General features: G+C 46.3%; 2 protein-coding genes and 2 long non-coding RNA genes across 4 annotated transcripts; 3 read left to right on the top strand and 1 right to left on the bottom strand.

Annotated features, from left to right (window-relative positions):
- The first annotated feature begins 37,994 nt into the window (after positions 1-37,994).
- PINX1 (PIN2 (TERF1) interacting telomerase inhibitor 1) lies at positions 37,995-102,982 on the top strand. The gene is made up of 7 exons (XM_015093274.4): positions 37,995-38,152; positions 42,683-42,792; positions 45,072-45,164; positions 47,053-47,131; positions 55,088-55,180; positions 61,299-61,372; positions 102,278-102,982. The coding sequence occupies exons 1-7, from the start codon at positions 38,134-38,136 to the stop codon at positions 102,746-102,748; spliced, it is 939 nt and encodes a 312-aa protein (XP_014948760.3). The 5' UTR covers positions 37,995-38,133; the 3' UTR covers positions 102,749-102,982.
- A 258-nt stretch (positions 102,983-103,240) lies between these two features.
- LOC114113031 (uncharacterized) lies at positions 103,241-117,401 on the bottom strand. The gene is made up of 3 exons (XR_003588147.3): positions 113,169-117,401; positions 112,752-112,852; positions 103,241-103,506 (listed from the first exon to the last, which is right to left on the bottom strand). It is a non-coding gene; the product is annotated as an uncharacterized LOC114113031 (long non-coding RNA).
- A 1,799-nt stretch (positions 117,402-119,200) lies between these two features.
- On the top strand, positions 119,201-123,999 carry SOX7 (SRY-box transcription factor 7). Its single transcript, XM_027964612.3, has 2 exons — positions 119,201-119,517; positions 123,009-123,999. The coding sequence occupies exons 1-2, from the start codon at positions 119,280-119,282 to the stop codon at positions 123,929-123,931; spliced, it is 1,161 nt and encodes a 386-aa protein (XP_027820413.2). The 5' UTR covers positions 119,201-119,279; the 3' UTR covers positions 123,932-123,999.
- A 223-nt stretch (positions 124,000-124,222) lies between these two features.
- Positions 124,223-126,090, top strand: LOC105608537 (uncharacterized). Its single transcript, XR_001029989.4, has 2 exons — positions 124,223-124,322; positions 124,485-126,090. It is a non-coding gene; the product is annotated as an uncharacterized LOC105608537 (long non-coding RNA).
- Positions 126,091-143,301: the final 17,211 nt, after the last annotated feature.

Genomic DNA, 143,301 nt, shown 5'->3' with positions numbered 1-143,301 from the left:
AAGGAGAGACAAGAAAGCCTTCCTCAGCAATCAGTGCAGAGAAATAGAGGAAAACAATAGAATGAGAAAGACTAGAGATCTCTTCAAGAAAATTAGAGATACCAAGGGAACATTTCATGCAAAGATGGACACAATAAAGGACAGAAACAGTAGCTAACAGAAGCAGAAGATATTAAGAAGAGGCGGCAAGAATATACAGAAAAACCATACAAAAAAGATCTTCATGACCCAGATAACCACGATGGTGCAATCACTCACCTAGAGCTGGACATCCTAGAATGTGAAGTCAAGTGGGCCTTAGGAAGCATCACTATGAACAAAGCTAGTGGAGGTGATGGAATTCCAATTGAGCTATTTCAAATCCTGAACGATGATGCTGTGAAAGTGCTGCACTCAATATGCCAGCAAATTTGGAAAACTCAGCATTGGCCACAGGACTGGAAAAGGTCAGTTTTCATTCCAATCCCAAAGAAAGGCAATGCCAAAGAATACTCAAACTACCACACAATTGCACTCATCTCACACGCCAGTAAAGTAATGCTCAAAATTCTCCAAGCCAGGCTTCAGCAACCGTGACCTTCCAGATGTTCAAGCTGGTTTTCGAAAAGACAGAGGAACCAGAGATCAAATTGCCAACATCTGCTGGATCATGGAAAAAGCAAGAGAGTTCCAGAAAAACATCTATTTCTGCTTTATTGACTATGCCAAAGCCTTTGACTGTGTGGATCACAATAAACTGTGGAAAATTCTGAAAGAGATGGGAATACCAGACCATCTGACCTGCCTCTTGAGAAATCTGTATGCAGGTCAAGAGCAACAGTTACAACTGGACGAGGAACAATAGACTGGTTCCAAATCAGGAAAGGAGTACGTTGAGGCTGCATATTGTCATCCTGCTTATTTAACTTCTATGCAGAGTACATCATGAGACATGCTGGACTGGAGGAAACACAAGCTGGAATCAAGATTGCTGGGAGAAAGATCAGTAACCTCAGATATGCAGATGACACCAACCTTATGGCAGAAAGCAAAGAAGATAAAGAGCCTATTGATGAAAGCAAAAATGAAAAAGCTGACTTAAAACTCAACATTCAGAAAACTAAGATCACGACATCTGGCCCCATCACTTCCCATGTGATGGGACCACTGCTGGTCCTATATCATTTCCCATATTTCCCATGGCAAATAGATGGGGAAAGAGTGGAAACAGTGGCAGGCTTTATTTTGGGGGGCTCCAAAATCACTGCAGATGGTGATTGCAGCCACGAGATCAAAAGATGCTTGCTCCTTGGAAGAAAAGTTATGGCCAACCTAGACAGCATGAGTTTAAGTAAAGTCTGGGAGTTGGTGATGGACAGGGAGGCCTGGCATACTGCAGTCCATGGGATCGCAAAGAGTCGGACATGACTGAGTGACTGAACTGAACTGATTAATTGCTAAAACAAACATTTCAAATATAAAAGGGATATTTGCTATCTTGCAACATGTGATCTCATTCTACATACAGCTCCCTTTCTAAAGAGGGTTAAACATTTTAATGGGTGAAATTATGAAGATTCTGTATTCATAGAATTACTCTTCCTTATCTCTGGTCAAGAAAGGCTGGGTACACTCAGTCCAACTGCTTTCAAGCAGTGTTGGGGCATCACGATGGGTCCACAAGCCTAGACTCCCTCATGTACATGGTCCCACATCCCAAACACATCTTGCACCCCTCCCCATCACCCCCAGCTAATGACAGAGGGAACTCTGCTATTCCAGCACTGCAGTCTCGCTTCTGTAGTCCAAATAGGAGCTTTTCCTTTTTGATTTTGGAACCCTCTCTCTCTCAGACTGTCATCCTTAATGAATTAGGCTTTTTGAAACTCAAGCCTGGAGATCTGATAGACACTTTCTACTTCCTGCCTGCCTCTGCCTTTCCCTAAGGTGATGAAGGATCTGCTGGAATCAAAAGATACAAAAAAAAAAAAATGTAGAAAAAATTAGGATTTTCAATTACTATTTAGTTGCATATAACTATTACACGTGTCCATGGGTATTTGTACTTTTTCTAATTCCAGTGTTCTAAGAGTTCCATTTAGTGTTTTGTAATTGTATGATTTTTTTTTCAATCAAGAATGACAGGGTCTTATACAAAGGGAATATATTGTAAATAAGTATCATAACAAGTATTTATTGAGGACCTATGTTAAACTTTACACTGGGCTCCCATGAAATATTTCTGAACCCAGGGATATAAAACTCAAAGATGAATCAAACTCCAACACATAATCATCAATGTATCTGAATGTTCCTCTTTTGAAACATTTTTTCCTGATTGGAAAAATGGGATACATGCTCTTGGTTAAAAAAGTGAAAAACACAGAGTGAAGATCATCTGTAATCCAACCACTCGGATTGGCCCATCGAGTTTCAGATCCCTCTTATACCTTTAGACAGTCTTTATAACTAGCTGTTGGCCATTTGTTTATCCATCAATGTTGTGTTAGCTGTTTACTACGGGTAAGGAAGGCTTCCCCAGTGGCCCATTGGGTAAAGAATCTGCCTGCAGTGCAGGAGAAACAGGGGACGAGGTTTAGTTCTTGAGGCGAAAAGATTGCCTGGAGAAGGAAATGGCAATCAACTCCAGTATTCTTGCCTGGGAAATCCCATGGACAGAGGAGCCTGGTGGGCTATAGTCCATGGCATCCCAAAAGAATTGGACATGACTTAGTGACTAAAATAATGGGCAGTAAGAGCAAGGACTCAGAGCAAGGACTCTGAAGCAAGGCTGCCTGGGTTTGAATCCTGACTCAACACACACATTTTACCTGTGTGACCTTGGACAAGTTGCTTAGCCCCTCTGAGCCACAGTATCTTCAACTATATGATGGGGATGACAACTACCTTGACGTAGGATGTTGTAGGAATTAAATCAGTTACTACATGTAAACTCTTAGAACAACACGCAGTACCACACGATAAATACTCACTATCACTTCATTTTAATTGTGAAGTGTCATGCTCCAGACGTCCAAAGACACACACATAAACACACTTTGTCTTCTAATCCTCACCAAAAATCATTTTACTATCAAAGGTATGGGTCAATTTGTTGATGAAGAGGAGGCAGACAACCCAGCAAACAGTTGATTGCAGGCTCTAGCCAACAAACTTTAAAATAATAACTCACGTGACTACTGCATAGTTAGGAATTTGTTGTTGTTTAGTTACTCACGCGTGTCCAACTCTTTGTGACCCCACGGACTGTAGCCCACCATGCTCCTCTGTCCATGGGATTTTCCAGGCAAGAACACCAGAGTGGGTTGCCGTTTAGATTGACTGGTTTAAAACCAACTACCTCCAGAGAAGCTTTTCCCAAAGGAAAGAGGATTTAGTGTCCCTTTCTCTCCCTTTATCTTGGGAATAAAGAAATGCAGAGCCCCAAGGAGAGCTAACTGGAAGATTATAAGTTCACTTCGGAATGGGTTTTACAACTCATTGCCTTCCAAGACATCCAAGATTCACTCTCCATCTTTCATCCCTACTTGTTTCACCAGATTTATCCAAGTGGTAGGAAATATGTCCACTGTGGTTCTCACATTTCACATCTTCCAGTTTGTGCCGCTAGAGAAATGCTAATTGACCTCTTTTGTTCTGAGGCCAAAAATCCTAGAGAAAGGACTCTTTGGCTCTGCTTCTGGGTGCCCTCTCCTGGGTCAATCAATCATGGTTGGGGCAGAAGGCAGAGTGAGTCAGGGAAGAACTTACAGGGTAAACCACAGAAAGGTTAGGTTCCCAAGAGAAGGGAAAATCCCATAAAAGTCCAGAACAAACAGATTTATCATTTATACTTGTGGCTGGTTGCCCAAATGATAAGGGCATCCATCTTTGGTATGCCCTATTATAGAAAGAAATAATAAAACATACCTTTAACTTACTTAAATGTGCTTGCTATTGCAACCTAACTGACTTTTCAAATGTTTAATCCAACCTCCTAAGATTGTGAGTTCTGAAGTTAGCATTTCCCAAAGAAAGCAGAGTTAATACAGCTGCTCTTTCTCTAGAGGAATAGAAATAAGAACTCGGCTTTCATGGTATGTGCATTTGAAAACGTCTGATTCAGGATAAAAAGTCTGTGAAAGTGATTTTGTGGCCTAAAACAAAAAGAGCTAGGAAGGGAAGTATCCAGAGTAAGAAGGGTCTTGTTTATGTTTTCATTTATTTGCTCACCAGAGACAGGGAAACTCACCTCAATTAAGAACTTGCTCTATACCAGACTTTGGCCCAGGGGTTTAACATGCATTATTATTTAAATTTTACCACCCTCCTGAAGACAAGAAATTATCCCCATTTTGCCCAGGAGGAAACTTAGCTGCAGAGAAGTTGAGAGTGGTTTTCCCAAGTTAACAGCCAATAAGTAGTGAAGCTGGGATTTTAATTCGAGTTCCTCTGTACACTGATTTCAAGAGTTCTTGCTCTTTGCCTCGTACTCAGCAGAGTGGCATGAAAAGAGAATCGATCTGAGGTGGGGTAAGAAATGGGATGGGGTCCCTACTGTGTGCTCAGTCGTGTCTGACTCTTAGTGACCCCATGGACTGTAGCCTGATGGGCTCCTCTGTCCATGGAATTTTCCCAGCAAGAATACTGGAGTGGGTTGACCTTTCCTCCTCCAGGGAACCATCCCGACCCAGGGATGGAACCCGCCTCTCCTGTGTCTCCTGCATTGGCAGGAGCATTCTTTACCCCTCAGCCACCTGGGAAGCCCAGAATCCTTAGTACCACATGAGTGAACTTTCAACATTGAAAACACAAAATATGAAGTTAATGAATTACACCTTAGGTACTTCCATTTATTTAAGAAAATTATCAGAATCACCTGTATTATCCAATGCAAAAAGGAAGACATTGCATGGAAAAGGAACAGAACGCAGCAGTGAGTGAAAAGGGGACATGTAACTATTTGCGTGTCTATTCAATAGCTCAGAAAGTTTGTTGTTGCTTATTTTTAAAATGAAGTTCAGGAGTAGGTTACAATATACAGAATTACAGGATCCCTTTCAGTTCAGTCTAGCTGCTCAGTCATGTCCGACTCTTTGCAACCCCATGAACCACAGCACCCCAGGCCTCCCTGTCCATCACCAACTCCCAGAGTTCATCCAAACCCATGTCCATTGAGTCGGTGATGCCATTCAACCACCTCATCCTCTGTCGTCCCCTTCTCCTCCTGCCCTCAATCTTTCCCAGCATCAGGGTCTTTTCCAATTAGTCAGCTCTTTGCATCAGGTGGCCAAAGTACTGGAGTTTCAGCTTCAACATCAGTCCTTCCAATGAACACCCAGGACTGATCTCCTTTAGGATGGACTGGTTGGATCTCCTTTCAGTCCAAGAGACTCTCAAGAGTCTTCTCCAACACCACACTTCAAAAGCATCAATTCTCCGGCGCTCTGCTTTCTTCACAGTCCAACTCTCACATCCATACATGACCACAGGAAAAACCATAGCCTTGACTAGACGGACCTTAGTCGGCATTTGAATATGCTATCTAGGTTGGTCATAACTTTCCTTCCAAGGAGTAACAGTCTTTTAATTTCATGGCTGCAATCACCATCTGCAGTGATTTTGGAGCTCCAAAAAATTAAGTCTGACACTATTTCAACTGTTTCCCCATCTATTTCCGATGAGGTGATGGAACCAGATGCCATGATCTTAGTTTTCTGAATGTTGAGCTTTAAGCCAACTTTTTCACTCCCCTCTTCCACTTTCATCAAGAGGCTCTTTAGTTCCTCTTCACTTTCTGCCATAAGGGTGGTGTCATCTGCATATCTGTGGTTATTGATATTTCTCCCTTAGGATATGGCAAAAAAAAAAAAAAAACAACTTTTTTCAGGTCTAAAACACTGGTATGGGTTAAGTCAGGAAGATTCCTTGTAGGCTAGAATTTTCATATTTTGGTGTCTATTATTATCAAGGTACTTCAAAGTTTTAAGATAGTTAGATGAAAATGCAAAATCATCCTATTGTTATCAATGCTCTTACTTAAAATTTTAAAAATATAAATATAAACCATATGGAATTTAATAGTTTTTGGCTCAATTAATACTTGCTAAGCGTCTGTAATTCTGAAAGGATTCTTGAGGACAATGTTCTATTAAAATATTAAATAAAAATATTTATTAAAACATCTTATTAAAGCACCTTGTTCTTCCTAGAGTCTGTCATTCAGACTGAATAAGTCAGAAAGAGAAAAACAAATGTTGTGTATTAACCCATATGTATGGAATCTAGAAAAATAGTACAGATGAACCCATTTGGAAGGCAGGAACTGAGACGCAGTTGCAGAGAATGGACTTGCAGGGGCAGAAGGGGAGCGGGAGAGTGGGGCAGACTGGACGAGCGGCGCTGACATACATGCAGTACCGTGTGTCAGCCAGCCCGCGGGGAGCTGCTGTATTGCCCAGGGAGCTCAGCAGGGTGCTCTGTGATGCTCTAAAGGCAGGGAGGGGGCGGCTGTGGAAGGCTCAGGAGGGACGGGATATATGTGTACACAGGGTTAATTCGCGTTGTTGTACAGCAGAAACTAACACGACATTGTAAAGCAATTATACCCCAGTAATAAAACTTAAACAGAAAACAATCATCTTCTTTTCCAACAGGAAACAGGAATGAAGTAGTTAATCCCTCATGCTAAATAATTGCTTCAGCAGGCTCTGTCGGTTTTTTCAGTTCATGCTTTAAAATCTCAAAACAATAACATGTAATAGAAATATCACTTTCTCCATCATGGGAAGGTAAATTACCAGCCACCACTGCCTCTGCAGTGAGTCAGGTGCTACTGAAGCGCATCACACGATGCGAGGCTTTGCTTTGAGCATCACTCTAAGGGTAGAGCCATCTGGGATCCACTCTTATTCAGCCTCCAGCTGTGCCCTCTGCCCCTCTGGATACCACGTTCACTATGTAAAAATAATCTTGTTACCTCCTTATACCTTAAAGTTACTGGGAAGATGAGATGGAACCAAGGACTGACTGCCTTATTCATCTCTGTCCCCCACCCCCACCCAGGTGGCTTGGTCCATGATGGATATTCAGTGGGTGTTCAATGAATACTTGAGGGGTGCACTAAAGGAGGAAATCCATCTGAGTCTAAAACTAAAATTAAGCATCTGAAAACCTCAGGTCCTCAGCGTTCCCACCCACCATTAGACTTTTACTGCCATCTGGAAACTGTGCACTTTGTATTACCAAATAGGATTCACAGAAGGGGAAGAAAGAAAAAAAAGCCCACAATCCAAGAACAAAGGTATAAAAGTCAACTTAGTTGAAAGGTTTTGAAAAAGGTGAAATATGAACTTTCATTCATCAACTTTTAAATTTCAAAACAGAAATAGAATTATTCTGTAAAAGCAATGAAGAATTAAAATAAAACTTCAGTGTAATATTAAGGTCACTTGGTATTCTTGCCTGGGAAATCCCAGGGACAGAGAAGCCTGGCGGGCTGTAAAGAGTCTGACAGGACAGAGCGACTGAAAAACAATAAGGAAGACAGGGAAAGCCATAGAAAAGCGAAGACTTAATATGCACATAGCCCTCCCCTCACCCTGGGACAAAGATCAGCCTCATTGTCTAAGACTGACTTTGGAATGCCTGCCTGTATGTGTCTCCAAATACAAATGTGTTGCATGAAATTGTTACCAAAAGTTGGGGCAGAGGGGTTAAATTCCTCATTCGAAAGGACTGGCAATCTTGAAATCACTTCTAATCTTCAGAGGACAGGGAAGGGAGAAAAATCTCACACTTTGGTATTTTGAAAGAGAAGTGGGCCCTGACACTTTTCATTCTACTAACAAAGAATAATTTCACGGAGAATAACGACATTCATCTCTGTGGTTATCAAGCATATTACTTTCCAAGACTCGATGACCATTGCTTTATCAAAACTATAGGCAAAAACGAGAACCCCATGAACAGTATGATAAGGCAAAAACATATGACACAGAAAGAGGAACTCCCCAGGTTGGTAGGTGCCCAATATGCTACTGGGGAAGAGTGGAGAAATAGCTCCAAAAAGAATGAAGAGATGGAGCCAAAGCGAAAACAGTGCCCAGTTGTGGATGTGACTGGAGATGGAAATGAAGTCTGATGCTGTAAAGAACAATATTGCATAGGAACCTGGGATGTCAGGTCCATGAATCAAGGTAAATTGGAAGGGGACGAAGAGGAGATGGCAAGAGTGAACATCGACATCTCTGAAATCAGTGAACTAAAATGAACCGGAATGGGTGAATTTAATTCAGATTACCATTATATCTATTACTGTGGGCAAGAATCCCTTAGAAGAAATGAAGTAGCCCTCATAGTCAACAATAGAGTCCAAAATACAGTACTTGGGTACAGTGTCAAAAACAACAGAACAATCTCTGTTTCCAAGGCAAACCACTCAATATCACAGAAACCCAAGTCTATGCCCCAATCACTAATGCCAAAGAAGCTGAAGTTGTATGGTTCTATGAAGATCTACAAGACCTTGTAGAACAAACACCCCCCAAAAGATATCCTTTTCATCATAGGGGACTGGAATGATGGGAAAGGTAGGAAGTCAAGAGATACCTGCAGTAACAGGCAAGTTTGGCCTTGGAGTACAAAAATGAAGCAGGGCAAAGGCTAACAGAATTTTGCCAAGAGAACACATTCATCATGGCAAACACCCTCTTCCGACACAAGAGATGACTCTATGCATGGACACCACCAATGGCCAATAGCAAAATCAAATTGATTATATTCTTTGCAGCTGAAGATGGAGAAGCTCTATACAGTCAGAAAAAACAAGAATGGGAGCTGACTGTGGCTCAGATCATGAACGCCTCATTGCCAAATTCAGACTTAAATTGAGGAAAGTAGGAAAAACCACTAGTTCTTCAGGTACAACCTAAATCAAATCCCTTATGATTATACAGTGGAAGTGACAAATAGATTCAAGGGATTAGATCTGACAGAGTGCCTGAAGAACTATGGACGGAGGTTTGTGACACTGTACAAGAGGCAGTGATTAAGACCATCCCCAAGAAAAAGAAGTGCAAAAAGGCAGAATGGTTGTCTGAGGAGGCCTTACAAATGGCTGAGAAAAGAGAAGCTAAAGGCAAAGGAGAAAAGGAAAGATACACCCATCTGAACGCAGAGTTCCAAAGAATAGCAAGGAGAGATAAGAAAGCCTTCCTCAGCAATCAATCCAAAGAAATAGAGGAAAACAATAGAATGGGAAAGACTAGAGATCTCTTCAAGAAAATTAGAGATACCAAGGGAATATTTCATGCGAAGATGGGCACAATAATGGACAGAAACGGTATGGACCTAACAGAAGCAGAAGATATTAAAAAGAGATGGCAAGAATACACAGAAAATACAAAAAAGATCTTCATGATCCAGATAATCACGATGGTGTGATCACTCAGCTAGAGCCAGACATCCTGGAATGTGAAGTCAAGTGGGCCTTAGAAAGCATCACTAGGAACAAAGCTAGTGGAGGTTATGGAATTTCAGTTGAGCTATTTCAGATCCTGGAAGATGATGCTGTGAAAGTGCTGCACTCAATATGCCAGAGAATTTGGGAAACTCAGCAGTGGCCACAGGACTGGAAAAGGTCAGTCTTCATTCCAATCCCAAAGAAAGGCAATGCCAAAGAATGCTCAAACTACCACACAATTGCACTCATCTCACACACTAGCAAAGTAATACTCAAAATTCTCCAAGCCAGGCTTCAACAGTATGTGAACCAAGAACTTCCAGATGTTCCAGCTGGATTTAGAAAAGGCAGAGGAAACAGAGATCAACTTGCCAACATCCACCTGATCATCAAAAAAGCAAGAGAGTTCCAGAAAAACATCTGTTTCTGCTTTATTGACTACACCAAAGCCTTTGACTGTGTGGATCACAATAAACTGTGGAAAATTCTGAAAGAGATGGGAATACCAGACCACTTGACCTGCCTCCTGAGAAACCTGTATGCAGGTCAAGAAGCAACAGTTAGAACTAGACGTGGAACAACAAACTGGTTCCAAATCAGGAAAGGAGTACATCAAGGCTGTATACTGTCACCCTGCTTATTTAACTTAGATGCAGAGAACATCATGTGAAATGCCGAGCTGGAAGAAGCACAAGCTGGAATTGAGACTGCTGGGAGGAATATCAATAACCTCAGATATGCAGATGACACCACCCTTATGGCAGAAAGTGAAGAGGAACTAAAGAGCTTCTTGATGAAAGTGAAAGAGGAGAGTGAAAAAGCTGACTTAAAACTCAACATTCAAAAAACTGAGATCATGGCATCTGGTCCCATCACTTCATGGCAAATAGATGGGGAAACAATGGAAACCAAGACAGACTTTATTTCTTTGGGCTCCAAAATCACTGCAGATGGTGACTGCAGCCATGAAATCAAAAGACATTTGCTCCTTGGAAGAAAAGCTATGACCAACCTAGACACCATATCAAAAAGCAGAGACATTACTTTTCCAACAAAGGTCCACCTAGTCATAGCTATGGCTTTTCCAGTGGTCATGTATGGATGCGAGAGTTGGACCATAAAGAAAGCTGAGCGCTGTCACGCGAGTGTGTGTTCCTGGGTTCTTTGTCTTGTCACAACAAAGATTTGTAGCGATGGACATGAAAGCCCTCGGCGCATCACAGCTCTCGGTCTTGGACAAACCGTGTAATAGCTCTTAGGCAAATCAGTGTTACAGCTCTATTTTATTTAGAAGATAGCAGGAGAATCCATCCTTGAAGCGTGAGGGCATGCCAACCCATAGACTTGAAGAGAAGAGAGTGGAGGAGTGCATGGGGGAGGGAGAGAGAGAGAAGGAGAGAGACAGAGAGGGAGAGACAGAGAGGGAGAGACAGAGAGGGAGAGACAGAGAGGGACAGAGAGGGAGAGAGAGAGAGGGAGAGAGAGAGAGAGAGAGAGAGGGAGAGAGAGAGAGGGAGAGAGAGAGAGGGAAAGAGCGCGTGCACACGGGGGAGAAAGAGAGAGAAAGCGCTTCGCTCCCCCTTTTATATGTTTTCCTCCCCCTGGGCCTGCCCTGTGCAAACTGGGCTTAGCCAGGAGAGCTGTCTGTTCTACCTGAAGTCTTCACTCTGGTCCTCAGTCCTTCCTTTGACCATCCTTGTTTTTTAGCCACTGTCATTTTGGACTCCTTTTCCCTCTTCTACCTACCTAACAGCACCAAAGAATTGATGCTTTTGAACTGTGGGGTTGGAGAAGACTCTTGAGAGTCCCTTGGACTGCAAAGAGATTAATCCAGTCAATCCTGAAGGAAGCCAGTCCTGAATACTCATTGGAAGGACTGATGCTGAAGCTGAAACTTCAGTACTTTGGCCACATGATGTGAAGAACTGACTCACTGGAAAGACCCTGATGCTGGGCAAGAGCTAAGGCAGAAGGAGGAGGGGATGATAGTGGATGAGATGGTTAGATGGCATCACTGACTCAAAGGATATGAGTTTGAGTAAGCTTCAGGAACTGGTGTTGGACAGGGAAGCCTGGCATGCTATCGTTCATGGGGTTGCCAAGAGTTGGACATGACTGGGCAACTGCAAAAATGGGTGTCATAGTCCAAAGAAATTAAGACAAAGTTAGAAATCCTTCGGTTCTCACCCTCTGTAATTGTTACAAAACAGGTCTCTGTTATCATTCTTCTAAAAAATATTCTCTCTTAGTACTTTCAGGATGATCTTGCTAGAAAACATCTACTCCTTCCTCAAAGGCTGAGGTCACCTTCAGCTCCACTGGCCATTCTTAGCCCCAGATGCACTAGAATCACCGGAGGAGCTTTTAAGAAATCCTACTAGGCTTCCAAGATGGTGCTAGTGGTGAAGGATTCCTGTGTTGGGAAGATCCCCTGGAGCAGGGCATGGCAACCCACCCCAGTATTCTTGCCTGGAGAATCCCATGGACAGAGTAGCCTGCTGGGCTATGGTCCATAGGGTCGCAAAGAGTCAGAGGCAACTGAACACGCAATGCCCATGTCCCACCCTGCAGAGTCTGAATTTACTGTTTGTTTTTTTTTAATGTGCAGTCAGGGATGAAAATAACTCATCCTTCACTTTGTGTGACCTTCCTCTTCTCTATGCGGGATGAATCATTCCTTCACTCACATTTCCAGAGCTTTCCCTATACACCTCCGTCATATCACACAGCACAGCGTAGTGCAGTTCTGGTTCACCACCTGGGCACTCAATTGTTAGACCTCAGTTCTCCTGAGACTGGGGTCTCATTCTCATCCTTTTTGTGTCCCACCAGGAGAGCCTTTCCTGATCACACACCCAACTCCCGGAAAGTCTACTGGGCATCTTGAGAGACACATAGAGCAGGGTGGGTGTAGAGAACGCGGGTTCTGTCATTTCAGTGGCTGTTTAGGTGACTGACTGTCAGCCTCCAATGTGGTTTCCTGCACTCCAGGCACTGCCCTAAAGGCCAGTGCGACTCCTGCATTCTGTCACAAAGCCTCACACCTCTCCCTCCCGGACATTGCCCAGTGCACACCTATCTCCCCCTTCTGTCTGGCTTCATAAGTCTTCAGAATCGTCTCCCGCAAGCATTTTCTTCTGTCACATCCTTTCTTTGAAACCGACTCAGGTTTCTAACGATTCCTTGAGTCAAATCTAAACTAATCATGGACTTTGAGGTTTTTCCACTGATTTATCCAAGTGCCCTCTCTTTGCACTACCCTGAATTTCATCGTATCTTCAGAATGGAAAGTAGTGAAAATGTTGGTCGCTCCGTCACTCAGTCAGTCGTGTCCACCTCTTTGTGACCCCATGGACTGTAGCCCGCAAGCCCCCTCTGTCCATGGGATTTCCCAGGAAAGAATACTGGAGTGGGTTGCCATTTTCTTTTCCAGAGGATCTTCCCAACCCAGGGATCAAACCTGGGTCTCCTGCATTGCAGGCAGATTCTTTACCATCTGAGCCACCAGGGAACCCCATTAGCAAAGTACTATCTTCCCACGTGCCTCTGGAACCCACCATATTCCCTTCTTCCACAAGACAAAAAGGTTCTGCTCCCTTCCACCAACATATACCACAGTTTCCTTATGCAAAAAACGAAACAAAACAAAATTTGTTTAAAAATCACTACTTAAACGTCTATAAAGTCTCTCCTCATCACTTCTATTACTTAAAAAAAATCATTGGGTATGTGTCTTAATCATTTTTTCTTGGTGTGTTTTGCTTTTCATTTTGGTATATTTCGTTTTTTGTTTGTTTGCTTGGTAGAACAACAACAACAAAAAACAAAAAAGGGACTTGAAACCAGAAGACTGTACTAGCTGTTTTGCTCAGACTTTTCAGCTCAGACAGCCTGGTTGCTCTTACCTATGACACAGAGGCAATTGTGATCAGGTTTATCTGCTTACCTGAATTCAGTGTGGTAGGATCACAGAAGATAAATGCATCGAAAGTGCTTTGTGAGCTCTAAACTGCTTTACAAATACATGATAGTTATTATCACTGTGATGATTTTCTGCGACCCAACTTCATGCTAGTACTTAAACACCCAGCCCTCCACCAGTGAAATACTCCCTTGGAAGCATTTTAAGTTGTTTGGCAAAGAAGATCCCAGAACATTTCTAAGGTTTATCTTCATGGCATTATTATGCTAATGTTATTTGTTTAGTTCCATGTTTCCAACAAGCTTTCACAAGTTCTGAATGTGCCCCTTCAAAAAACTAAGTTTAAATGCTAGCTGCTGAAGCCACGTGAAACCACAGCAAGGCACCATATGGAGACCAGGGTCTCCCGGGAAGACAAGTGCGCTGGGGGACAAAGAATCCAGAATAGGTACTCTGCTCTCCTTGGCTCTTTCTCAGCTGTCCTTCTGCTTCTGAAACAACTCGGGAGTCCCCAAAGAAAAACGCCACATGGAGTAGCCAGCCTCCCACCTCCACCATTCCTTCAGCTCTGCCTAAGTGAGTCACAGTAATATTTGAAATTGGCAAAGCAACTTCTTTCCGGGGCGATCACAGCACTAAGGCGTTCCCTCATTAATGCTCACAGCTCTCCTGTGGAGGAGGTGGGTGGCGAGCAATTTCAAATCCTTTTCTTCTTTACCTACCAAAGAGTCTTTGCTTTCAATAGCTGACACGAATGAGTGAACCATTTTGGTTATAAGATTATGATCCGCCCATCACCCCCCATTAACGCTATTAAAACAACCTTTGTCCGTCTTCAAATCTGTGCAGCCAAGTGTGTGGCAGAGTGTAAAAAGAACATGAAGCCTGTGCTGGGCGTCTGTGTGTGACTGGGCATTAGACACCATGTCCTTTGTCTGGCTTTGGAAAACTCCCACAGGATAAATAGGATCAAACATGACACTTTTCTTTCTCAGGAAGCCTCCTAAATCTCACCCCTTTTCACAACCTCTTATCCCCTGACACAGCCCCCTAGCTCTCTGCTCTGTCCATCATGCCAGACACCCAGAAATGTCTCTGTGTGCCTCGCCCTCTTGCCCTACTCAGGCAAGGATTAATTTCTTCCATGAAATAAGAGAGGGCAAACAAGCCAGAAGTCAAAACTACCAAACCCTGGGCATCCCTGGGTTCCTCATTTCTGAATCCATGCTGCAGGCTCAGAGCCATCACACTGGTCGTCTCAGAGTTTCCTCAGGGTCAGGGGTCCCCGGCTTCCAGGATCTAACGCCTGATGATCTGAGGTGGAGCTGGTGTAATAGTAGTGGAAATAAACTGCACAATAAGTGTGATGCATGTGAATTATCCTTAAACCATCCCCCACTTCCGTCCGTGGAAAAACTGTCACCCAGAAAAACAGTACCTGGCACCAAAAAGGTTGGGGATCGCTGCTCCCAAGACACCCATCTGGGTCGCACTCGGAGCAGGCGCTACACCATGTGCTCCAGGCTCCACGACAGCTTCCCCTCTGCTACATAACTGGGTCTACCAATGGAAAGTTTAAAGGTCACCACACGGGAGAACAGACGCGGAGACAGAGCTCGTACTGGGCACGCGTTCACTAGTGATGCACGCCAAGCCCCGTGTGAAGTTCTGTACTCGCAGTGCATGGTTGTGGTAGCCTCGACAGGAGGTACTGACATCTTTGTTTCGTGTTTCGCGCAAAATCCCAGTGGCTTGACACGACAAAGATTTAGCTCTCATTTCTGAAACCTGTCCATCAGACCTCTGCAGCACACGGTCCCTCAGGTATCCAGGTAATGGAGGCACTGACATTTGCTGGCTGCACTGTCTGGACCCTTTGGCCATATCAGTCACCACGGCAGCATAGGAAAGCCTGGGAGGGTCACGTGGGCTTTTCATTGCTTTGGTAGAATCACTTGTGGTTCTATCCCATTGGTTAATTACTCCCACGGCCCCACCTAACTCAGGCAACCAGGCAGGGAGATGCGTGAAAGCAGATGGAATGTTCTGTGAGTAGCTGTGGTCACGCCAGGGTAGCACAAACACAAATGCCCAAAGCTATACTTCTGTATCTTTTAAATGCACGATCCCACTGCAAGGCTGTTCCATACCCGATTCATCTGGGCCTCTACTGAAATTGTTTTCCATCAATTAACTTTCTTTGAACACTTCTTGCATGCAGGGCCTTGTAGGTGGGGGACCAAGAGGATGTTTACAGATTCAGAGGGAAAGACAGACATATTCACAAATAAATGTCCTTTTAATAAAAGGCAGATTTTGATGAATGGAACAAGAAAGCTACCAAGTGCTTTGGGGCTGCAGAGGAAGCAATCACTTCCTGCCAAGGTGCTAGGAAAGGACTTAGAGGGGATTTAGCCATTTCAATGGAACTTTTTAAAGGCTGGTTAGCATTTCCCTACAGGTAAGGAAGAAGAGGGGCCAAGGCCTTCTGGCGGCAAAGCTCAGAAGGTGGTAGAAGCACAACCAGTCCTCTGCCGTGTGACTTAGGAGAGGGTTCTCTGGTGCAGCAGTGGTAAAGAATCCGCCTGCCAATGCAGGAGACGTAGGAGACGTGCATTTGATCCCTGGGTTGGGAAGATCCCCTGGAGGAGGGCATGGCAACCCACCCCAGTATTCTTGCCTGGAGAATCCCCCGGACTGAGGAGCCTGGTGGGTTACAATTCGTGGGGTCACAAAGAGTTGGGCGTGACTGAAGAGACTTAGCACACACACCAGAGGAGAAGGCAGAAGAGCTGGAGCCAGAAAATATTTTGGATTCAGACAAGAGGGCCATGAGACCCATGCTTGGGAGCATAGGCATTTTGGAGAGAGGAGGGAACCATCCACAGAGGGTCTCTGAGCACGGGGGTGTCATGGTGAGATTCGTCGAGATGCTCCTAGAGACAGGAGCCACCAGGGTATAAACTAATGATTTTTTCCCTCTTCCTCCCTTTGGGACCTCCTAGTCTCCATGAACATATTTTCCTTCTACCTTGGGGTTTATAATCAAACATGAATTTAATCTGCCTAAACACACATACCACAGAAGCAAAGTTTCCATTTTATTCAAAGAAGACTGTAATCAGGCATTCATACTCCTTTAGCTCTTTGGGTGATTCTTTTTATCCTCTTTGAAATAAACATTCTTGTAAACTAGTGCAACCTCAGGGATTTCCCTGGAGGTCCAGTGGTTAAGATTTTGCCTTCTAATGCAGAAGGCGTGGATTCCATCCCTGGTCCAGAAATTACTGTCCCATATGCTGTGGAATGCAGCCAAAATTTTTTTTTTAAAAATAGTGCAACCTCAGAATAAAGATTAAAGGATTGAGCCTCACACTGTAGTCTGGTTCTCTCTGTTGAATTCAGCTGCGCTGAGTTTGGACCCCCGTTAGGTCTAAAGTCCAGCTCACCATCTATGTGCTGTATGCTTTTGCCAGGTTACTTAGCCTCTCTGGGCTTTTGGTTTTTTTGACGAGGTAGGAAATCATCGGGGCTTCCCTGATGGTTCAGATGGTAAATAATCTGCCTGCAATGTGGGAGACCTGAGTTCAGTCTCTGGGTCGGGAAGATCCCCTGGGGAAGGAGCTGGGAACCCGCTCCAATATTCTTGACTGGATGATCCCGTGGACAGAGACATGGTGGTCTAGAGTCCATGGGGTGGCAAAGGGTTGCACACGACTGAATGACTAACACACACACAGAAGGAACAATTATTTGCTGCTTCCTGGAACCAATATGGATGAAGCACCTTCCACAGGCCAGGAAATGTACAGGTGGCCTTAGTAAGAGTGTTCTGTCTTTTCCTGAAGAAAGGAGGCAGGAGGGAATGGAATTAATTGCATAGCTACATCCGCTTGAGGTTGCACATGTGCTGTCAGTGACTCCCAACATGATTCCCATGAGGGAGGCATTTTCCCTGTTCTGCAATGAAGACACTAAGGGACACCCACGGTAACTTGCCCAGTCCGGCTGGTGAGTGAAGATCCAGGTTGGGAGACCAGGGTCCACGCCAGCTTTACTCACCAAGACTTGAGGCACTGGGAGGCACTTGTGTTTCTTCCACAGCGTTTTTCTCCTCAAAGCTGCCCCAGGCCTCTTGGCATCCACGTAACACCCCTTGGATCTCCTGACATGCTTTTCCGAATTATTCAGCTGTGATGGATCAATCCACAGTTTTGAGCCCCAGGCTGCCTCTCCAGCCCCCAGGTTCCCCTCTCCCACCCGGCCAGACTTGCTGCTTCCATGGGTGTCCTTGTCTCTGGAGGATTCCTATGAGTCACCATTTGGTCACTCCCTCTTAATTGCTCACAATTATTCAAGTTCCTAGTCTTATAATAAGCAAGGAAGAGGGTAGCATTTTCTAAGACATATGTGTTTAGTGTTGCTGGCAGATTTGTAAACTTATTACTGCCTCTACATACCATATAATTAAGATAGAATTATCCAAGGCTTTAAAATAGTGCCTGCTGCTATTGTGCTGCTGAAAATGTTAAAGAAAAGATCTCTGCCTTAAGAAAAAAATATGTAGCTCACCTCTCCTCCCTCTTCTTTGAAATTCTCATTCTCTTTAGGGCTATGGGACTGAGTTTAGCAGGCCTGAAGCAGAGGGCTCGCTAAGCTGAAATGCTTTGCTTGTGGAAATGCTGCCACATTAGAAGAAAAGGGGCACATTCTAAGATACATGCTGCGGCCCCTTCTGGAAGTCACCTGCAGTGCCAGGCAGGGGGACTAACAGGAGGATGGAGGGGAATTCACACAAAGGCAGAGGCTCAGATGTGGCCCGTGTCTTGGTGTGCTTGCATGCTGAGTGGGTTTGTTTGTGTCCAACCCTATGGACTGTAGCCCACGAGGCTCCTCCGTCCATGGAATTCTCCAGGCGAGAATACTGGAGTGGGTTGCCATGTCCTCCTCCAGGGGATCTTACTGACCCAGGGATTGAACCCGCTTCTCATGTCTCCTGCATTGGCAGGCGCGTTCTGTACCATTAGTGCCACCTGGGAAGTCCCATGTCTTGATGAGACTAGACCAAAAATGTCTCGGGGCTTATACTTAAGAAGAAGAGTGGAGCACATCTGTGTAGGTTACCAATACTTGATGCCCTGGAGAAACAGATAAACACAAGAGTAACTGCACTGTGGGAGCCTGGAGAGAAAGACGGGACAGAAAAGGACTAATCTGGGCACATATATGAAGTGCCCACTGCAAGAAGAAAACTCTAGGGCTCATCCCTGTCCTTGGAGAATCAAGTGGGAGAGGCAGACAGAAAGGCAAGCACAAGACTCCAGTGCAGCACAAAAAAGACACAGGTTCGATCCCCGAGTAGGGAAGATCCCCTAGAGAAGGAAATGGCAACCCGCTCCAGTATTCTTGCCTGGAAAAATCCCATGGACAGAGGAGCCTGGTGGGCTACAGTCCATGGGGTGGCAAAGAGTTGAACACAACTTAGAATGCACCAGGTAATGCTGTTGAGGTGCAGGAGGCCCCTTGCAGTAAACCAGGTAAACAGGATCCAGATGAACAAGAGACCAAGGCAGTAGTGATAAGAATGTAGAAAAGGCAACAGACGAAGAAAGCATCTGGGTGAAATCGCTCTGTACCTCTTTTGTAACGTTTTCCCACTTTTGAAAATGTCTCATCCCCTTCCTGAGTTGTGTCCCTGATGTCTTAGGGGCAGAGATCTCATTTCGCCTCAGGCTCTTGCACGGTCCCTGAACCCAGATGGAGCTCAGGTGAGGGATGGCTGAGTAATTTCACACTGTCTCCCTCAAAACCAGTCCTGGGGCCCAGGGGTGGGGGTGAAACTGTGAGGAGTCCTCCCAGGGGAGGGAGCTAGGGAGGCGTGATCCCAGGAACCCAGACCTCCGAGGACACCCTGCCAATGAGTTAGAGGAGAGGAGATCAAAGGAAAGTGGGAAAGGGGAAGGCAGGGGCTGAAGAAGGAAGAAGAGAGAGGAAATGGAGGGAGTCAGGGAAGAGCCAGGAGGGGAGAAGAGAGGAAGGAAGAAAAAGAGGAGTTTAGGGAGGGTGGATGGATTTGAAAACGAACTCCGTTCTCTCCTGAATCCCAGGACTTCCGGCTCCGCAGGGAGTTGCTCCTGCTGCTCCTGGTCTTGCCATCCTGGGGTAGAGGGGCCCCTAGTCACACCTAAACACCCACAGGATGCCCCCTGCAGGCCCACAAGGCCCTGTCTGCATCCCCTGGGATGCCAGCACTAGCGCTGCACAATGAAGCCCCCTTCCCACCCGCACCCTCTGGCTCTATCATTGTCGTGAGTTGGTCAAAAAGTTCATTTGGGTTTTCCGTAAGACGGAATGGAAAAACTGGAACGAACTTTTGCCCAACCCAGTACACAGCCTCCATGGTCTATAAGCTGCCTGAGCAGTATTTAGGAAGAATAATGTCATCCTGGTGAAGAACATGGGCTCGGAGTTGAGCTCATACGCTTGCTCTGCCACCTGCTGGCCCCTGGAACAGTGCCGATCATACGGTGGTGCAGAAATGAATGAGTCAGTGAATGGCTGAGTACTAGCTGTGACATCTGGAGAAAGTGAATGATTCTGAGCCTCAGTTTTCCCACCTGTGAAATGGGGATAATAATACTACCTATTACATAGGGTTGCTGGGATAGTGAACCGCTATGTATAAGACCAGTTGCTCTTGGGCAGTGGAAACAGGCTGGTTGCGTGAGGGGGAGGAGTCCCGTAGCGTTTCCACAGCCACTACAGCATTGCTTCTCAGCACGGTGCTGGAACCACCTTTTTCAAAACCATCTGGGAGAAGGGCTGAGTGCAACATGGCAGAAAGGGAGATTTTTTGGCTTTATTCCAAACCTACTAAAGGACTCTTTAAAAGTGAAGCCTTAAACCCTGTATTTCCACGAGCTCTCCAAGTGATTGTCGGTCAACCCACGGTAATGTTTTAAGAGCTCTATATTCAGGTTTCCCTTTATAAATTAAAATACAGAGTCAACACATGAATATAACCATTCATAGCTGAGGACATCAGGCCACAGGGTGGACCTCTCTAGAGTCGAATTTATATATAATGAAAGACCGGAAGTTCTGTAATGGAGTAATAATCACGGGCTCCTAACACCTGGCACCAGATTTCCTCTCTGAGAGGAAACCCTTTGATAAGCCTGTTGGCCCTGAACACTTATATCCAGGGGGCATCAAAAACATAAACAAAACCCAGAAAACAAAACAGAAAAGCAATCGCTAAAACTGTTCTGCATTTAAAACAGATAAGGGAGACAGACAGCAAGAAGGAATGGAAGGCAGGGCTGCAGAGAAACGAGGACGGAGGCTAAGCCACGGTAGAGAAACAACTCAGAAGAACTGGGCTACGTAAACTTGAATTTCAAACTATTTACATTGTTTTAACTTAAAACCCCTGTCTTCCAAAACGCACAGCAAGGGCTCCCACACCTAAAAAGCTAAAGTGCAGGTACATCTGTGTCCTTTCCCCAGCAAAGTACTGTGTCAGAAAAATAGGACAGCCTTTACGCAGGGTTTGGTCACTGTGCGTGTGTGTGGGAGTCACTCAGTCACGTCTGACTCCTTGTGACCCCCTGGACTGTAGCCCCCCAGGCTCATCTGTCCATGGAATTTTCCAGGCAAGAGTACTGGAGTGGGGTGCCGTGGCCATTGGCTGCCCTTTCCTCCTCCTCCTCTCGCCTGTCTCTCGACTGGAATGAACCGCCAGATCTTGTCAAAGGAGTATTCCTAGTGGCTCAGACGGTAAAGAATCTGCCTGCCATGCAGGAGACTCAGGTTCGATCCCTGGGTAGGGAAGATGCCCTGAGAAAGAATGGCTGCCCACTCCAGTATTCCTGCCTGGAGAACTCCATGGACAGAGAAGGCTGGTTGGCTATAGTGCATAGGGTCGCAAAGAACGGGACAGCGAGTACCTATATTATTAGATAGTTTTTAACATAGAACCCTATATCTGGTTGATAGACATTTTTTAAGATTTTTTAAATTGGGGACATTTTAAAAGTCTTTATTGAGTTTGTTGTAATATTGCTTCTGTCTTATGTTTTGGTTTTTTGGCCACAAGGCCTGTGGATCTTAGCTCCCCAACCAGGGATAGAACCCGTACCCTGAGTATTAGAAGGTGAAGTCTTAACCACTGGACCACCAGGAATATAAGATAAATCTACCTATCATGTTATCTGAAGATAATACCAATGGTCTTTCTTCCTTTCCAGTCCCTATGGCTGCTTCCCTCTTGCCTTATTGCATGGCCTACAGCTGCCAGGACAATGTCGAGTGGAAGGGATGATAGTGGATAATCTCACCTGGTTCCTCATTTGTAGGGGGTAGTTTCCAAAAAACTGGGGGACTTACACTGTCAGTATTAAGACCTATTGAAATATGTAATAGTTAAGACACATATGGTGTTCATTCAAGCACAGACAAGAAGACCACTGGAACAGATTAGAGTGTCCAGAGATTATCTCATTTATGTATGGTTACCTGGACTACAATAAAGGCATTTTAGTGGATATTGAAGCGGACTGGAGAAAAATGATCTTTTTCCTTTTTAAAATTTTATTTTGATTGATTGATTGGTATAGTTGACTTACAAAGTTGCATTAGTTTAACGTATACAACACAGTGATCCAATTATATATAGCTCATATAACTGAAAGCAAGTGTGTGTGCCGCTTCAGTCCGGTCCAACTCTTTCCGACCCTATGGATTGTATCTGACCAGGCTCCTCTGTCCATGGAATTCTCCAGGCAAGAATACTAGATCCAGGCAAGATCTTCCTGACCCAGGGATGGAACCTACGGCTCTAACATCTCCTGCATTGGCAGGCAAGTTCTTTCCCACTGGGAAGCTCTTCAATAGACCGTGCTGGATCAACTCGATATTCACATGGGAGAAAATTAATCATGACTTTTACACCAAATGAAACAACCATCTCCAATGGATCGCATACCCAAACATGAAAAGTAAAACAACACAGAGTTTAGGGAGGCAGAACATTTTCATGACTTTGAAGGAGATAAAGATTTTAAAAACAAGATGCAAAAAACAATAGCCATGAAGGGGAAAAAATAGATAAATTAGATTATATTAAAATTAAGACCTGTTCATTAAACATCACCATTGAGAGTCAAACGTGACCCACAGAATGAGGGAAGACATTTGTAATATATGCCAAACACAAATTCTTATCTAGAATATATAGAAAAAAATCCTACAAACCTACAAGGAAAAGGAATACCACTCAATAGAAAAATGGACAAAAGATGCGAACAGTCACTTCAAAAGGACATCTAAATGACCTATAAGCCCATGAGAAGGGGCTACACTTCATTCGTCATCAGGGAAATACAAATTAAAACCCAAATGAGATGCCATCCCATCCCAACCAGAACGGCTAAAATGAAAAAGACAGGACATATTAAGTAGATGTAGAACCGAAACGCTCAGACTGTCGACAGGAATATCTATTTGTACAACCACTTTCAAAACTGCTTCACAGAATCTATAAAGCTGAATGTGTATATAATCGATGGTCCAGCATTTCTACTCCTCGGTGTAAGCTCCACATAAAAATGTACACCAGTTCAGTTCAGTTCAGTTGCTCAGTCATGTCTGACTCTTTGCAACACCATGAATGGCAGCACGCCAGGCCTCCCTGTCCATCACCAGCTCCCGGAGTTCACTCAGAGTCGCGTCCATCGACTCAGTGATGCCATCCAGCCATCTCATCCTCTGTCGTCCCCTTCTCCTCCTGCCCCCAATCCCTCCCAGCATCAGAGTCTTTTCCAATGAGTCAACTCTTCGCATGAGGTGGCCAAAGTACTGGAGTTTCAGCTTCAGCATCATTCCTTCCAAAGAAACCCCAGGGCTGATCTCCTTCTGAATGGACTGGTTGGATCTCCTTGCAGTCCAAGGGACTCTCAAGAGTCTTCTCCAGTACCACAGTTCAAATGCATCAATTCTTCGGTGCTCTGCCTTCTTCACAGTCCAACTCTCACATCCATACATGACCGCAGGAAAAACCATAGCCTTGACTAGACGGACCTTAGTCAGCAAAGTAATGTTTCTGCTTTTGAATATGCTATCTAGGTTGGTCATAACTTTCCTTCCAACGAGTAAGCGTCTTTTAATTTCATGGCTGCAGTCACCATCTGCAGTGATTTTGGAGCCCCCCCAAAATAAAGTCTGATACTGTTTCTACTGTTTCCCATCTATTTCCCATGAAGTGATGGGACCAGATGCCATGATCTTCGTTTTCTGAATGTTGAGCTTTAAGCCAACTTTTTCACTCTCCTCTTTCACTTTCATCAAGAGGCTTTTAGCTCCTCTTCACTTTCTGCCATAAGGGCGGGGCGCAAGAATGTTCCTAACAGCACAAGTCATAGTAGCCAAACACTGGAACCCAGTAGAATGGGTATTTTACTCTAGGGACTACTTTATGATGATGAGAATGAACAAATACAGCCGTATAACGCTAGGAACTCTCTAGGGCGTACAGTTGAGTAAAAAGAAGCCACACAAAAATGAGTACATACTGTATGATTTCAATTACAGGAACAATGTATATCCGATCTCTAGAGCTAACTTATCTTGCATAATTGAAATGTTATACATGTTAATTAACAACTTATTTCCTCTTCCCCCCAGGCATCTACCTTTATATTTTCTGCTTCTATGTGTTTGACTGTTTTATTTGTATTTATCGATTTGGCCACACTGCTTGGTTTATGGGATCTTAGTTCCCTGACCAGGGATCAAACCCAGGCCCTCAGCAGTGAGAGCTCGGAGCTCCAACCAGTGGACCACCAGGGAATTCCCCAGTTTGACTATTTCAGAAACTTAATATAAGTGGAATTCTGTATATTTTTTAAAATCCCTAGAGCTGGCTGTATAGTCATGTTGACATCTGGCACAGTACTTTGCTCCTACCCACAGTATGCTGCTGCTAAGTTGCTTCAGTCATGTCCGACTCTGTGCGACCCCATAGACGGCAGCCCACCAGGCTCCACCGTCCCTGGGATTCTCCAGGCAAGAATACTGGAGTGGGCTGCCATTTCCTTCTTCAATGCATCAAAGTGAAAAGAGAAAGTGAAGTCGCTCAGTCATGTCCGACCCTCAGCAACCTCTTGGACTGCAGCCTTCCAGGCTCCTCCATCCATGGGATTTTCCAGGCAAGAGTACTGGAGTGGGATGCCATTGAAGTAACAATCATTTAGCATCAGAAGTATTCCCTGCTAGTCTTCTTTCATCAACTAGTGTGTGCTGTGCTTAGTCACCTAGTCATGTCCAACTCTTTGTGACCCCATGGACTGTAGCCTACCATGCTCCTCTGTCCAAAATACTGGCATGGGTTGCCATACTCTCCTCCAGGGGAAGCCAACCCAGAGACTGAACCCAGGTCTACCGCCTTGCAGGCAGATTCTTTAACGTCTGAGCCACCAGGGAAGCCTTTCATCTGGGGTCATTAATTGAAGAAAGGATGTTCTGTTTATCTGGGTGTCTTCATTGCCCAGAAGAACACCCAGCATAGACTGAAAGAGTCCATCCATATTTGCTGAACTGGAGTGACCCTTCTAGTAATCACAAAGGGTAGAATTTACCATTGCCACTAGCCAGTCAAACTTCTTCAATATAGCTTCTCAATTCTACACACATTTTTAAAGAGTCTACTTTGAGTCAAACACTGGACTAGTGTTGAAGTTGCAAAAAAGAGGAAGATCAGTCCTCATAGGTAGGGAAAACCCCCCGGGACCATATGCCAGGCTTGATGGAAGAGCCTCAGAAGCAGTGATCAGCTCAACTTGAGCGGACTTGAGACATTTCCAAGAGTAAGTGATGCCTGAGCGACTAGGAGTTTGCCAGGTGTGCGAGGAGAGCAAAGGCATTTCGGGAAGATAGAAAAGCCGTGAACCTGAATAGAAGAGCTTGACACCACGTGCGGTGATGGAGGAGGGTGCAGACTGAGCGGTGAATGGCTTGGTATGGAGGCTGGGTGCATCCTGCCACCAATGGGAAGGCAGTAAAGGGTGAAACAGGAGGCCCGCAGGACCCAGTGTGCAGTTTCAGAGAGATTACCCTCTTTGCAATGGGGACAATGCATTAGCAGGCAAAATGGAGGATCACAGGCCCACCAGCAGAGGGTGAAAGTGAAAAGTGAACGTCTTAGTCACTCAGTCATGTTCAACTTTTTGCAACCCCATGGACTCTAGCCCATCTTGGAATTCTCCAGGCAAGAATACTGGAGGGGGTAGCCATTCCTTTCCCGAGGGGTTCTCCCCGACTCAGGGGTCAAACCCAGGTCTCCTGAACTGCAGACAGATTCTATTTACCATCTGAGCCACCAGGGAAGCCCAGGAGAGGGTGAGGGTACTGTAATGATCCAGGCAGGAGAAGGCAAGGGCTTGACTAGGACAAAGACCATGGGGACGGAGAGGCAGGACTGGGTAAGGACCAGAGTAGGAAGATTCCCCTCTGCCTCCTGTGAAATGGTTGGGGAAAGAAAGATGAGTAAGAGCTATGTTATACAAGTAATATTCTCTTTTCAAATTTTCTTTCTTGGTGCCAGAAAAAGACAGACAAGCAAAAAGAGAAAGAGGGGGTGGGATTCTGGAAGGAAAGGTAGCCCATATGCTAATGTCACTGGGGAAATGGAACCAGCTCACAACTTCCTTCTATTATGTTACGTGAAAATACATTTTCAGCTGAAAGGAATTATTTTAAAACACGGGTGTGAAATAAATGAGCACATGAGACCATGTTGTCCACAAGGCCTCAGCAGAATGTTTTCCTTAGATAGCAGCCTCGGGCTAACACTGCCAGCTTTCTGCAGTCCCAGCAAGAATCTGTGCTTTGGTCACTCAGGAATTTGTAAAAAGGAAAAAAAAAAAAAACAAAAAACACCCTCTGCTTACTGAAAAAATATCTCTGACTCTCCATGGCTGGCAGGTGCTTGAGATGGTTGAGTAGATGTCTTCCTGAAGCACCCAAAGTCAGATATGCACGTTGGGAAGCACACTTGTGCCAGCTCAATGCTGTTGTCCTGGAGGAAATATTCTAGACATTCAACAAGAGGGTTCTATGCCTCTCCTCCCTGACTTCTCTTCTGCAGAATATGAGCCCAGGTGAGTGGCTGTTCACTGGCACTTGGGAGGGTCTTAGCTAACTCCACCTATTTGGTCACCTCTGAGCAAGACTGAAGCCAGCTAACAAAGGATCCCTGTGCAGCTTCTGGAGCCCTCGACAAGTCTCGTGAGCTTTCCTGGTATTAGTCCTATATCCTGGATGCCTGTCCCCCTAGACTCCCTCTCTTTTGTGGCAGCTACCTGTCACCTCTCCTTGTCTATCAAGCTCCTTCCCCCATGATGATGGTGATGGTGTAGTTGCTAAGTTGTGTCCAGTTCTTGCAGCCCCATGGACTGTAGCCTGCTAGGTTCCTTTGTCTGTGGAATTCCCAAGGCAAGAATAATGGAGTGCGCTGCCATTTCCTCCTTGAGGGGATCTCCCCAAGCCAGGGATCGAACCCATATCTCCTGAATCTCCTGCACTGGCAGACAGATTCTTTACCACTGAGCCAGCAGGGAAGCTGCTCAAGCTGACTATACCACCTGATCCCCCTTCCCTTTGACAAGTGGATGGCACCTCTCCCTCCAGGGGAAAAGGAAGAAAAAGGACAGATGCACATCCCTACTCTGCGTGGGGTTGTGTTTGGAGCAGCCCCATACGAGGATGGATTAGGAAGGTGGCCATCTGCAAGCCAGGAAGAGTGTTCTCATGCAGACCTGAAGTGGCCAACATCTTGACCAGGGGCTTCCAGGCTCCAGAACTGAGAAAATATATCTCTGCAGTTTAAATCCCACAGTCTGTGACATTTTGTGATGGAAAGTTGAGTAGACTAATAGAGGGGCTTTCCCAAAGGGAGTTCCTTCTGTTGCTTGGCTTGGCGGTTGGTGGGGCCTCTGTGACCCAGTGGTCAGTGACCCCTCATTTGGGTAAGCACAGCCAGCCTGGCTCTACCTCCTGATGCCTGTCCCTCCAGAGGTGGACACGGAGCCATTCCTCAAGGAGACCATCCTCACTGATAGTGATAGAGGGAAGACCAAGACCCACCCCAACCTCCCCCCAGCAGACTGGCATTGGGTAGAGAGGGCCAACAGCTGAGGGGAGGAGGAGCTAAGATTAACCCTACTAACAAGCTGGGGAGTTAGCGTGTCAGTTTCCGGCTTGCTGGCAGAAGACACGAGACTTCTGGGTCAGAGACAAAGGATGCTATTACTTGGAGCAACAGCGGTACCCAGGGTACCAGCCTGCCCCCAGACCCCAGTTCCCAGCAGGTGATGTGATAGGAACCAGCTGTCTGCACAGGCACAGCTGGCTTCACAGGGAAGAAGCTTCGTGAACCCAGCTGTTTCCAGTGGCCTGGAGGCTGGTCTGAATTTTGCTCTACGGGGAGGCGTCATCTCTCTCACATTAGATAGCAAACACCTGGCCTTGGCTGCAAAGGACCACACCCCTGTCTCTGCAGGCAGTTCGCCATACCAGCACCCTGGTAGGACACACCATGTCATATAGACTCCAGCGGCTCTGCCGCGCTGATCCAGCCCTGCCTGGGCCTGACACCTTCACAGCTTCCATTAGCAGCACTATTTCTGAACCACAGTAGGTACTCTTTCTTAAGTGAACAATGCAGAGAAATAGAGGAAAACAATCTCTTCCAGAATGTTAGAGATACCAGGGGAATATTTCATGCAAAGATGGGCACAATAAAGGACAGAAATCATAAGGGCCTCACAGAAGCAGAAGAGATTAAGAAGAGGAGGCAAGAATACACAGAAGAATTGTACAAAAAAAAAAAAAAGGTCTTAATGACCCAGATAACCAAGATGGTGCGGTCACTCACCTAGAGCCAGACATCCTTGAATGTGAAATCTAGTGGGTCTCAGGAAGCATTAGTACATACAAAGCTAGTGGAGGTGATGGGATTCCAACTGAGCTATTTCAGCTCCTAAAAGTCGATGCTGTTAAAGTGCTGTGCTCAATAGGCCAGATACTCCTAGATAGTGGAAACTGCCCTGGAACCTACACTTGAACATACGTGGGTCTGACATCTTGCAGCTTCACAATGTGTCTGTTTTTAAACTGTGGGCTTTTATTATGATTTAGGCATGGTAAGGCTAACAGGTCAAGAGAAGACTCACACTGAGATAATAGTTTATGACTCACAGTTCTCAAGAGGAGGGAGCACATGAAGCTAAGGGGGGCCGCATGGGGAAGCACTAGGGTTGGTCAGGATGCAGCTGGAGAAAGGGGAAGCTGTGGTTTACACAAGGAGAAGCAGGCTGGGGTGGGCTAGTCTGAATAATTTTGGGGGTCCCAGGGCTGTCCCTAGTTGTCTGGTACCTGGGTCTGGGGTGATTAGGACAAGGAGACAGTGGCCCAGAGTGTCAGAGCCCAATAAAGGAGGTGGTCTGGGAAGTGGGCTGGATGGGTTGGTTTGCATAGGAAAGGAAAGTGCCTAGCCAAGTGGTTCTGTAACCCACTTGGAGCATGTTCCCATGGGGCCTTGGCAGATTGGGGGTGTGTGGGAACTTCCCCCACATCCTCCGCTTTAGCTCCTCTCTGACCAACCTAGACAGCATATTAAAAAGCAGAGATATTACTTTGCCAACAAAGGTCCATCTAGTCCAGGCTATGGTTTTTCCAGTGGTCATGTATGGATGTGAGAGCTGGACTATGAAGAAAGCTGAGCGCCAAAGAATTGATGCTTTTGAGCTGTGGTGTTGGAGTCTCTTGTACTGCAAGGAGATCCAACCAGTCCATCCTAAAGAGATCAGTCCTGGGTGTTCATTGGAAGGACTGATGTTGAAGCTGAAACTCCAATACTTTGGCCACCTGATGTGAAGAGCTCACTCATTGGAAAAGACCCTGATGCTCAGAAAGATTGAGGGCAGGAGGAGAAGGGGACGACAGAGGATGAGATGGTTGGATGGCATCACCGACTCAATGGGCATAAGTTTGGGTAAACTCCAGGAGTTGGTAATGGACAGGGAGGCCTGGCGTGCTGCAGTTCATGGAGTCACAAAGAGTGGGACACGATTGAGCGACTGAACTGAACTGAAGTACCTAGATAACAGTATTTGATGCACACTTCCTGAGCTGTTTGGCAGACATAAAAAAAAGACAAAAAAAAAAACAAAAAAAACAAAAAAACAAACCTCTCCCTATCCAACAAAAAGAGGACATTAACTACCTGGCGACCAGGACAAAGCCCCAGGCTTTCTGGAGCCTAAGGATTGATACTGTCCAACCTTGGGACACTGACCTGTTACCTCACCATCAGCCAATCAGAAAATTGTGCATAAGCTGATGGCAGACCCTGCAATACCGCCCTCCAGTCCCCACACCTGGCTTCAAAAGTGCTTTGCCGAAACTTCAGGGAACTTGGGGCTCTTTTAGGGCCACTTTGCATGGCCCTGCAATAAACCTTCCTCTACACCAAACCCCAACATTTCAGTCTGTTTGGCCTCACTGTGCATCAGTCACATGAACTCGTATTAACAGTTTTCTCCATCCATGAACTAGGTCAGCAAGGCCCCAGATGTTAAAGCATCAGAATAAAAAGACATACTTAAGACAAAGTCAAATAAAGGCAATGCCTCATTCTGAAGGCAACTCCAGAAGAATGTGGAAATGAGGCAGTGTGGAATGAGGCTAAGGTACTGAGCAGCGCTATACCAAGGTCACAGGATGAAAATCTCCAGAATTAACCAAGTCCCACAGTAACGGGACGAGATGGTTGGATGGTATCACCAACCCAATGGACACGAGTCTGAGCAAACTCCGAGAGGACAGGGACGCATAGCGTATGGCAGTCCATGGGGTCACAATGAATCAGACACAACTTAGTGACTGAACAATTTTGTAACTGTTGCCATGAGCCTCTGGATCTAAATCGGCCAGTTTCCTGACCTCATATTAGATAAAATACCCACCGTATAACATCCTAACCAATCACCTAATGCTACCTAGGTGTTCCAGTATGAATCTTCTCTGTTTTGAGGTCATAAAAATTGGGTACCAGCCCGCGAAAGGGGTCAGCTCTCCCTTGAGCCAGCTCACTGTTCTAACAGTGTCTCCCACTCTAATAAACTTTATTCTCCTCATTTTGCCTCATATTTGGAAATTCTTTTCCAACCCATGCACAGATTATGACAGAACACAAGGGAATTGTCAAGAATTTTCAAGGGTACATGGAGCCCTCCTCTCCACCCCTCGCAACTTTATTTGGATGGTACACTCATCCTGTCATGCAAGCTCTCCTCATCTATCTGCTGAAGAGGAAGAACCTTAGGCATCTGGGGAGGAATTTTAGAAGCTGTACCAGGAAGATAGAAACTCTGCTATGTCTGGCCCTGTATCTGGAAATACCACATAAACGTGAACAAAGAGAAGGAGAGAAAACACTTGGAAATTTTTTCATTTGCTGTTTGTTTTCTGGGAGCAGCTGATCCCTTATAGACCTTGAATCAAGAGCCTAGGATCATAAAACGATGTCAGATGACTTCAAGAAAACATTGATACGCCTCCAGAAAATAAGCTCGGCCTAGAGCCTAGGCTCCTAGAATTGGTTTTGTTTTGTTTTTCCACCTGCTGCTTCTCCTTGGGAGGGAGGTTTCCCAGGTTTGCTGTTAATTGTTTGTGGTCCAATTATGACTTCCAAAAAAGATAAATTAAAACATACAAACAAATGGGATGAATGGAGAGAGTAACATGGACGCATATACACTACCTACAATGTGTGAGACAGACAACCAATGGGGATTTGCCGTATGGCTCAGGGAATGCAAACCAGGGCTCTGCAACAACCCAGAGGAGTGGGAAGGGGTGGGAGGTGAGAGGGAGATTCAAGAGGGAGGGGACACATGTATACCTACGGCTGACTCACGCTGATGTATGGCAGAGGCCAACACAATATTCTGAGGCAATTTTCTTTCAATTAAAAACAAATACGTTTGGAAAAAAATAAATAAAACAACTTCAGGCTCTGCTAGGTTTAGCCCCAGAAAGTGACCCTCCATGGGATATCTCTGTGCCTGCTGCTGCACCAGCCCCAACTCCCTTCACTGTCGGAGCTTTCCAAATGTCCTTTCTAAATATCAGGTAAGAGTGAAAGGGCAACGAGTACCTTTGCAAACAGCCAGGCTCCCACACTCTGGACTCCTCACCACATTCTACAAATGACCTGAGCTATTTCAGCTCTGGTCCCAGTGGACTAGCATAGCCTCCAGACTATGTCAGCCTTTGATAACCAAGTCAGCCCTTCCTCCTTCATCATCCAACTCCCACTCTATGTCTCCTGGTTCCCTTTGCAGGCATCTCCCTGACCCCACTCCGACACCTTTCCTCCCCACCACCTATAGTCCTAAAACTATCCCAAGATAAAGAAACTAAAGTGTTATCGCTTTGCTCAAAGGCCAGAGAAGGCTCGCCTAAGACAGTAAAGAAAATGATCATAAGGCAGTCAAACAAATCAGATTTGATCTCTGGACACAATTTTCCATTGTTGAGATTCACAGATTTAGTGGAGGCTAAAGCTTGAAGTAACAACATTTTGATAGGCAGGATTAACAGAGGAGGGATGGCAGGCCAGAACTGCTGCTGGGGAGCCAGAAGTCATTTCTGGACTGGGACCAAGAAAGAGGGTACTCTGCCCACAACAGTTGGCTAGGGCTCGGAAGGAAAGTTATGACCAACCTAGATAGCATATTCAAAAGGAGAGACATTACTTTGCCAACAAAGGTCCGTCTAGTCAAGACTATGATTTTTCCTGTGGTCATGTATGGATGTGAGAGTTGGACTATGAAGAAAGCTGAGCACTGAAGAATTGATGCTTTTGAACTGTGGTGTTGGAGAAGACTCCTGAGAGTCCCTTGGACTTCAAGGAGATCCAACCAGTCCATTCTGAAGGAGATTAGTCCTGGGTGTTCTTTGGAAGGAATGATGCTCCAGCTGAAACTCCAGTACTTTGGCCACCTCATGTGAAGAGTTGACTCATTGGCAAAGACTCTGATGCTGGGAGGGATTGGGGGCAGGAGGAGAAGGGGACGACAGAGGATGAGATGGCTGGATGGCATCACTGACTCGATGGACATGAGTTTGAGTGAACTCTGGGAGTTGGTGATGGACAGGGAGGCCTGGCGTGCTGCAATTCATGGGGTCACAGAGTCAGACACGACTGAGCGGCTGAACTGAACTGAACTGAGCTGAACTGTCTTCCTATTTGAGCTTCCACAACAGATAAAGACTGCAAGAGAGGACAAGATAAACTACTCAGGTGGCCTGGAACATGAGGGCTGCGAGTTGGTATTTACTGGGCTTGTCGATTTGAAAAAACAAAACAAATCAAAACAAAAAACACTATCAGGGACTTTCCTGGCATCCAGTGGTGAGAACTTCCCCTTCCATTGCAGGGCAGTAGGTTCGAACTGTGGTTGGGGAGCTGAGATCCTACATGCCTCCAGGTGAAAAAACAAAACTAAACTAAAAGGTTAAAAAAAAAAAAAAGAAGAAGCAGCAGCAATATTGTAACAAATTCACCAAAGACTTAAACATGGTCCACATCAAAAACAAAGAAAATTTAAAACAAACAAACAAACCCAGTATGACTGACACATTCTCCTACTCAGAGGAAGTATAAGCAACTGAAATGGGATGGAATTTAAAGCAGATTGAAGGGGGAAGACTCCAGCAAAACCAGATACTCCCCATCTCCCATAGTGGGTAAATAAATCTCATCAAGCAACTATTTCCAGTGTATTGCATCTCAGGGTGGGTAGATGCTTCTCAACTTGTGTTCCTCATGGGGACTGAGGAAGACACGGCCAGGACTGCAGGAGAAATCCTCCAGGAGCAATGAGCCTTTCCTTCTTTGGGTAACAGCAACTAGATCTGATTAAAGCAATTCTCTGAAAATCTTTCAGATTTTGGAAATGATCCCAGAGATCATCCTTTTTTCATAGATTGGAAGGAGATATCGAAAGAGGTGAATTGACTTACCCAAGGGCTCATCCCAAGCTGGCAGCAGAACTTAGGCTTTGTCCGTGTTCTCTGACTGCTCTGCATTCCCCAGCCCTGCCTTGTATCCCTCTAGTGCTGCTTAGAAATGAGCTAAATTAAACTGGCAAGATTCAGCTTTATTTCCTTTATAGATACAATGTTAGTGATATATCTGGGATAGAAAATAAAGATGTAACACAACACATAAGAATTCTTTTTTGTGATTGTACAGAAATGTGTAGCTAGTTTTTACAACTAAGATCATGGCATCTGGTCCCATCACTTCATGGGAAATAGATGGGGAAAGAGTGGAAACAGTGTCAGACTTTATTTTGGGGGGCTCCAAAATCACAGCAGATGGTGATTGCAGCCATGAAATTAAAAGATGCTTACTCCTTGGAAGAAAAGTTATGACCAACCTACACAGCATATTCAAAAGCAGAGACATTACTTTGCTGACTAAGGTCCGCCTAGTCAAGGCTATGGTTTTCCAGTGGTCATGTATGGATGTGAGAGTTGGACTGTGAAGAAAGCTGAGAGCCGAAGAATTGATGCTTTTGAACTGTGGTGTTGGAGAAGACTCTTGAGAGTCCCTTGGACTGCAAGGAGATCCAACCAGGCCATTCTAAAGGAGATCAGTCCTGGGTGTTCATTGGAAGTACTGATGCTAAAGCTGAAACTCCAATACTTTGGCCACCACATGCAAAGAGTTGACTCATTGGCAAAGATTCTGATGCTGGGAGGGATTGGGGGCAGGAGGGAAAGGGGACGACACAGGATGAGATGGCTGGATGGCATCACCGACTTGATGGATCTGAGTTTGGGTGAACTCCAGGAGTTGGTGTTGGACACGAGGACTGGCGGGCTGCAATTCATGGGGTCACAAAGAGTCGGGCATGACTGAGTGACTGAACTGAACTGAACTGAACTGAAGTGTGTAATGGGGTGGGACGGTGGGGTGCGGGGGGCAAGGATGGATATAACACTTAGCAGAGGTGTGGAAAAGAAGCTGTGACCTTCAGTCCCTAATACTGGTCTTTACTTGCCTGAAGGTAGGGGAATAGCACAGACGACTTACCTAAATCATCTGGGTCCAGTTCTTTGCAGTGTTTTGAAAGTGTTTATCACCATCATCTAAAGTGCTCTTCATAAAATATTTCTTGAACAGGAAAAAAAGAAAAGAGTATATCTTAACCCTGAGTTCCTTCCTGACTTTGGTTGTTCGATGGCCTGCTATACAAAGTAAGGCCATCATCAGCCACATCCTTGGAAGCTTGTTAGAAATACAGAATCTCTGGCACCATTCCAGACTTGCTGAGCCAGAAACTGCATTTCAAAAAGATTGATTTACTCACAATTTAAAGTTTGGGAAGCCCTGCTCTATGCGGGTCTGCCATAAGACTAAAGAATAGAATGGAATGTCTCACACTGCCACCTACTTTTTATTTATTTCTTTATATATTTTTAGTATAAATTTATTTTAATTGGAGGTTAATTACTTTACAATATTATATTGGTTTTGCGATATTTTGACACAAATCAGCCATGAGTGTACATGTGTTCCCCATCCTGAACCCCCCTCCCACCTCCCTCCCCATCCCATCCCACTGGGTCATCCCAGTGCACTAGCCCTGAGCATCCTGTATCATGCATCGAACCTGGACTGGTGATTTGTTTCACATATGATAATATACATGTTTCAATGCTATTCTCCCAAATCATCCCACCCTCACCCTCTCCCACAGAGTCCAAAACACGGTTCTATACATCTGTGTCTCTTTTGCTGTCTCACATACAGGGTTATCGTTATCATCTTTCTAAATTCCATACATATGTGTTAGTACACTGTATTGGTGTTTTTCTTTCTGGCTTACTTCACTCTGTATAATAGGCTCCAGTTTCCTCCACCTCATTAGAACTGATTCAAATGTATTTTTTTTTATTGGCTGAATAATACTCCATTGTGTATATGTACCACAGCTTTCTTATCCATTCATCTGCTGATGGACATCTAGGTTGTGTCCATGTCCTGGCTATTATAAACAGTGCTGCAATGAACATTGGGGTACATGTGTCTCTTTCAATTCTGGTTTCCTCAGTGTGTATGCCCAGCAACAAGTGGTGCTGGGAAAACTGATCAATCACTTGTAAAAAAATTAAACTAGAACACTTTCTAACACCATACACAAAAATAAACTCAAAATGGATTAAAGATCTAAACATAAGACCAGAAACTATAAAACTCCTAGAGGAGAACATAGGCAAAACACTCTCCAACATACAGGATCCTCTATGACCCACCTCCCAGAATATTGGAAATAAAAGCAAAAATAAACAAATGGGACCTAATTAAAATTAAAAGCTTCTGCACAACAAAGGAAACCATAAGCAAGGTGAAAAGACAGCCTTCAGAATGGGAGAAAATAATAGCAAATGAAGCAACAGACAAAGAATTAATCTCAAAAATAGACAAGCAACTCCTGCAGCTCAATTCCAGAAAAATAAACGACCCAATCAAAAAATGGGCCAAAGAACTAAACAGACATTTCTCCAAAGAAGACATACAGATGGCTAACAAACACATGAAAAGACGCTCAACATCACTCATTATCAGAGAAATGCAAATCAAAACCACAATGGGGTACCATTACACGCCAGTCAGAATGGCTGCAATCCAAAAGTGTACAAGCAATAAATGCTGGAGAGGGTGTGGAGAAAAGGGAACCCTCTTACATTGTTGGTGGGAATGCAAACTAGTATAGCCACTATGGAGAACAGTGAGGAGACTCCTTCAGTTCAGTTCAGTCGCTCAGTCGTGTCCGACTCTTTGCGACCCCATGAATCGCAGCACCCCAGGCCTCCCTGTCCATCACCAACTCCCAGAGTTCACTCAGACTCACGTCCATCGAGTCAGTGATGCCATCCAGCCATCTCATCCTCTGTCATCCCCTTCTCCTCCTGCCCCCAATCCCTCCCAGCATCAGAGTTTTTTCCAATGAGCCAACTCTTCTCATGAGGTGGCCAAAGTACTGGAGTTTCAGCTTGAGCATCATTCCTTCCAAAGAAATCCCAGGGCTGATCTCCTTGCATTCCAAGGGACTCTCAAGAGTCTTCTCCAACACCACAGTTCAAAAGCATCAATTCTTCGGCACTCAGCTTTCTTCACAGTCCAACTCTCACATCCATACATGACCACAGGAAAACCATAGCCTTGACTAGACGGACCTTTGTTGGCAAAGTAATGTCTCTGCTTTTCAACATGCTATGTAGGTTGGTCGTAACTTTTCTTCCAAGGAGTAAGCATCTTTTAATTTCATGGCTGCAATCACCATCTGCAGTGATTTTGGAACACAAAAAATAAAGTCTGACACTGTTTCTACTGTTTCCCATCTATTTCCCATGAAGTGATGAAACTGGATGCCATGATCTTCATTTTCTGAATGTTGAGCTTTAAACCAACTTTTTCACTCTCCACTTTCACTTTCATCAAGAGGCTTTTAGTTCCTCTTCACTTTCTGCCATAAGGGTGGTGTCATCTGCATATCTGAGGTTATTGATATTTCTCCTGGCAATCTTGATTCCAGCTTGTGTTTCTTCCAGTTCAGCGTTTCTCATGATGTACTCCACATAGAAGTTAAAGAAGTAGGGTGACAATATACAGTCTTGACCTACTCCTTTTCCTATTTTGAAACCAGTCTGTTGTTCCATGTCCAGTTCTAACTGTTGCTTCCTGACCTGCATACAGATTTCTCAAGAGGCAGGTCAGGTGGTCTGTATTCCCATCTCTTTCAGAATTTTCTACAGTTTATTGTGATCCACACAGTCAAAGGCTTTGGCATAGTCAATAAAGCAGAAGTAGATGTTTTTTCTGGAACTCTCTTGCTTTTCCATGATCCAGCGGATGTTGGCAATTTGACCTCTGGTTCCTCTGCCTTTTCTGAAACCAGCTTGAACATCTGAAAGTTCACGGTTCACGTATTGCTGAAGCCTGGCTTGGAGAATTTTGAGCATTACTTTACTAGCGTGTGGAGACTCCTTAAAAAACTGGAAATAGAGCGGTCACCCTCTTTTTAAAAGTGCAGTATCTACTGAAAAATAGTTAGGGTGTTAGTCGCTCAGTCGAGTCCAACTCCTCGCGACTCCATGCCCTGACTAGCCCCGCTCTGTTCATGGAATTCTCCAGGCAAGAATTTTGGAGTGGGTAGCCGTTCCCTTCTCCAGAGGATCTTCCCCACCGAGGGATGGAAGTCGGTCCTCTGCCTTGCAGGCATTTTCTTTACCGCCTGAACCACGAGAACTTCCAGCTGACAATTTAAAAATATCAAGATTCTGTAATTAAAAAAAAAACACCCAAACTTAATAACGGTTCTTTTTAATGGATGTTCCTCATAGATATTTCACAGACACCGGAACGCTAAAGTTGAAACAAGCCTTGGAAACCATTAGTCCACCCAGTATCCTACCAAAGAGAGTGCTAGGCTGCCCGCACCCCGCCCACTCGCCGCTGCGCGCTTCAGGGGCGAGTCGCGCCTCGCTGACGTCATCAGAGTGCACCTCCCGCCGCCGCCACTGCTGTTTCCCCGGCGTGCGAGTCCGGTAGTTTCAGCTTCTCCTCTTGTCTGCCCTGCGGTAATTGCGGTCGTTCAGGTCCCGAGATCCGCAGCGTCACAGGCTCGGCGACATGTCGATGCTGGCTGAGCGTGAGTGTTGGGCGCGGAGGTTTGATCGGGCCCGAGGGTGAAGGTTCCGGGTGACACGGTGGCCGGCGGCGCTCAGTGGGCCGGAGGGGGCCGGGGGCCGGCGTCCTGGAAGCCCATCTCGGCTCTCCCTGGCTGCCGCGGAGATTTCCCAGCTCAGCCTTCCTCGAAAGTTAGCTACAGGTCTGCTGATGAGACCGAGTGTCCGCCTGGGACGCTTGTCCTCGCTCTCAAACCTGGACACGTGGGCGGTGGGTTCCAGTGGGGGGTCAGGACTCTGGTTTTGGAGACCTGAACTCTTACTTCCCCAGGCCTCAGCGTCCTCTGGCTAAAAGGAAGTTGTTGGGCTAGCAGTGAAAGTCCGTCCTTGAAGATGTATTGAATCAAGAAAAAGAAAAGCCAAGAGCTTAGAAGCAGTAAACACTGGAAGTTAGTGTTTTATAGGGGAGGCAGGACTCATGAGTAATTCTAAATAAAATCGTGGTGGTTGTGACTTTGGTAGTTGGAATTAGTAACAGTCTTCTTTGCGAGGAGTGTTGGCCGCAACGCCCGCGGTGCTTGGGTTTGCCTTTGACATTCACTATTATTTTGTGAAGTTCGTCAATTTCCTTCCTTTGGAGCGGCTTTTTAACTTTTGAATGGCACCTGTAGTTAAGGCTCCTGGCCACCAGAGAGCAGTCGTGCTTTGGAACTGAAAAGCCGGCCTTGTCCCTTTGAAAGTGTTTAGTGAACGAGAACCAGAAACAGTGTATTTAACAGACCAACAGCAACTACACAGGGACTCCGTGAAATAAATGCTGTCGGCCTCCTCTCATCTAAAGAGGTGGGGGAATGGGGGCACGAAACTAAGTGGGTTAAGGCACCATTAAGGCACCATTCAGGTTTTACAGGGGCAGAAGTTGAGATTCAGAGGAAAATAATTCACCCCAAGTCACTGAGGTAGAAAGTGACAAAATCGGTCTAGTTGTCGCTGTTTCTTTACATTCTTGTCACTAGGGTCAGCAGACTACTATTGTTTTTTAAACACGGACTTACAGAACGGAGTATGTATGTGTTCGTGTGACCCCGTGGGCTCTGTTTCTTCATCTGTATAACCAGCGTGGCTAAATCTCTCTGGGTTTTAATATTCTCTGATGTACACTTAGTTCAGCATGTACGTGGAAACATTCGCCCTAGTTCTGCTGTTCATTTATGTCTCTTTCCATGATCAGTTTCTCTGGGGCTATTAAAAACATCTTCGATTACGGTCATCACTAGGTTGTCTTAAAAAAGTCAATGAGATGGTGAATGTGAAAATAGTTCAAAGTACGGATGCACGGTGCCATCTGTGGACATCTGTAATTCAGACTGCAGGATTTCAAGAGAGTATTTTCAGTTCTCCCGCCAACCCCATGTCTCCAGATTTTCATATCTTTGGCATAGTAATAGATAACATTGGGTTGGCCAAAAAGTTCACTCAAGTTTTTTCCATACCCTATACTTTGGCCAACCCAGTATTTTGTGTTGCCTTTTAGTATGATTTACTAAATTAGAGGCATTCCCTGTGATTAGACACTTAGGACTGGTGTTCTTGTTTTAGAAGTGAGAAAATAGAAAATTAGTGAAATCCCAGCCCGCCGTTTCACTACCCAGCAATTATTTTCTCTGATAGTTTATACAATTGTAATGATTCTGTAGATACAGTTTTGTAACCTACTTTTTTCCTCTGATTCACCTTAAGTTAATATTTTCACTTCAGTAAGTATGCTGTTTCCTTTGTTTTCCCTTGCCATATGGACTAGATTGTGTTCTCTTTTATCTTCCCAGGCATCTATTCCTGTTTTAAAAATCTAGCAGTTTTCTTTATGTTTCTCAAAAATATCCTTTATCCTGCATTTCTCTAGTTGTCAAATATATTTTATTGATTTCCCCCTATTTAAGGTAAGAAATCTAGCCTACCAAAACATGAGAAAAATTTCATTTATCACTCTCACTTCTCAGTCCTTATTTAATTTGGAGTCTTAGGCCCACATTTTATTAGGACCAGTTTTCGACACTTGCAATTATTACATTCTCTAATCAAATGACAGTGCTATCATTAACGGATTTGAATGGTCATTGCATTACAATTTTATGCTGCTGTTTCCTTAATCTTGACTCTATTTCAAGATTAATCTATGCCTTAATCTATGTCTCAAAAAATGTTTTAATAAGAATACATGGGTGGAGGATTTTTTTTTTTGAGGTCTTGAATATCTGAAAGTGTCTTTGGGCTAAAAGAAAAAAAGATAAAACTGCCCCTGGCTCTTGGCACTCAAAACTCTTCTCAGGGTAAGCTGAATCCTGCCATGAACTTTGTGGTACTGGGCGTGGAGTGATCAGACCTGGCACCTCTTTTGTGTGCAGGGTTGTTTGTTGGGGTTACCCTGAAAACGTCTGGCTAGATCTCCATATAGGAGGAGTCCCTGCTAGAGGATGGTTACCCCTTTCATCCCAAAGAGTGATTCTGCAGATTCAGGACACTCTATCCTGAGTCCTCCCCTGCATTTAACATCCTTACTTGGGAAACACTGCCCTACTCCATTGCTTCCCAGGTAGCACACTGGTAAAGAATCTGCCTGCAGTGCAGGAGACACAGAGATGCAGGTTTGATCCTTGAGTTGGGAAGATCGCCTGGAGAGGGAAGTGGCAACCTACCCCAGTATTCTTGCCTGGGAAATCCACTGGACAGAGGAGCCTGGCGGGCTACAGTCCATAGGGTCGCAAGAGTCAGACATGACTGAGCGCATATGTGTGCACTCTGTTGGTTGGAGAGACCTGCCGTTTCCCTGGGGAAGAAAAGCTGCCCTCAGCTGACTCTCCAGTCTCTTGTGCCAGCGTTATAGTATGTGCGTTTGTGACATAAACTGTATGCCGTCTTTATTGCAGAAGATGGGCACAGTCATTCTCAAAAACGTCTCTTTCACACATGCCCCAGTCAGAGACTCCTGGCTGATACTAGTTTGGAGACATGCACTCCAACATGCACCCAGAAGCAGCCTTGTAGAGAGAGCCCTAGTTAGCCAGGCTCATCTCATATGCTGTTCGTTAGCAGAGGCGACGTGAGGCTGTGTATTTACTAAGATAAGTAAAGTGGTAACTTAGTCACCTTAGTAGCATTTTGGTGTCCCCCTTTCCCTGCGAAACACGATACATCTGAGGCCAGCTCATTTTCCTTTTTAAGTAGTCTTCTTCTGCCTGCATGCCTGTAAAGGTTTACCTATTTTTGCTACAGTGTGGATGGTTAAGAATCTCTGTATTGGTTTTACGTGAGGTAAATCAATTAGGACACTGCCAAGGCATGAGCCGCTGTTGGTACTCTGCTTCCATAAGTGCAACAGGTAAATGATGATGACATTTGACCTCCAGATTTCCCCCTTGGCCACCATTTACTTTTGGGTTTCATATGCTTGTGTAGTAAACTTCTGGAGTCCCTTTTTTCTGCTGTCATTTTCCTTAAAAGTGTAGTGATAAGTTTGAGTTTCTAATGGTCAGTTAGTTACATACATTAAAAAACAAAAACAACTGTAGGGACTCAAAGCAGTTTCCTCAATTCCGTTATCTTCCTTTTTTCCCTTTTCTCCTTTTCTTGTTGCCTTTCTTCTTCCTTCCCTGCTTTTTTTTGTTTCCCCGTCGTTTATATATTCAATCATGTTTTTCCTGAATGCCTGCTATGAACAAATGCAGTGAAGCATAAGGACAAATAAGCACATAGATGTGAGCCTTAAAGAGCTTATGGCAGAATAACAAACATGAGAGATGGATATAAACAACCGTGATACAGAGCAGTGTTAAATAAATGCCAAAGAAGAGAAACAGGGAATTTATTGTGTGAGTTCAGAGAAGGGGTCACATATGGCTGTAGGCTGTTTCAGTGAAATTAGTTATCTGCAGGTCGCGATTAGTACCTGTAGGTTGTTTTTCCCCAAGTTCATGACAGTTTGTGTGCTATGGATTAAGAATGTAAGCTTTGGAGTTGGTAGGACCTTGGTTTGTATAAAGACTCTGGTCCTTGCTTGGTGGTATTAGGCACATGCCTCCTGAAGGCCTCAGATTTTCTCATCTGAAAAGTAGAGATCAGACTGCCTCCCCTCATTGGGTTACTGTGGAAACTGAGAGGATATGGATGCATTTGGCATTTGCCGTGTGTGTATTGACTGGTGATGGCGACCTTGGTGTCACAGGTGCCTTAGGTTGCTGCCAATCGCTGAATGGAAGGCCCGATTGACGGTACATCATGTATTTCGATTTGTAACATTTGGAGGAAACATTTTTATTTCACTTTTCCAAGATCAGTTTGTATGTTCAGATTATAGAGTTTTGGGGAAACCAGGATAAATGATCCAAGCTGATGCTGTGTCCCAGTGGATGCCGAATCTGATATCTGTATCTAATAAAACACTGTATGTTGCATTTATAGAAGTATCGTATGTATGCCATAGGTATGTGTGTGTTTGTGAGGTATTTTCCTGGTTTGAAAGATAAGCTGCTGACGGGATACTTTGTCATTGACAGGTCGGCGGAAGCAGAAGTGGGCTGTGGATCCAAGAAACACTGCGTGGAGTAATGATGACTCCAAGTTTGGCCAGAGGATGCTAGAGAAGATGGGGTGGTCTAAAGGAAAGGTATCTTGAAGAAGAGCCAAGGAATTGGAGCCATGCAGAGAGATTATAGATTAGGAGATTATATCTTTCTTAGGAGACTGGGAGAAATTTATTTTGGATCAATAAGTGATTTTGGAAAAATAACTAAATTTAAAAGATGTTGTGATAGTAAAATTAGAATTGAACATAACTGCCAGCTGTCTTTGTTAATCGTTTAACCTGTTGATTGTCATAGATGGTGCCTTTTAGTTGGTTGCATTTGGAATCACACTTAACCATCAGAGTTTTATGTTGCTTGGAGTAAAGTTTTATTCACCCTTATAACTAGACTACACATTTTCTCCTTTTCCTCACATCTCATTTATTCCTTACTCAAATAGGGCTTCTGCTGACATCTCTGTACTTAAACGGTTCTTGCCAAGGTCTTTAGAGATCTTGTTTCCAAACCCAGTGGATCCTTCTCTGGTTCTCATATCACTTTGTCCCTTGGCGGCACTGGGCGTCACTGACTGCCCCTGCTTGGCTTCCACAGTACTGCCCTCTGGCCTGGTTTTCCCCTCTGCTTTACTAACCACCCCAAAATGTGTTGCTGGCTCTTCCTCCTCTAGACTCTTGAGCTTTGGAATTCCTTGGGGCTCAGCCCCAGGCCCTTTTCTGTCCTCTGCTTGGGTGAGCTCATTCATTCCATGCCATGCTTTGAATTACCTAAATTCTGAGAGTTGTCACGTTTCTATATCTAGTCCAGATTCAAGTCTGTCCTTTGAGCTCCAAGGTTATAAATTCATCAGCCTGCTTGGCATTTTCACTTGAGTTAGCATCTTAAGTTGATTATTTTTATTATAAAACTTTTTGATCCCTCCCAAATCTTTTTCTTCTCAAGTTTTCCTCATTTTGCAAATATACCCTGTCAAGGGTTTGTTTACTTAAGCCAGAAACCCGGCAGTGGTGCTTGGTTCCACCACCTCGCTCACTTCCTGCCCCTCCGGTCATCATTCCTCTCTGCGGGCCCTGTCCTGGACCAACCACCACCACTGCCTGTCCTGATCAGCACAGCAGCCTCTCAGCTGCTTCCCTGCCTCCCTTCTTTTCCTTCTCTGGGCCATTTGCCTTACAGCAGCCATTGTGAGCTTTTAAAATATAGAAATTAGATCATGTCATTCCTTTGCTTAAAAGCTCAGTGATTTCCCATTGTTTTAAAGAAATAAAATCTGGAAATTCCATGGCAGTCCTTGATTAGGACTCCACACTTTCACTGTCAAGGGCACGGGTTCAGTCCCTGTCGGGGGAACTAAGATCCTGCAAGCCATGGGGCATGGCCAAAACCCAAAACAACAGAATCCAAATTCCTCCCATAGATCTCCCAGATCTCCTTGAGATCTGGTCCCTTTATAGCTCTTATTTGTTGCCTCCATCCACTCTACTAGAGCCACCTTGGGTGACTTTTAGTACTCTAGGTACTCGGGGACAAATGAGTGTTAATGAGGCGGGGGACTTAGGATCCCCTTCCTCAGGGCTGTTTTGTAGAATTATCTAATGGAAAGCGCCACGGACTTGTAGTGCCTCTAATGGGCCTCTGTTGGTTTGGTAGTAGCATTCTGCTTTTGCGCATCAAGAAAAGGCATGTTCTTTTCAGTGTTTCCATGGTTTTTAAAGCGAGCCTCAGGGTGAAGAATTGGCATTCCCTGGTGGCTCAGATGGTAAAGTGTCTGCTTACAGTGCAGGAGACCCACATTCGATCCCTAGATTGGGAAGATTGCCTGGAGAAGGAAATGGCAACCCACTCCAGTACTCTTGCCTGGAAAATCCCATGGACAGAGGAGCCTGGTGGGCTACAGTCCATGGGGTTGCACAGAGTCGGACACGACTGAAGCGACTTCACTTTCACTGTGAGTGCAGGGCTTCCCAGGTGGCACTAGTGGTAAAGAACTCGCCTGCCCATGCCGGTGACATAAGAGACACAGATGTGATATCTGGGTTGAAAGATCCCCTGGAGGAGGTCATGGCAACCCACTCCAGGATTCTCGCCTGGAGAATCCCACAGACAGAGGAGCCTGGGGGGCTACAGTCCACAGGTTCTCCAAGAGTTGGATGCAACTGAAGCGACTTAGCCCAGCACGGCACTGTAAGTGCATCCTTGGTGTTACAGACATATCTTGAAAGATTCCACTAGACTGTTCTCTTTGAGGACAAGGGTAAAGCCTCCTAATGTGAGTGATGAATCAGTTAATGAAGGAAGAGAGAGGTAATTTCTTTTTCTCCCTGATGAAAATGCTAATTCTTTTTATGTTTAATCTCCACAGGGTTTAGGGGCTCAGGAGCAAGGAGCCACTGATCATATTAAAGTTCAAGTCAAAAATAACCACCTGGGACTAGGAGCTACTATCAATAACGAAGTAAGCAACAGTGTGTCTGCTGGGGGGTTTCCTTGCATCATTATTATTTTTGTCAGTATATATAAAAAAAAATTAATCCAGTCAAATTGACTGATCAGTTTTAAGCTGTTCAAGAATGGACAGTTCATGTTTTGGATAACAAGCCAGTGACTAAGCTTCTGTGCATCATGTGACATGTGGTCATTTTGCCTTATTGCTTATGCATAAAAGATTCCAAGCAGCCTTATTGCTGAACTTTGCAAAAAGTGGGTTTTGTTTTTTTTTTTTTTTTTTGCACTTCAGGACGGAGAGGAATTTTCATCTTGACCTCTGTTGGAATATTAGCTTATATTGCTAAAATTGGTGGCATTTTGTTTCGGAAATACTGCAAGAGAGTACCGTTCTTTTCTTGTCCCATTGTCTGTTTCTGACTGTTGGTGTATAGCAGTTGAGATAATTCACATTTCCTAGTAAACACTAACACTTTGAAAATATGACTCTGTAATTAAAAGTTCATGGCTTGCCCTGCCTTTCATTTTTGGTATCGTTGCTCACTTTAGGAAGCATCTAAACTGAAAGCTCTGTTCTTACATTTTTGCAGCCAACAGAATCTGGTAGAAAATCTGAAGCATTACTTTAGGTGAACTGGATTACCGTGCTTTGTTCAGTTGCTCTGAGGGGTGGACTGGAGCAGCTAAGACTGTTTGGGCTAACAGCTGAAAGCTTAAACCACTAGAGGAAGAGTTTATACGTTTGTCAAGCCATCATGTTGTATACCTAAAACTAATACAATGTTTTATGTCAGTTATGTCTCAATAAAACTGAAACAAATGCTGTGACTATCTGACAAAATCCAAGACCAGTACTTCAGAAGGTTCACAGTGCACACATTTAGTAGATGGAGTGCGTAGCAATATCTTCTGTATTTTCATCAATTAATAAACACACCGTGGACAGTTTTTTAAAAAGAGTTTCCATAAGGTTGATTTTTGCAGGTAGCTTTTTAGAGGTGGATATATAGGTATACTTAATTTTTTAGGAGAAGCATTGCCTATTCAATAGGCTTGAACATTTTCAAAGGTAACATATTTAAGCATTCTTTAAAAAGTACCTGTGAGGCAAATTCCTAAAGGGAAACCCTGCTCCCTACAAGTTGATATTATTCTGGAGATGCTCATTCTGTTTTAAAGTCAGATTCTCTTTATTATGAAGAAGTTACTAACTGAGCACCTTATCAGTGGGTGCTAATTGATTTGGGGGACTTGGAGCCCTTCCCCCACCCTTCCCCAGTGGTGTTTTCTCAAACTGGGATGGATGTAAGCAAACAGAATTGGCATATAGGCTCAAAAAAGCAAAGCAAAGAGCCCTCAAATCTATCCCTGTTGTTTTCCTTTAACCTACATAATTTTCCCTTAGTGTGAAAAAAAATTTTTTTGTTTTGCTTTATTTTAATATTTAACACAAAGGTTGCCTGCTGTTTATTTGACTATAAGTTGACTTGATAAGTTACCCACATTTGAAATCAGGGCTTAAGCTTCCAAGATGCTCAGTGGCTCAGTAGTAAAGAATTTGCCTGCAAAGGCAGGAGACTGAGATTTGATCCCTGGGTCGAGAAGATCGCCTGGAGAAGGAGATGGCAACCCACTTCAGTATGCTAGCCTGGGAAACCCCATGGACAGAGGAGCCTGGTGGTGTGTAGTCCATGGGGTTGCAAAAGAGTCGGACACAACAACAAATACATAAATTACAGTTCAAATTTTTACTATTTCTTCTTCTTCTTTCAAATTTATAAAGTAATATTTTGGTGAAACATTTAAAAATTCAGAGATTTCCTTGATTCCAATTATATCTTATCTTAGCATAGGTAGATAACAGGTTTGCCTCTAATTGATTTTTTGGTGTTTTTCAGGACAACTGGATTGCTCATCAAGATGATTTTAACCAGCTTCTGGCCCAGCTGAACACTTGCCATGGGCAGGAAACAGCAGGTGGAGAAACCTTTGCTTTTTATCCATTAGATGCAACTGAGTGACTGAACTGAACTGAATCTCAATATAAAATATTTTTATCAACTTTTTTTTTTTACTGTTAGTATCATATCTGAAAGTTAACTGATTGTAGCTGTCACAAACAGTCATTTCTGTTTACATTTCCAGGTACTCGCATTGAATTAACATTAGTCGTAAGCAGAGGCTTTTTCTCCCCATTAAGAGTTTGAGAATGACAAGATCAGTTTACTTAGTTTCCGTTTCTCCGCTGCAGTTCCCTTATCCCGGCCTTACAGTGTCCGGGGTCCTGCAGTTCAGGCCTTGTTCATCTCTCATCTGCACGCTCTTGTTATGCCATCCGGTCTCCAGGGGAGTGTGCTGACCATTGCCACACTTCTCTCTGTTGCTTCACCCTCTCTCCTGAACCCCAGACTGGTATTGAGCCCCCTGCTCAGTATCTTCATCAGGGCTTCCTTGACTTCTTGAGCTCAACATGTCCAAACTTCAATTCTGCACCTCCCCGACTCCCACCCTGTAAACTCTTGGACCTGCATACCCCACAACCTGTTTTATCCACCATCTTCCCCATTTCAGTTGATGTCAGCTTCATCTTTCTAGTTGTTCCAGCGAAAGAACTGTTGTTGGTTCTGCCTCTAAAATGTATGCAGACCCTGACTTCCTCTTGTCACCTACACTGTAACCAATGTGGTCTGAGCAGCTGGCATTTCCTGTGGATTATTGCAAGAGCCTGTAAAGCCTGTCTCAGCCATGGCACTTCTGATGTTTTTGGCCAGATCGTTCTTTGCTGTGAGGCACGTCCTCTGCATTTAGGATGATTAGCAGCATCCTTGACCGCTATCCACTGGACACCATTTGTATTTGTACCCTCTCCCTAGTTGTGACAAAAATATCTCCTGATATGCCAAGTGTCCCCAACGCTAAACTCCGTCCACCCATGGACTTACCTCAAGACCACTAGAGGGTGCTGTCTTCCTGTGATAGGTACAGTGCTATTATTAGCCTTGCTGCTGCTGCTGCTGCTGAGTCGCTTCAGTTGTGTCCAGCTCTGTGTGACCCCAGAGAGAGCAGCCCACCAGGCTCCCCCATCCCTGGGATTCTCCAGGCAAGAATACTGGAGTGGGTTGCCATTTAGCCTTAGCTCAGTACAATTCAAACCAGGCCTTGCTAATTGCCAGTTCCAGTACTGAAAAGCCTTTAGAATATTCCTTTAAGGGAAAACCTGGCCAGGGGCCTGGAGAGCTGAGATCATTTTTCTGCCAAATCATCTTTGGTAAATATAATATCTTCATCCAGATGAATTTTTGGTCATATTGCTTGAATTAAAGCTGACAGGATAACCTAGTAACCTATTTTTCTGCTATAATATTTTTAAGTTCTTTAAGATTGCTTACCTAATTACACAGTTTGCCTTTCAACTAAACAGATTCCAAACTATTTTCTTCATAGAATCTTGCAAAAATTTTAGAAATAACCCTTATTTCTTAGTGGGACACAAGAAAACTCCATAGTCTTTAAATTTTTATTTTTTAAAATTATCCTATCTCAAGTAGTTAACTATGACTCTACTTGGCTTTTTGGTGGACTTACCTCATGGTTTTAAGAAATGCTTTTTACTTCTAACAGATATTTTATTCCTTGTGATTTTAAATATTTTTGGAAATAAATTGGGATGCTGATATCCTGTCACCCTCAAAGGATAAGAATCTTTAAATTTTTTTGCTCCCAGAGCCTCTGAGGCAATTTGAAAAACAGTAAAAGACACTTACTCCTTGGAAGGAAAGTTAATATGCTGCCAACCTAGACAGCATATTAAAAAGCAGAGGCATTACTTTGCCAGCAAAGGTCCATCTAGTCAAGGCTATGGTTTTTCCAGTGGTCATGTATGGATGTGAGAGTTGGACAGTGAAGAAAGCTGACCACCAAAGAATTAATGCTTTTGAACTGCAGTGTTGGAGAAGACTCTTGAGAGTCCCTTGGATTGCAAGGAGATACAATCAGTCCATCCTAAAGGAGATCAGTCCTGGGTGTTCATTGGAAGGACTGATGTTGAAGCTGAAACTCCAATACATTGGCCACCTGATTCGAAGAGCTGACTCATTTGAAAAGACCCTGATGTTGGGAAAGATTGAGGGCAGGAGGAGAAGGGGACGACAGAGGATGAGATGGTTGGATGGCACCACTGACAATGATTGTGAGTTTGAGTGAACTCCGGGAGTTGGTGATGGACAGGGAGGCCTGGTGTGCTGCAGTCCATGGGGTCGCCAAGAGTTGGACACGACTGAGCAACTGAACTGAACTGTACTGATACTGTCTCACATTTTTAGATTGACGTCTATAATGTTTTTAATCATAGTTTTAAATAGTTGCAAAGAATGTGTATCTGGCCTATTTGGGAAATATCGACTTTTGAAAATAAGAGCTTTTCATCAGTCCCAAATGTGTTCAGTAGGTATTTAATACTAGAGCAATTTGATATCCATGGTCTTCTGTTTATAAATAGAAAAGCAACTCCTTTAATACTCAGCAATACTATATTTTCTAGTTTCTTTTCCTCTGAAATAATTCCATTGCATATACCCCATGATATTTTGTATTAATATATTTTTTTGCTTGAATTTTTAAAAACTCATCACCTTGTCATGTTTTTCTGCTACAAAACAAATACATGTAAATTTTTGGTTTATTTCTAGTAACCTCAAGGCCTACATGTAAATATTTTTCCTTTGGATTCAGTTGTCATTACTAATTAGTAGGTTATAAGTAGCAAACTAGTATTTTGGTCATCTGATGCAAACGGACACCTCATTGGAAAAGCCCCTGATGCTAGGAAAGATTGAGGGCAGAAGGAAAAGAAGGCAGCAGAGGATGAGACAGCTGGACAGTATCACCGACGCAATGCATTTGAACTTGGGTAAACTCCGGGAGATGGTGAGGGAGAGAGAGGCCCGGCGTGCTGTAGTCCATGGGATCGCAAAGAGCTGGACACGACTGGGTAACTGAACAACAGTTAAAAGCAGGAAAGGCAAGTTTTGATAAATAGTTGATAGAATGGTAAAACCTTTCTGGAACTGCCTCTCTTGATGAGATAGATAGGGTGGGGAGGGGACTGGCTTTGGTGAAAGGACCCCTCCCTGACACCAGCACTGCGGCTTGTTCCTCACTGATCCTGGTGCAAGGCCTGTGCTCCTCTGGCGTCACGTGGGAGGAGGACCAGAGTGATGTGTCTGCACAGGACAGAGCAGCCTTAGGGAAGCGTGCGTGTGGCCAGGCAGGTAGAAACTGGTGCCCTAGGACGCGTCAGGGCTCAGGTTTGCTCTGGGAAGGTGCTGAGGCTCCCAGGAGGTTCTCGCCTCCCCTGAGTGTGAGCAAGCTCTGCGGGGTCACAGTGCACAAGGATGTGCACTCACGCGTATCTGCCTGGCTCCCAGCCCCATAGCCACCTCCTCAGTGGGTCTTACTCTACCCTCCATGCTTCAGTGTCCTGTGAGGTTGGTTTAATAATCGTAGCAGCTATCTTCTAGGGTGGCTGTGAGACGAAATGCAGGAATGCATAGAAAGCTTAGCCCAACACCTAGTACTTAATGAGCCTTCCATTGGTAAAAACTACTTCAGTCTGGTACGATGCTTGGTGATTTGTGTTTGGAACATCAAAATTGAGAATGTAATGTGCTAAATGAAGTATTTTGCCGGCAAAAAGAGCAGGAGAAATTTACAGGTAGGATGTCTTTGAAAGAAGGTGCAAGTTGTTCTTGGGAAGTGATCACGGAGAATGTTTCAGGCTGTTGATGTGATTCAGTTTACTTCGGTCGCTCAGTCGTGTCCGGCTCCTTGCGACCCCGTGAATCGCAACACGCCAGGCCTCCCTGTCCATCACCATCTCCCAGAGTTCACTCAGACTCACGTCCATCGAGTCAGTGATGTCATCCAGCCATCTCATCCTCTGTCATCCCCTTCTCCTCCTGCCTCCAATCCCTCCCAGCATCAGAGTCTTTTCCAATGAGTCAACTCTTCGCATCAGGTGCCCCAAATACTGGAGTTTCAGCTTTAGCATCATTCCTTCCAAAGAAATCCCAGGGTTGATCTTCAAAATGGACTGGTTGGATCTCCTTACAGTCCAAGGGACTCTCAAGAGTCTTCCCCAACAACACATTTCAAAAGCATCAATTCTTCGGCGCTCAGCCTTCCTCACAGTCTAACTCTCATATCCATACATGACCACAGGAAAAACCATAGCCTTGACTAAATGGACCTTTGTTGGCAAAGTAATGTCTCTGCTTATCTAGGTTGGTCATAACTTTTCTTCTAAGGAGTAAGCGTCTTTTAATTTCATGGCTGCAGTCACCATCTGAAGTGATTTTGGAGCCCCCAAAATAAAGTCTGGCACTGTTTCCACTGTTTCCCCATCTATTTCCCATGAAGTGATGGGACAGGATGCCATGATCTTCGTTTTCTGAATGTTTAGCTTTAAGCCAACTTTTTCACTCTCCTCTTTCACTTTCATCAAGAGGCTTTTAGTTCCTCTTCACTTTCTGCCATAAGGGTGGTGTCATCTGCATATCTGAGGTTATTGATATTTCTCCCGGCAATGTTGAGTCCAGCTTATGTTTCTTCCAGTCCAGCGTTTCTCATGATGTACTCCGCATAGAAGTTAAATAAGCAGGGTGACAATAGACAGCCTTGACGTACTCCTTTTCTTATTTGGAACCAGTCTGTTTTTCCATGTCCAGTTGTAACTGTTGCTTCCTGACCTGCATACAGATTTCTCAAGAGGCAGGTCAGGTGGTCTGTATTCCCATCTCTTTCAGATTTTTCCACAGTTTATTGTGATCCACACAGTCAAAGGCTTTGGCATAGTCAATAAAGCAGAAATAGATGTTTTCTGGAACTCTCTTGCTTTTTCCATGATCCAGCAGATGTTGGCAATTTGATCTCTGGTTCCTCTGCCTTTTCTAAAACCAGCTTGAACATTAGGAAGTTCACAGTTCACGTATTGCTGAAGCCTGGCTTGGAGAATTTTGAGCATTACTTTACTAGCATGTGAGATGAGTGCAATTGTGTGGTAGTTTGAACATTGTTTGGCATTGCCTTTCTTTGGGATTGGGATGAAAACTGCCCTTTTCCAGTCCTGTGGCCACTGCTGAGTTTTCCAAATTTGCTGGCATATTGAGTGCAGCACTTTCACAGCATCATCTTCCAGGATTTGAAACAGCTCAATTGGAATTCCATCACCTCCACTAGCTTTGTTCGTAGTGATGCTTTCTAAGGCCCACTTGACTTCACATTCCAGGATGTCTGGCTCTAGATGTGTGATCACACCATCGTGATTATCCGGGTCTTGAAGATCTTTTTTGTACAATTCTTCTGTGTATTCTTGCCACCTCTTCTTAATATCTTCTGCTTCTGTTAGGTCCATATCATTTCTGTCCTTTATCGAGCCCATCTTTGCATGAAATGTTCTCTTGGTATCTCTAATTTTCTTGAAGAGATCTCTAGTCTTTCCCATTCTGTTGTTTTCCTCTATTTCTTTGCATTGATCGCTGAAGAAGGCTTTCTTATCTCTTCTTGCTATTCTTTGGAACTCTGCATTCAGATGCTTATATCTTTCCTTTCCTCCTTTGCTTTTCGCCTCTCTTCTTTTCACATCTATTTGTAAGGCCTCCCCAGACAGCCATTTTGCTTTCTTGCATTTCTTTTCCATGGGGATGGTCTTGATACAACGTCACGAACCTCATTCCATAGTTCATCAGGCACTCTGTCTATCAGATCTAGGCCCTTAAATCTATTTCTCACTTCCACTGTATAATCATAAGGGGTTTGATTTAGGTCATACCTGAATGGTCTAGCAGTTTTCCCTACTTTCTTCAATTTAAGTCTGAATTTGGTAATAAGGAGTTCATGATCTGAGCCACAGTCAGCTCCTGGTCTTGTTTTTGTTGACTATATAGAGCTTCTCCATCTTTGGCTGCAAAGAATATAATCAATCTGATTTCGGTGTTGGCCATCTGGTGATGTCCATGTGTAGAGTCTTCTCTTGTGTTGTTGGAAGAGGGTGTTTGCTATGACCAGTGCATTTTCTTGGCAAAACTCTATTAGTCTTTGCCCTGCTTCATTCCACATTCCAAGGCCAAGTTTGCCTGTTACTCCAGGTGTTTCTTGACTTCCCACTTTTGCATTCCAGTCCCCTATAATGAAAAGAACATCTTTTTTGGGTGTTAGTTCTAAAAGGTCTTGTAGGTCTTCATAGAACCGTTCAACTTCAGCTTCTTCAGCGTTACTGGTTGGGGCACAGACTTGGATTACCGTGATATTGAATGGTTTGCCTTGGAAACGAATAGAGATCATTCTGTTGTTTTTGAGATTGCATCCAAGTACTGCATTTCGGACTCTTTTGGTGTGATTAAGCCGTGCTTAATCTAAAGGTTGAAGTATCTACCTTTATGTTGTCTGGAGACTTACTGTGCAATTTCCTAGGAAGAATTACAGTTAGTTAACATGTTTAATCATGTTAAACAAGCATGCGCTTGTGTTGCTTCAGTATTAAGGTGAAACTTTCTTTTTTTCTCCTTTCTCTAATCCCATGTTTATATGTTTCCTTATGATGTAACTATAGGAAAATTCAGTGTCTTTTCTACTTATGACGTTCTCTTTCTGCTACTTGAATTTGACAAATAGATAAAGATGAGGGCATACAGGCAGCTTGTTAGAATCCTGTCACTGACTCTTACCCCACATCTGCTTGCTTTGATATTTCAGGTGAGGGACTGCATTCTCCCCCACATTTTCCTCTTTCGTCAAGGGAATATAACCACATGGCTTCACTCCTCAGCAATTTGTTTTTGTTGTTGTTTTTACCCTGAAAGGCGGGCCTCCAGCTAAATCTGGAGTTTGAGGCGGTGGCTCAGACTCAGCGGAGTGCCAGCTCTGCTTCTCACCTCATCTCTGACCTGTTTTTGGATTATCATTAGCCTGTCTTACCTTTACTCACTTTCTAAAGAAACTTTTATTTTGAAACAATTTTAGGCTTACAGGAAATTGCAGAAATAGTTGTAGAAAGAGTCCTGAATGAAAGAAGAGTACCTTTCATCCAGTTTCTCCAACGATGAGATCTAACAGAGCCATAGCGTGATATCAAAACTAGGAAACTGACCCTGGTGTTGACTGTTAACTAGACCACAGTTCTTACTCAGCTTTCACCAGTTTTTTGGGCTTTTTTAGCCTTCATTTAATTGTGCGTATGTAGTTCCAATGCAGTTTTATCACATGTATAGATTCATGTAGCGACCACCCCATTCAAGGTATGGAATTGCTTTGTCACCACGAAAGAGCTGCCTCATGCTGCCTTTCTGTCTTTGTACCCACCTTACCCCTCCAGCTCCCAAACTCCACTTTCGTCTTTGTCCCCTTTAAGCCTTTCCCTGTTCTCCATCTCTGTAGTTTTTCCTTTCCAGAATGTCGGAGCGGATCATTTAGTATGTAGACTGACTTTTCTCACTGAAGCATAATGCCCGCCAGTCGCCCGCCAGTGAAGCCCCTCCAGGCTGGCAGTATCAGTGTCTCCCTCCTCTTTATGGTGGAGTACTGTTGCCGCGTAAGGGAGTACCAGAATTTGCTTAGCCATTCACCCGTTGAAGGAATTTTGGTTTATTTCCAGTATCTTATTATCACAAATAAGACTGTCATGAACATTCATCTGGGGGTTCTGTGTGAACACAAATTTTCATTTCTCTTCCTCCAGGATGTTATAAATTTCTGGAGAATAGCCTTGCCTGATGGGTAGTACGCAGTTTAAGAATGTTTCTAATCTTTGGGTACAGTTCAGTAATAAATGATAAAGCTCCTCAGGATTTTATTTAGACAAGACCGTGTCACCATAGGGGATTGAGAATGAAATGCGGAGAGTTTAATGAAATGCTTTTCATCCTTTTTTTTTTAAAGACTCCCCAGACAACAAGGAAAAGAAGTCTTTCAGTCTCGAAGAGAAGTCCAAAATCTCCAAAAACCGTGTTCACTATATGAAATTCACAAAAGGTAAAATTCCACATTTCTTTATTTGTTTTAAATCTCTGTGTTCACATCTGGGTTTCTTAGAGCATTTTTAGCTCTTCACCAGCATCACTTGTCTCGCATACAAGATGGAGAAGGAGGGACTCACTGGCCGGCTTGATCCAGAGCAGCGCTGAGGTGTCCGCACTGTTGTGAGTCACCTGGGGTCTTGTTAGAGTGCAAACGCAGCCTCACTCATGCCGAGGTGGGCCCCAGCTTTGCCCTTAGACTGCGTGCAAGCCCTCTGGCAAAGCTGAGCGCGGACGTTAACTTGCTATTAATATTTAGAGGAGAAGACAGGCTTTTATGTGGCTAAATTTATCGCTCAGTACTTTTAGTTACATTTCTCTTAGTTGCATTAAGCTATTTTTAGAATTTAATTTTGGTGTTGAACAGCTTTTAAAATGGACCCATTTAGAGAATCATGTAGAATCTATATGAGATTCATGAACATTCATGAAGTGGTCTCCATATTGAGTTCTCCAGTATGAAAGCTCTCACTGCCGAGCTGACTCTTCTATTGTTCCGCACCGTTTCTCTGTTTCATATAGTGCAAACTTAACTGTTGATGGTCGTTGCAAAGTTAGTGTTAGAAACCTTGTCTTCCTCCATCGCCACCTCCCTACTCCGGTTCCAGGGCTGTACATGGTCAGTCGTGAGTGCAGCTGTCCTCTTTAACCAGGAGGTGGCAGTCTTGTATTGGAAAGAAACCGTTTAACTGGGCTTCATCAACTCCCCAGATATTTTCCCATTGTTACGTATTAAGCATACTTCTCAGGTACAAACCCCTGTTTATTATATTAATATACTTAAAGTATAAGTATGATGATAATTATGTTATTTAGTCACCTTATGATGGTTCATCTATGGAAGACTGGATGTATATTTCTACCTCTATATGGCAGGAAAAGCACATCGCTTTGCTGTAGTCTCGTTGACGTGACTGGGAATTCCCTGACTCCTAGAACCCCCTGAACGGCAGTAGGAGCTGGAGTTCCCACTGCTCTAAACTGCTCATGGTGGTTCTCATTCGGAGCAGGACCCCGCAAGGTAGACTGGGCTTGGTGTGAGGGAGGGCTCATGGCGGAGCTGGTTAGTTCTGGGGACATGTGCAGAGAGAGACTGGGGCTTCCCCCTTCCGTCTCCCGGCAGGCATGGTCATCTAGCTCATCATGTGAGCCCCTCTTCTTTCTCCCAGGATAGAACCTTCTCTGTCATTTTCCTGTATGGCTTCTGAGCAAGGGTCCTCTCCACTCCTGACCTGCTGCAGGATCGAAAACAGTCCTTGGTGGCCCCTCAGTCCTTTTCAGGAAGGGCTAAATGGCGACTTCATCCCCATCCCTGAAATATCTTTCCTTTTCATTAGGCCTATAGGAAAAAAAAAATAGATACAGCAGAAGGGTGCTGAGCAAACTAACGAAATTGAAAGTGCCCTGTGACTTTTGGATAGCATGGCCGCCTTTTAAGCTTTCACTTTTGCAAATAGAATCTTCTTCTTATGGCAGTCTGCACGCGTGATTTCACCTGAAGCATTTGCTGAAGCCGGAATAAACCTCTTCGATCTACTTTAATCTGTGGATGCCAGGAGCGTCTTCTTTCTGTTTCTAGTTAGGCCATCCCCTTGCCAGTTCTCCCTGTCAGCCTGCTTGGTGTGTTCTTCCTTCTTTTTCTCTCTTTTGAGGTGAAGTTTGTGGGACTTCCCTGGTGGTCCAGGGGTTAAGACTTCGCTTTCCAGTGCAGGAGTGCAGATTCATTCCCTGGTCAGGGAGTTAGGATCCCACATGCCTCAGGACCCAAACACATAGAGCAGAAGCAGTATTGTAACAAATTCAATTGAAGACTTAAAAAAAAAATCCTAAAAATGAAATAATATGAGGTTTGCTTATTTATTGCCTTTGTTTGGGGAGAAGGGAGGCATTGGTAATCAGGGAAGATAATTCAAGATATATTTTAAAGGTAACAGAGAAGATTGAGTGGGCAAACAGGGGAGAAGCAGAGTGGAAATCAGTAGAAAACACAGGAGGAGGCAGAAATCCAGGGAGTGAGGAAATAATCAGTTGCCGTCTATTTTAACAGTCCACAGTGTAAGTTTATTTTAAAGTTCTTTAATTTATTGAAAGAAGTCTCTCTTGTACAGCAGCTGTTGTCACTGAATGCGAATGATAAAGTGTGTTTCCTCCACGGCAGACCATCTTAGGTCACAGGAACCTGGGTTCCGGCTGTGACTCTCAGACAAATCACTTAACCTCTTGCCTTCTGCCAGCCTCAGTTTCCTTTTTTGTGAAATGGAAGATCTTTTTAAGTCATTGTTGAGTTCTAAAATAGGTTCTCTTTTAGAATTTATCAGAAATGATGCCATTATATGGAAATCATGGGTGTTCAGCAAAATGGATAATAAGGATTTTAGCTCAGGGATCTGCTCTTAGTTACAGTAACTCACTCACTGGATGAGGAGGGTTCATATTGTAGCTCCATCAGTGATCCAGAAACCCCAAACACGAGAAGGTAGCATTTTAATTTCAAGATGTTAATTTCATCCATATTCATTTAAGGGCCTAAACTCAGTGGTAGTTTCTTTTAACCTATAAAACGTTTGGTGAGGCTGTATCTGCAGAGAAAAGAAAATTAGGGAAGATGGCAATTTCTCCGAAGCTGCTTTTGATGTTTTTAATATTTAGCAGGGAGAGGTTGTTCAGAGAGCCTGGCTTTTTGCTCCCAGTCGTGTGGTGGCTGAGTGGATGGAAGGTTGTGTAGACAGTACTTGTGCAGCTTCATTGTATTTAGACTTCTTTTTCCTGTAACAGTCTGTGATACTTCTCTCCTTAAATAAGGAAAGGACTCACGCGCCTCTTGCTTGTCCCGATGGCCAGCTGCTCGTCTGACGCTGGCTTTAGTGTCCTGATGAGGCTGGCTCCCTGCAGCCAGACTCTGCTCGAGGTGGGGGTTCTGCTGCTTCTGGCTCTTCTGACATTTAAGTGTAAAGGAGCACCACTGCAGGCTTTAAAAAAATATTCCAACTGTCTTATTATCAGGTGTGAGGGTCTCATTTCACCCCCTGTTTCGATTCTTCCAGGGTTCCTGATTTTCTCACATTATTACCCTTTCAGAGAAGTTTCCTAATCTTCCATTCCTTGGCTTATTATCAGTTCTATATGTTTTCATTAAAAAAACAAAGTCAAAATATAATATTATCTGTTTTATCCTTCTTGATTGGGGAATGCAAATAAATTTTTGAAACAAGTGAAGCTAGCTACCTCTGTAACACTTCAGTGTTTTTCGTTTAACTGGTGTATTTTTCAACCGGCATTTCTTTCCCTTGTGCCTTTCCTGTGAGTTGAAAAACTCAGCTTTTTGAGCTCTGGTTATAACACTGTGCTCACTTGTTGGGCTCGGTATGACTTTTGCCCTTAAACTAAGAGAGGCTCTACATCTCCATGATTCTTAAGTTCTTGTGTTGGTTTTTTACAGTTTTACTTGCTTCCCATGTGGACTTCTTGCTGTTATAAGTGAGTCTGGCTGTAGCGGTCATGTTCTTCTCTCCAAATTGCTACATTGATAGACGGGAACACCTGAAAGTCCTCATTATTAGAAAAACAGCTAAAATGATCATAAGTAAAGTGCTGTTCTCTGAAAGAATCAGATCATCCTTTCATGACTTTGTTACATCAGCTTGGCTACTGAAATCTCTTTTATCCTTGGTTCTTGGAGTATTGTGGCCAGTTGAAGACTAGTGGGTACAGAAACCAAATCCAGGCAGATGTCATTTATTTCCTATTCTGTTCAATTTTTTGATGTCCTTTTCTTTAAGAGAGAAGTTCATCAACAGTATTTGCTGTGATTTGACCATGATTGAGAATGGAAACCAGTAACTTTCAAACTCATTTTTAATATATACATTGTATTCAAAACTGGCCAAAATTTTATAACATGTATAAACTCTTCAACCAGGAGCATTAACTAATAACTATTTCAGTATCACTTCCATCTTCACATTTTCATCTACCTTTAAGTTCCTTTACTTTGGTCTCTGACTCTTAATTCTTCTCTGTGTTTTGTTTTCCAGATCAAATCCAGAGCAAGGCCTGTAACAGTCCTGGTTTCCACATTTGCTTAAGTGAACTTTGCTAAAGGATAAGCATTTCTGATACAAGAACCCGTCACCAAAACTTTAGAAACACTTGCACTTTCATTGGTACATTCTCTTATTAGCTTGACAGCTTTCCCTTTGATTTTTAGCTTCATTTTTCATCTCTGCGTGTTCATGTTCTGATATCCTGTTATAGAATTGTGATCTTGCATGTTCGTTCCCCGCTTTTCTAATCCCTCCAGCATTCTTTTTAGTTGAGTTGTTGTAAAAGTGATTGTCATTTGCATTTCTTATAGGGTGTCTGTTCCGTTTCAGAAGCTAGCTTAGGGGTGGGTGGCCACTATGTATTTTGATCCCAGTACAACTCCTTTTTCTGAAATAGAAGCTGCCGCCCTGAATGTTCTCTGCAGTGTGGAATGGGTTACACTGAGGACTAAGCTCAGAACAGACCTCAGGCCTCCTGAGGGTTGTCCATGTCTCCCCTCAGTGGCCAGCTTTATCCTCCACTATTCCTGTACATTGTCTGTGTTCCCGTCTGGGAGGCTTCATTTTGCTCATGAGTAGGCTTCCTCTGGGATCATCTGTCTGGGCTCTATGGACTAACCAGCTAGAGCCAGGAAGCTTCCTTCATTTCCAGCTCAGGCAGAGGTGAGAGCAGAGCCTGCCCTCCAGGTGGGAACAGGTCGTGCCGACGGGACTTACGAGTCTGGTATGGCAGCCTCAGAGACTGGTTTTGGCACCTGGTTTTGCATTACATTGCAGGGTGGTTTGTTTTTTTTTTTTTTAATTTCATGGAGTCACTGAGCAATATCATATTTGAATGCCCCAGCGGTAGCCAGTGAACTGGAACCCTTCTGGGTCACGACAGTGCTGTGCCAAGTCAGGTTGCTGCAGGAAGCCAAGAAGATAACTGAGTCCGTGACGGTGGAACCCAGGCTTCCTACTCAAAACACAGATTCCTGTGTCTAACCCAGAGCCTCACTCCCCCAGAGCTTCCAGACTTTATATATACATGAAGTTGACAAATGGGAATAGATTTGGTTGGCTGCTCACACAGTATTGTCGGTAGAAGTGGAAATTCCACAGAAGTGAATTTTAAATTAGTTGGTTTGTGGGTTTGAAATTAAGTTAAAGAGTTTAGTGTTTTTAATAAGAATCAAGGATCCTTTGGATACCATTTTTGCCAGAAGCCATTTAATTTCCTACTCATTACTTATCCTTTTATTTAAAATGATGCACATTTACAGTGAAAAAAAAAACAAACAGAAAAAGTCTGAAATCTTTTCACCCTAATGCAGCAATTTTTATTTGCATTTATAAAAAAAGTTCATACATTCAATTAATTATTGAGCTTGTATGTGTCAATACAGGACGTTCTCATTCCTGTGCACAGATGGGGTTTGGAGCTATGTATCATGGCAGCATATTTTTATTCTGCATTTTGTAACCCTCATTGAGTATAACCCCTGTCTCCTTGAAGTAGTGGAGTTTTACTGTTTACTAAGGGAACCCAGAGGCCCAGAAATTACGCCTTGAACGTGTACCAGCAGTAGAGCCAGCTCGAGAATTTAGTTTCCCTCTCCACCTGCATGCCCAGGTTTGTTTGCACCATTAAGAGGAAGTCAGAGGTTCTGGTTCACTTGTTTGATTTTTAAGTTTAATTAATTGTATTTAGTAATTAAACAGTGTGACTCTGATGCTGGAAAAGATTGAAGGCAAAAGGAGAAGGGGGCAGCAGAGGATGAGATGGTTGGATGGCATCACTGACTCAGTGGGCATGAATCTGAGCAAACTCTGGGAGACAGTGAGGGACAGGGAAGCCCGGCCTGCTGCAGTCCATGGAGTTGCAAGAAGTCAGACAAGACTTAGCAACTGAACAACACAAAAGTCTGTGAAAGGGAAAGAGAAAGTTGGTCGTTTACAAAATTGTTTATTTATTTCCAAAACCCAGTTTCATAGTTTATATTTGCTCTCCTTATTCTAGAATGTATTACTGAAGGCATCATGTATTTCTAGGGAAGGATCTCTCATCTCGGAGCCAAACAGATCTTGACTGCATTTTTGGAAAAAGACAGAAGAGGACCCCTGAGGTATTAAACCACCTACGATTGATACATTGTGTCTCAACACTGATTTTCAACTGTGTATAGAGCTATATATGTTTATTACTAATACTACTTTCCAGACAAAGTTACCAAAAAAAACTTTTAGAGGCTTCATACAAAGGCTCTTAATAATAATTGATAGATGATAATAACATTTGATAGATTACAAGGAGCCTTAAAAAGAATGTGTATTATCTGGGTTGTTTTTCCTCCTGATGTGTGGACTAGACTAACCTCGGGGAAGAACACCTTTTGCCAAAAGCCTGAGCCAGAGGCGTGTTTAGAGAAAGAGCAGGAATGCTGGGGGCAGACTCTCGATCCTCTTTGTGGTTTAGGAGTATTTTCTCTAGTGATAAGGCTGAAACAGGAAACAAGCTGGATAGCGGAAGGAAACTGGGAACGTGGGGGAGGGAAAAACTGAGAGAAGGAAAAAAAAAAGGAGTATCAGGAAGTTCAACCAGATAGGAACTAATGGAAATAGTTTTTTAGTGTCTCCCATTTCTTGCTGATTGTCAAATCTGAAAACTACCTTCCAAGCAGACTTTTCTTTTTTGGTTGGTTAAATTAAAAAAAAAAAAAATTATTGATTGATTTCACATGAGATCTTTAGTTGCAGCATGTGGGATCTAGTTCCCTGACCAGGTATGGAAACCTGGGCCCCTGCATTGGAAGTCTTAGCCACTGGACAGTCACGGAAATCCCTGGTTGGTTGGTTGTTTCTCATTAGTTCTGAATTTTCATGTTCTTTTTTGTGAATTGGGCTGAGTTTTATCAGTGGTTTGCTAGATGCGGACTCTTGAATTTGAATTTCCCTTCTGCCTACAAGTCTCTGTCACTCTGTCTCCGCCTCCTCACCCGGACCTGGCATCACCATTCAAGAGCTGAACTGCTTTCCCAGCCTAGAGTTTGCTAAGGTCGTTTTACAAGGAAGCACCTTTTGGTTAGCACTAAAATTAAACTAAGCCCACAAACAAGCTCATTAACACATTTTAGGTGTGTATTTTTTGGCCAGCAGTGATGACTTCAGTAATGTTTATCAGCGTGTTGACCATTGATTTTGAATCAAGATTCACAATAATCTCTGAGCTGGGACATTTGACCAAAGTCAGATAGATCAAATTTTGTGAAGATGTGTAAAATCTCATTGAATCTTTGAAAAGAACTCATCTGAATGAGAATTAACTTAGAGGCTGGGAACATGTAAACTGACCACAAGTTTGACCTAAATCAAAATAAGAAATGCAGTATGATAACTGTCCTGAGTTCAGGCTTGGGGTGCTTTAAGAGCAGCTGGAAGCAACAGATGTTGGGGGTGTTTTCTGCACTGGTGACTGTATTTGAACGGGGTGCTGTATTTTATAAGAACGTGTTCAGAGCATGGCAGTTGGGCCGAAGCGATCTGGAAAGCAAGTTTTCCACAGGACTTAGCAGATGAGCAGTTAGGAAATTCTGCCTGGACTACAGAGAGACCCTGACTGTGAACGTGTGAATGGTTTCAGGGGTCCTCTAGGAAAGGAACAGATTGGCTTGGTAAACTTCAGAGGACAGACTAGAACTGGTGGGTGAAATTCATAGGAAGATTCCTCCTCAGAGAAAGCAAACAGCATGGCTGGCAGAGCGGGCCAGCCATGCAGGATGCGCTGCGTGGCTAGCTTCCCAGAGGGAGTCTTGTAATAGGTGAGCGTGAACTGTGTGCCTGTGAGCACTTCCGGGTCTAAAGTTCTCTGATTCTGGAGGAAAGCGAACACGAAATACTCACATTTGAAGTGGTACTTGACTTGAAGGTTTACATTTTCTTAGACTACAAAGGAGAGACCATTACTCCGATTGCTCTTCCTTATCTTCAGGTATGTGGGCAGTTTTGACTTTATCTACTTACCTCCTTTTTCCAGGAGATGGGTCTGAATTGTTTGATGTGTTTAAATAAGAAATGAAATAATGTTGAGGTGAAATAGCAGGCTGTCCTCAGAGGGGCCGGAAGTCCCGCGTGACCACGCCTCCCGGCTCTCATGCGCGCTCGCGGCCACTGCCGTCCCCGCTGGTTCTGCCTGTGGCTCTGCGCTGGTCACTCTGGCCTCCAGTCCCTCCAGTCCTCAGGAGGCCCCCACCTTGACTCTCGGCACTCGGTGCCTCCTCTGCATGGATTGCTTGTCCCCAGCTCACAGTTTTGTGCAAATGTCGCCTCAGCTGGCCTTCCCTGACACCCTAATTTATAGCAGAAAGTACAAACAATAACAACAAAAATCCGTGATGCTCTCGTCCCCTCTCCTTTGCTTTATTTTTCTCCATAGCAGTTATCACCATCTGAGGTACTAAATAGTTTGCTTGCACCGTCCGTCTTTCCTTAGTAGACTGGAACCTCCATGAGGGCAGGAGTTTTGTACTCCATACCATCTAGAGCCAGGCCCACCATGGAGCAGGTTCTCAACGAAGTTTTTGTTGAATTGAATTCAGCTGTTGATCAAGGATACTTTAATCCTTGGGGGAACAACACAGACTAGGGCAGCATTAACACTACTACTGGGAGAAGGCAATGGCACCCCACTCCAGTGCTCTTGCCTGGCAAATCCCATGGACGGAGGAGCCTGGTGGGCTGCAGTCCATGGGGTCACTAGGAGTCGGACACGACTGAGCGACTTCACTTTCACTTTTCATTTGCATGCACTGGAGAAGGAAATGGCAACCCACTCCAGTGTTCTTGCCTGGAGAATCCCAGGGACGGGGGAGCCTGGCGGGCTGCCGTCTAATGGGGTCGCACAGAGTGGAACACGAATGAAGGGACTTAGCAGCAGCAGCAGCAACACTACTACTGGAGAAGTTAGAAACAGCTACAGAGAAAATTGGTGGGCCCTTACCTGGGCCCAAAGGGCAGAAGTCTCTGAATAGACAATGCACAAAAAAGAATATGTACCATGAGTAACAGCTCTTCCCAGGCCCCCAAACTCAAGTGCCAGTGGGTCCAAGCATGTGACTGGAAATGTGAGTAGTCTCACTTTTAAGATGACAGGGAACCAGGGAAACTCATAGCCTGGTCTGAAAGTGTGTAAGATTCACAATATAATAACCATGATGATGGTGTTGGTGATCTCACAGGACTCAGACTGCTAGTTTGTAATCCTTCACTTACCAGCAAGTGAGAAAGCTGGGCAGTGTTATGTGCACAAGAGTGGAATTGCGTAGTGGAGACTAGCTGCTTGCACTGTCTTGTTGAGTGTGTTTGGCAGTGTATACTGAGCGTGTCTAAGATGTGCTTCCTGTCTCCTGGCTGTGTGAATACTCTTATCTGTCCTCTGTAGGAGCTTGTATTCCCCTGATACTCCAAGTTCTCCTTCTCCATGCTTTGCCTGGCAAGGGCACAGAGAAGGGTAAGAAGCTTAGAAAACGTGTAGCACCGAGGGCAGCTGCCTGTCTGCAGGTGTATAAATAGTGCCTTCAACCAGGTTCCTTGCTGGCCGCGTCTAATTCAGAGTGCGGGTGAAATCGTTCCAAGTGAGGAAGAAGCATTGCAGAGAGAGATTTTCTATTGAGCACAGCTTTTGATAAAAGCAAGAAGAGCTAGGTATTGACTTTTTGGTGCCTGTTTTATCAGTGGTCTGTTAATCAACAGAGGATAAATTATTGCTCTTCAGAAGCAGGAAAGGATCCCCCTTGGCTTGAAGGCATTTCCACCCTTCTTTTCTTTGTTTTTTTCTCTTTATTGGTAGAGAATCTTTCCTCCAGCCGTTTGCTCCTTGGGGGTTTTGTTAAGGACTGAAGGGAAACTGAAGGGAGCTCTTTTGATTTATCTTCTATCCTTTCCTTTTGGTCACTCCACGGGGCTAAAATAGCCGAGTTGGCTTTAATATGTTGCCATTAGAGACCAAACATTAGCTGGAGTAAACCATCATGCCTCACAATGAAAAATGTCCCCTGATTGGCTAATTAATCAGTCAAAGGGGAATGACATGGCTCTCGGCTTGAGGGACTCGGCTGGGGAGAAACAGGCTGTTGATAAATGGTTTTCCAACAAATTCATATATCAAGGAAACTTAGTCATTTTTTAACTATAGTTTGTGTGACTGCAATTTTTTCCAACTTTTCCTTTTCTGCTGCTCTTGCTGTTTAGGCTGTGTTTTCTGTTGTTGATAGAAAAATATAGGATTTTAGATATGAGAAAATAAATGCTTTCTCCTTACTCGTGTCTGTTGGTCTGATTGCTTTTGATTGTCTAGGCTTATTAGGAGGTGAAAGAAAATCAGATAGCTGTCTCCAAAATAATTGATGGATTATAAATTTTCCTGCCTTCTTTCAAAGTTAAGATCTCCAGATTTGGGTCCATACTATCTGAATTTGAATCTTGGTTCCAAAGTAATATATGCACATAGATTTAAAAAATTAAGCTGCACTAAACATCACAATATCAATAACCTCAGATATGCCGATGACACCACCCTTATGGCAGAAAGTGAAGAGGGACTAAAAAGCTTCTTGATGAAAGTGAAAGAGGAGAGTGAAAAAGTTGGCTTAAAGTTCAACATTCAGAAAACGAAGATCATGGCATCTGGTCCCATCACTTCGTGGGAAATAGATGGGGAAACATTGGAAACAATGTCAGACTTTATTTTTGGGGGCTCCAGAATCACTGCAGATGGTGACTGCAGCCATGAAATTAAAAGACACTTACTCCTTGGAAGGAAAGTTATGACCAACCTAGATAGCATATTCAAAAGCAGAGACTTTACTTTGCCGACTAAGGTCTGTCTAGTCAAGGCTATGGTTTTTCCAGTGGTCATGTATGGATGTGAGAGTTGGACTGTGAAGAAGGTTGAGCGCAGAAGAATTGATGCTTTTGAAGTGTGGTGTTGGAGCAGACTCTTGAGAGTCTCTCGAACTGCAAGGAGATCCAACCAGTCCATTCTAAAGGAGATCAGTCCTGGGCGTTCTTTGGAAGAAATGATGCTAAAGCTGAAACTCCAATACTTTCGCCACCTCATGCGAAGAGTTGACTCATTGGAAAAGACTCTGATGCTGGGAGGGATTGGGGGCAGGAGGAGAAGGGGATGACAGAGGATGAGATGGCTGGATGGCATCACTGACTCGGTGGACATGAGTTTGGGTGAACTCTGGATGTTGGTGATGGACAGGGAGGCCTGGCATGCTGCAATTCATGGGGTTGCAAAGAATTGGACATGACTGAGCAACTGAACTGAACTGAAACATCACAAAAAACAACATTCCTCAGCTATACACCTCACCTGTTTATCTCCTAAGCCTGTTTCTTACAGCACCTTCATTTTTTACATGGTATCTTATACAGTATTTATCTCTACATCTAAAGCACAGATCTTACATTGACTTTCTTCATGTGTTAGTTCCTGAGGTTACCTGGACTTTTATTTTGGTAGGTTAGAATTTAGGCCTTTTACTGCTCAAAATACTGATGCATTATTCTTATTATTTATTATAGTGTTATTTTAGTGTTTGGTGTTCATATTTTTATGACTGTAAATAGTGTTCCCTGCTAAGCCAAGTAGTGTACTCTAACGACGTTTCTTTTCACACATTTGTGATGTTTTCTGGGGGCTGCTGCTGCTGCTGCTGCTAAGTCGCTTCAGTCGTGTCCGACTCTGTGCAGAGTGGGGTGCAACTGTGTAATTTTCCCCATACCCTCTAGTAGCCACAGTGTACAAAACTTTCTGCCGTGTCGTTTATGTCTGATGGTCTGTCAGCTCGGTGTTTTCCCCAGGATACCACCCTCCTCAGACCCTCTCGGCCTGTTCACTCTGGATTGGCTGTTGAATTTGCCTTGTTCCTATCCCTGTAGATGGTCCAGTCCACCTGGCTCCTGTTACCTGCTCTGGCCTGCATCCCACGTCTGTCTCCTCACTCGTCTTCCAGCAGCTTTCTGAGAAGGCCTGCAGTTCTGAAAATCTCTATCAGAATATCATGGCAGATTGTGTGGGTATAGAATTCTGGATGAACATTATTTGCTTTCAGAATTTAGAGGGTATTGCTCTCGTGTCTTCTGATATCCATTGGTACTCTTCTTATTTCTCTCCATGACACATATTTATTTTGTTTATTTTGTCTTCAAGAGTTCTTAGAATCTTCTTAACCTTGGATTTCTGAAATCTTGTGGAAATGTCAATTGTTGTATATTTTTATTCATCAGACTCTTGCTAGGCCTCCCAGTGTGAAGATTCATGTTATTCTATCAGTTCTGAAAAGTTACTTTTTATTCTTTGATTTTTTTTTCTCTTTTGTTTTCTCTGGAATCATTAGGTAAGTGGTAGACATCGGGTTATTCCTCAGGTTTTTCTTATCTTTTGTCTGCTATTTTGTTCTTTTGGGGAGATTTTCTTGATTTTTATCTTCCAATTTTTCTATTAAAATTTTGAGTTTTGCTCTCATATTTTTAATTTCCCTGAGCTATTTTTCATCACCTGATTGTCCCCTTTTATTTGCTTATCTTTAAATGGCATCTTGTTCTTATTTCATGGATTCCATACATATTCCCTTGTCTCTGAATGCATGATGGTATGAGATGTACAGGTTGTTTTTCTGTCTTTGTCCCCCAGGCTCCTTTTCTCTCTTAGTTTTGACTTGTTTCTTTCGTGTCGGAGGAGTTCCCCGCTGTCTGATGTTCCTTTGCCCTGTGCTCTAAGTCAGTGAGCAGCAGATTGAGAGCTGTTTGCCTCGGCAGCACTGCTCAGCGGCTGAGTTGTGCTGTGGAGTGGTCATGGCGAGTTGGCTTTTTCCTTACGGAACCCCCAGAGGTCAGAATTCTTGCAGGCCTTGTCTTCCGTGGGTTCAGCTTCTCCAGAAAGGCGCTCTTGCCCCGAGGAAGCCTGGGGCGGGAGGCCACTGCGCGCACGCTCTGTCTGCTCGGGTGGCTGTCAGCCTGCCCTCCAGCTGCCATCTAGCGGAGCGTCTGCGTAGCTGAGCCACCCAAGCTCAGTCTCCCTGAAAGAGCAAGCCTGGTGTCTCCTCACACATTTTTATTTTGGGGGGGGAAAATGTCTGTTCCTCATTCTGTAAGTGGATCGGGACATTCAGCTAATAGTTACCAAGGAAAGAAGGTTAGAAACTGAGAGAAAGCCCTTTTGCATCAAAAGAAAACCTTTGTTCAAAATTTAACAACCCTTTTCCTCATTTATCAGTTCCAAATTGTAAGCTGTTCTATCTCAAAAGACTTGGGTAGAGGTGTTTTTGTATCCTGGCCCCAGCATTTTTCCGATTCTAAAACAAAAAACCAAAAGCTTGCTTTATTTGCTACTCAGATTTTCTTCCTCATAATGAAGTGTCTTTAAACAGGGTTGGTCTAGAAATAATCTAAACTATAAGTTGTCCCTGGCCTATCCTGTGGACTTCTTCTTCCTGCTCCCCCATCCTCTTGAGTATTTCCCACTCCCACGTTCAGAACATGAACCTGGTAAGACTGAAAAGCCCCCACTTCAAAGTGAAGGAGTTTGTGTATTTTTTGTTACTCTTCTTTCCCTCAGCTCTAATGAAAAGTGAAAATGAAAGTCGCTCAGTCGTGTCCAACCCTTTGCAACCCTATGGACTGTAATTCTCTAGTCCGGAATACTGGAGTGGGTAGCCTTCCCCTTCTCCAGGGGGTCTTCCCAACCCAGGAATCAAACCCAGGTCTCCTGTATTACTCAGTTGGTAAAGAACCCGCCTGCAATGCAGGAGACCCCGGTTCGATTCCTGGGTTGGGAAGATCCACTGGAGAAGGGATAGGCTACCCACTCCAGTATTCTTGGGCTTCCCTCGTGGCTCAGCTGGTAAAGAATCGGCTCTAATATTCACCTTTGTTATGAATTTTAGCACAACTCATTCGCCGAGCTCCTAGGTGTGGCATGGAAATGTGCAGTTCCCAACTCAGCCCGTAGCGGTGTGTGAGTGGATTGCAGAAAGTACTCTGAGTGTCCAGAAGTACACTGCTGTTGCTGTGAGCCCAGCGCGGAAGCCTCTTAGGCTGATTCCTGTGGCCGGCCAGCCGCCTCTGTGTGTGTTCTCCGTGCACACGTAGGCGGTCGTGGGCCATGTGTCTGGCCCTGGCTCCGTTTTCCTCTCCCGCAGAAAGAATGCACGGCGTTCTGCTGGAAGACAGGGGCCTCGCCTGCTGCAGGCGTGCCTTTCTCAGAATTATAATCGCTCTGTTGGGAAAGATGCGTGGACACTAGTCATGATGATGAAGTGGAAAGGGTCATGAACTCAGGGACAAGAGCGTCTCCTCTTTAGTCTCAGGTCACCCTTGTGACCCCAAGCCAAGCTTTTAACTTCTCCGGGCCTGAGTTTTAGATGGAGGCATCGGCGGGGTCACTCCAGGTGAGAACAACTGTGAGTGGAGGAAGCACGTACCCCAGGTTATAGGGGGAAACCTAAGAGCACGAAGCGTCTTTCTCATCATTGTGGATCTTATTTACCCTGTGTAGTTGGATCGTGAACTTGAGGATAATATTTGATTTGTTTCTTCCCTTTAACGTTCATATCCTGTCAGACATCACCAACTCTGCTGATTTTGTATGTTTAACATAGCTACTGCATTCTTACTGGTTTTCCATGTTTACTGAGGTCCTGATCGTTATTGGCCCCGAATTTCTCTTGGAACTGGAGAAACTCTCCCTGACCCCAGTTTTTCTTCTTTTCAGAGTGTCCTGTTATCATCTGTTCTCTCAAAGTCTCTCTCTTGTAGTATTAGTGTCTTCTCAGTCATCGCCTACATCCCCCCGACACACACACACACTCACTCACTCCCTCCCTTTGACCAGCGCACCAGACCCTCCACCAGCTCGCCCTGCTCTCCGTTGCTGGTGCAGATGCCTGCTTCTCCGAGCTGCAGAGCACCGCGCCCCCCACAGCCCCAGGCGGCGCCTGTCCTCTCACACCTTCATGTCCCTGCTTCACTGCTTCCACTTTCACTGCCCTTGCCTGGTCTGCTCCGCCTGTCCGAGTCCTTCCCGGGCAGCTCTAGTCCTGCTCCTGCCATCGAGGAAGGAAGAGGGGACACACACTGTTGTTCAGGTGAGCAAGCACTGGACTTAAAGTCCTGGCTCGCTTGTGTGTTCCGCAGATTTTGACTAAATGCCTCTTTGCTGGGCACTAGTGATGCAGCCGTGGCAGGGCAGACAGGGAGTCCTGCCCTCGGGGGCCTGCGTCACAGCTGCACCTTCAGGAAGGGATTCCTCGCCGCGGCCTCTCTTCACCCTCCTCTGCAGCCGTTTGAATTTGCTCTCCCCGTGTGCTGCCTTAGTGAGTTACCTCTTCATTTTCCTTTGCATCTTGTCTGTCTCACTTCTCTCTTTAATTTTTTTTTAACTTTAAGATTTTTTTTTTTTTTTTCACGCGGACCATTTTTGAAGTCTGCATTAAATTTGTTACAATATTGTTTCTGGGTTTTTATTTTTTAATGTTTTGGTTTCTTGGCCATGAGTCCCGTGGAATCAGCTCCTCAGCCAGGGATAGAACCTGCACCCTTTCACTGGAAGGTGATCTCAGCCACTAGACCACCTGGGGAGTCCCCGTCTTACTCATTTACCCGTTAGACCGTGGCCATGACTTCTGTTCATTCATAGGCCCTAGCCCACTGTCTCTAATAGTTGCTTACTAAGAAATTAGATAACTGTGAGTTAGTTGGTTTAATTAAATGCTTAGATAGATTGAACTTTTTTTTAATACTCATGGGAATCCAAATGTATCGTTTTAGTTACAGGTTAATTTTCCTGTTTCTTAATCAATAACTGTACTTAAGAATTGTTAAGCTTCTGGTTACTGTTTTTAAAATTACATTAGCAAAAAAAAAACATAAATTACATTAGCAAAGAACAAAAGAACGGAGTAATGATGCGGCAAAACCCAGCTAGTCGTTGACAGAAATATCAGGAGTACATCTATTTGGTCTAGATCTGAAAGTTTTCGTGATATAGAATCTGCCAGAGAACCCGCTCGTTGTAATATTCTTTAATGTTTATTTCACTCTGCGCAAAGAATGGTTGGGTCACTGTCCTGGTAGGTCAGAATGTCATGGTCGTTCTTCAAGTGCAAAGTTGTTAGCGCCCAGCTTGTTTTTGCCATAATGTGTCCTGGTTTGCTCCTCCCTTAAGTCCTTCCAAGTCTTCTTGTCATCTATGTTAATATTAATAGACGTCAAGGACGGAAGCCAGAGGAGAGAGGGAATAAAGGTGGATGAAGGATGCATGGCACCAGAGAGCAGATGTTTAGATTCTTTCACAGAACGTAATTTGCCTGTTCTCTGAGCTCTTCCTCCCCCGGTACCTAGAGTTCGGCCGTGGTCCTTACAGTTCATCGTCCTGATGGCGAGGCACAGAGATGAGGCGTAGAGACAGCAGAGCCCTTGGTTTCTCCTGGGTCCACTCTCCTCTGTCTGTTCGTGCCTGCTTAGAGTATAGGATAACTCTAAGGTTTTTGTCATTATTTGCATTCTGGGAAAGAGACTTTAGTCCCAGAATGGGAACAAGTTGGAAAAATGGTGGTTTTATCATCAGACTTAGGAGTGGAATGCAAAGGTTTTCCAGGCCTACAATATCCAGATTTGATTAGTGATCCACAAGTGCAGGAGACTCTGGCTCAATTCCTGGGTCATGAAAATCCGCTGGAGAAGGGATAGGCTACCCACTCCAGGATTCTTGGGCTTCACTTGTGGCTTGGTTGGTAAAGATTCCGCTTGGAATGCGGGAGACCTGGATTTGATCCCTGGGTTGGGAAGATCCCCTGGAGAAGGAAAGACTACCCACTCCAGTATTCTGGTCTGGAAAATTCCATGGGCTGTATAGTCCATGGGGTCGCAAGGAGTCGGACACAACTGAGCAACGTTTCATTTTCCACGAGTGAAAGTTGTTTTCATAGTGAAGTTTACCCTTGTATGTGCAGTGAAAACTTCAGAGGGAGTTGTCTTTGTCTTGCGAGTTACTCACTGCGTGAAGTCTCAGAGGTTGGTCTCACCAGCCCGGGAGACTCAGCTGTCGTTGGCTCCCTGACCGTATTCCTGAATCTGCTCTGTGTGCTCCTGGGGACGGAGTTCCTCCGATTTATGACTTGTTCCTCTGCTCCCCCATCCCTCAAGCTCTTTATTTGCTCATTTCTCTGACATCTTTGGCTTCCTTTCCTTATCTTCACTGTGCATTTTCAGCTTATTCATAGGACAGAGTCATGGCTTGTCAGGCATTTAATACGTCTCTTACTTCCTTTTCATGGTGGAGGGACAGTGTTGTAAGTTGGCTACATTTCCATGGCTCCCTTGCAAGATGCCATGTTTTCTTTACCACTCTTAATCTGTGACCAGCAGGGTCTCTCGTGGGGCTGTAATGAAATCCAGCCGTGGATTTCATGGTCCATGATAGAAGTGCTTTTATCTTTTAGTCAAACTTGTTTGGCTGGTAGTTAGGATTCTTGAGTTACTGATCACAGGCTTAGAACATCCAGGATCAGATTAGAAGGACAATGGATGTTCTATTTATTAGAAGGGGCTTGTCATAGTTCAGTGAGTATTGATTGTTTCAAAAGCCAGAAAACTTAGATGCAAATCCCTGTTCTGTCACTCAATCCTCTGTGTGACTGAGCAAGTTGTAGCATTTTAGAACAGAAAGGGACCATCTAGTTCTCCCCTTGACTTTCAGAAAAGGAAACTGAAGTCTGTAGAGTTTGGGCTCAACCACAGGCTAGGTGAGAGGATTCCATTCTTCACTTGTGGTTGAGGGACTACACTGTTATCTGGCTACTTAATTGCCCTATGCTTCTGCTTCCTCATTTGGACAGTATGGATAAGATTGTGTGTGTGTGTGTGTGTGTGTGTGTGTGTGTGTGTGTGTGTGTGTGTGTGTGTGTGTGACAGAGAGAAAGAGCATTTTTGAGACTCATTCAGACAAAAAGCGCATGTAAAGAGTGTCATTATCTTTCAAATGATAGGCAGTAAGTACAAACAAATAACCTGGATCATATTCATTTTCTTCTGCTTTAGCACATGAGAAACTGAGTTTGAGGTGCAGCTGTGTGAGTCTTCAGTCTTTACTCCCACCTTGCTTCTCTCTCTGTAGGATGGATGAGCCCAGATTAATCCATGAGATTAGGAAGAATTCGCTTAAGTTTGTGTGTGTTCTGGCATTCTATTTTTAGTAGCAGTATGTACATGAAATGCATTTGTCTCTATTTTGCTGAGCTTGTGATGCTGAAATGTAGCAGACCTCTGCCACGGATCCAGCGGGGCCACCACGTCAGCATAGGCAGAGTGCAGAGGGGAGAGGTGGGCAGATTTACTGTCCACGTGCTTTGTTACGTGGGTTCTGCTGAGTGCGTGTGTGACTGGAGGCTCTGGGGCGCAAGGACAAGAGAGTGCTCGCCTTCCCTCTGGAGGCTCGTGTCATCTTAAGAATGTGTACTTTATTCCCAGCCACCGTGTGTAGATGAACTCCATTCTATTGCTTCGGTTAACCATGACCAAGAGAAATCCGGTTTACTCATAACAGTGCTTACAGTATAAGAGCCAGAAGATCATTCCCGTTGACACTGTGTGATTGTTGACACTGTGTAGAAGTCTGCAGTAACATCCGATCACATCGATGTAGTTTAGTGACAGTGTTGTGTTGTCAGTTGCTCAGTCGTGTCTGGCCTTTGCAACCCACACACTGCAGCCCGCCGGGGTCCTCTGTCCACGGGATTCTCCAGGCAAGAATACTAGAGTGGGTTGCCAGGCCCTTCTCCAGGGTGTCTTCCCAACCCAGGGATTGAACCCAGATCTCCTGCATTCCAGGCGGATTCTTTACTCTCTGAGCCTCCAGGGAGCCCAGTTTAGTGACAGGGTCCCCCTTACGTTGGCCACTGTCTTCACACATTTCCAGCGTCAAAGCAGCCAGGAAACCCTAAAGCCCGTGCCAAGTAACAGACTCTTACTAGGTAATGTACCTGCGCCCAGGTGCTTTGTGGCAGTGACAGTGTCAGTAGAAAATGTAATTTAAATTAAAACTAAGACGAACAGAAGTCTTAAAGAACAGAGGTGAGAAATGGAAGAACGGTGTGGGTTAGCAGATGAGGTGCAGGCTTGCTGCAGACCTGGGTCTCAGTCTCAACTCAGCCCTGTGAGTTCTCTGACCTTCAGCAGGAGTTTTGCCAGCTTTCCAGGAGGCAGGTGGTGACAGGTAGCCCAGCCAAGACCACCTAGACTCCAGTTTGGAACAGGTTCCCTCTTCAGCTTTGCTGGAAGTTACCCTAACTTGGGGGGAACAACCCTACTTTGCCTAGTGACATTTCTAAGATCCATGTTCAAGCCCATACTCTCGAACATTGTCCTCTGGCCCCTGTCGGCTGACCTCTCATCGCTCGGCCCCTGTGCGTGCTCAGGTGCGTGTGGACATCTTGTTCTGTTCACCGCACCCAAGCTGAGAGCGGCAGAGGGGGACCCCGGACAGCTGTGGGCTGCTTGCCTGTCTGGCTTTGGCCCAACTGTTTGTGCCTCTTCCTGCATGCTTCCTCTGGCCTAGCCACTCGCCTGTGCATTTCAGATCCCATCAAAGATGGCCTTCCATAAGCCAGGCAGATGTGGCGGCAATGACCTGGAATCTTTCACAACAGCTGTAGGACGCAGAGTAAGGTGGGCAGCAGAGCCAGGCTGGAGGAAAGGAGAGCAGGAGCAGACAGGCCCATTCATCTCCCCAGCAACTGCCAGGCTTCTGGGGCCTGAAGGGAACTGTTTATCCTGTGACGTAAAAGCAACAACGCTGAAATGCTTCAGGCGTGAACACACTTTTTGAAGTCCTGTCAGTTTTACTGAGACTATCTTACATTGATAACATATTCAAATATAGCTAATAGTATAAAACAAATACAGGCCTGTCATACATTTATCTAGGCCTACCATTTTTTGAATTTTTTTCTTCTGTCCAAATAGTAGAATAGATTCCAAATGCACTGAAACTTAAAATATGGACAAATAGAAAACCTTTCTCAAATCCTGTAGTTTTATTCAACTAAATCTTAATCATCATGCGGCACTTATTTTTCTAAGAAAATAGGAATAGTCCCCATCTCTAATTTCTTTTCTGTAAAAGTGTGTTTAGGTATTAAAACACTGTCTAACAATGCATGTGTGATGGAAGGGGCAACTCTTCTTAGAGTAGAAAGTGAGGTACAGGCAACATGTGTAACTCAGCACAGATCATCCCTAACCAGACTAACAGCCGAGGAGAAGGGAGGGCTTTCTCACTGAGGCAAGCCTTTGTGGGGGCCGGGGGGAGTGATGATTGTTTTCCTAATATCAAATAATTGTTTCTTGTGCATAATTTGGGAAAACCATTATTTTCTGAAAAAAAGCTGACACTAGAGGGAGCTACTGAGCAGTGACTTATTTGCAGCCCCCAGACCCGCCCCATATTAGTTGTAAAAGCAATTAATGATGATGTGGAAGGGTTCCAGTTTCCAGCAGCTTACTGCCAAAGGACTTCTCCTAAATAACCACCCAGCACAGCTTTTGACTTTTCATAATCAGGAGTCCCAGCTGCAAGCTTGAGTGATAATAAGAGATTTTATTTTTTCTCTTCTTTAATAATTTGGATTTTATGGTTTTCTTTTATAAATATATATCAATTCAAAGTATACCTTCATATTGACTTTTCCTTTTTGAACCACCTGCTATTTAAAAGCTGGTTAAAAAAAATTTTTTTGTAGCCACACTACCTCATTCATCAGTTATGTTTGGGGCAAATGGACGTGGGGAGGCCTGAAAGCCATCTTTAAATAAGGCCTTGGTGCTGACCATTACTCGTCTCTCAGTATTCCAGTCCTGCTCACATGCGCACACTTCAGTGGGCTCTGAAAGCTTTACCCAGATCACACATGCTCTGGGAGAAGTTAATCAATATACAGAAACTACATTTCTATACACTAGTAATGAGCAATGAGAAAGAGAAATTAGGAAACAGTCCCACCTATAATTGCCTGGATAAGAATAAAACACCTAGGAACTTTGTAACAAGAACAAATTTAACCAAGGAAGTGAAAGACCTATAGTCTAAAAACTATAAAACACTGTTGAAAGAAGCTGAAGACAATACAAATAAATGGGAAGATATCCTGTGCTCATGAATTGGAAGAATTAATATTGTTAGAGTCTTCATACCACCCAAAGCAATCTATAGACTGAATGCAACTGCTCTCAAAATGCAGAACTGTAACTAGTAATCCTGAAATTTCTGTGCATCTACAAAAGATCCCAAATGGCTAAAACAATCTTAAAAAAAAAAAAAGGCACAAAGCTGAAGGTATCATTCTCCCTGATTTCAGCCATACTACAAACTGTAGTACTGTGGTCATCAAAACCAGTATGGTATCGGCACAAACATAGGCACATAGATCAGTGGAACAGAATAGAGAGCCCAGAAGCAAACCCGAGTTTATATGGTCAATTAATTTATCACAAAGCAGCCAAGATTATATTATACACTGAGGAAAAGACAGTCTCATCAGTAGTGTTGGGAAAATTGATCAGCTGTATGCAATAGAATCAAACTGGACTACTTTCTTACACCAGATACAAAAATAATCTCAAAATTGATTAAAGACTTAAATGTAAGACCTAAAGACTAAGTAGAGTAGCAGTTGCTGTTTCGGCTTAATTCATCATTTATAGTTTTTACACATTTCAGGAAGACTGAGATTCTTCTGACATTGATGTGTTGATGCAGATTTCTTCTCTCCACCAGAAACTGAAAGGACATTAGTTACTATTGTACCATTTCATAATTACCAAATAATTATGAATTTCTCTGTGACTGAAGGTATGCTACAAGTTTACTGTTTCTTTAAATTGTTAGAAATTACCAAAAGATGTCTTTGGAGCTTTTTATCGTGATGATGAAGCACTAGGAATAAAAGTGAATTTCAGATATCTTTGGTTTTTTTAAATATAAATTTATTTATTTTAATTGGAGGTTAATTACTTTACAATATGGTATTGGTTTTGCCATACATCAACATGTATCCACCACAGGTATACACGTGTTCCCCATCCTGAACCCTCCTCCCTCCCTGTACCATCCGTCTGGGTCATCCCAGTGCACCAGCCCCAAGCATCCAGTATCATGCATTGAACCTGGACTGGCGACTCGTTTCATATATGATATTATACATGTTTCAGTGCCATTCTCCCAACTCATCCCTATGAGGTACCATTTCACGCCAGTCAGAATGGCTGCGATCCAAAAGTCTATAAGCAATAAATGCTGGAGAGGGTGTGGAGAAAAGGGAACCCTCTTACACTGTTGGTGGGAATGCAAACTAGTACAGTCACTATGGAGAACAGTGTGGAGATTCCTTAAAAACCTGGAAATAGAACTGCCTTATGACCCAGCAATCCCACTGAAGGGCATACACACCGAGGAAACCAGAATTGAAAGAGACGCGTGTACCTCAGTGTTCATCGCAGCACTGTTTATAATAGCCAGGACATGGACGCAACCTAGATGTCCATCAGCAGATGAATGGATAGGAAAGCTGTGGTACATATACACAAAGGAGTATTACTCAGCCATTAAAAAGAATTCATTTGAATCAGTTCTAATGAGGTGGATGACACTGGAGCCGATTATGCAGAGTGAAGTCAGTCAGACATCTTTGATCCCAGGCATCTATGATTTAGATTTCTTTCCTGTACCTCTGTCTCAGAGGTTCTCTTTTTATTTTGAATAAAATATGTGTGTGCTGATACTCTCAGACTGCAATAATCTACATGACCCAAACTTGTTTTTGTCTTTAGAAAGTTTCTGCTGCTGCTGTTTTACTGTTGTTGTCACTTGGATCGCAATTATATTGCCTGCTATAACCAACCGCGGGTTCAAAACTTTCATTGAGATCAGTAGAACCACTATTGACCGGTTCAGACTCTCCCTGGCAGGTCTGAGCTAAATACAGAAGGTCCAGGCTGTTAAACTGAAGCCTTTTTATTAGACAAGGAGTCGTTCTGGTCATTACAACAACAACAGTAATAATAACGCCTTATTTTTTATGGCGCTTTTGGGTTAGCTTTTACAGTCTCGGTATTGTTTCATTCTACATCATGAGATACCAACTCTGAGAGGTGGGCAGGCCGGGTGTTGAATATGAGGAAGATTCAGAGGTTTTATTACTTTGTTGAGGATTCAAACTAGTGTGAGGACCTGTGCCGTAAAACAGGGATTTTGATTTGAACTCAGGAGCATCTGTGCTGTAGTTCAGCCTCCCGGTGCTGCAGATTGACCTAGGGGAGCTGTGCTGAGGGTCAGAGAGACTGGATCAGCTTCAGCTCACACCGTGGTGCTGTTTCTTGTGGTTGGTTCTTACTCTCAACATTGCTGTAAGGGTTCCCCCCAAAGATGTTCCTCAAAACACGAGACTGTGTTAATAGATATTTGAGGGTGGGAGTTGGTGATTGTCATGTCACATATTTGAATACATTTGGGAAACACCTCATGAAGCGTGTAATTACATAACAAGTTTGGTTTTTTTTTTACTGCATTCTTAAAATTCTTTATGTGGTTATGAACATGGTATATCTTCAAAGCTTCTATTACTTACTTGACTGTGGACACCTCTTTTTGAAAAACCACCTGTTTATGCCTCTTGCAGAAAGTTGAGGTTACTAAAAGAAGAAATTACCCATAAAGAAATGTAGCCAGAGCCACAGATTTTTATTATCTATCTGAAGTTAACAAGTTAGTTTTCTACGACTTTCCTATGTCCTCAACATTGTATGCTTAGAGGAAAATTTATTACCAGGATAAATCTAAACAAATAGGACAGCAGTGGACAAGGCATGCCTCGCTCCCTGGCTCTTCTGTATAAGAGAGAATTAGTCATTTCTTTTCCTGCTCTGTTCTCTGGAGTATGATTTGATGGCCAAGTGGATATCAGAATGGAGGCTGTAATGTAAGTTTGAAAGGTTCTGACCCATCGGATTTCTTACAGATTGTCTTCACTCAGGTGGAAATTAACCAAAGCAAAATTGCCGGCAGCTCCGTCTAGCCCGGGGGACAACATCTGTTTCCCTTCACCTACCTGGAGTCCTCTGACTTCAGATGGGAGCCCTCCTACACAGGCTGCCCAGTACCTAGTTTTTGCATACAGTTCTGTAGAAGTCTTTCTTATCAGTGCAAACAAGCTGCTTCGTGCCTTCAGTGGTTATTAGATATGCTTTGCAGCGTTAGAAACCTTGCATCCCATTCTTTTCTGAGCCCACTGTTTCTCCAGATCTCTGAGCTCTTTCACCACTTGGCATCCCAAGTCATCAGCTAGTTCTCTTTATGCAGTGTCTTTACCTTTCTTCTGTGGGGACAATAGTTTTTCTTAAACTGCAGCTGGCAGTTAAAGGAGTCTCTTTATTTTATTCACCTGTACAAATCCTATGTTCAGTGGAAAGGAAGGGATGGTAGGCAGTGTGAAAAGGATTCAAGTAATGTTTGTGGATAGGGGCCTTTTTGGTTGTTTTTTGTGACTGTCATAATATTTGAAACTCCCTATCATAGACTCGAATTTTAAAAACTGTGGGATCACCTTAATTTAAACTTTACCAATTTAGGTATGCTTTGGGAGTCTTGATATTTTTTTTTTTTCTTTTTTAAATAAGTAGTGTTACAAGGTAAAGACTTTCTTTTACTTAAGGTGACATTGATTGTTGAAAATTGTTGTTGGCACCTTTAGAAAGGACCCTTTCTACCTCATTGATTATAGCAGCTAAGAAAGACAGCATGTGGGAGTGAGCCAAGTTCTTTGTAACCAGGTCAGAGGAATTCTGTGAGCTTGCTTGGCTGAGGAGGAAGCTTGATAACCCTTAGCCCTGTTGGTCTGGTGATATTTTTTTCTTTTGATGTTAGCACTTTACCCCTGTCCAAGTGGTGGTTGTTGTTGCTGTTGAGTGCATTAATTTTAGACTTTTTCACTTTTAAAATCAAGAAACTTGAATTTTCTGATTCTCTAAATGAATGCCCACTTGCTAATGGGCAGAACATTGACCCTCTGTAAATATTCGGAAATGTGTGATGTGCTTTTTCTGACTTCCACCTCCTTTATCACTGTTTCTCTTCTACAGTGATGTTAAAGTTCCCATTCTGACACCCGTGAGGAAGCTTGCCCTGAATAAATACAGTAAATAAATGGTCTTTCTCTTCCTGGGAAGAATTCGGAGCACTTTCTGTTTTTGATGTCACAACACAAAAAATGCCATCTTAAAAATACTGGTGCAGTTGGATTTTAGTTTTAAATTCTAAAAGTCTAATTTGAAGGCATACATTATTTTCCCACTCATTTTAAAACTAGCAATAGGGACTTCCCTGATGGTCCAGTTGTTACGACTCTGTGCTTCCCTTCAGTCCCTGGTCAGGAACTAAGATCTCGCATGTAGCACAGCTGAACAAAAGCCAAAGTACTAATAGGCAAAAGGTCTGATGCTTTTTACTTCGCCGTATTGCTTCAGCCTTCAGCAAATATATAACAAAGCTACTTCTTGTGAGAAAACAAAAGTTCCTTTTCTTCTTGGCTAAAGGAGGTGTATGTGTGAATGTTTACAGAAGCTATATATTTGTAATTACAGATTTTAATTGATGACAAATTACCAGTCAGTGAGCACTGGTAACTTTGGTTCTTATGAGACAGTTCCTAGAAATACCCCCTCACGGTTCTTCCGTCGCATTCTTGTTTCTGAACGGAAAAGTCAGCGAGGAGAGTTATTATATTAATTGACGAACAACTACTAGGCCACTAGCAAATCCATTTTTTAACAGTTTACATTTTTTCAAATTCCTGAATCTTTGGATGTGGTTTTCTTGTACAAAAGCTATGCTGGACAGCGTAGCTTTCACACACCCTGTTTGAGTTACCTTGCTTCTTGTTTGAATATGTTAATGGATACTCATTGCAATAATATTTGTTTTAAGTTTATCTTAAGTTAGATCTCCACAGGTAATAAGGAACACACTGAAATGACTCATGTTACCATGATTTGTTATAACAACATTCATTAACTGTGTTCATGTTGCTGCTTTTTGACAGAGGTCCCCGAGGCTAAATGACTTGTAAACTTACTCTCCTTTTATTTTTGAAGATAGACTCCTTTATGTTTGGTTATTAAAACTAATGACCATAAAAGTTAAAGCAAGTGCCTACGTTCCAGTGGCTCTCTGCGTTCTTCCCTTAGCGTTAGCCCATTAGAAGCTCTTGAGTGGGAAAATAATCGTCTAGTGCAAGACATTTGAACAGACCGGGCTCAGGAACATAAGTCTTGGCTCAGAAAACTCTTGTGTCGTAAATAATCATTTGGCTTGACAATTTTTACAGACCAGCTAATAGAGGATTATATAGACACTTGCTCGTTAAAATAGTTTAGGGAATGCAAGCAAGAGTGGATACACATTTGAGGGCAGAACTACTCAAGCTTATGCTTCTAGAAACTCCTCAAGGCAGATCTCCACCTCCAGCAAAGTCTTGGCATGCAGTAGGCACGCAGCAGATGGTGCGAGGGTTGGAGGTGTACGTGCCTGCGTGCACTGAGGGCCACAGCCAGGGCAGCATGGCTGGCGAAGGAGACAGTGTGGACTGGACTGGGAGTGCGTGGGGAGGGTGAGCGCCCGCCTGGCATGGCAGATGCCTGCCTGGGCAAGAGGTGGGCAGTGACCTGGGGTCACCTGTCAGGTGGGAGTCTCCAGTGAAAAGGGGTTTATTTTGTTCAGTTGTACATATGATATATTATAACTATATGTAATTGAGAGTCCCTTGGACTGCAAGGAGATCCAACCAGTCCATCCTAAAGGAGATCAGTCCTGGGTATTCATTGGAAGGACTGATGTTGAAGCTGAAACTCCAATACTTTGGCCACCTGATGTGAAGAGCTGACTCATTGGAAAATACCCTGATGCTGGGAGGGATTGGGGGCAGGAGGAGAAGGGGACGACAGAGGATGAGATGGCTGGATGGCATCACGGACTCAGTGTACATGGGTTTGGGTGGACTCCAGAAGTTGATGATGGACAGGGAGGCCTGGGGTGCTGCTGTTCATGGGGTCGCAAAGAGCTGGACACGACTGAGCGACTGGACTGAAGTGAATATACCTCACGACATAAGTACTATCGTGGGTTGTGACTATATCATATATGTGTGTGATGTCTGTATACACACGTGCATACAACACAGAATGCTGTTTGTTGCTGATCCGAGTCATGTACACCGTGGGCTGCACATCACACATTAGAGCGATCCTGTCCTGTCCCTGTTCATGGTGAGTTGCTTCAGTTGTGTCTGACTCTTTGTGACCTATGGACCATAGCCCGCCAGGCTCACCTGTCCATTGGATTCTCCAGGCAAGAATACTGGAGTGGGTTGCCATGCCCGCCTCCAGGGGATCTTCCTGACACAGGAATCGAACCCACATCTCCTGCGTCTCCTGCAATTCAGGCAGGTTCTTTACCCATTGAGCCACCTGGGTAACCCACCTGGAAGCACTTAGTTAGTGCTTTTTCCCTATTACGTTCACCTGTTGATAAACTGTTAGTCTGACGGTCCTAAAAATATCACGAAACTTTACATGAGTCCCTTGTCTGCATATGGCATGCCATTTGCAAATCCCTCGTAAATCCATTCTAAGACTGTCTTACTGTGAATCTGCTTTACTTCCTTCATTAATCATGAGCAACTCCTGAGGCTGCCGTGTTCCAGGCGCTCTTCAGTGCAGGCATACTAGAGACAGGCATCCAGGGAACCCTGTGCAGACACTCACTGGGAACTTAGCCGGGAGCTCTGCATGCACTTGGAGCAGCTGAGGGCTCTGAAGCACAGAAGGGGCATGACCATTTCTGCAAATTTAGAAAGATCGCTTGGCTGCAGGAGGTATGGGAAGAAGAGTGAAGGCGGGAGGGGGCAAGACTAAACAGACCCCTCAGTGGAGAGGCTGTTGTTCCAGAGGGGCCTGGAAAGCCTGGGCCAAGCTGGAGAGAAAGGAGCAGGTTTGAGTGATGCCAGAGGGCAGGGTGGACACCCCAGGACTTGGGGTCTGACTTGGCTAGGCAGCTGCACGCGAGTGGACGGTAGTGCGGTTCCCAGGGATGGGGAGTACCAAGCTGGGAGCAGATCTGGGCTCCTGATCAGCACAGCAGAGAAGTACTAGCTCAGCACGTGTGCATGTCGATCCGGGCCTTCCCTGCTGTCACACTCTTTTCTCTCTTCCTGCTCACTGTGCATTCACTTGCCTCTCATTTCCTTGCTGTTGCTATTGTTTTTTCTCACCTTTCACCTGATGCCATGATGTCGTTTTTCTGTGGACCCATCTGCCAAAGCCTCTCTTCCCTTGAGCCATGTCTTCCTACTTACTAATCCTCCTTCCTTGTCACTGGGCTCCTTTCTCCTGTCACTTCCTGTGATTGAAGGCGTTCTCCCTTGGGTCTCCCCAGAGTCCCTGTAGACACAAGCTGGTGGGTTTGAGGGGGAGGGGCCTTGAGAGAGGCATAGGGACATCCCCTGGAGGTGCAGGGATGCAGGAAGGGGCTGGGCGAGGGCAGAGGGAACTCAGAAAATGCCTCCTGGAGTTATTAGTTCAGAGTCAAGGTTACACCTGCCACTTGGAATAACAGCAGTCTGCCCTAAGTGCGATTATCCTGGAGGAAAGAGCACTCTGCCCTAAGCTTGTGGTTTGTTTTTTTTTTCCCTGTTTGTGTGTGTGTAAATTTCAAATGATCTCTTTATTATAAAAGCAGTAAATATTCACTGTAGAAAAACTACTGCCTATAGGTATGCATTTAGAAGCAGAAAAGAGCCATGATCCAGGGACTTCCCTGATGGTCTGGTAGTTAAGACTCTGCACCTTCACTGCAGAGGGTGTGGGTTCGATCCCTGGTCAGGGAACTAAGATACACCATGCTCTGTGGCCAAAAAAAAAAGACTTTCTCGTTAAATTGAGGGTAAGGAAAAAAGGAAGAAAGCCATGATCCAAACACCCAGAGATAACCCTAATTAAACCTCAGAGTGTGGAGGAGTGTAGGCATGCTGGAGATGGTGTCTACCACCTCCTGGTGTCTCAAAAGCAGGATCACAGTGAACACCCCCTGGTGCAGCTTTTTTAAAATGTGCGCATGTCTCTTTGGGAGCTTGCGATTTTAGCTCTGCCACTGAGCCTGAGAAGCGTGCTGCTTTCGGGCCCCACACTTCCTGGCCGATTCCTGAAGGCACCCCACTGGACTACTGTTCTTTCTACATCTTTCTACATCATGTTCTCCCCATCATTAGCCCACTGTTCTCTTTCCCTAGGATCCCCTCAGTTCTGCTTGTTAGCTATGGAGAACAGAGGATTTTTCACTCCCCCATCAAGTCCCCCCACCAAAAAAATCCCTCCACCCCCTATCATGTTTTGATGGCCTGAAAGTTGCGTGGTAATCCAGGGACTGAAGGAGCTGGCTGGAAGGGGTGAGGCAGGCAGGAAGCTGTCCTGGGCTGGGCCCCTTTCACGAGCCCACGGGCAGTTTCCATTCCCCGCCTCCACCTTCATCCTGTGCTCTTCTCTCCCCCTCATCCTGCTTTTCCCAGTCTCCTCAGTTCCCTGGAATTACATAATATTCCTGTTAGAATCAGTTCCTGTTTTGCTAGCAAAGAGGAATTGTGACTCTTTCAGGGAAAAACCCTGTTCTAACATTAGTAGTGACTGTCGGTGGCCAATCCATGATCTCACATGGGAAGCGCACCGCCGTGCTGGCCTCTGTTCCCGTCTGAGTCAGCACGCATGTGGGATTACCGCTAGGCCGCGGTCGGGTTCCCCTATGCCTTATCCCTTCTTGGAGCCCTAAGTATGTCTCTTAGGATAATGGAACCACCAGCTTCAGTTAGGCCACTTGGTTAGTGATCACTTTCACTCACCAGTAGATGCCTTGGGTTACTCACTCTACTCCAGGGACAATTCTCCTTATATACCAGCATTCACGTTTTAAAACATTTCATTACGGAAAACTTACCATGTAAAAATGCAGACTAATCAGAGTCCCTACCTACCCATTCCCAGCTCAATTCCCAGTGATCAGTTCGACGGCCGATATCGAGCCAGCTGCACTCCACCCACTTTTCTCTCCAGCTATTGAAGCAGTTCCTAGACATCATATCACTCTGTCTTATTGCTGGGTTTTAGCATTTCATTAGACTTCTCTAACAGATAAGGACTCTTAAACACACCACCCCAGCACCGTTATCATACCTGAATACTGAACCACAATTTCTAAATGGCATTAGATCCAGTCAGTACTCAAAAATGTTCCCAGTTGCCTTGTAATTTTTAGTTAGTGTGTGTGTTTGAATCAGGATCCTATATACAAATCCTGTGCAAGACTTGTATATTGCAGTTAAATGATGATGTCTTTAGCCTCTTATAACCTATAGGTTCTAATTCCTCCTCTCTCTTTCCTTGTACTTTATTGTTGAAGAAACCTTGAGTTCCGTGTCCTACAAGCTTTTTCTGTCTGCTGGATCTTGTTGGCTTCACCTCCAGCATCCTTTAACATGTTGACTACATTCACTTTTTAAGTCCTACAGTGAATCCTTTTCCAGCGTAAATCACCGTGCCTGCTGACACCCATCTTGTATCATAACGGAGCAGCTTGCCTGGCTCTTTACCAGGTGAATGGTCCTTGCCTTCATGTGACTCGGTGTATTCTGAAAGACAGTAGTTAATATCGTAAGTTCTTCCAAAGTACCAGTGTCCAGAAATAAATATTACAAAGCATAATGTCAAATATAGGCTTTCTGTTAAAACGCAATGTGTGTGTTCTTGAAAAATGTTATATTTTGCAGAATTCCATGTTAAAAATAATAGAGTTTGTGGGGAACCTCAGGTAAGAGGTAAACTGCCAAAATCTATGCAGTTTTGTATCCAAGACCACACACATTGGCCTCCCCATAGCACCTTCCTCCCCCCCCCATCCCATACCACCCCCCACACACACAGTTGCCTCATGAAATAATTCACTCAGACCAAGGAGACTACTCAGGGGGATCTTTAAAACTCAAAAACAGTAGCATGAACATATTGGCTTGTAGCTGCTAAGTTACTAAGGACAGAAGTGGAGCTCTGAACTATGGGGACACCATTAAGCCTGGTTCCCCGGGAAGCAGACTCTCAAGTGGACATTAATTAGCATGAAGGAAATATGTTGCGAGGTGCTGCGTGGAGACTTAGCTTTGAGGGGTGCTCAGGGGGAGGAAACAGGATCGGGCGGGGAGAGCAGCTGGGCCTCCATGATGTAGTCAAGTCTTCAGCTGGCTCCCCAGGACCTCCTCAGAATCCCTCCAGATCTTTGCAGGAGCTGGGCCTTCATGGCCCTGCAGTGAGCAGTCACTAGGGCCAGGCCCCTGTTCCCCAGGAATGGGAGTGTGACCTTAGGTCAGGTGGCTGCTCCCGGGAGGACTGACCCAGGAACAAACCCTTCAGTCCTGAAGGGCAGGTCTGGGGATGCAGCATAGCCGTTGCTGCCAGAGCTTATTTTAATTTTCTGAAAAGAGAGCCGAAAGGGTTCTGCCTGAGCAACAGCCAAACTGAGAGGTTTGGGGGGTGTTTTCCTTTCCTTCAGGGAGCATGTGTCTGCTCACACTGTCCTGGCTCCACTGCCGCTGCTAAGTCGCTTCAGTCGTGTCCGACTCTGTGCCCCCCATAGACGGCAGCCCACCAGGCTCCCCCGTCCCTGGGATTCTCCAGGCAAGAACACTGGAGTGGGTTGCCATTTCCTTCTCCAGTGCATGAAAGTGAAAAGTGAAAGTGAAGTCGCTCAGTCGTGTCCGACTCTTCCCGAGCTCATGGACTACAGCCTACCAGGCTCCTCCGTCCATGGGATTTTAGCCTAGGAAAGATCACACAGCTTCCATGTTTTACTGTGACTGTTTACCTATGCCAGACAAACTGCTTGTTGTTACAGATACAGCTGTTGTCACACTACAAGCTAGGCAAGAGAAGAGAAAAGGAATAATACCAAGGCCTCTTCACTTTCTCATTGACTTGAGAAAGTGTCGCCATCCACAGACTTGGTCCTGGTGATATTATCAGGCTTAATGGCCCTGAAAAACTCACCTGAAGTGTAAGGCTCCTGCCACGGCGGCACGTGATCAGTTGCACCTGACTTAGGCGTCCTCTCCCACCAGATGTCACATCACAGACTTACCTGGTTAGTTACTCCAGAGCAGCAGAGGGACTGAGAAAGGAGTCGTTTCTCTGGTCATCAAAGCTCTCAGCTGGCTAATTCCTCTCAAAGAAACAAGTGGCGAAGGGCTAATTCTATAGCATTGCAAGGCGTTTTGGATTAATGAAAATGTGAAAAAAATGACCAGGGTCATGAACTCCAAATAGCTTTTCAACACGTGCTTAGACATGTTTTATGTGTCTGACTTCAGTAACCTGGATTTGGTGAGGTTTCTGCTTCTATAAATAGGGAAGCTACTTTGCCTAAGAACAGTCTGAACGTTGCGTGTCCCGTGGAATCTCTGCATCTTCAGTGGTAGAATGGACAGTCTCATCTTTCCACACAGCATGCCCTAGTTCTCCGAGGTTAGCCACACAAAAGCCCCTCAGCTCCTAGCCGTAGCACCAGCCCAGGGTCTTTTAGGTAACCAGTCCTTTCGTGTTTAATTAGATTTCCCTGGCAACAAATCGCTCCTTGGCTTGCTGAGGAGGAAAGAGCTATTCACAGTACATTGCCGTATTCCTTTTAGGATGCATGACTCCATCCTCACGTGGAGAATGTGTACCCACATATTGATATAGAGAGAGCTATAGAGAGTCATATACCACAACATGCATTCATAAAAATTGCTGTTTCAACACTGGCTTGTTCAGTGTTGTTTAAGTATTTCTCTTAGGCACTGTTTGTAATTTGGACTATTTTGTGATTAAGTCAGTTGGAGAATTGATCATTGAAACACTATTGGATGAAGCGTAAGAATCTTGTCTTCTGTAGACTTAGCGTAAGAATCTTGTCTTCTGTAGACTTTGGATGGAAAGTATTAAGGAGGATTCTGATTTATTAATTTGCCAGGCCATAGAGATAATATGGGAAGCTTAAACTCAGCCCTAAATTAGTAGGATTTCACGAAGAGCTCTTAGTATAGTTTAATAGAATGCTCAATGCTTATCATCATTACCTCGTAATCGTAAGTAATTCCACTGGATCTACTTCTTAACAGCCAAAAAGTTCTGTTTAAAACAGAGAATCTTTAACCTAAAGCTTTACAGGAGTTTTCTGGATAATTGTTTTCTTCCATAAGGTTTAAATGATAAGTTCTCTGTGTTTATTGGGAGTCAGAGTTCTGGTAGGTCTTTCTTTCTTTTTTGGTATTATAATGGTATTCTATTATTTTAATCGGAGTATAATTGCCTTACAATTTTGTGACAGTTTCTGCTGAACAGCAAAGTGAATTAGCTGTACATACACATATACCTCCTCCCTCTTGGCCCTCCTACCCCTCCCCCGAGCCCCACCCCTCGAGGTCAGCACGGAGCACAGAGCTGAGCCCCCTGTGCGTTACACGGGCTCCCACCGGCTATCTGTTTTACACGTGGCGGTGGCTGTCATCAGGCCTAATCGCCCTTGTCATCCCACCCGAAGATGGTAGGCCCTTCTGCTAGTCAGGGTTCTGTTACTTCTTAACTGAAACCCAGTGAGGTGCTAGGAAATTCACTCGGCCTTTTTTTTCTCTTCAGATAGCACTCAATCTCTGCAAACAGCACAAGGCCAAAGCAGCTGGGTTTTGTTTTGTCATCTGTTGCCTTTCTGATGTTTTCTGCATTAGAAAGAGTCATTTTAAGCAATGTAGTAGCTGTAGTGACAGCCAGCCTGCTCACCTGCATCCCCTGACATTTGTCCAGGGCTCCTTTTGTAATTCTCACTCCAACTCTTAAAATCATATGGAGGGTCTCAGTTTTACTTGACCAGTTTTGAAACATTTTGTGGGCCTGAACTTTAAATAGCCTTAAATGCATTTAAATGCTTAAATGCATTTTATGTCTGGATTTCTGTAACCTAGATTAGATGGGGTTTCAAACAGAGAAGCTGACCTGAGGAAGCTGCTTTCCCTAAGTACAATTGGAACATTCTTGTTGGTGCTCTTTTTAAAAAGAAGCCTGTAGGCCTCCCTGGAACCTCAGTAGTAAAAATCCACCTGTCAGTGCAGGAGACACAGGTTCGATCCCTAGTCCAGGAAGATCTCACATGCCTCGGAGCAACTAAGCCCGTGTGCCACAACTGCTGAGCCTGTGCCCTGGAGCCCAGGGGCTGTAGCTGTGAGCCCACTTTCTAATCATTTAGGCTCCGCCTGGATCTTATGGTTTAGCCAGTACTGTGTAACAGGCCAAGTATAAAGAGGCCCCAGGTGTGGTCACAGCTCCCTGCAGTATAGTCTCTCCTTATTTCATCATTCTTCTTCTGAGTAACGTTATTTTAATTGCTTTCTTCCCTTATAGTTCCCTTGATCCAGACCCTCCCAATTCCTTTTTCTTCTTAACTCAGATGTTTCTGCTTGCCATCCAAGAGCATTGTTGAGTGACAGATGATTAAACAAGTAAGACACAACCCTTTTGAATGATAAAGTATATCATGAGTTTATATTCACGTTGCTCATTCAAATTCAGGACCGCAAGACTTAATGGCATTAACCTTTTGTTTTTATTTAGCCACAGTAAGAAATCTAGGAATTTCTCAATTCTAGAAATAAAAAGCATTTAAATGCCACATTATTCATTTGCTTATTTCCCATTGAATATACAGTAGTCACAGAATAACATCAATAACTTGATTATCAAAGAGAAAAAGTAGGTTGAGGTGTTTAAAAAAAATTTTTTTGGCCAATTCTTTTTGTCCTTTATGGTATATCTATTAGGTTATGTACAGTCAAATTACAGTGTTTCAGAGTCGTTTGGAATTTTGTTCTGTAAAATGATTCAACTGACTGGTTGCAAAATCCAGTTCCTTACATTTTTTTAGAATTCTATTTGTTTATTTTTGGCCCTCTTGGTCTTCGTTGCTGTGTACAGACTCTCTCTAGGTGTGGAGAATGGAGGCTCCTCTCTAGTGGGGGGCGTAGACTTCTCATTGCCGTGGCTTTGCTTGTTGTGGCTCCCGGACGCAAGTTCAGGCTCAGCAGCTGTGGTGTGTGGGCTTAATTACTCCACAACGCATGGGATCCTCCCGGACCAGGGATAGAACCCATGTCTCCTGCATTGGCAGGCAGGCTCTGTACCGCTGACCCACCAGGGAAGCCTTCATTTTATTTTTAGAAATTGCATTCTTAAATTTTACTTTTGTTATATGTCCACTGATTCCTGATTATATTCTCCATTTTTATTCTCTTCTGTTGTAAATTATTCACTTCTGTAATTTAAATTCTGCACAGACTTTCTGCATGGAGCCTGATTCCAAGATCTTGCTTCTTTACCTTGTTACCCTTTGGTCAGGCTGTGCAGCCCTTACTGCTCACACATAATCCCCGAAAGAAAACACTGGTTGTCTAAATGAAGGCACACGTACAGCAGAAACTTAAACAGCAGTGTACAGCAGCTGTACTCCAAGAAAAATTAACTTAAAAGTCAAATACGCGGAGGCACGTGTGCCTTCTGTCTGCAGCCTCTAGTTTACAGGCCTCCCGCCGCGTGCCCCTCATCGCGCCCCTCCCACCGCCAGGCAGACAGGCAGATCAGACTCCTGCTACGTGCCCGGAAGCCAGTAGCACAAAGCAGTTAGGGGCAGGGCTCAGAGCAAGGAAGGTGGTAGTGCATTCCAGCCAGAGAGGAAGCTCTTATAAAAACGTCTACCCCTGTGGCTGCAGTCTTAGCAAAGTGAGATGTAAAATGTGGGTGTTCTTAACTTTTTTTAAAGACAGTTTTATTTGGACCGAACCATTTTGAGATATATTAAAAACCTCACATCTTTTCTTCATTCTGCACCCTTTCCTCCCTCCCTCCCTCCAGTCCCCAAGCTGCCCGCCACCCAGCCCCTGCTTAGGCTAGTTTACTGCCAGTCATGGTGCTCTCTGCTCTGGAAAGTAGCAGGAAGAGCTGATAAGGTGCCGAGGACAGAAATCTCTGGTCTTATCTCTCTCCAGCACACGGTGCCGAGAGTGAGTCCTTTTCCTGTCCTCGGACAAGAGACATAAACCGACCATCTCCTGGCAGCCCTGACTTCAAACAGGGCTCAGGGGCCTGCCTCTACTTTCTGTAAGGCCAGAAAGGAGAAAGTGGGTCATCACTTTTTTGAAGGTTGTTTTAGCACCACTAAATATGTGTGTCATCTTCCAGATCAACAAACACAACTTCATAATAAGACACGAATGAAAAAACAGAAGGAAAGAAAAAGCAGCAAGGGCTGAGGGAGAGAAGGGGCTACTTACTGAAACAGCCAGCGCTGCAAGTCCCTGGGCGGTTTTGTTTGGTTAGACTTCTGCCAGGTTTGGCCTGAAAGGATTAGATTTGGCTTTTTGTTTGTTGACAGATCAAGCAAAAGGTTTAAGAGCTTTTGTGATAGTAAGAAATCAACACATAGATGGCCCAGTGTTGGAGGAGAAGAGTGAAATATTGATACATTTTTCCTTTGCTCCCTCTGGCTGGAAAGCAGAAATAACATTCTCTCCCAGGTCTCCATCCTGTGCTGTAAGGAAAATAGGATGCAGGGGTGCCTTCCTTTGGGTTAGAGCACAGCTAGTGGCTAGTGAGGTGGCGCTCTGCTTGTCTTGCTGTAGTCTGAAGTGACTTGTCAGGACACTGGTGGCGCAGGTCGACGCGTTAACCATTTCTCCTCTGGGTCCTCTTTGGAGCCACACTAGGTAGGAGTCAGTCAGCCTTGACTTCATCCTCAATCACTTAGACCCTCAGAGTCTACTTTGCAGCTTAAGACTTTACACTATCGAAGAGACCAGGTTTGGTACTTTGCTACCACTTTTGGAAGACACTGGTCATGGGCCAGTGCTCACAAACAGCCAATTGTTGGAATTCCAAAAGTTAATAACACCTTAAGAATTGTACTTACTAGGTAATGGTAAATGCCCAATTTTATTCTTGAAAGCTTCTTAGTCTCCAGTTACTGAGTGCTGTGAAATTATCTAGGCTACAATGAACATTAAAATTGTCATGGACCTTAGCAATAGCTGCTGCTTTTCAAACTGTATTCCACAGAGCACTGGGTTTGTTGGAGGCCTGACAAGGGGAGAGGAGGTATTTGAGCTCTGGTTCCCCCAGTGCCACCTCGACCACAGTCCCCCTCAGGTGTTACACACTAACCTTCTGTTTAAGATTTTGCTTGGAGAAAGGCACACACTGCTAAAACCATGTTTGAAAAAGTCACTGAGCAGCCCTCCTGCCTTGTTTTGCAAATGATTTGCTTTGAGGTCCAAAAGGACAGATTTCTTGATACCTAGGTCATTGCCATTTCTGTTGTACCAAACTCAGCCCCTTTCTTTCTTTCCTTTGATTATTTCCTTTGAATACCAGTGCCACTCAAAGTATGGCCAGCCTGTGACAGGGCAAGAAATTGAGAGTAAGCATTTAGAAACTTTTATAATAGTGTGATATTAATTTTTAGAAAATGGAACTTTGTGTTTTATATGTCTTTTTGAAATTTTGTCTTCCCTGGTAATTTTAAATTTTCTTTTAAACCAAAATCTTGGTCTGCAATGGATTGGAGATTTTTAAAAAGAAAAAAAAGTAAAAAATTGTCCTTCTTTGATAGTTTGGGAAGCGCTATGCTGTAGGCATTGAGTTGAGCCAGTCAGGGGGCTACAAATAAGCGGCAGCTCTTGCTTTAGGAACTTTTTGGGTTCTGAGCAGATAGGGAGGTAGTATATTACTTGTTCTTTCTCTAATAATTTTTTGCTTATGAAATAAAATTATAGCTTATGTGAAACTAAGAGATTATATATTTAGTAGCAGTAATAATTTTATGTATTTTTTTATGAACTCTCTGGAATTGTAATCTCAGTTTAATTGGTTAGAGGTTTTGTTGACTGGAGTTGTGTTGTAGTTAGTTTTCTTGTTTAGTTTCTGTCTATTCTAAAAAATAAATTCTCCTGATGTGTTATTTTAAAAAAAAATTATTGTGGTAAGAACACTTACATGAGATCTCAGACCATCCCGCCCCCCTTTTTTTTAAACTGTCTCCCCCAGGTGGGAGCTCCTTTCTGGGCCCCAGGCCTGGTCAACAGTAGCCACTCTGGCGGCTCCATGAAGGGCTGGATGGCCACATTTTGGGTCCTCAGTCTCTCTGTTTTCGTATAATTTACTTTTATTGCATGACTCAGTGACTTCAGAATTTTATCTGATTTACTCTTACTAACTCGTGCATGCGTGTTGTCGTGCCTGACTCTTAGCAGCCTTGTGGACTGCAGCCTGCCAGGCTCTTCTGTCCATGGGATTTCCCAGGCAAGAATACTGGAGTGGGGTGCCATTTCCTCCTCCAGGGGATCTTCCCCACCAAGGGATCAGACCCACATCTCCTGTGTCTCTTGCACTGGCAGGAAGATTCCTTACCACCGAGGCACCTTAAATATCCTTTAAACACAGGATTATTTTGCCCTTCCAAACTTACTCCTCGAAGTATTTTAGAAATATTTTTATTTGCTATTTTAATTTCTGGTCAATTAAAAAGAGGTCTATAGTAGAGACTGTCATACTGAGTGAAGTAAATCAGAGAAAGACAAGGATGACATCACCTATATGCAGAATCTGAAGAAATGGAACACGTGAACTTATTTACAAAACAGAAGTTGAGTCACAGATGTAGAAAACAAATGCGTGGTTACGGGGTGGAGGGGGTAAATTGGGAGATTGGGAATGACGTATCTGCTATATTTTAAATAGATAATGATAACCTATGGTATAGCACAGGAAATTTTATTCAGTACTCTGTGATAACCTATATGGGAAGAAAATGTAAAAACAGTGGATGCACACACACCGATAAAACTGACTTCACTGTACACCAGAAACTAACATAACATTGCAAATCAACTCTCCTCCAATAAAAAATTTTAAAAGACATCTATATAATAATTAATTTTATATAGTACACAAGAACAGAGGGAGAGGACTTAATAATAACTTTGTTCACGTAAATTACTGTATCTTTCTCTTCTTAATAATGGTGACTCTTCCAAATAACCGTTCATATTCTATTCCTTGTTTCAAAATACTAGATTCTCTAACATCTTCAAAAGATGCTATGCTTTCTATAGTAAGAGGCCTAAATTTGAGTTGTTATGATTCTTAAGCAATTTTCAAGTCAGTGGAGTAAAGAAGGAAGAGACGGACCCTTTGTTAGCTGCTGCGTCTGCTTTTGGAGGTCCCGGCACCAGCCTGCAACCACTTATCAAAGCTATTTTCCTGCCTCCAGAGAGCAGGGAATGGAACCAGTTGACCTAGAATTATTAAATACAGTCAACTTGGATTATTTTTAGGCTTCATTCAAAGCAGTTGGTACCTATGTCACTTGATCATTTCTAGCTTTGGAGGAGCCTCGTTTATCTTGTAACAGCCAGTGTGTTGTGAACTGTTGCCACACGGATCGCTGCAACTTTCCAAGCCTTGAGACCTTTCAGGGAGGCTGGAAACCTGCTCCTTTCTTCTTTCCCCAGAGGCTGCGTGACTCTTACCAGGAGCTCTGATGTCAGCTACTTGAGAGGAGTTGTCATAGAGAACCAGCGTTTTAAAGTATGTTTATGTTGGCTTTTCTTAATGAGTGGTCGTTTGAGCAGCTGATGAGGCAAGTGGAAAAACAAAATGAACAGCTTTGTTAGCGCTGGTCTTCCTATGAGGAATTTGGCATCATTTGTATTTCACTGCTGTTGTCCAGGGAAAAGCAAGATATTTTGTCCCTTCCAGTTCCCATTATCTTCTCTGAGATGCCCAGTTCATTTCTCTGAGTCTGTAGGTTCCAGGCAGTGTTCCCGCATTTTACCATTAGAGAGGCTACAGGGGGTTGTGAGTTCTCTTTAACATCAGATCACTTCATAACCTAACTTCCTTGTCTGCCAGAAATCAAATGGCAAATAGCAGCCCTCTCTAGGACTCACCAGTATAATTCAGTAAAGTACCAAGAGACTACTTTACTGAGATTAGAACTTCATCAAAATCCAAAGCCCTCCGACTCAGTGTGTGTGTGTGTACTTCACATGCATCTAACATTTCCAAATAGCGGATTATATTTCACAGTCAGTTTATTCATTCATTCAGCAGGTATCTACTTAGTTTAGTTACTTAATTTACTTATATACTGGAAAAAAAACACATTTCCACAATCTTTTTTTTCTGATGAAATTCAAAAATTTAAGTTTGAAATTCACATAATTTTCACATGTCATGAAATAGTCTTCCTTTGATTCCCCTCCCCCTCCCCCCGAACTATTTATAATGTAAAAAGCGTTCTTAGCTTGTGAGGTGTGCAAAGATCTGCAGCGGTCAGATTTGGCCCTTGGGCTGTTCTCTGCTTGCCCTGTTCTAGACAGAGCCTTCCCGAAGACTTCCCTGGTAGTCCAGTGCTCAAGACTCTGCACTTCCAACATAGGGGCGAGGGGGACTGGTTTGATCTCTGGTTGGGGAACTGAGGTCCGTACGTTGCATGTTGCGTGCTGTGGCAAAAAAAAAAAGAGAGAGAGAGAGAACTCGGGCCCTCCTGGAACCCCTGCACAGACCCTGGATTCCTAGAACCTGTATGAATGAGCAGATACACGTCACACACACACATAAAGTTAAGAGGTGCCGTGTAATTCTAGTCCTGTTGTGCTTTTTTATTTTTAACCCCTCTTCAAATCAAACCTCCCCTCTGGTCAGTAGAGTCTGGTATTTGTCTTTAACTCTTAGGATACTTGCCCACCTGAAAGTGATTATGTCTTCCAGGCAGATTCCACAAGGCTGGTTATTTCCTGAGACTTTGTATGTTTAGCCTAACTCCAGATGTGAGTAAATGATAATCTTGAAAAAAACAAAACAAAACAAAAACAAAACAGGCAAGATTTCACACTTGCGTAAACTTCTTGTGAGTGCAGAAATAGCTCTTTGTCAGTGAAACACTGTTTTCAGTCATGTGGAAACCAAAAAGATGCCACAGAAGGCAAGAGAAGAGGTGTCGACAGAGTTGTACCATCCGTGTTTTCTAAGCAGGTTGCTGGTCACTTCTGAGCTTAGCCTTTGGAGGCAAACCATTTTGATGACTGCCTGCAGTCAGCAGCTTCGCCAGTTGTGTGACCAGCTCAAGACAGCCTGCAGGCTGCACCTTAACACCCTGCTGTCAAGGTGGGGCTTCTAGTGGAACTTGACCCGACTGTCTTCTCAGAACGTCTGCTACCTTTGCCTCTGATGTACCCTAGAACTCTCTTGCTTTGCAGCCTCTTCTTTTGATGGCAAGAACAGTTAACCCGTACAGGTTATTTTATTGCTTGTGTTCAGCTCACCACACAGCATGCCTGTGACAGTTCCCCTGCAACACACCACCTCGTTTTGCCGATTTGTTAATACCTAGTCTTCTGGAGGGTGGTGTGATAACAAGTGGGATAACAGACCAGAGGAGACACAAATGGACCATTTGGCAGAGCTGGGCATCACTCAGGACCACAGGGAGTAATCGACTGATCACACTAAAAAGGCTCTGGGATGTACCTGTGCTGGTGCCCCAAGAGGCAAGGTGGCATCTGATTAGAGGAACATGGTTTCATCCTATAAGAAGAACAGCCACCTCAAAATGCCAGCTCTCTCTTTCCTTCCCACCGTTCCACGCACCTTCTAGTCATTAGTCCTGCCTGGCTTGCAGGGGAATCTGAGCCAACAAACGTGGAGCTTCTGGTGCAGTGGGGGTGGTGGGAGTGCTTCCCAGCCTTGATCTGCCCCGGGTTGGTGTCTGTTGTGCTTTCCTGGAATCCTCACCACGTGTTTGCTCTTGAGAGGCTGTGCTACAAATGAAAGAGGAGTGGTTCCTGCCTTCAGGGAACTTACAGTTTCCATGGGAAGATGCTTAGAAAACAGACTATGTAAGACCAGAAGGTAAAAGTAATGAATTGCTAGTCACAGATAGTAAAGAAGAGACGTTGTTGCCCAAGGGACCAGCTTCTGGGGGGAGGCACTTTTATACTTGATCTTTAAGGAAGTGATGCCCACGGCTGCATATGGAGGGTCTGAAGAGCACTGAAGCAAACACAGTGGATGACCCCAGCAGCGTCCTCTGCCACCTCTGTCGGCAGAGCGTTTTGTGCACCTACAGTCAGGCACTGCCCTCACCTCAGCTCTGCCCTCCTCTTGATGGGACATGAAATCACTTCTGACCTGAATTCATCACTGTCCTAAGTGGATGGGTACAATTTCTACCTCCCACGATAACATCAAGACATAATTAATTTGTGTTTGTCAGAACTGTCCCTCTGGAAAGCTTAGAAAATATGCCAAGTGTTCTTTCGAACTCCTCACTTGCCAAGCTCTCTTAACTCTTCCCAGACTGATCCAGCGCAAGCTGACGACAGGCCAGGGCGCAAGTGAGCTTTTGTTCATCACCAGCCACAGCACTCAGAGCTCATGCCCCCACTGCCGAGTCTACCACCCTGGGGCTCTGCTGGTGTCTGATTTTCCTTTCAGTGAGAAAAGCTCACTGAAGGATTACTGTTGCACCCTGATCTCTGTATCTTGGCGTGGAAATCAAAAGGCTTCAATCATCTTGTAACTTAAGATCAGCAGTGACACATGAGAAAGGCTAGGTTGCTAAGTTTTGCCTTTAAACTTCATCCTGGACTGTAAGCTTATCATAAGTGGTAAGATTTTAGGTTTAAAAACCTAAACACCTGCCATAAACATCTCTCTTAATTCTCCATCCAGACTGCTATGTTTCCCTGCCTCAAATGTTACTAACAACAGTCATCTGAGAATAATAAAGAGAATCCTCTTTATTTGGTCCTTTTACTGTTATTCCAGCTGATTAGATATGTTTGAGTGACACGGAGGACAGGGAACCCAGGAGAGCTGGAGCACAAGGCTCATTGAGCTGCCCAGCCTCTAGAGAGAGTACCTAACAGAAGTAAATAGCAGCCTCTTCTGAGAAAGGGAGACAGGCATCTCTCAGGCACCTGAGGTGACTGCGGTATGTGTGTGTGCTCAGTCGCTCAGTCGTGTCTGACTCCTTGTGACCCCACGGACTGTAGCCCGCCAGTCTCCTCTGTCCACGGGATTTCACGCTCCCAGTGCAGGGGGTCCAGGTTTGATCCCTGGTCCAAGAACTAGATCCCACGTGCTGCAGCTAACACTTTGCATGCCTCTATTAAGACTGCATGCTAAGTTGCTTCAGTCATGTCCAACTCTGTGCGACCCTATGGACTACAGCCTGCCGGGCTCCTCAGTCCATGGGATTCTCCAGGCAAGAATCCTGGAGTGGGGTGCCGTGCCCTCTTCCAGGGAATCTTCCTGACCCAGGGATTGAACCCACATCTCTTACGTCTACCTACATTGGCAGGTGGGTTCTTTACCACTAGCGCCACCTGGGAAGCCTACAACCAAGACAAGATGCAGCCAAATAAATAGATTACTAATAATAATTTTAGAAAAGACAAAAAACCTTAAGTACAAAATAGGATTGTTATTTTAAAAGTTACAGCTTCTTACCACCTTTTTTAGAAACATTAACGTGATTTCCAGGAAGTAAATTTAAAATAGATTCATATTCTAGTTAATAGTCAACCCCAGTTTCTTGCTTTTATTGATTTTAGCTTCTAATATATAGTGTTAATTCTTTTAAATGTATTCTTACAAATTATTCAGTGCAATAGTATTTGGCCCTTTCTGCTCTCCTAAGTGGTGTTACTAGATCTGCTCTCCGGCAGATGGTTGGTATAAAATACTTTCATACAGGTGGTTAGTATGAAATATTTTCCTGTGCACGGACTTGTAAGTGCATTGCTAGCGCTTCTACGTCTCGATTCGGCAGTTGGGGTGCTAGTCCTCTCTGAGCCGAGCCCTTCCTGCTGCTTGCTTGTCCTGCCTCTCTTCCTCCTCTGCTCTCGGTGTCACAGAGGGATGGCTGCCCCAAAGACCATTTCAGAGTTCAGTGACTTTTAGACTTTCAAGTTGAATCTAATCTGCTTATTTGACTTGCTTAGTAACTGAGACCCAGAGAAGTTATGGGATTTATCTAAGGCTCTCCATTAGTTAATAGCAGGAATGGGAATTTTAAAGAAGAGGTTTCCTAAATCCCTGAGGTTAAGTCAAATATTTGGTAAAATCATTAGTTAGCCAGACCTCCCTTGCTAGTATTTTGTATGGAACAGGAAGTTTTCCAGTTATTTGTAAACTTCCTTTACTCATTTTTAGAACACTGCTAGCAAATTTGGGATTCTCAAAGTTTATGAAGTAGTGTAAGTTACATTTGGTATTACAGAATTTACTTTTTGAGGTTGCATTATGTGTTTAGTGGAAACCTGGGAAGAAGCAAGTGGATTCTATTTCAGTACTAAAAAGTTTCTAGTGAATTTCTCAGAGCTTATTTACTCTGAAGAAGTGACCAGATATGAAAAGTATTAGTTTTCTTGAAGAAGTGTGCATTTTTCACATTTGTGGCTGAGGATATGGAAACAAGAATTGTAATCACGGCAGTAAAACTGGGTGTCGGATTTGTAAAAGCCTAAGATACAAGACCAGGGCCTTCCTTGCTCCTACAGCACTCAGATTTGCAACCTGTCCCTCCTTCGTTTCCATGGCTTTAAATCGCATGCACTCTTGGAGTGTGGGAGGCTGCCCCTGGCATTCCCCAGCTCTCCCTGAAAGTCATTGTCTTGCCCGTACTCTCCTTGGGATCAATAGCATTTGGGTGCTGGCACCTCTCTGGCTTGTCTCCATGCCCTGCTGAGCTTGCTGTGCAGTGGCCCGTGATTATCAAAATCCTTATCATCAGAGGGGTTGATTATGAGCAGAGTTATTTTCTGGGCCTAGAAAGGCCCGCTGAATTCAACAAGTGACTCAAAAACGATCTTAAAAAAAGTGTGATTAATACCAGTAATTAGTTCCTGTGATTTAACTGTTAAAAGCAGGAATTCAGAAGGTAATAAATGGGTGAACAAGGTAAGGAGCCATAGGATGTAACTTGAATTCGAGCTCGTAAGACACAGAGACGCTCCAGAGGAGTTGGCCCACATAAGATAAACTCCTTTAATACTGTGAAGCTAAATGAGCCCTGTTTTATATAAAGAGGCCGCCTTCATACAGACTTGCTGTGTGTGGCTGTGTGCCCTTACTTCATGGAAGGCATGACCTTTCTTGTCCATGAGACTGGGATTGGCTGGGATCAAGAGAGTCTTAAGATTTTTCATCCTATTCTGCAAAACTTCAGATCTTTTTCAATATTTGAGGAACCAAAAGACAAAGTGACCTTGGTTTTGGCTTCTGTGCAGCTATTTTTAAATTTTCCTCAAAATTACTTCATGGGCTTCCAGGCAAAATCAAATACTGATAGATAACATTTAAAACGCTCAGTTGGTTTATTCCACCTTGGTAAAAGGTGTTCTACATTTTACCTTTTGAAGTTTAAAAAACTGACTACATGATTTTGTGGTTTTAGCCCTGGAGTAAAATTAGGTTTGTGTTGACCGGATAGGTTTGATCTTGTTGGTAAGGTATCTCTGGTGACAGCTATCTGGGGCAGTGGCCATTCAAACCCCATTGCCCACTGAAATAATACTGAGTCAGTCAAAGCTTCAGGCTGGAGGCCACTGGGCTGGGTCTGGAGTGCTGCTGTAACAAGAAAATCTGTAGTTCAGTTATATGTGTTGGTTGTAATAAAGCTAGCTGCATGAGCAGTTTTGCCCACCAAGTTCAGAATAATCTGTGGACTCCAATCGGAAATGGATTTATTTAGAAAACTGTTTTCCAGCTTGTAAAGGGTCGGACAACCAATCTCTTCCTGTGCGAATAAGTGAATATGAAGGAAGAACCCAGGTAATTATGAAAACCTAAGTTTAGCTTAGTTGCTTAATGGCTTGATTACTTTAAAAGACTGTGGCAAAATTATTCCAGACACTGACTTTACTTAAAACACAGTCCTTATATTCTTCTACTCGAAGGTGCTTCCTTTTTTACACACACTTTTTCACCTCCTTACTGCCAGCCAGCCACAACCTATATGGTGTGATACCAGCCATTTCATTTTTTCTCCCAACCTATTAAGTTAGGGTTTTTTTTTTTTTCCTCTTCTCAAGCTTTATAACCGGAGTATATTATTTAAAATTAAAATGTAAACCGCAGTTAATCCCAGTGGTTACGAGTGAGTAATTCCTCCATTTAGAAGCAGGAGGGACACAGCCACGAGTGTCTAGGTCATGGCAGAGTCGAGGGTCGGGAGGGGATGTCTCCTGTCTCCCAGCCCTGGCGCCTCTTCCCCGGAGCAGCTGCCAGCAGGAAAAGAAGGTGCCTGGACACACCAAGGTCCAGGCTGGCACATGGCTTCTGGGGTTTACATACACACGGTTTCTAAGCTTGTGGGTCAGGGCACAAAAGCCTGTGAATCCACAGCGCGTGGCAAGAGGTGTCTTGATGGCACCACAAAGCTCCAGGCTTTCAGAGTGTCTGTTTCTGAGCCTGTAGGACTTTTGTTGCCATTTATCACGTTGTGGCCCAGGAGCTGTTCACTCAGAACTCCGTCCAAGTGACTTGCCGTCTACCTTGTGAAGGGCGTCTTCCGGTCCGGCCTCCCACCCTGTAGAGTCCTCAGCCGGTGCATCTGGCCACCTTGTTCCGTGTTGTGCAGCTCAGCTCTGCCCAGCAAGGAGGAGGAAACAAGGGGAGACCTGGTCCCCTAGCCAGGTCTCCGGGCTCACAAGCGTGTGGGGCTCCGGGCGGAGGCCTCCTAGATGTGGCGAAGCATAATTAGCTGATAAATAACCGTTTTTCACTCTTCCCCACCCCAGGACCACCCCAGCCCGTCTGCTGCGGAGGAGAGCGACACCTCCACCACGACCACCAGTGCCTTCACCATCCGCGAGTACTTTGCCAGGCGCTTGGCGGAGCGGAAGAGCAAAGCGCAAGGCATGGCTGCAGGGCCGGAGGCTCCAGAGACCCCAGTGGAAAGGAAAAGGGGAAGGAAAAGAAAGAAAGAGGCAAAAGATAAAAATGTGGAAAACGACGTCCAACCTAAGGCCAAGAAGAAGAGAAACCAAGTGGAGTGTGAGCTGGGGGACCCTCGCTGGGACGAGAATCCTGGGGTTTCTGCTGAGGCTGGAGAGGGTCACGTGGGGCCACTCGATGACCAGGACTCCCCGCCAAAGCCCAAAAAAAGGAAAGAAAAGCAAAAGGGACCAAAGCAAGTTGAGGCAGCAGTGGATAGTACGCTAGATGAAACACCAGTGAAAAAGAAGAAAAAGAAGAAAGGTTCCAAATAAGTTCTCTGGAGCGGTGCCTCCCAGCTCCCCTGCTGTCAGGGCGCTGCCGGGACAGACTTCCCTGGCCGGGCGTCAGGCGGGTTCACCCACAGAGCCGTGTGCGCGCCGCCTCCGACATGCCTGGCCCCTGCCGCGTCTCGCCCACACCACGTTTTCCCAAATCCTATTCCCAGAACTTTTCAATGTTCCAAATCATGGCTGTCACAGACAAATAAATTCCTTACTGGACTCTGAGTCCGTTGGCACATTCATTCACCTTCATGTGAGCACAGCGTTATATGCACACACACGTGTGTGTCTCTTACAGTCTGTATTTGCTCTTGGTTTCCTTCAGTAACAAGGAACTGTGCTCACTTCTGAAGGACTCAGTCTAATTAAAGGATTAAAAGGCATTCAGAGAGTTGTTTTTGTTCTATAGCCAGCCCCCGCATTTTTGCCAAGTCGGTTTTATATGATTACATTTCCAAATCAGAGAGTTGTTTTGGTCTAGTGTGGTGGTGATGGGGAAATTGCTTTAATGCTCTCTCTTCTACTGAGCAGTGACAGCCGTGTATTTTGAGGTCCTCTTCCCCAAAGCCACAGCTTGGAAGCAGCGAGGTGACAGTGGACACAGTTTGACTTCCCAGCTCTCACAAGAGGCCTCTCGCAGCTCCTCAGCGGGAGTCTGTGGCCAGACACGCATCCAGGTGGGCTCCCTGAGGACAGACCCCTAGAGAGGGCTCCTCTTCACCTCTGACCATCAGGAGATCCTCAGGAGGCTAAACAAAACAAAACAAAAGAATGAGACTCTTAAGTTTATGAAGTCAATTTCATCACGATTGAGACTGCCGTAATATTAATAAAATAAATGAACATTACATAAAGTGTAAAAGATACCTTCAGCCTTGCTCACACCAACTGGTGTCACCTCCTGTGTTTATACCCGCCCTGACACACCCTGGCGTGTCTGCCTGTGTGATGGTTCAACTCTCTACACGTGGGTTTCCCCAGAAAACTGCAGACACTGTCACACCCTCTTTGGGACACAGAATGAAAAAGAAAAGTGCAGCTGGTTTTGAGGCCCAGCGTGTGGTTTCCGCTCTTCCGCTCTCTCTGTTCTCTTGACCTCTGCTTTCTTCTCTTCTGCACCCTTTCACCCTTGCACTGCCTCTTCCCTGCTCCCCTCTTCTTTTCAGTTCCCGGTTTTCCTCTCAGCCCTTGCTGGATGCCTGCTCCCCATCCTGCAGGCCTGTCTGGAGCCGTGGGACTGTGGCGCGCAGGCTGGCAGTGCGCTGCCTCCCACCTATTTGTAGATATCCTCCTGGATAAGAGGAATGGAAACTCAACCACTGCCTGATGAGCTCGTGCCCTTGACTTGAACCCCTGGGGTCACACATTATATATGAAGAAGCATGGCCCTGAGAATCTTAAAACAGAAAAAGTGCATGAAGTATGTTTGATTTTAGTCTCCTAAGGCTCCGAATGATGCTAACTGCTTAAAAGTATACAGACACATACCACAGGGGAAATTCTTATGAAGTCTAGCTTCTGAGTTTATTGCGGCCCTCAGCATTCAGAATTCCAAGCAAGGTCCAGTATAATAAAGCACCAAAGATTTTTAAAGTCACTTTTCTCCCCGGAAGGCCCATGCCCAAGTTATCTCTGCTTGTCCTGTCTTGTCATGAAACTAGAGTTTCAGAAGGGAGTGGCCACATAGAAAACCTGAAGATAATTATCTTTCTATGTCTATAGACTGGGGTGGGTTTGTTTCTTTTTTGCCTTTTATTTACTTTAACTTCCTTTACCAATAAAAATGAAGAGTCAGAATATGCTGAATATTGTGCAGGAGGAGGAAGTGAATGGGCGTTTAGGGAGCAGGGAGCTGCACACCAGTCATCTGGGGTTCAGGGGGTGGTGGCAAGACCAGAGGAGGGAGGGGCTGCAGGGAGCTCTCGGAGTTGGAAACCCGAGGCAGTGACATCGCGAGACTAGTTAAGTGTGACTCTCACAGAGAGCACCTGTAGACTGTGATGATTATTTTAACGGGCCACGGAAAGAACCAAATGATTTTAATAATCGAGAGGGTAGTCTGAGAAAAAGGCACACACACAGCAAAGAGCAGACAGCGTGACCGTTTGCTTTGACACAGAATCTTTGATTTTCTCTAGAAATGCTCAGCTTTCATTTTTCTGAAGTATCTCTTTCTCAGGTCACTTAGTTTTCTGGATCTAAGGTGGAATTTAGAACAATGAACTGCATGCTCTCTGGACACTTGAATTTCATAGGCATGATACTTTAAAAACAGTTAATATATGAGCCATGTTTTTTGCCTTAGGTTACCTCACTAGATGAAAATATATTAATACTGTAGCTGTCAATGCTTTCTTTGGCATCCTTCAGTTTTAAGAGGGGGAACATAGGTGCCCAGGAAAATCTTTCTGCCATTAAGGGGTTCTTAAATGTTGTCAGTAATGCCCTTCTTTCCTTTACTGTTAATTGTAGTAGAAAATAATTATTACTACATGTGGTCTTGTGTGCCCGGCCTTGTTCCAAGCACTTTAAATAAATCAACTCATTTAGTCTTCAAACAACCCAGTAAGATAACTATTATTGTTATCCGCCTTTATGGGTACACTGTATTTTATAAAAGGACCTCTTTCAACTTTTATCACTAGGTTGATGCTGCTCCCAGGGAACCAGTGATGCTCCAGTCCCTTCTCTTCCCTGGCCACACACCCACGATTTTTTATTTAGTCCTCACCCTTGTGACATCACGTGTCCTAGCAAAAGAAAGTTTTTTTTTTTTAATTTTTGCGGCCATGGCCGTGTGACATGTGGGATCTTAGCAAGATTTTCTATGGCTGATGCTCTTCACATGCCCTAGTTACTTTTAAATGAGAATGTATGTGAAAGCAGCTGGCCAACTGCAAAGAGTTTTACAGTTAACTTGAGTTAGTATTGTTTATACAAACTGCGGAAAATACTTTTGGGTTCATGGCACGTTAGAAATTCTCAATAGGTTTTCTTTTCCAGCGTGGTCAAGAGGTTGATGGGATAGTGTGTGTAACTCAGCTTCCTAAGATCCATTTGCTAGTCTATGAAACAAAGATGGAATTCCTTCCAATTTGTAGAAAATACTCACGCTACTGAAAGATGAAACCAAAACGAGCATTTGTTTCATACCACAGTGCAGAGCTCTTCTCTACTCACCTGCTGGCTGACCCTGGCAGGACAAGCCGGGACCTGCCTTTTTTAGGAACAACATCAGAGAAATGTGTCAGCACCGTCTGCCCCAGCGATCGCAGCCTCTGGTCCGGCCAGCAGCGCCTTTCTTAGACGCTTAGTAAGAAATTACTAGTAAGAAATTCCCTTAGTAAGAAATTCCCCGCCGTCACCCAGTTTGTCTCGAAGGTTCTGCAGCCACTGCAGTTTGGAGCCTGTTGCACTGGCTCGTGGAGCTGGCCAGGTCAGATTGGATGCTCCGATATCAGGTTTTATAGTGCTCAGTTATTACTGAGCAAATTAGTATCATGTCCTAATAAAGAGGATGACTAGACTCCTTGAGGAAAATATGCTCTTCAGTTAGGAAATCCTGAACACACTAAAAAGTCATGCTCAAAGCTGTGATGGGGTCCGCGCAGGGGATGCAGATAGAGGCGGTGCGTAGGAAAGGGTAGGTAGGAACGGGCGCATCTAGGTTGCCAGCGAGGAGTGGCTGCAGGGTGCTTTCCTCCCACCTGAGCTGAATTTTTGCGTAAGCGTTGCTGTCTAATCACTAAATTGTGTCCGATTCTGTGACCTCATGGACTGGAGCTCGCCAGGTTCCTCTGTCCATGGGATTCTCCAGGCCAGTCTACTGGAGTGGGCTGCCATTTCCTTGTCCAGGAGATCTTCCAGACCCAGGGATCAAACCCACGTGTCCTACGTTGCAGGGGGCTTCTTTGCCGCTGCATAAGTAGTCAACTTTTAAGGAAAACTACAGTACAGTGAGTTATTTGACCAAAGGAAGAATTGCGTAATCAGTTTTATCTTAAATTTTCTGTTAGTATGTCCCATGTCGCAGCTCCTCAGAGAAAAGTACATGGTTGCTGAAAGACATTTATTAGTTCTGAAAATGTCTACTGAGCCCCAACCTCAGGCTGAGCCCAGGCCAGTTCAGAACAGAGAAACAAATTCACTACAGGGTCCACCCACCCTCAAGACGTACCAACTTGCGTCATTGAAAATGCGCTGCCATGCCCTGGGACACACTCTGTGGGCCATACCTGAGACCTGGCTACGTTTACACAGGCTCGATGGCCCTGGACCTGCCTCAGCTTTCATGCGGGCGTTATCAAGTTGGGTGGTGAGCTTTGGGAAATTCTTTGCTGACTCATTTGACCTGAACCTGAAGAGTGACTTTCTCCTACAATCTCCCTTATTAACAACATTTTAAACTCTGTGATAAATAAGCAGAATTATATGCACATTCCTCCGTTTGTGTGTGTGCTCAGTAGTATCTCTTTGTGACCCCAGAGACTGTAGCCCACCAGGCTGCTATGTCTGTGGGATTTCCCAGGCATGAACACTGGAGTGGGTCGCCATTTCCTCCTCCAGGGGATCCTCCCAACCCAGGGATCAAACTTGCATTTCCTGCATTGGCAGGTGGATTCTTTACCACTATGCCACCTGAGAAGCCACATTCCTCCATATAGAGTAATCTAAAAAGTGTGTTTTGTGTAAGTGGGGAGTGTGAGAAAGACCCCCGCTTCTATCTCAGCCTCCCCTTCCCCTGTCCCTCCTGTCCCCTGCACATCAGCTGAGGGAGCCAGGTGTGGAAGAGCTAGAGGGGGTGGCCTTCAGGTAGCCCCATTTCACCTAACAGCCGGGACACCCTTTGAACCCAGATGGAACAAAAGCCTATTAACAGGACTTCCTGGTGGCGCAGTGAATAAGAATCCGCCTACTAACACAGGGGACATGGATTCGATCCCTGATTCGGGAAGATTGCATGAGCCACATGCCACAGGGCAATAAACCCATGAGCCGCAACTCCTGAGCCCACACTCTGTAGCCGGTCCTCTGCAGCAAGAGAAGCCACCACATGGGAAGTCAGAATCACAACAGGAACGCAGCCCTGCTCAAGGAACCCAGAGAAAGCCTCCACGAAGCCACGGACACCCAGCACAGTCCAAAGCAGAATAAATAGACAATTACAAACAAGAAAAGATCCTAGCAACAAACATTTGTTAAGAAAAGGGAAAACAGCTGAAGGCAGATCCCAGTTCCATCCAGCCTTCAGAACCGGGGGAAATGAAGGTGTGGGAGCTCAGGGGCGATGCCCAGCACCTTGGCTGGCAGAAGAGTGCGCTTCTCCCTCATCCTTGCGGCTTTCCCTGGTGAGGGGCTGCATGAAACCCCATGGCCTGTAGCCCGCCAGGCTCCTCTGTCCATGGGATTCTCCAGGCGAGAGTACTGGAGTGGGTTGCCGTTTCCTTCTCCAGGGGATCTTCCCGACCCAGGCACAGAACCCGTGTCTCTTGCGTTGGCAGGCAGACTTTTTACACGAGAGCCGCCTGGGAAGCCCTGTGTTACAACTTTGGGATGTATCGTTTTCCCCATTCAGGTCGAGGGCCTCTGGACGCAGAGTTAATCTTTGTATTCCTGGAGCGCCCAGAACAGTGCCTGGCGCACAGCAGGTTCAGGAGGACCCTTAAATGAAGAAGCAAATGAAGAGACCACAGCAGGGACCACGCTCTGAAGGCCTGAAGTATATCCCAAGATGAAGATGCTTGATCAGGGCTGCACTGCCGTAGCCACAGCCCCAACGTGGTAGTTCCTTCCAATTCTCGATACCAGAGCCCTCCACACCCCGCCTGAGGGCTTGATCACGGACTTCTCCCCACTTTACCCCTATGCCTTCCTTGTCACCTTGCCACTGGGAGCTCAGGGCCCCACTCTCAAGGATCCCTTCCTCCAGTGCCAGTTGTAGGATTAAACGGAAAAAGGACTTAGTGAAACACTTGGAGAAGACCCCCAATGCAGTTCCTCTCTCCCTCCAAGCCCAAGAGGAGAAATGAGAGTAAGAGCTGCCTACAGGAAGCCCCATGGACAGAGGAGCCTGCCGGATTACAGTCCACGGGGTCGCAAGAGTTGGACACAACTTAGCAACTAAATCAGGCTTCCCTGGTGGCTGAGCTGGCAAAAAATCCACCTGCAATGTGAGAGACCTGAGTTCATTCCCTGGGTTGGGAGGATCTCCTGGAGAAAGGCAAAGGCTACCCACTCCAGTATCCTGTCCTGGAGAATTCCATGGACTGTATAGTCCGTGGGGTCGCAAAGATTCAGACACGATTGAGTGACTTATCACTTTCACTTCACTTTAGCAACTAAATCACCACATGAATTAAGGACCCCAGTCATGGGAAGGCACTGGTGGCCCCTCAGAAGAGGAAGTACCGGCAGCAGAGCCAGCTCCCCTGTCACCGGGGTTCCCGAACCCCTTCGTGGGTGACCAGCTCTGGGTGCAGCAGAGGAAGGTGTGGCCAGATCACGCTGAAGACATAAGAGTCCCAGGAAGGCTCAGCACTCCCACTGGGAGGTGAGCTGTGGGCTGGGCCCTGAGGCCGGCCGGGTGTGGTCACACTGACTCAGATTTCCCAGGTGACAGACTCCGGATCCTGCCCTCCCTGGGTCTCCTTGGTGGGCTGAGTGGAGCAAGTTGTTGTAATTCAGCCTGGAGGGATTACAACATCCTGCCATGATGGGGTGAGGTGCTGCCAACCTGAGATGAGCGCACAGTGTGAGCCAGTGCCAGCAGAGCGGCGACAAGTGTACTCGGGCTTCCAAGCCAGGGGACCCTTCCAAATATCCGTCCCTGAGAACAGCGATTCTGCTCTCCTCAACACTGTAAGAGCCACTGCATTACATTCCCCGTCTTGAAGATGAAGAAAGAGGCATAGAGTTTCTAAGTACCTTGACCAAGGTCATTCATTCATAAACTAGCCTTTGGAATGGTGTCTCCCCAGGCCCAACCCTTTTTTTGATCCTGGAAAGGTGATGGGTACTACATTTGATTTTTGTTTTGAATAGTTGAATTAATTTTGCTCAAGGTATAACTTAGTCCATTTGGGCATGGAAGCCTTGGTCGGGAAGATCCCTTGAAAAGAGAAATGGCAACCCACTGTTGTATTCTTGCCTGGGAAATCCCATGGACAGAGGAGCCTGCAGGCTACAGTCCATAGGGTTGCAAAGAGTCAGACATGGCTGAGTGACTAACACTTCACAGCTTTTGTAGTTGAATCACTGTTCTTGAATATATTGTTTCTTTCTTTTTTTTCTTTTTTCTCTTTGCTTTACAGTTTGGGGCCTTTTTATTGACACGTCCTCAAGCTCACTGACTCTGCTCAGCTGTGTGCAGTCTGTGAACCCATAAGGCATTCTTCACTTCTGACTGTGTTTTTGATTTTGAGCATCTCTTTTTTACTCTTTCCTGGAATTCCCATCTCCCTACTTATATTACCCATCTGTTCTTGCATGCTGTGTAGTTTTTCCACTAGACCTTCAGCACATTTAATCATAGAGATTTTTCTCTGGTTTTTTGGCCACACTGCAAGGCTTCTGGGGCCTTAGTTCCTCGATCAGGGGGCTGAACCCATGCCCTTTCAGTGGAAGTGAGGAGTCCTAACTGCTGGACCACCAGGGAATTACTGATCACAGTTAAAATTCCCAGTCTGATAACCACAACATCCCTGTCATATCTGAATTTACTCTGATACTTGCTCCTTCTTTTCAAACTGTGTGTTTTGCCCTTTAGTATAATTTGTAAACTTTGTGTTGAAAGCCAGACATGATGTACTGGGTAAAAATGAATCTGGTGCTGCTTCCCGAGGCGGTTTATCCTCAGGGTTTGTCCTCTGGTAAAAGGACCATTCTTCCATATCCATCTATATGTCTCTCCAGTCCCAGGGGCATCAGTTTGTCCTGTGTTTGGATAAAACCTCAGTTTTTGTCTCCTGAATGAGGCAGGGCAGTAGGGGGTGGGGGACGCAAACAGACCAGTTCTTCCCTACTGTATGTTTCTTCCCGATGACTCTCCTTTACTAACTCACAGAAAACACTTCATTTCTGGTCACCAAATGTGTGGCTTTTCACCAAGAAATTTTCTGCAATACCACCTGGGTGTTCTACAATTTAACTCACTTCTGACTCTGTCTACCCGGAGATAGCATCAAACCCCACAGGTTAAGGATTCAGTCTCAAAAGACTGGCCCTCTCCCCGGGGTCCCCTGCCCCACTTCAGACCCCAGCTGCAAGCCCAGGTTATCACCTGCTTCTGACCAACAAACTACAGATCAGAGGTTCCAATACCCCCCTCCTCAGGTATGATCAAATTGCAAGAACTCAGGGAAGCTCTTCCTTACGCTTACCAGGTTATTAAAGGATGTGATAAAGGGTACGCATGAATAGCCAGATGAAGAGATACATAGGTCTGGGAGGGTCCCCAGCACAGGAACTTCTGTTCCCTGAAGCTGGGGGCACATCACCCTCCTGATGTGGCTGCGTTCACCATCTTGAAGGCTCTCTGAATACTGTACTTTAGGATTTTTATGGAGGTTTTTTCATGTAGGCATGATCAATTGTCAACTCTATTTTCAGCCCCTTTCCCTTCTCAGGAGGATGGAGGGTGGAGCTGAAAATTCCAAGCTGCTAATTATGCTTTGGTCTTTCTGGTGACCAGCCCCTGTCCAGATGCCCACCCAGAGTCACTTCAATAGAACAAAAGATGCCCCTAGTGCTCTTATCACTTAGGAATTTACAAGGGCTTCGGGAACTCTGTGCCAGGAACCAGAGGCAGAGACCAATATATATTTTCTATTATCTCACGTCCTGTGACCTAATTCTCTGATGGATCTAAAAAGATTGTTGATTTTTGGTTTGTTCATCTTTTTTTCTTATTGTTAGAATATGACTTGGCTGGTTTAAAACTCAACATTCAAAAAACTAAGATCACGGCATCTGGTCCCATCACTTCAGGCAAATAGAAGGGGGAAAAGTGGAAACAGTGACTGATTTTACACTCTTGGGCTCCCAGATCACTGCAGGTGGTGACTGTAGCTATGAAATTAAAAGATGCTTGCTCCTTGGAAGAAAAGCTATGACAAATTTAGACAGTGTATTAAAAAGCAGTGATATCACTTTGCCAACAAAGATCTGTATAGTCAAAGCTATAGTTTTTCCAGTAGTCATGTACAGATGTAAGACGTGGACCATAAAGAAAGCTGAGTGCCAACGAATTGATGCTTTTGAACTGTGGTGTTGGAGAAGACTCTTGAGAGTCCCTTGGACTGCAAAGAGATCAAACCAGTCAATCCTGGAGGAAATCAGCCCTGAATACTCATTGGAAGGACTTCGGCCACCTGATACAGAGAGCTGACTCACTGAAAAAGACCCTGATGCTGGGAAAGACTGAAGGCAAAAGGAGAAGGGGGCAGCAGAGGATCAGATGGTTGGATGGCATTACTGACTCAGCGGACATGGATTTGCGCAAACTCTGGGAGATAGTGAAGGACAGGGAAGCCTGGCACACTGCAGTCCACGAGGTTGCAAAGATTCGGACATAATTTAGCAAGCGAACAACATGAATGTGACTGATAACTTCTAAGACCCTTGCACGGCAAACTAGAAACCAGAATTCCCATTCTTTTACTTTTAATTCATCTGTATCTTTGTGGATTTCTTTACAGTGGATTTCTTTACAGTCACCATGCAGTTGAGTCTTGCTTCTTTCTATCCAACCTGACACTTGCTGCCTTTTAAATGGAGTAGCTCGGTCATAAATGCTTAACGTGATCATTGATAGGTTGGGTTTTAATCTAACATCTCACTGTGTTTTCTATTTGTCCCATATGTTTTTTGTTTGTTGTTTCTTTTTTCCTCTTTTCCTGTCTTGGATAAATTGGATTAACTGATTTTTTTTTTTTCACCCAGTCCCTGCCCTTCAGGAGTTTCAAAGTTAGTGGCAGTGGAGACAGCATTCTCTTACAGGATGTGAGCGCTGCTTACGCACATGCGGTCCCTGGGAAATCTCCGCCAGCACGCACGTCTGTGCACTTCTCTGTGGGTACACTGCACCTCAGTGAGCATCTGATTAAAAAACAAAACATAAAGTAATGGTAGCTTGAAACCCACCCAGTAAAGCAATCACCTAGAGCCAAACAAATAAGAAGTACCCTTGTTTTCTCACACCAGCATTGCTGGCTGGTGACAGAGTGCCCCGAGATGAGATCGCTATCAGTCCTGCCTCACCGTGTCACTCATTATCCTGACATGTGTACACATAGGCTCAGAAAAGACATATTCCCCATTCTGTATTAATTATAGGCGATCCCCAGTCAGTTCCTCTCTTCCCCTGAGACATTTGGAAAGAAGAGACAATAGGATTGCAGAGATGGAAACATACCTGCTCGAACCAGTTGTTAGTTTTCCTTGCCGTTTGCTGGTTCTCCATTTAAATTGGTCTGAGAGTTTAGCTTCTGACCAATTAAAGATCATTTCAGGGACTTTCCCTGGTGGTCCAGCGGCCAAGACGCCACACTCCCAATGCAGAGGGCCTGGAGTCGATCCCTGGCCAGGGAACTAGGCCCCACGTGCCACAACCACGAGCTCGCCTGCTGCAACTAAAGGTCCCCGCTTGCTGCAACCTAGACTTGGTGCAACCAGCACACACACACACATAAATACATAAACGTTAAAAAAATAAAGATCATTTCAGCGCAGTCATTCTACATGCACGCTGCCTTACAGAAGGAAACCTGATCATTGTTCAGAGTGGAGCAAGAGAAAATTAACGTAGAAAATGTCTGTTCTTGACATGAACTCCCCTGGCCCTCAGTGCTAGGGAGGGGGCAAACAGATCCCAGGATGAGCACCGCTTACCTGGGCGCTGCCTTGGGTACGCACGCAGCACAGGCCAGCCCCTCAGCAGTTCCCTGGGCCTCCACCTGTATGCTGCCCTGGGCTTTCCACCCTGTATGCTGGCTGAGAGACTTGCTCAGGTGCACAGATGGGACTGGACTTCTGGCTCTAAGTCAGGATCTGTCCCCCATTCACTGGGAGATGTGACTGATCAGAGGTGAACACACACATGTACAGGGGCATTCTGTAAGTAACCAGAGAGTCTGATCTGGGAAACCCCAAGTTTCTCTACCCATGGGATTTCTCTACTCTCAAATCCAAACATCAAGGGTTTTGATGTTACCAGGGTTCTCTGCTACCCACAGTCAGGAGCAATGTCATCTGAAAATCCTATTCCCACCTCCCGTAAATGCCCTGTAGAGCAGCTGTCACATCTAGGATGCTGTGGAAGTCTGGCCAGGTGTCCTGTGTCCACTCAGGTAACCCTCCAGATATATCACACAACTCTGTTGTCTGGTTTAATCCCCCCAAATTATTCTAAATCCAAGAACGTGATGAATTTCTCCTAAACTTCTGACTGTGAAGAGATTTCTGTTGGCTGAAAGAGAGGAACTCCGTTTCTTAGAGGGAAGTCAGGCCTGGGGCCGGGGGGGCAGGAGGAAGGAGAAGGCAGCCAGCAGGCCTGGACCCTCTCCAGCCTCTCCAGCAGGCACTTTCCCTGTAGCCAACAGGGGTAGCCCATTTGCTTTTCACCTTGCCTTGAACTTCAAGTGCCCTTTGGAGGAGGAAAGGCCCAGTGGAACTTGAGGGATGCATCTGGAGGGGGTGGACAAGCAGAGGTTAGAAGCACTTGTGTTCTGATTAGAAGCACCAGAACTGGCAGTAACCATCAGTGCTGCTGAGAAGCACTTGTCTGGTGTAGGGCTCTGATCTGAGTTGGAATCCGACACAGGGGAGCCCCAGAACTGAGGAGTAGGGACCTGAGGATGGGATGTGTGTTCAGGTCTCTGCTCTGCCACCTGCCTTATCTGGGAATTAATGCTACCATCTGGGCTGCCTAATTCAGAGGGTTGTATGGAGGCAAGGATGAGCTGGGAAGGACCTTTGCAAGGACTGTCAGTGGAGTAAAGATAAATCAGTGTGAGCAAAGGTGATCATGCTGGTGATGATGCTTTTGACCTCCAGCCTGGTGTGAGGAACAGAAAGCTCTGGTAAGACACGTGCACAAAACCGCAGAGAGTAGGGTTGGGAGCCGTGGCAGCCCCAGCTCAGTGTGGCCAACCAGCACGTGGTACTGAGCAGAGTCCAGGGTCAGGAGCCAGGGCTGCTGCCTCGAGGCAAGAATGTGTGCCCCCTCCCTTCTCTCTCCTTCTAGAATCACCAAAACTCTTCAGCTGCAAATAGAATCAGGAAAGCTCCTTGAGGGGAAAGTTTTGTGGGCTGAACCCTATTAATTCTATATTTAAGGTTCCATCCATTCATCATTGTATAACATTTCACAGTTATTTAAGGTTCACGTTCAATTCAGTTCAGTTGCTCAGTTGTGTCCGACTCTTTGCGACCCTATGAACCGCAGCACGCCAGGCCTCCCTATCCATTACCAACTCCTGGAGTCCACCCAAACTCATGTCCATCGAGTCAGTGATGCCATCCAACCATCTCATCCTCTGTCATCCCCTTCTCCTCCTGCCCTCATCAGGGTCTTTTCCAGTGAGTCAGCTCTTTGCATTAGGTGGCCAAAGTATTGGAGTTTCAGCTTCAACATCAGTCTTTCCAATGAACACCCAGGACGGATCTCCTTTAGCATGGATTGGTTGGATCTCCCTGTAGTCCAGGGGACTCTCAAGAGTCTTCTCCAATATCACAGTTCAAAAGCATCAATTGTTTGGTGGTCAGCTTTCTTTATAGTCCAACTCTCACACCCGTACATGACCACTGGGAAAACCATAGCCTTGACTAGATGGACCTTTGTTGGCAAAGTAATGTCTCTGCTTTTTAATATGCTGTCTAGGATGGTCATAACTTTCCTTCCAAGGAGTAAGCATCTTTTAATTTCATGGCTGCAATCACCATCAGCAGTGATTTTAGAGCCCAGAAAAACAAAGTCAGCCACTGTTTCCACTGTTTCCCCATCCATCTGCCATGATGTGATGGGACTGGATGCGTGAGGTTCTTTCAAAAACAGCATGTCAGGAATCCTGTATTATCCCCATTTTACTGGCGAAGAAACTGTGGCTGAGATCCAGTGAATGAACTATGATCACACCACTAGTAACTTGAAGCAACCGTTTCTGGCTTCAAGTCCTGTGTTCCTGTAAATGCTGTTCAGTGAACTACAAACCTAAAGGAAGATGAGAGGGAGGGGAGATGGGAGAGAGAGGAGGGAGAGAGGGGAAGGAGGAGAGAGGGGAAGGAGGAGGGAGGGCGGAGACTAGAAAGGGAAGGAGGTGAGCAGTGAAGCCGGGAAGGAGGAAATAGAGAAGGGAAGAAGGAAAAAGTCGTTTGAGAGAGAGGGGAGTTCGCACAATACACGCTGCTAGAGTGTGGCTCAGTGTGTGAGCAGACAGGTCTACTGCCCCCTGAATCGTCACATGGCAAACCCTCGGCTCTACTCTCCATGGCTGTGGGAACCCCCATCCCATCCCAAAGCGGGTCCAAGCACCTGCAGGACCCGGCACCGCAGACTTACACATCTCAGTCCTTCTTGGCATCGTTGCCCTGAATCCACCTCGCCAACAACTGGCCAGACAGGTCCTGGGCCCCGCGCTGGCCAGACAGGTATGGGGATGCCTCGGAGGACGCCAGTCCTGGCCCCTCTCGCTCAGCCCTCTGAGCCCCGGGCTTTGGGGACGCTTGAAGTCCATGCGGAGCTCAGGTACCGAAGGTCCGAGAGGCAGCCGGGGTCACAGCTACTCAGCACCCCTGAGCGCCGCCCGCACCAGAGCGCGTTTGCATAAAGTTGCTCAGGTGAATCAATGAGTAGATGCAAGTCAATGAAGAAATCAAGAAAGGGAGAGAGCGAGAGAGCCAGAGTTCCTGCGTGCCTACAGCTCACGCGCTCTGTGCGGAGCCCCTCCTGGCAACACGGCGTTTAACGCCCGCGTCCTGCACAATCCAGGCTCTCGCGCTCTCTCCGGACGAAATGCCAGAAATTATTACCGTAGACAACAACCGCAATACCTGTTCTCTCTGCCCTCGCCGTTTTCTCCATCTTGCTGTCGGACTTTGGAATCCTTCCGGACAGCTCTGCGCTCCCCGGCGCCCCAGCATCCTCCTCACCTGGTGCCTGATGGCGTGCACTCTGCTCCGGAACCGCGCACTGAGAGCGCCTGAGGCTGCAGGCGGGGAAGGGGACTCCAGCGGCCGGGAAGGCGGCGCTGTCCTCTAGAGGCTTCTGATCCTGCGGACCATCGTCCTGTCCGGGAGAGGCAGTGCAGTTAGAAAGGGCAGAGTCCTTCCAGGGGTCCTGGGCTGCCGCGCAAATACCCCTGCGGGGATCCCTTCTCTCTCTCCACAACTAGGGCCACCCTTGGCCAGGTACGGCCGTAGCCCCCGGAAGTTCCCGGAGCATTCCGGTCTAGGGATTTTAACTGAGATTTCTGGCAGAGGAGTTCAACAGGGGAAACGGCCTGCTGCTGCTGCTGCTGCTAAGTCGCTTCAGTCGTGTCCAACTCTGTGCGACCCTATAAAGTGTAGCCCACCAGGCTCCCTGTCCCTGGGATTCTCCAGGCAAGAACACTGGAGTGGGTTGCCATTTCCTTTTCCAATGCATAAAAGTGAAAAGTGAAACGGCCTAGGCTTGCCCAAATAGGGAAGTCCACCAACACATTCACTATGCAAATCACCCCCATCCCTCCCGGTCCCCAGTGCTAGCCCGCTCCGCCCGGTACAGAGTTGGAGCCTAGGGTGCTGCCTCTGGGTCCTGGCTGGAGGAGGTAGGGAAACTAGGCAATCCATTCTACGTGTAAAACCCGGGGCATTGTAGACTGAAACTGGGACTTGAAAACGAGAAGTTGCGTTTTTCCTTCCACTTACCAAGTCTTAGCCCTGGCGCCGCTTCTGGAGAGTATGTTGCCCACAGAGGCGCCTGTGAACTCAGTCCCTGCAGGCAGGGACCCTGAAGTCCAGGCTTAGAATCTACTGGCTGCATGTGAGTAGTTATATTAACATCAACCGTCATGTATGTATGGAGTTTCAGCTTTCACACACAGCCCTGTGAGGTCAGTCTTATCCTCCTCCCCATTTTGGACTGGGAGAAGAGCCCTGAGTCATGCATTAAGTAACCCAGAACTGAAGACAGGTCCTGCCTCCAGACCCAAACCCATGGTCCCCTCTCCCAGTGCCAGTGCCTTCCGGGTCACCTCGGCGGAGCCCGGCAGGATGGCTGCTCAGTAAATACACAGTGGATCCGATTCCAGGATAGGATTCCTCGTGATTCCCTGTTTTATACAGTAGTGTGTGTCTGAGCCCTGTCTGCTCACTCATTTATTCACCCACTTATTCGGCCTTTCCTGACCACCTACTGTGTGCCGTTGCTCAAGTGAGGAACAGCCCTATTCACACGATAAAGCAGGATGAGGAGCTGTCCTTCAAGCAGGGCTTCCCATGCCCAGTGGAGAGAGCCCTGAGCTTCCAGCCTGCAAGCCTTCCAGAGGAGGGCAGGCCCAGTCTAGTCTGGGGAGGTGGGGGAAGAGGTGGGGGTGGGGGATCAGGAGGAGGGGAACCCCAGAGCCCCGGTTGTGCCAAAGTCTAGGATGGTCAGACAGCAGGGGTGGAGGGACAGAAGGACTCTGCTCTGAGGGAGCTGGAGGCTGAGAGGCCCGAGACCAGGCTGGGGTGGGGGTAAAGGTATAGAGAGACAGCAGTGGCCAGGGTGAAGGAGAGAACCGAGGCTGCGGGCGGCGCTCTCTGAAGAGCCAGGGAACTGCTGAGCGTCGAGGGGACCCTCCAGTGGGGGCCGCAGAGAACCCGAAACGGGATCCAGCCCCCCCTGCAGTCTCTCTGGCTGCCCAAGTCGGCCGGGGGTGGGCGGCGAGACTGTCGCCGCCCAGGTCATTTACAAAAGCACGAAGTGTGTTCTGTCAAGAAGAGTGCACAGGCCGGGTGTCACTCGTGCCCGGCCATTCCCAGCGAAACCTGGTTGGCCTCTATTCTTCGTAGGATTCCACGCACGGGAGGAGCTGGCGGAACCTGGCCCCGGGAGGCCGCGGCCAGTCGGGACGAGGGGCTGGAGTCCGGCTCCCGCTCCCGGGCCCCGCGATCTCCGGCGGCTCCCTCCTCCCGGCCGGAGGCACCTGCGCTGTGAGCTAGCGGGCCTCGGGGCGGCCTCGGGGCTCCGGGGCTCTGATCCCCGGGAACCACCTGGGAGGCGGGAGGCGGGCCAGGGGCGGGCGCACGCTGGGCAAGCGGCCCGCCTCCCGCCTCTCCTCCCGGCAGGTCGGAGCGGGGACGCGGCGGCCCGGGACGCAGCGGGGGCCCGCGCCGTGAAGGAGGGAGGGGCCGCGCCGCCTTCGAGAGTCATTGGAGGACGCGGCCTCTCGAAGCTGATAAATAAGGGGCCGGGCGCGGCTGCCGGCCAAGTTGGACGCCGCAACCGGTGCGAGGGCCAGGTCAGCGCCGGCCCGACGACGCGAAGCGAGGCGACCCCCGTGCGGCCATGGCCTCGCTGCTAGGAACTTACCCGTGGCCCGAGGGCCTCGAGTGCCCTGCCCTGGAAGCCGAGCTGTCGGACGGGCTGTCGCCGCCGGCCGCCCCCCGCCCGCCGGGGGACAAGGGCTCGGAGAGCCGTATCCGGCGGCCCATGAACGCCTTCATGGTGTGGGCCAAGGACGAGAGGAAACGTCTGGCGGTGCAGAACCCGGACCTGCACAACGCCGAGCTCAGCAAGATGCTGGGTGAGTGAGCGGGCGGGGCGCGGCCCGAAGTCGGCGGGCGGGGGTCTGGCGGCTGGAGGCCGGGCGGGTGTAGTGAGGGCGCGCGGGGCGAGGGTGGGACAGACTCGGCGTGGGGGACGCACCGTGCCCGCGAGGTCGGGCATCTGGGCGAGCGTGGGTGTGCGCGCGGGAACTGGGATTCCGAGCAGGGACGCGTGGACCAGGCCCACAGTGAACTGGCACGGCCAGCCGGGGTGGCCGGGGAGGCCCACTGGAAGGGACGGGAGCCGAGTTAGGGGCCCTGGGGCACGGGCGGGTCTGAGCTGCGGCCTGGCGCGCACGGACAGGTCGGGTGTAAGGGAGCAGGAAAACCCATCATCCGCTGAACTTCACCACGGGCACAGTCACGGGAGGTCGTACCTCTCATTAACGAATATTCGTGAAGAGAGACCTGGCGGTGGCGCATTCCTGCTTTACCTTAATTATCGAGCCAACAGCAAAATGGGCTTGATTCAAGCCGCTCTCCCAGTCGCAGGAGTTTAGAAAATTTGATTCGGATGCTTAGGACGGCCTGTGCGGGTATGTCCGAGAACCCGGCCAGTTCTGGGGCTGCCCTGCGGTCCCAGCCCGGACGCCGGGCTGGGGACAAGTCAGGCCAATAGAGAAAGGATGTTCTGGAGGTCGGGGGCTTCTTCCGTCTCCACTGTCGGAAGCTGGGCACTGTATCAGCTCCAGCCAACGCCTAACCTCTTTGCCCTTCGTGGTAGTTTTTATTCATTTTGACAGATGGGAACCTTTCAAAGCACTTTGTGTGCCCAGCAGGCGCCAGGCCCTGTAAAAAAGGACAGTGTGTGGTCACCCGAGGCTGGCCCTGCCCCCAGCAACCCCACCCGGCCCATCTTGGAGCCTTTTCTTTTTCCTTTTTCCGCTGGAGCTTGGGGCTTCTTCCCCAAATCGGTAGAATGAGGCCTGACACCCCTCTTTGTGCTGTCTAAAGCCACAGGCCCTCTGGCAGAAAAGGTCCTCTTGCAGTTTGATTGCCCTTTCAAAGCAGCTGATAGAGTGCTGGTTTCAAAGAGCCTCCCACCCTCTGCCCAGCCCCGTGGCTAGCTGTTCCCATGACGAGTTAGTGGGCCAGTGTGTCTTAGCGAGCCCTGTCCCAGATAAAAAATACTTAAAATCATACTTTATAATGTGTTGGCATAAAGACAAATATATTAAGATATATAATAATAAAACAGTTTCTTCAAGCAGAAAGTTTATATTTTTCTTGAGATTTCTAAAGCAATGAAAACACTGTTTTTCAGTGAGCCCCTAAATGTAATTTTTTGGTGTGAGCTAGGTGCTATGCCTGTTGCCCAAGCACAGCTCTTGTGACGAGGATAGAGCAGGCCCAGCCCAAGGTGGGAGAACTCAGTTTGGAGAGCCTTGGCAGGATTGGGGCTGCCTGCTCCCAGGGAAAGGACAGGCAAAGGGCCTTGGGTGACAGATGCCTCCTGTGAGCTGACTCCTATTGGTAGTTGGCACTTAGGATTCTAGAGGTCACAGTGCAATGTGCAGGAAAGATACAGATTCCTTCCTGCTTAGCCACACAGCCCCTGTCACTAGGCAAAGGAAACTGACCTAGTGTTGCTTTGAAAAATATGGATTTTCTACACCTGCTGGAGCGGAGGGGGCAGCAGGATGATCTGTTTCCATCCCAAGCCCGTGATCTTGCCCAGCCCTTTCCTTTCTGACTTAGGAAAGGGAAAGGGCTGAATGCAAGAGTGCAGGCTTTTCTGGCTCTAGCTCTCCAGTCTTGGACTCTAAAAACTTCACACAGCAGCACTCATGTCTGTTATGAGTGAGAAAGCAGGTAAAGACAGTTATACATTTAGTGGTTTTTAAAATGAACCTATATTTTACGAATACTACAATCTCTCGGTACACTCAGAAACTTTGAGTCACATTTTATATTCAGTCCACAGTCAGGGTTGTGGGTGTGTCTGGGTCTTGGGCCTCTTGCCACAACTTGTGGCCTTAACCACAGGCTGGAAACTAATGGCCAGCTCCAAACCTGGAGTTCCTGACAGTGCTCGCTTCGGCAGCACATATACTAAAATTGGAGTTCCTGACACTTTTAAAGTTGTCTTTTCAAGGGAGAGCTAACCGTATTAATTGACAGCTTCACTGAAATAGTGTTATATACTTTCATCCAAACGGTACTGGATGATCACCTTCCTCCAGCCCACTCTGTGTATCTGACACCCAGGGCCAGCCAGCACCCCCATGAAGGGCAGCCACACACATCGCTCTGGACTTGGCCCTGTGCCGAGGGCTCTGGGTGGGAGATGCAGCCCCTTTCCTTCCAAGATTTGGGGCAGGGGGCTGCCCTCTGGGCTAGTTTGTCTCAAACTTCAGGATACAGTAGAGTCATAGGGGAACTTAAGTTCCCAAGCGTACCCTAGGAGGTAACCATCTAAGGTGTCCAGAAGTGACCTTTAGAAAACCTGCAGCCGGATGGGCAATGTGCTCTAAGAAAGAAAGAGACACTAATTACGCAATAACACACAAGTGAAAAGGATGAATGGAAAATGCACACGAGAGCAGCATTTGTGCACCAGTGGCACACGAGTGTGGGATGCTTCTTCAGAAGAGCGTTTTGGGGAGCATCACAGTATGTTTTTTACTGCAGGGAGAACAAAGATCCAGGGAAGGTAAGGGGGTTACTTCTGTGCGGAGGGTCAGTGACTGATAAGGTGCCCTCTCCCATCGCCACAGCAGACAGTTAGAAGCCACAGCGTGTGCGTGTGCGTGCGTGTGCGTGTGCGTGCGTGCGCGTGCGTGTGTGTGCGTGTGGCATGAAGGTTCTGTTTGACCTTCAGATGTAAGGGCTAATCCTCTGTTGCCATAAGTGAGATCCTGTAATTTGCATCTTGTAATTCTACCTCCATCTGTGAAGCTGTTGACTGATCCTGAGTACCCCCACAAGAAAGCCTGTGCTAGATGTGTGCCACAAATAAATAACATAGTGTCACTTCCTGAAGGGCATCGATACTCTAGGAAGGCAGAGTTTTCATTAGGATGCACAAATGATAAGAACTGGCCCTCAGAATGTGAAAGGGAGCCCAAATCAATGTTGTAGTCTACGTATTTTTGTCCTGTGGGTGGCACTGGGTCAGGTGGACCCTTCCCTGAGAATCTCACACTGTTCGTACATTCCTGTTGTCTGGTGGCTTTGACAGGAGAGGTGCCATGATCGTGTGTGTGTCTTTTGCATGCGTGCCTTGAAGCATGCAAGTGGGAGAGGTTGGTTTGGCCTTACTGCACGTGCAGGATGTGGGCTGAGAAGAGGGTGCCGAGGGTGGGGCGCCTTGTGTGAAGAGGGGGCACTGGGGTGGGGGTGGGGGACAGGGGACCCGAGGCAGCAGGTGTGTGTGATGCTCGGCGGCCCCAGTCGAGACAGGTGCACCTGGCGCCCCGAGCTGAGCTGCGCAGAGGCTGACTCGGCCTTGTCTGACTTGTGCGAGCAGGAAAGTCGTGGAAGGCGCTGACGCTGTCCCAGAAGAGGCCCTACGTGGACGAGGCGGAGCGGCTGCGGCTGCAGCACATGCAGGACTACCCCAACTACAAGTACCGGCCGCGCAGGAAGAAGCAGGCCAAGCGCCTGTGCAAGCGCGTGGACCCCGGCTTCCTGCTCAGCTCGCTCTCCCGCGACCAGAACTCCCTGCCGGAGAAGCGGGGCGGCGGCCGAGGGGCGCCGGGGGAGAAGGAGGACCGGGGTGAGTACTCTCCGGGCTCTGCGCTGCCCAGCCTGCGGGGCTGCTTCCACGACGGTCCGGCCGGCGGCGGCAGCGGCGGCGGCGGCACCCCGGGCAGCGTGGACGCGTACCCCTACGGGCTGCCCACGCCGCCGGAGATGTCACCCTTGGACGTGCTGGAGCCGGAGCAGGCCTTCTTCTCCTCCGCGTGCCAGGAGGACCGCGCGCACTCCCGCCGCGTCGCCCACCTGCCCGGGCCCCCCTACTCCCCGGAGTACGCCCCCAGCCCCCTCCACTGCGGCCACGCCCTGGGCTCCCTGGCCCTCGGCCAGTCCTCGGGCGTCTCTCTGATGTCCACCGTGCCTGGCTGCCCCCCGTCTCCGGCCTACTACTCCCAGGCCGCCTACCCGCCTCTCCGCTCCAACCTGCACGCCCACCTCGGCCAGCTCTCCCCGCCTCCCGAGCATCCCGGCTTCGACGCCCTGGATCAGCTGAGCCAGGTGGAACTCCTGGGGGACATGGATCGCAATGAGTTCGACCAGTACTTGAACACTCCGGGCCACCCAGACTCTGGGGCCCTCAGCGGGCAGGGCGCGGTCTCTCAGGTGACACCGACGGGCCCCACAGAAACCAGCCTCATTTCCGTGCTGGCGGACGCCACGGCCACGTACTACAACAGCTACAGCGTGTCGTAGAGCCCGGCGGCCCGTCCGGCCCGGCCCCGCGCCGCCGGCCCCTCCCGCGCCGAGCGCGGCGCCCCGCGGCGGGCGCGCACGTGCAGGGGCCGCGCGGCGGCCGGCTCCGCGGCTCCGCGGCTCCGGGGCCCCTCCCCGCCCCTGCCCCGCCGCCCCGCCCCGCCGCGCCGGCGTTCTGAGTATCTTCCTTCAAAAGAGTTCCCATTGGCTCCACCCCGGGAATCAGGCGCGGTCGTTGCTGAGGACGCTATTTCCCGGTAGAGTTTTCACTGACCTCTCCTCCCAGTCTTCAATCCGGAAACAAAGTCGGGAAAAGCCCAGCAGCATTCGCATCCCCGCCGCTTCTGACACAGCCGCAGGGCTCCTGCCGTCCTGGCCTTTGGTCTTCCAGGTGAGGAGAGCCCTGGGCTAAGATTCGGGGGACTGGCGGGCCAATCCCCGTTCTGTCTCCGGGGGCTGGGGAGACCTGACTCCCCTCGCCTCCCCCTCCAGCCCATCCCCCCATCTGCGGAGTGAGGGACAGAGTCCGTATCTTAGGTACCCTCCGCTCCAGGGTTTTCCGATTTAGGATTCTCTCCAAAGGAAGCTGAAGCTGGCCTCCGCGAGCTCATTCGTGTGCAACCTGGTGAGGATCCCGCGCACTGCCCAAGGCCCAAGGACGCAAGGCTGCTGCACTTGGTCACCATCTTCCAGTATAAATGGTCCTAGTCTTCCGAAAGGACCCTTTAAGAGTTTGAGAAAAAAAACACTCATCGTGATTTGGGGAATTAACGCCGGGGTTAACTGCATCACTGACAACGAAACTGAATTCAAGCTGCTTTTTTTTTAAAACATACCTTTTTTTTTTTTAAAGACAAGTTCTTTGATAGCTCAGTTGGTAATGAATCTGCCTGCAATGCAGGAGACCCTGGTTTGATTTCTGGGTCAGGAAGATCTGCTGGAGAAGGGATAGACTACCCACTCCAGTGTGTTTGGACAGCTGGTAAAGAATCCACCTGCAATGTGGAAGACCTGGGTTCGATCCTCGGGTTGGGAAGATACCCTGGAGAAGGGAAAGGCTACCCACTCCAGTTTCTGGCCTGGAGAATTTCATAGACTGTATAGTCCATGGGGTCGCAAAGAGTCAGACAGGACTGAGTGACTTTCACTTTCTTTTCACTTTCATACATTTCAAAAGAAAATACATGCCTGAATATTTACAGTGTGCATGAGACACACACAACATACACACCTTCATGCTCAGCCTGAATCAGATACCGTTTGCTGACCTTGGCAACTTCTTGTCAGCCTTCCGTTCCTAATGACCCAAAGAGCAGGGAGCTGGAAAGAGTTTCAGCACCGTAGCATCAGTTTCTTTCAATCTGAATGTGCTGATTTATTAAGCAAAATTTCACCATGCTCTGCCTTCTGCAGATGCAAAAAGATCTTCCTTTCCTCTGTTCCCATCTTCCTTTCCTGGACTTTCCTTTTTCTCTTCTTTTCTGTTCTTTCTCCACCCCTGAATTGGCCACTGATTCAAAGATCCCTTGACTTAAAAATTCCAGGCATGATTCCTATGGCAGAAATGAGATTTTGTTCTCCTCACCAGCCCTCTGGTTCTTCAGGTAACATCTTCAGCCAACACATCAAAGAAACTTCGCTTTATTATACTTACTTCCCAAAGAATAGAAATGCACTGTGATTCAGAAAATATTTCTGAGCCCTGACCCCATCCCAAAAACATTTCCATCCTTCCTCCAAGTCTCCATTGAAGGAACATACCTATCAGACATAAAAGACAGTTGTCTTATGATTTCAGCATTTTATTGCCTGTATGAAATATGTAAGTGTTTTTATATATTCTCCTATTATTTTCACCTTATATTTTGTATTGTTGAAACTCCTTTTTTTTTCCTTCCAAGGAATTCTCTTGTAAAATCACTTATAAGATATGATTAATCTTTATGCTATTACTGTATGTGACTTTTGGTAATAAATAATAAACCATGGACAATATGACTGGTGCAGTCCAGAATGTGTATTAATAATCTTATAAAACAGTATCACAGACATTAAGCTAAACTGTTCCATTTTCTGTAGGAACTATATATGCTTTGGAATGGTTGTAGATATTGGTTTGCCTAAAATATTTAATTTAAATAAACATTTTTGTACCACGACCATTCTGTCATTTGAAATACAGTTTGGTGAAGGAAAAAGTTTCCAAGTGAGGCGTAGATATTATGCCAGTTCTCCTTCCAGTGTTGGTCAAAATGTTCTCTCCATCATCTTTTTCATTTTAAAAAACTTGTCTTGTTGGAGTGGTTGATTGGTTGATGTTATGAATTACGGTAGAGATAAACCCTAATTTTACACCTTAGAAACAGTGTCATTCTTCTTGATATTGAAAGAAAAGACAAATTCACAGCCTAGTTGCAAAACAATTTTCTCCTCAGAAAGGATGACTTCACACTTGTAAGGTGGAATGCAGTGGTTGTCAGACTGTCTCAAGATGGAAAGTGGGGCCCAAGTATTTGCTTCCTTAAGGCTTCCTTAAGGGGAAACTCCATTTTCCCCTTCTTTTTGAAATCATCTTTTGAAGACTATTTAGATTGTCCTCTCCTATGCATCTAGGGATGTGGTCTTACAAGAATCATGTGCTCTCCAAGCTCCCTGGAATGTTGCAGAGAAAACAGGGCAACACAAGGGTGGGTAATTAAAGGATGTAATATCTTGTTAAGGTTTAGGATGAAAATCCCAGCCAAACAGTGTCCGGAAAAAAGCGATGATTCCTCAGTCCCCAGGCCATTCACTACATCTGGCTCGTCTCTGTGGGAAAGCCGTTGTAACTTGTTCAAGTCAATAGAAGCCCTGTGTTCTTCCAGGGCCTCTGGGCCAAGGAGTGGGTCTTGGGAGGGTCCGATCGGGCAGATGTTCTTTCTGCAAATTGGATCGTAATCTCTCGTCATTACTTTAATAGCACTTTATAGATGTAGGGAGTTTTACAGCAAGTTTTATGATCTGTTTCTCATTCCCAGCCCCAGATGGGGCCCGTCATCACTCCACCCCATTGCACAGTCAAGAACACTGAGGCCAAGGGAGGGAGGTGGCACCCTGGGGTCACCCTACTCAACTGGTGGAGGCTGGGGTTTCAGCACTTTGTCAAATACGTTCGCTGGCATTGACAGTCTCCCAGTTAGAAGGCTCATGCCTTTTATAGAGACTCACCAGACATAGGATTACATCCGGCCTGTTTTTACCTCTCACATCCCAGGGAAAAAGGATGGACAAAGGGGAAATGACAAGGCTAGCATTAGATGACACCCGAATTCCTCGCTGCCTAGGCCCGCCGCCGTGGCCAGCCAACAGTGGCCGCCGGCAGCGTCATCACCTGGCAGGAGAGCTTGTCCTGCAGTGTCCACTGGCCGTATCTATGCGTCAGTGTCCGGCCCTGGACGGGACCAGAGGGGCGTGTTTCATTCCGGGCCATACTGTGGGGCGAGGGTGGTGCCCCGGCCCCCGGGAGGGCAGGACACTGACCTGTGACAGGGAGCTTTCTCGCTTTTGCTCAGCTATGAGTAAAACAGCCATGCCCGGAAGCCAGGGGGTATTGTAGAGTTTTAGCCGCCCCTCCCAGGTCCCCAGCTCTCCTGCCTGCCCCTCCTGGGACAAGCGTACTTTTGGTTTTGGCCGATGAGAATTGATGCGCGTGCACCGTTTTATGGGTTGTTTTCCTAAAACATGAAAGTTACCACGTCACACTTCCTTAAGACCCTTCAGTGCCTGTGCGTTGCCCATGATGCACAGGGTCCCCAGGGACCCCGCGAGGTTCATGGATCCGAGGAGGGGCCCTGGTACTGTGTCCACCCCACCCCCTGCCCCTTCCCCACAGTGTACCCACGGCCCGGAAAGCCTATTGTTCTCTGAAAATGCTTTCTTTCCCCACGCTTCTGTGCTTTTCCCAGCACTGTTCCCCGACGAGGGAGACCCTCACCTTCATGGCCTGATGACATCGACCCACTGTCTAAATCCAGCTCAGGCACTCCCACTCTTGCTGGCTGGGGCGGGGGGCGGGGGCGGGGGGCAGGTCACTCTTCTGTCTGAGCTCCAGCGGGGACTTGATGGGATCTAGCTCTTACAGCTGGCGTTGATGTCATCCATTTGTGTGAGTCTTCCCCAGCAGGGCGGATAATAGTAGCTGCTCAGCAAGTAAGTGGATGAAGAAATGAATAAGGTGAACATCTGAGAAGTCCTGTAGGTATTCCAGTGAGTCCTGGCGCTAAAGACCTGAAATCTTCTGGGCCCCTGATCTCACTCGTCTCTCTGGAAACCCGGGCCCTGGAGCCCATGTGTGTGCAGTTCTCAGGGCTCTGAGACAGAATGTGACGCAGCAGCCGTGGCCTTATAGCCTCCCTTGTTACAGGAGTAAATGAGTCAGGAGGTGGACACAGAGGACCCAAGCATCCCCTCTCCCTTCTCATCCTAGAGTACCAAAGTAGAGCTGGGGGCAGATGATTTGTAGCATTTGTAACTTCCTACCTTTCTTCTTGAAAAGGCTTTGCTGTTGATTTCATCCCCATGAAAGGGATTTGGACAGAAGGAAGGAAGGAAGGGAACGAAATATTTATCTGTGTATCATCTATCCGTCCATTGGACCCATCCACCTACTTTACTTACTTCGTCTTTCTACCCATCCATCCACCCACTTAACCATTTATCACCTATCTAGCTATCACTTCAGTTCACTCGCTCAGGCGTGTCCGACTCTTTGCAACCCCATGAATTGCAGCACGCCAGGCCTCCCTGTCCATCACCAATTCCTGGAGTCCACTCAAACTCATGTCCATCGAGTCAGTGATGCCATCCAGCCATCTCATCCTCTGTCATCCCCTTCTCCTCCTGCCCCCAATCCCTCCCAGCATCAGAGTCTTTTCCAATGAGTCAACTCTTCCCATAATCTACTGATATTTCAATTTTCAAAAGAAACATAGTCTTTGTAGAAAGTTTAGTAAAAAGTATCATAGGTAAAAAAAAAAAGTCATCTATTGCCTACAACTTAGCAACGTTACTGGTAATGTTTTTAATACATATCAGTGTATTTTGTTTGTTTGCTCAGACCAGTCCTGTTTTGTTGGTCTAGGTCTATAGAGGCATGTGTATTTTATGATAGGCATTTTCAGTCATTAATATTAAATAGACATTTTCTTACGTCCTTAAATTTTATGTTTCTGCTAAGAGTGTTGAAAAAGGCAGTTGAAAAATCAACATGAAAAAAATATTAGAAAAAAAGAAAAATTACACATTCCATGACCTTGATACAACTGGTTCACTTTTGTATACTCAACTCCCCAGTCCTGTATTCAAGCATTCAAGAGATAGATACCATTGGTATTTGGTTCTATCCTTTCAACATCCTATTATAGAAATTTTGCCACTCTGACAGCTGTCTCATGTTTATCACTTTTGATGACAGCACAGTGCTTCAGTGTATGAATGTGGCTTGATTGACTTGGTACTAGATAACTGAGTTGTTCCGTTCTCATTTTTTGCCATTATAAATAGCACAGCAGTGCACATTTACTTGTTTCTGTCCAGGTATCGCATGTCTGAGCTATGAGTTTACAGCTTTTCATCGAGGCACAAAACGGCTCCATGCAAGCAGTCCCCAGAATGAACTCTCTCCTACCAGGAAGAAGGCAGCCTCCTGAGGACAGTTTTTACTGGATTCCAGTCTGCCCATGCCCTGTGGCCTTCCCCTGTCACGGCAGCTCGTCTTCCTGAGGACCAGTGATGAGCTTACCGCAGGCTTCACCGACACATTGGAGGGATTCCTTTCCTCAGTCACCACAGTAGACAGCACACCCTTCCCAAAGCATCAGTTTACTCTATGGAGGAAAGGCTTCCTCTGTCAGTGTGGGAACCGAATTGGTCCTCAGAGTCTCCCAGGACACAGGGCAGCTGGCTGCATTCACAGGGCGCTCAGAACTCCAGGGAGCAGGAGAGGGTCTGGAAAGAGCTGGGAACCAGGGAAGCAGTGACCTCCCCCATCCCTGGATTTTGATTGGAACTTGGGCTAATCTCTGGACCTGTTCTCTCATCCAGAACAGGTAGTTAGTGAATTTCTGGGCTCGTGAGAAATTGCAAGGCTTTATACACATGTACAGAATAGCTGTTGTCTACTTCAGATCTCTTTAAGCAGTTTTTATTACTTTTAGAGCTGGAGGCTGGTACTAGATTAAAAAGCCTGGAACCACGTGTTTGTCAGTTTATCACACTGAGACCGATTGCACAATAGACCTCACGATGTGGAAGAGGGGCTTGTAGAGAGGAACCCTCCGTTCCCTTGTCTGGCACCAAGCTGGGATTGACAGAGACAGTCTGGGTCATTGAGTCCATTTCCTTGTCTCTACTGAGGACTGAATCTTAGCCATTCTTCTTCAGATGGGTTTCTAATTGATTTGAGTCCTCTACAGAAAGGGAGTTTTCTCTCTTAAGAGAATCTAATGAGTTCCATCATCAAAAAGTTCTTTCTCAGGACTTGGCAATTCAGGAAGATCCTTGACTTGATAAGACTCTGAGCTTCCACTCCAGGAGGCCCGGATTTGATCGCTGGACAGGGAACAAGATCCCATATGCTGCACAGTGCGGCCAGAAAGGTTTTTAAAAGTTCTATTTTGCACCTTTTTGTACCTCGCCTAAACCCCTCCTGCTCAGTTTAAATCCAAGTATGCTTGATGTCGTCTGCAGAAATTAACAGGACTTGTCCCCAAGTGGTCCTCCCCCGGAGGCTGGTGGTCATGCTCTTCCCCTCTTCATCATGGGACCATGTAGACACCCCGATGCAGCCTGGATTCCCTCCAGATCCTCTCAGGCCTGCCTTCCCTTGAACCGGAGGGACATGGGATTAGGGTGGGGTGACAAGGAAGGTTCCCCCTGTTATACAAACCATGAGCAAGGAAGGCGGGGGATCACCCAAGACTGGGAGAGGACTGTATTATGGGCACTTCTGGGATGTTCTATGTGTAGGCACGGAGTGCAGCCATCTCTCAGAGGGCCACAGCTGGGCCAGAATGTGAGTCCCCTAGCTCTGCTCACTGTCCTCTCACTGGCCACTCACCTTCCATCCATCCACGAGGCCTTGGGGAGGCACAGTTCTAGGACACATTGGGGAACCTTAAAACAAGGAACATAAGCCCCTGGATTCTGGAAAAATCAGTGGATTCTGATGAGTGAAATATCTTTGCAGCAGGGGCCTCAGGGCCATTGTGTCTTAGAGGTCCTGTTGATGGGACCTGAGAGATGAGGTCGACTTCCACAGGTGGGGGCCCACCACGAGGATGGGTGCCCCAAGGTGTCCACGAGCTCCACACGTGTCCCTGCGTGCTGGCTTGTCCTTATGACATCAGAGAACCCAAGAGGGCTGTGTAGCTCCTCCGCTCCAATTTTGACAAGCCTTACGACTTCCTTTTTCTTTATCCCCTTTCCTGAAAAATAGAAGCACCAGCTGCCACTTCTCAGGGTGCTGTGAGGGTCCAGGAAAGCATGTGTAACATCCTTAAGGTCTGCAAGACAGGGTATGATAAGATAGATTGATTTGTCCCAATGTAAAGCAGTTACAATTTTACCGGAAAGAATTCTCATCCTAGCTCTGTGACCTTGAAAAAAATGGGATTTTTTTTTTTTTTTTTTGCTTTCTTTATTATTTTTTTACTTTTGGCTGCACTGGGTCATGTTGCTGCACACAGGCTTTCTCTAGGTGCAGCGTGTGGGGACTACTCTCTTACGGTGCAGAGGCTTCTCATCGCGGTGGCTTCTCCTGTTGTAGAGTACAGGCTCAGTAGCTGTGACGTATAGGCTCCTTGGCATGTGGGATCTTCCTAGACCAGGAATTGAACCTGTGTTCCCTGCATTGGCAGGCAGATTCTTATCCACTGGACCACCAGGGAACCCCAGGAATTGTTATCATGTTGTCAATCCCCGGATTTGATGAAAAAGGAACTGGAGGCCATGAGAGGTCAAGGGATTCACTTGAGAGGGAGCAGCTTGGAGCAGAAACTGGTGAAGGGCCTTGAGTGCGGAGCTGTGAAGGGGAGGGGCCAGGAGGGGCCCCGCCCCTCAGGACCCAGGCTGGTCAGTCATCCTCAGCAGTGCTGGCCCAGGAGGCTAGCTGGGACAGGGCTAGGGGAGAACTCCACCTCCCGTGGCCTCTCTGCTGGACTGGGGGGGTCTCACCCTTAAGCAGGGGTTGGGGGGGTTGGCTAGTGGCACAACAAGGACACGGGTGATGGGACAAAGTGTTCCTCGGAATGCAGCTGGTAGGGGATACAGGAGCCTGTGGGTGGGCATGCCCAGGAGACTTCCCAAGAAGTCTGGATTCCTGGATTCCTGCATCCTCCGGGTGCTGACCCAGGAGAGAGGGGCTGGGGATGAGTGTCCTGGGAAGGGAGAGCTTCAGTGTGCTCTGGCGGGAGGTGGGCACATGGCCCTAGGCTCCCAGTCCCTTCTGGGAACGGGGGAGGGGGCACAGAGGGACCCGGACGTCTCTGGGAGCCTGGGCCCCTTTGTTGTGTTTCTGCCACCCCCGCCTGCCCCCTGTGACCAGGCTGCAGGCGCCCAAAAAGGTAGTAGGTGGTTCAGGGTTGGCAGAGGGGCCGGGAAGCCGGGACAGAACCCCGAAGTCGCCATCACAGCCCAGCGCTGTCTGCCTCCCTGGTGGTTGGGGGACTGAGAGGAGGACGAAGGGCTGCAGGAGGGGCCCGGAGAGGGCGGAGGAGCAGCCTGGTGCCGAGTGTTTTCCTGCCCCTGGGAGCTGCTGTGACCAGGAGGAGGAGGATGTGGCCTGAGCCCAGTGTTTCCTGCCTGATAAGCCGGCCCCTCCCTGGGAGCCACGGCCAGGCTACCTTCGCGCCCAGAGCCCTGCCCAGGGAGGGGCCGGCCGAGGAGGAAAATCACTTCTCCAGATTAGCTAGCCCATGCCGAGCCTTCCTCCCCCGCCCCGTCCCGAAGCAGCCACAGGAAATGGGGCTGGGGCCAACACGCCCAGAGGTCCCCACCTTCAGAGCACTCAGGCTCCAGGCCCAGGGACTCCGGCCTGTCTTGGGGCCTCAGAGGCCACGTCCCCCGAGAGCGGACGCCTTCCTGCTCCAACGTCAATCATCTCCAAGGAGGGCAGGGAGTGTAAACCTTTTTATGTGTTTGTCAGATCTCTCAGACTGCAAAGCTGGTGCATTTCTTCAGTGTCAGTCCATGCACCAGCCCCCTCCTACCTGGCCGCCATCCGAGGGCAGAGGGCGGACAGCGGTGGGCTTGGCAGGCCCGACGTCAGGCTGGCGCAGAGGGAGGGGCCAGGGCTGCCCTGGGCCCCGCTGCTGCCCTGCTCTGCCCTAATGGGCTGTGTGGCTGGAGGGAGATCTCGACCCTCTCTGAGCCTTGCTCCCTTCTAACTGGAAGGGTGAGGAGCAGTAGCCGCACAGGAGCAGAGGGTCTCCCTCCCAGGGACTTGGGGAGCCACATGGGCAGTGACCACCCCCCTGAGAAGGGCTGGCTCTCAGAGAGCAGCCAATCCCCACTGAGGGGGGGAAGGAGGGCCTGGAGGGGGCGCAGCGCCTGCTCATTAATGTCACCTCGAGCTGACTTGCCCCTGCTCTGCTTTCATCTCCTGCAGAGAACGTCCTCTCTGGTCTCGCTCCCACCATCCTGTCCCTGGGCCCAGTCTGCTCCCTGGGAGCCAGGATACCTGGGACTGCAGGTTAGGGGCAAGGATTATGCCTAGGACCCCAAGGCAGGTGAGAGGGGGCTTCCCAGAGACACCAGTAATGGAGAGGGTAGGGGGCTGCTCAGACACACAGCAATCAGTGGGGACCCTACCAGGACTGTAGGCTGCCGACATCCAGGCATGCCCCCCGCCAACCCAGCAGCTGGCTTTTTCACAGCCCCCCTGCTCTGGGCACTCTGCCCCCAAACTGAGGTGCGCCTCCTCACTCAAGCCCAGACCTGCTCACCAGGCCCCTGATAAAGGCACCCCCTCCACCCTCATCAGGAAGCCAGTTCTTGGTCATTAAAGTGCACAAAGGGAGAATTTAATGCCCAGCACAGGTGAAGATGTGCTTGCTTTGCAGAAAACATGCGCATAGGTATTGACGGACAGCCCAGTGGGCATGTGCACGAGGACACGTGGGCAGCACTCTGCCCTTCACACTCGGGGGCACTACAAAGCGCTTCTGCGTTCGGTGTCTCCCGTAACCATGGCAGCCTTCCGATGCAGGTATGATTATACCCTTTCACAAGTGGAGCTGATGCTCAGGTGAGGCAAAGCAGGGCTGAGTCAGGTCCCGTTGCTGATAAGCAGAGATAGGGATCCCGCCCATGGAGCAGGAGACAAACGTGCCCTCCCCGGTTCCTGCCTCAGAGGATGGACTGTCTCTCGGCTGTGCCTGCGGTGAGTGTCCACCCACCACAGCTGACCCTGAACAGCTGGTGGGCAGCAGAGAGGAGGGTGGGGAATTCTCTGGGCTGCTCGTCGGCTCGCAGCCTGGCTGATGGTGCAGGGCCACGTGAGCTGCCTGGGTTGTGCCATCCCCTGATCTGGGGTTACCTGGTCATGGGAGGCCTGTAGATAGGAGAGGTGGGTGAAGGAAGGAAAACTGTATTCTAAGCCTTTCCATTTTATGCTCTGCAGAGCTGGCTCAGCCACTTGTCTGCTGTGTGACCTTGGGCAAGTTACTTTCCCTCTCTGGGCCCCTGTAAATTAGGAATCTGGACTTGAGCGTTTCTAGAGGCTAGAATACCCTGGTTCTCTGAACCTGTGAAGAGGTGCAAGAAGCAGAGGTGTTCCCCTCCTCTCTACTCCTGGCCTCAGCCTGAGAGTGGTCTCTAGGGAGGTGGCAGTCATGGTGGGGGGTCCCTGGATGGGGTCCCCCTGAGCTGCGCACATCTGTGCTGGGGATGTGGCTCCCACATTCAGGCCCTGGACACATCCTTCCTCATCATTCCTTCTTGCCTCAGCTGCCTTGGGCTCTCGCCAAGCCTTGTCACCAGGCCACGGCCTAAGGCCCCCAGACACCTGGCTGGGCCCCAGTTCTATGTGTCACCAGGCCTTGGCACCACCTCCTTGGAACTCTGTCTCACCTTGCCCAAGTCACCTGATCCATCTACCTATCCACAGAGGGTGTTTGGCCTGACAAAATGAGGCAAGAGGCCTCTGCTGTCAGAGCCCAGCCTGGTAGGTCCTCACGTAACCCTGATACCCAGGAGCATCCCTCCGTCAGGCGGGACCAAGTGAAGGCTGCAGCTGGGCCCTCCATGGCCAAGGGGGACTCCAGGACTCCATCCTCCCAAGCCCACAAGTGCTGTCCACTCCCAGGCCTCCCCACAGTCGCTTGAGTATGGTCCTGAGGCCAGCCAGAGGGGCCCATAACGTCTGCAAATGTCCCTTGGGGACAAGCTTCTGCCTGCCTGCTACTACCAGCAAGGTGAGGCCCAGACCTCTCTGAGGGATGCTCAGGCTCCAACCCAGCTGGCAGCCTCCTCTCCCCTGACTTACTGCCCACAGCGTACTCTGTGTTCTGGGCATGGCAGATTTCCAAATGGGGCTTGTTTCCTCATTCCCCCATGTCTTTGCTTAGGCTGTTCCCTCAGGCTGAAACGCCCTTCCCCGCATCTTCACTTGGCGGACTCCTACTCATGTCTCAGGACACAGCTCGGATGTTTCTCCTCTCAGAAAGCCCCTTCTATGCACTCTCCACCCATCCGACCCACCTCCCCCAGCCCGCGTCCCCAGAGAGTGTGTGCATGTTCCCACCAGCCTCTCACGCAGCACCGAGCATGTGATAATGCAATCTGTTTTCCAGCCTGTGTCCTCCCACTAGTCTAGGAATGGATTTATCTGGGAAAGGCATCTTCTTTATCTTTGATTCCACGGGGTCTGCTCCATCCATGCCAGGCACACAGTAGATGCCCCGTCAGCATCTGCTGGATCACAGAAGCTGCTCGGGGCTCAAACACTTCTGGTCCGCCCTCTGCTCAGTGTTTCACTTATGTCAAGAGATTTCAGATCAGAGTAATTAAAAATAAAAACTCAGGAGATGGTCGATGGTGAGGTTTACATTCATAATGCAATCTCTCTCTCTCTTCTTTTTAAATTTCTGCGCTGGGTCTTCGTTGCTGCGGGGCTTCCTGGAGTTGGGCTGCAGTGGGCTGCTCACTGTGGCGGCTCCTCTTAGTGCGGAGCACAGGCTTCACTGGTTGCAGCATGCAGGCTCACTACCGCTTCACTGGTTGCAGTAATCGTGGCGCACAGGCTTCGTTACTCCTCAGCATGTGGAATCACCCTTATCCAGGAATCGAACCTGTGTCCCCTGCATTGGCAGGCAGATCCCTATCCACTGTACCACCAGGGAAGTCCCACAATCACCTTTTGATGATCACTGGAAAATTTTAATTCTACACTGGCCATCTGCCACCTTTTAGTCTGTCTGTACCCCACCCTTGGCCATCTGTCAGGAATGAAAGCTATTTGTAATGTCCCCAGAGGAGCAGGTCAGGAAGAAAATCGGTGCTGCATGTGGGGAGATGATACATACAGATATATGTTACACAAACTCATATATATACGTATACTACACACACATATGTATTATATACATATATATATACACCTGCACACACATCTACTGCATATAATCAGTTATACGTAAATACATATTGCACACACATGCACACATATCATGACTTTCCAAGGCCTGATACAAAAGATTTTGGGACTGCTTATCCTCCCACCCCAATGGGGCCCATCCAAGCAGCTGACTCTAATGATTCCCGTTGCTGTTGTTGTTCAGTTGCTCAGTCGTGTCCAACTGTTTGTGACCCCATGGACTGCAGCACTCTAGGCTTCCCTATCCCTCACTATGTCCCAGATTTTGTTCAAACTCATGTCCATTGAGTCGATGATGCCATCCAACCATCTCATCCTCTGTCACTGTCTTGTCCTGCCCTCAATCTTTCCCAGCATCAGGATCTTTTCCAATGAGTCAGCTCTTCACATCAGGTGGCCAAAGTATTGGAGCTTCAGCTTCAGTGTCAGTCCTTCCAATGAATATTCAGGGCTGATCTCCTTTAGGATTGACTGGTTGGATCTCCTTGCAGTCCAAGGGACTCTCAAGAGTCTTCTCCAATACCACAGTTCAAAAGCATCAATTCTGTGGTGCTCAGCCTTCAAAGTAAGGAGTTGGCTGCTAATTCTATAGTAATAAGGATGTAAGTTCTCTTTGGAAGTAAATTTAGCCCCTTGGTAAGTTATCTTTTCCAGGCCTAATTTAAAAACCTTTTATTATTTTTTGTTGTAGTCCTTCTAGACTTTTCTCCCCCTAGGTTTATGTTATGTGTTTACCCCTGTATTTTTAAACCTTATTTTAGGATATTGGGATTACATAGTTTTGTAAATTCGCTTCTGTAAAAAGTGAAAACGTAGCCTGAATACATTTCTGCAGCAGCGCAGGCCTCTGAACAGGCGATGAACTCTGTTGTAGGCTCTTCTAGAAGTCACGTTTCCGATCCCCATGTTACGGAACCCCACAAATGCCCCCACAGTTTGCTGAAGAAGCCTGAATTGCCGCGTATGAGGACCCACTTCCTCGATCAGAGAGTTGACCTGCCGGTCACACTGAAGAGGAAAGGTGTACAACCCCAATCTTTGGGGTACCTCAGCCTTCAGCAGGGCCCCCTCTGCAGAAGCCATCCCACCTCAGGACTCTCTCCTGAGCATGTTCCCATTGCCCAAAGAGTGTGGGGGGCTTTCTTGCCACAAAGATATGGAGGCACATGTTCACTTTCTAAATGTGGGTTCTGGGACTTCCCCAGTGGTCCAGTGGTTAAAACTCTATGCTTCCAATGTAGGGGGTGCAGTTTCGATCCCTGGTCCAGGAACTAAGATCCCACATGCTGGGGAGCTAAATAAATAAATGTGGGTTTTGTTTGCAACTGAACGTCTATTCTCAAATGACGTGATCCCTGCTCCCCCGAGTCATCTGCCAGCTGGCTCTCAAGGGAAGGCCCCTAGGGCCCAGGTGCAGGCTGCAAGGATGCCCACTTGCAAGGCCAGGCTGGGCACCCAGAGGGAAGTGACTTGTCCGTGGCTGCGCAGTGAGTCAGCAGCTTGGCCCGGCCGCCCTGAGTGCTGGGAACCGGCCCGGGGCCCAGCACGGCCGCCCGGCCTCTGACGTGCACCGTCTTGCTCAGGGCGGAAACCTCTCTTCCTGGGAAGGAGGGTAAAGGCCCAGGGGTGCCTGGGCTTGGAGGTGCGTCCTCTGCTAGAAACGGCCCAGTGACTTTGGGGTGACCTTTTCCTGTGCATGTCCCCTCGGTCCAGCTTGGCTGTGACTGTGCAGGACATGGTCTTCCTGTCTCCCCGATGTCGGGGAAGAGTGTGCCTAGAGGGCAGGGCTCCCCCTCTTGCTGCCTGTGGAGCCTGGGGTGAGTCACTCACTTCCTCCAGCCTCAGTTTCCTTAGCTGGAAGAACAGGGATCCTTAAGCCCCTCCCTCACTGGGTGGGAGGGTGGATCGAGATTCCAGGTTCTCATCAAATGACTCAAAGCTGGTGCTTAATAAATACGCGCTTTTCTTTTGGTTTCATCCTGTTACTGCCCATCTGGGGACACGACTCACACTGGGGGCCCTTTTCCACAGTCCCTTCCAACCCTGGTCTGCACCAGTCTGGCCTAGTGGATGGCGCCTGGGTGCACAGCAATCAAAATACAATAGGGTCACTGTGCAAATGCAGCTTCAAGACAGGCTCCCTTATTTCCCTTTAAACTTGGACTCCAGGAGGCTCCCAGTAACCCTCTACACACAGACATTCTGAACTCCAGATTCCACCAGCCAGCCTTTCCTCTGATGCTGCCACCCACCTTAACCATCACCCTCCTCCCAGCAGGAGCCCTTACTCAAGCGCCACCTGTCGCTGAGGCCTCCCTTTTGGTGCCCTCCTGACCTGTGTGCCTGTGGGCCGTCACTCACGGCCACACTGTGCCCTATGGACAGGGTACCAACTCCTTGGGGCTCACCTCTAGCTCCAGCCTCCGAGAGGGGAGGGGTTGCATTGCTGTGATGGCTGGTTTAGGGAGAAGAGTAGACGCTTAGGGTTAGGTGTGAGGGGCCTAGGTTCAAAACCCAGCAGGTCACTTCTTAGCTTGGGAGCAGTAGCTGAGTTCTCTGACTCCTCTGAACTTCAGTGTTCTCATGTGTAAAATGAGGGTATTGAAATAAGGTGTCTGGCGCCCAGTAGTTACTTGGTCTTAAGTTAGAGATGACCTTCACTGTGCTAATTTTTGGTCTTCTCTGTGTCTCATTCATTCCAGGGGTTCCACAAATGCTCCTTGAATGGAGCAGCAGCCAGCATGCTTGACTGGGTTGTGTGCCAGTGATGGTCACGAACATGGAGCAAGCAGAGCTGTTCCTGGAGGCCTTTTTGGTTCCAGTCTGAGCTCCTTCCCTGGGTTGATACCCTCAGCCCTTTCACAGACTCCCTCCTGTGCTACTCATTTGAAAAGTTTTCAATAGCTGTTCGCAATAGATCTGAGTGTGGGATTTCTGGGGAGAAAGACTTGATGGCAGGGAGAAGGCAGCCCTTCTGGCACCCTTCCACCCAGCATTCCAGGTATTTGAGCCCTGAGTTGGGGTCATCACCATGGGGACTGACCTTGGGCAAGTCCCTTTCTCTCCGTTACTCATTCTCCTCAGCTGTACTGCAAGGTGGCTAAAGTGGGTCCCCCTAGGATCCCTTCGTCTCTGCTGTTCTACATCTCTGAGGAAAAAAAAAAATCCTCCTTATCTCAAATAAAAGTAGTGGTTTATTCTCAAATTTCAGATAGAATGACAGTAGCCGTACGGGTGGCAAGGGATAGTAGTTGTTGAGTATTGGTGGGTAGAGTTAATTAGTGAACTTGCTTCTGTAATTAGCAATTCACTTAACTCTGCATTTACCCTACGCTCCATGTCGGTGTGGCAGATCAAAGTCCGTTAAGGGTGCTTTGTCACTCCTTGCCCTGAAAGGCATGTCCGGTTCCCCACCCCCTTGATTCTGAGCTGGGTCTAGCACCGCTTTGACCAGTAGAGCAATAGAGCGCAGTTGAAGTGATGCTCTGCTTTAAGAGGGTTGCCACCTTCTATTTCCTACCGCTTGGAACCTGGTTGCCATGTTGTGAGGAAGCCCAAGCAACCCTACAGAGAACTCACATGGAAGGTCAGGGCTCCGGGTCAACAGTCTCAGCTGAGCTCCCAACCAGCCACCAGCACAAACATACCTGCCAGCCACGCAAGTCAAGCATCTTTGAAGCGACTCCTTCAGCTCAAGTTGAGCTATTTTAGCTGATTCCAGGTGGAGCAGAGACAAGCAGTCCACGTGAACCCTGCCCAAGTAGAATGATCCTGATTGCTTTTATTTTATTGATTCTGGAGATAGTTTGTTACCCAGCAATAGTCACTGGAACTTCAGAGCTAGTGCTGGTACGGTGGTGGTGCTGGTGGTGGTTCAGTTTCTCAGTCGTGTCCAACTCTTGTGACCCCATGGACTATAGCCTGCCAGGCTCCTCTGTCCATGGAATTCTCCAGGCAAGAATAATGGAGCTGGTAGCCATTTCATTCTCTAGGAGTGCTGGTATGTGGGAACCCAAAGATAGATGAATTCATGTCTTAGCCTAGGTTCCTTTTAAAACCAGAACCTAAGACAAAGGCTTGCTTGTAGCATATAGTTTCTTTCAGAAGTGACCTCAAAAAAAAAGAAATGAAGCCCAAAGAGGGAAGACAGAGGAGGAAAAGCCAATATCTAGCTGTGTCTCTGAGTTGTCTGCAACTGTGGGCAACTAGTGCTTGATCCCATGGGACCTTCTGAGGAGCCCCATAGATGGTGTCTCAGAATGGTCTGCCTGAGAGATGATGGGAAGAAGCATTTAGCCACAGGCCCCCTCCCCACATTGGCTGGAGTGTTCTGTGATAGGCCCCCCGCCCTTCCAGGATGTGCATGGTTCCCGACAGTGCCTCAGGCTGCGACAGGAGCAAAGTCCTGGGCAGGAAGCAGGGGACATTTGGCAAACACTGGAGTAAGGACAGGCAGTATGGAATGGACAGAGTTGGCATGGAGCAGTTACTGTAGGCTTGGCTGGAATCTGAGGTGAGGCCCTGAGAATGAGAGGTGGCCCCACAAGAAACGTCTGGGATGACACGGCTGTTGAAGAAGCTGAACAGCTGGGGACCTTCTTAGCGCATGCGCTGTGGCTACTCCATGAAGCTGTGAGTTTCTCTCTGTTGCACCTGCAGGGTGGTGATAATTCTGGGCTTTGAGTCCCGATCACCAGCAACCTCTTGGTTCAGAGTTTGAAAGTGAGTCTCCTTAGGATACTAAGACGTCCAACTGGCTTTGTCCTAGAGGCAGCAGCTGCTGGCCCATGTTAGTGCTTCTTGCAAAGAATCTTGAGCGGTGCTGCCCACCTTTCAGCAACAGCTCTATCCTTTTGCTAGGGGAGTTTCAAAGCTTTTGTTCACCTATCTGGCCTAAATTATTCACAAAACATTAGAGGCACTTGGAGTCTTCCAGAAGAAAATGCCTAAGGCCGGTTTACAGAAGAGACTCTTTCTAGCTGTACCACTTCCTTTGCACGGGGATCATGGAGGTGGCATTTCCAGATTGTGCTGGAAATCTGAAATCCACAGGAAGAACAGCCTCCCAAGAAACTCTTCTGGGATGATGGTGCCTGGAGAATACCATCTTCTTTTTTTTCCAATTGGAATATAATTGCTTTACAATGCTGTGTTAATTTCTGCTGTACAACAATGTGAATCAGCCATAAGTGTACACAGGTCCCCTCCCTCTTGGACCTCCCTCCCACGCCTCATCCCATCCCTATAGGTCATCACAGAGCGCCCAGCTGAGCTTCCTGCACCACACAGCAGCTTCCCACTAGCTATCTATGTGACACACGGTAGTGTACACATGTCAGTATTGTAGCAAGTTCAGAAAACTATGTCTCTGCTCTCATTCTGCCTTGGAACCTAGGCTGGGAACTACACAGCCAAGTTCCCAGAAGACTGGAGTAGGTGGGATCCTCAGATGATAAAGAGCCCACCCGCCAATGCAGGACATATAAGAGACGCGGGTTTGATCCCTGGGTAGGGAAGATCCCCTGGAGGAGGGCATGGCAACCCTCTCCAGTATTCTGGCCTGGAGAATCCCATGGAAAGAGGAGCCTGGCGGGCTACAGTCCATGGAGTCACAAAGAGTCGGACACGACTGAGTGACTAACACTTTCACTTTCAGAAAGGTTACCAGGGTTATCTTGCTCCTCATTTCTAAAATGTGGGCACTGGGGATGGTCTCTGTTTCCTCAGCCTTTGGAGCTGGTATGAAAGAACTTTACAGAAAGTGTCAGAAAGTCCTGGGGTCCTTTGGAGGACATTTGAAAAGTACCATCACAGGGAGTTATAATAGTAAAGCATGAGTGGTTGACAGAAGTTTGGACTTAATGAATTTTATAGCGGAGATTACTGAATGACTAGGGTATGATGGCACTGCTCTTGGGGCGAATGTTTTCTGAAGAGGGAATGATAATGATGGATAAACTCAGGTCAGTTCAGTTCAGTTGCTCAGTCGTGTCCGACTCTGCGACTCATGAATCGCAGCACACCAGGCCTCCCTATCCATCACCAACTCCCGGAGTTCACTCAAACTCATGTCCATCGAGTCAGTGATGCCATCCAGCCATCTCATCCTCTGTTGTTCCCTTCTCCTCCTGCCTTCAACCTTTCCCAACATCAGGGTCCTTTCAAATGAGTCAGCTCTTCATATCAAGTGGCCAAAATATTGGAGTTTAGGCCTCAGCATCAGTCCTTCCAATGAACACCCAGGACTGATCTCATTTAGGATGGACTGGTTGGATCTCCTTGCAGTCCAAGGGACTCTCAAGAGTCTTCTCCAACACCACAGTTCAAAAGCATCAATTCTTCGGCACTCAGCTTTCTTCATAGTCCAACTCTCACATCCATACATGACTCCTGGAAAAACCGTAGCCTTGACTAGATAGACCTTTGTTGGCAAAGTAATGTCTCTGCTTTTCAATATACTGTCTAGGTTGGTCATAACTTTCCTTCCAAGGAGTAAGTGTCTTTTAATTTCATGGCTGCAATCACCATCTGCAGTGATTTTGGAGCCCAAAAAAATAAAGTCTGACACTGTTTCCACTGTTTCCCTATCCATCTGCCATGAAGTGATGGGACCAGATGCCATGATCTTCGTTTTCTGAATGTTGAGCTTTAAGCCAACTTTTTCACTCTCCTCTTTCACTTTCATCAAGAGGCTTTTTAGTTCCTCTTCACTTTCTGCCATAAGGGTGGTGTCATCTGC

Source organism: Ovis aries, chromosome 2 (assembly GCF_016772045.2).
Source record: "Ovis aries strain OAR_USU_Benz2616 breed Rambouillet chromosome 2, ARS-UI_Ramb_v3.0, whole genome shotgun sequence".
Classification (NCBI taxonomy): domain Eukaryota; kingdom Metazoa; phylum Chordata; class Mammalia; order Artiodactyla; family Bovidae; genus Ovis; species Ovis aries.
Note: the sequence above shows the minus strand (reverse complement) of the source record. Positions and strands in the feature narration are given on the sequence as shown.

Excerpts from the sequence above, each read along its gene's own strand:
- PINX1 (XM_015093274.4), top strand. Across the intron at positions 45,165-47,052 it reads GAGCTACTATCAATAACGAA|GACAACTGGATTGCTCATCA; the intron begins GTAAGCAACAGT and ends GGTGTTTTTCAG. Across the intron at positions 61,373-102,277 it reads GACAGAAGAGGACCCCTGAG|GACCACCCCAGCCCGTCTGC; the intron begins GTATTAAACCAC and ends TCCCCACCCCAG.
- SOX7 (XM_027964612.3), top strand. The coding sequence starts at position 119,280 with ATGGCCTCGCTGCTAGGAACTTACCCGTGGCCCGAGGGCCTCGAGTGC. Across the intron at positions 119,518-123,008 it reads CGAGCTCAGCAAGATGCTGG|GAAAGTCGTGGAAGGCGCTG; the intron begins GTGAGTGAGCGG and ends TTGTGCGAGCAG.